At 34.5% G+C, this 144,179-nt stretch overlaps 7 protein-coding genes, 1 long non-coding RNA gene and 2 pseudogenes across 9 annotated transcripts; 4 read left to right on the forward strand and 6 right to left on the reverse strand.

Annotated features, from left to right (window-relative positions):
* Window positions 1-7,838: 7,838 nt before the first annotated feature.
* On the reverse strand, window positions 7,839-11,124 carry LOC145596990 (putative pectinesterase 55). Its single transcript, XM_081653179.1, has 6 exons — window positions 11,119-11,124; window positions 10,605-10,780; window positions 10,254-10,419; window positions 9,317-9,529; window positions 8,506-8,732; window positions 7,839-7,998 (listed from the first exon to the last, which is right to left on the reverse strand). Exons 1-6 carry the CDS (start codon window positions 11,122-11,124, stop codon window positions 7,839-7,841), a joined length of 948 nt encoding a protein of 315 aa, XP_081509305.1.
* Window positions 11,125-14,018: 2,894 nt separating this feature from the next.
* On the forward strand, window positions 14,019-15,635 carry LOC145599399 (uncharacterized). The gene is made up of 2 exons (XM_081655789.1): window positions 14,019-14,634; window positions 15,433-15,635. The coding sequence occupies exons 1-2, from the start codon at window positions 14,126-14,128 to the stop codon at window positions 15,458-15,460; spliced, it is 537 nt and encodes a 178-aa protein (XP_081511915.1). The 5' UTR covers window positions 14,019-14,125; the 3' UTR covers window positions 15,461-15,635.
* An 18,834-nt stretch (window positions 15,636-34,469) lies between these two features.
* LOC145598191 (TITAN-like protein) lies at window positions 34,470-49,623 on the forward strand. Of its 2 annotated transcripts, XM_081654511.1 has the most exons (8): window positions 34,470-34,773; window positions 34,905-35,031; window positions 36,607-36,907; window positions 37,039-37,106; window positions 42,607-42,652; window positions 42,790-43,211; window positions 48,227-48,299; window positions 49,501-49,623. In XM_081654511.1, exons 1-7 carry the CDS (start codon window positions 34,478-34,480, stop codon window positions 48,281-48,283), a joined length of 1,317 nt encoding a protein of 438 aa, XP_081510637.1. In that variant the 5' UTR covers window positions 34,470-34,477; the 3' UTR covers window positions 48,284-48,299; window positions 49,501-49,623. The 2 variants fall into 2 exon arrangements, with proteins under 2 accessions (XP_081510637.1, XP_081510636.1); XM_081654510.1 differs by lacking the exon at window positions 49,501-49,623 and having other exon boundaries at window positions 48,227-48,835.
* LOC145596991 (arabinogalactan O-methyltransferase 2-like) lies at window positions 49,009-49,965 on the reverse strand. The gene has a single exon (XM_081653180.1). It carries the CDS (start codon window positions 49,963-49,965, stop codon window positions 49,009-49,011), a length of 957 nt encoding a protein of 318 aa, XP_081509306.1.
* A 1,114-nt stretch (window positions 49,966-51,079) lies between these two features.
* LOC145596577 (acetolactate synthase 1, chloroplastic-like) lies at window positions 51,080-53,320 on the reverse strand. Its single transcript, XM_081652763.1, has one exon. It carries the CDS (start codon window positions 53,252-53,254, stop codon window positions 51,242-51,244), a length of 2,013 nt encoding a protein of 670 aa, XP_081508889.1. The 5' UTR covers window positions 53,255-53,320; the 3' UTR covers window positions 51,080-51,241.
* Window positions 53,321-65,687: 12,367 nt separating this feature from the next.
* On the forward strand, window positions 65,688-67,627 carry LOC145598184 (putative inorganic phosphate transporter 1-3 pseudogene; annotated as a pseudogene).
* A 3,515-nt stretch (window positions 67,628-71,142) lies between these two features.
* Window positions 71,143-73,949, reverse strand: LOC145596992 (6,7,8-trihydroxycoumarin synthase pseudogene; annotated as a pseudogene).
* Window positions 73,950-101,494: 27,545 nt separating this feature from the next.
* On the reverse strand, window positions 101,495-104,773 carry LOC145599303 (protein transport protein Sec61 subunit gamma-1). The gene is made up of 2 exons (XM_081655698.1): window positions 104,640-104,773; window positions 101,495-101,610 (listed from the first exon to the last, which is right to left on the reverse strand). The coding sequence occupies exons 1-2, from the start codon at window positions 104,731-104,733 to the stop codon at window positions 101,495-101,497; spliced, it is 210 nt and encodes a 69-aa protein (XP_081511824.1). The 5' UTR covers window positions 104,734-104,773.
* Window positions 104,774-117,451: 12,678 nt separating this feature from the next.
* Window positions 117,452-122,287, forward strand: LOC145598995 (uncharacterized). The gene is made up of 7 exons (XM_081655408.1): window positions 117,452-117,781; window positions 118,470-118,555; window positions 118,631-118,951; window positions 120,550-120,699; window positions 120,853-120,984; window positions 121,603-121,726; window positions 121,893-122,287. The coding sequence occupies exons 2-7, from the start codon at window positions 118,477-118,479 to the stop codon at window positions 121,903-121,905; spliced, it is 819 nt and encodes a 272-aa protein (XP_081511534.1). The 5' UTR covers window positions 117,452-117,781; window positions 118,470-118,476; the 3' UTR covers window positions 121,906-122,287.
* Window positions 122,288-124,924: 2,637 nt separating this feature from the next.
* Window positions 124,925-127,467, reverse strand: LOC145598439 (uncharacterized). Its single transcript, XR_014103557.1, has 3 exons — window positions 127,316-127,467; window positions 125,580-125,736; window positions 124,925-125,066 (listed from the first exon to the last, which is right to left on the reverse strand). It is a non-coding gene; the product is annotated as an uncharacterized LOC145598439 (long non-coding RNA).
* Between the last annotated feature and the right edge of the window lie 16,712 nt (window positions 127,468-144,179).

Raw genomic sequence — 144,179 nt, forward strand, 5'->3', positions numbered from 1 at the left:
TCTTTTTGAACTCAATTGGGCATATATAAATTCCTATTAGGTAATTCATATTAATTCTTTATTTTTTTATTCATATTAATACTTTAATTAGTTAAGTCACTAGTAATCAAAGTTTATGATAGGTTGAAGAATTTAATTACTCACTGGTTAATTAATTACTGGTATGGTGAACCGATAATAACTAGCTATTTAGATTATCATTGATCGTTAGTTTCAAGTTAGCTGATCCATAATACTCTTTAACCGGTTTATCTAATTTTCCACACTTACCCTAACCTTCTCCGCCCCTCTTGAGTTAAAACCTGCCTCACCAACGAAAATTTATCTTATTGCCTCATCGATCTCAGACCCAAACCCCGATAGTAAATTTTGGTTTGATCCATTTATGCACACCCCTAGCTACTTCAACGTCCAAAGTTCAAATGGTGCACATGAGACAGACATTACCCATTTACACTTATAAAAAATCTAAACATAGTTACGTAATATCGTTATTCACCAAAACCATAATGTAAAATTGATGTTGATTAGCTGAGGTTTAAGGAGGAGTGGTGTAATAATTACATTCGCACGTGAGTTAGGAATGTTTGGGCCTTTTAGAGGATGGATTCGCTTTATGGTGGGCCTTAAGTTTGTCGGCCCTCTCAATACAAAAAGCCATTTTCTTATTTGCATGGGTCACCTTTGCATGTGGGATGTATACACATAGACTAAGATTACTACTGACCATACAAAACATTGTATTTTCATCAAATCATATCAGCCATTCATCAATGGGTCCCACCATGGAAATACTTCATTTGAGTCGTTGATTTTTCAATTACTACCTAAAACTGTTCAGATATAATAAGTTTATATAATACTTCTAATGCGAGTAAAACAAGTTTAGACAAAATAAAACAATTTTAGATAAATATAAAATAAAATAATATCAGTTAGATATAATTAAATAAAGTAAATTAATTAGTTCAGGTAAATTGAAATAAAAATATTTATAAAAGTTTAGATGAACCACGTAGAACCATCGTAAGTTCATCATTTTAATTGGCCATGTTCGCTTGCAAAACAACTTTGATTGTTGAAACATTAAAATATTTATTAATCAAAAGTATACAAAAGCATTTGATGTTATAAAACCAAAAACGAAGTATTTTGACAAATTTAACAACGTATATATTATTAAATACAGAGTAACATTTAATGTATATAATCGTACAAGAATAAGTTTAAGTTAATACATGTATAGCACGTGAAGTCACAGTAATTAAATTGAAACATATAGGTATGTTTAATACTCTTTCAACTTTATCGGTGATTGTCTCACAAAAATAGTTAACACAGAAAGAACTTTTTATTTATCAATGGATGAATTATTTTCTATTGGCAATTATGTACTTGGATAATCTCTAACTTACATTAATTAATGAAAGGGATATTAGTAGTAGTACCAATTGTTTGGCAGATGAATGGAATAGTTCTTTTTGGATGATGTCCACCTCCAAAGTGTAATGTACAGCAAAGACGAAAAAAACTTTTTTAGAACTTTAATTTTATCTGAATTTCTTTTTGGGTATGACTGATCATAAAATACCTTGAGAGTTTGGAAATCATGATTATCAAAATCACAATGTTTCTTTATTTTTGATATTGTCTTTTTTATCACATTAGTCGTCTGACAATCTTTATGGATGAGAGATGAAGACACTATTTTGTTAAGATGGTTTTTGTTCCTATTTTCATCCAATCATGTGTTAGTTGCCCAAGAAAATACCAAACTTTCTTTCCTCTCTTTATATCATTTATATTAAGGAAAAGGGAAACTATAATTTATTGGAAGTGATCGATTTTCTTACTCAATTGCTAAAACAAAATTTGTATCACTTTGAGAGCTATTTTCTCACATATCGTCCATTTATGGACAAGGGAAAGAGCTCCAAATCTACAAAACCGGTAATATAAAATAAAGGGGCTTGGTAAGTGAATACTATCCTTGAAAGTTCGCTTAATAAGTGGATATTAGTGGAGATTCAACCCTCGACTTTAAAATTGAAATGTACCTCTCTTTTTAGTAGGTGAAGCTCACATTTTTTTTTTTTTTGAAAGAAAGCGGTCAGTGCATTAATTCATCGAAAGATTATCCAAAAGTACATACGGGGAGATTTCATCTGGCACAAGAAATTCCCAAATTTATTCGTTACCGAACGGCACTAACCTAGCAAGGTGGTGGGCTACAAAATTCCCATCACGCTTTACATGAGACCAAACAATGGAAGAAAAGCACGAGCTAACGGACATAATATCCTCTAGAATACCATCAACCGCTGCAAAGGAGAACGAATTCTTCTTGAGCTTTGAGACAAGAGCAAGAGAATCAGCTTCAAGAATTAGCTCACGAATACCCTGCTCCCTGGCCTTCTTTAAACCAAACAACGCTGATTTACTCTCTGCAACCAGTGGTTCCCATCGAGCACGCACCCTGCTAACAGCTGAGAATAGGACACTACCCCTGCTATCACGCGCAATCACACCCATTCCCACCCAACCATTTTCAGCTAAAGATGCATCCACACTTACCTTCACGATACCAGGGGGAGGAGGGAGCCACACCTGTTTGCCAGCAGGTTCAGAAGAGGGCTCAGTGCCACCATAAATTTTCTCATTATACTCTTCAAAATCCACCACCAATCTGCTATGTCTAAAGATTATAGCCTCGTCCGCATCCCACTCATTTGCAAACACCCACTTGTTGCGACGGAACCAAATGAACCATGTAAGGAACAAGCTCCTCTGGTAAATGTTTTTCTCGAGATTTTTTGCCCAGCTAAGCAAAATCTCTCCATATGACTCTGAGGTAGCAAGATCCAGAGCTTCTTGGCAACCACTCTTCAACCACAATTGGTGAGCACTAGGACAAGAAATGACAGCATGGATGGTAGATTCACTCGCGGCATTGCAGCAGGGGCAAATAGAGTCTTCAATAAGATGACAATGCACCAAAAGCCCTCGAGTAGGCAGGGAGTTAGAACAGCATCTCCATAAGAAGTGTCGTACCTTCGGGGTAGTCTTCGCTTTCCAAATTTTAACCCAAAATTGCTCAAAGTCATCTAAGGCAAGTGACTTACCCAAAACGTAAGCAAATTTAACTTCATAACACCCACTTTTAGACCATGCCCAGGTAAGAGTATCACACGGCCTTCGTTCACTAATGGGGATTGCCAAGATGGCAGCCTTGTCGCGCTCATTGAAGAGACTCTCCACCTTATTCAAATCCCAGCAGCAGCCTTCATAATCAATCGATTCATCTACTGTACTGCAGACATCAGAGTTGTTGGGAGAAGTAGCAAACCGGCTTGTATCATCGATGAGCCACAGATCAGTCCAAATCTTGATGGTACGACCATCCCCGACTCTCCAGAGCATGCCCTCCTTCACAAGAGCTTTAGAGCTCCAAAGACTTTGCCATGAATAGCTCAAAATCGGGCCAAGGGCTGCATCAAAAATGGATGTTCTCGGGTAGTACTTGGCTTTAAGAACACGACTCACCAGGGATTGCTTATTCGTCGCAAGTCTCCAAATTTGTTTACCAAGGAGAGCTTCATTAAAAATCCCCAAATCCCTAAAACCCATGCCCCCGAGAAATTTTGGTTGGCATAAAGACTCCCAACTTTTCCAGTGAATTTTCCTACCCTTCTCATTGGATCCCCACCAAAATCGGGCCATCATACTGTGAATTTCATGGATCAATCCCACCGAAATTTATATACTCCCATTAAATATGTAGGAATGGCTTGGATGACGGATTTGAGAAGAACTTCTTTCCCCGCTCTAGATAAAAGCTTTTCCTTCCAACCTTGAACCTTCTTCCATATTCGGTCTTTCACAAAAGCAAAAACCGCTTTCTTCGATCTTCCCACTTCAGTTGGAAAACCAAGATATTTGATATGATTCTCAACCATTTCCATACCAAGGATAGAGCTAAAAGTGATCCGAGATGATAAAGGAACTCCTCTACTAAAAGATCCCTCCGACTTCTCCAAATTAATTTTTTGCCCGGAAGTTGCTTCGTATTTGTTGAGGATATCAACAATGACTGAACATTCCTGTTGAGTAACTCTAGTAAATAAAAGACTATCATTTGCAAAAAAAACAAATGACTGATCTCCGGGCCATTCCTGCTAGCCCGAGCTCCGTGGATCAACTTTCTCTCCGATGCTAACTGTAACATTCTAGACAAAACATCAGCAACTAGAATGAAAAGATATGGGGAAATAGGGTCTCCTTGACGAAGCCCTCTAGATGGAGTCAAAGAATCAGAAGGAACTCCATTGATGATGAAAGAGTATTGGACTGTCGAAACAAAAGTCATTATTGTATCAACCCAAGCTCCGGCAAATCCCAATTTGGTCAGAAGCCTTCTCAAAAATTCCCACTCAACCCTGTCATAGGCTTTGCTCATATCCAATTTCATTGCAATCGACCCCCGGCAACCCTTAGACCTCTTCTTCATAGTATGAAAGAGCTCAAGAGCAATCAACGCATTATCAGTAATTAGACGTTTAGGCACAAAAGCACTCTGATTTTCAATAACCATGTTCTGGAGTAAGGGCTTTAGTCTATTAGCCATAGATTTTGAGGCTAATTTATAAAGCACATTACACAGGGAAATAGGGCGGAATTGAGCTATACTCGTTAGATCTTTGACTTTCGGGATAAGAGCAACATTTGTACGATTGACCTCATTAAGGGGAATTCTACCAGAAATAATATTATTAACAAAAACAGTAACATCATCACCCACAATATGTCAATATTTCTGATAAAAAATAGCATGGAGTCCATCCGGCCCCGGGGCCTTACATGGACTCATCTAAGAGAGAGCGGCAAAAATTTCATCTTTTGAGAATGAGCGACATAAAGACAAATTCATACCTTCCGTCACCATGGCCGGAACACTCTCGAGGACCTCCTCTATCAAACTCTCATCCACATCCCCTCTAGCAAATAAGGAACCATAGAAATCGAGGACAATTTTTTCGACATCCTTCTTCCCAGTTCTCCATTCCCCATCAGGATTGTTAAGGCCTTTGATATAATTCTTGCTTTTTCTTTGAGCTGCTTTGTGGTGAAAATACTTGGTGTTCCGATCCCCATCTTTAATCTCAGAGACTCTTGACCGAAGGAACCAGTATGCTTCGTTTTTTTCGTGAAGATCGTCAAGAATTGCTTCCAACCTACTGCACTCTGCAAAATCCGGATGAGTGCCCATATTAGACTGAACTCCCTTAAGAAGATCTTCCGTCTCTGCAATTTTCTCCCCCAGATTATCAAAAGTATCCTTGCTCCAAGAAGTCAGATCATTGGCAACAGAAAGCAGCTTGTTAGGCATGTCCAGATGGCGAGAACCAATCCAAGCATTCTTGATTACATCCTCAACCCCTTCAGCAAGCAACCAGGCAGTCTTGAAGCGGAATTTTTTCTTTTTTGCCTTCTTCTTTTTTCGGACCTTTGCTTCAGTGTCTAACAGAATAACCACATGATCCGACTTAAACTTGGTTAAGTGGGATACGTGGGCTCGATTGAACCATGCACACCACCGAGTACAAGCCACAAATCTGTCCAGCCGCTCCCTAACAATGCAATTTGGGTCGTTTCCCCTTTCCCACGTTACCCAAGAACCCTCATAGCCAAGATCTTTCAAACTACATTCATCGAGAACCTCCCTGAAGGCATCCATAGCTCTTTGCTCTCTAGCAACTCCCCCTAGTTTCTCATTTGAGCAAAGAATTTCATTGAAGTCTCCCCCGAAAACCGTGGGATGAGGAAAGTTCATATAAAGGTCACGAACAAAGGCCCAAGTATTGCACTTAAGAGCTCTGTCAGCCCACCCGTACACCCCAATAAATCTCCAAACTCGACCCCCAATTTCAGTGATATCACCACAAATATGGTGATCCGAAAAAGAGACCAAGGCAAAATTAATTCCCTCCCTCCAGTACACACAAAGACCCCCTGACTTCCCTCTACTATCAACACCAATCGACAAAGGAAAGCCGATTTTATTTTTTATATTTTCTGATTTTGTCTTACTGATCATAGTTTCACAAATAAAGATTAAATCAGGGCTAACACTACTACTCCAATGGCGGAGTGCACGAATTGCACGAGAGTTGCCCGCCCCTCGGCAATTCCAACACAATATTTTCATTGCTCTTCAGGGGGTTGGTTCAATCCAACTCCCCTTACTTTATTACTTCCGTCTCCGGCAAAGAAAGATTTTGTGGTTTTTTGTTTTTTGATAGCTGTAGTAGCTGTCAGATTCGGCTCTTTTAAAGTTGGCTCCTCGTGGCTTCTCTTCCTTGTGAGTACCTCACTTCCACCATCCTCAATACCCTTGTTTCTGTCTCCTTCCTTACATGCTCCCCTGTGCCTATTAATAATCACTTTACGAGTTCCAAGAGCAGGTAAATCATGCTCCATATCAGCAGTAGTATCCTCTACGTACGGGCTATCGAAAGGAGCTTCTGAATTTTCACCTTGGGCAGGGGCGGATTTTGTCTTCTCCTTATCATCATCATTTTTGGCAGTCAAGCTCTTCAACCTTAACACAGATTTGGAGGTTAAAGAATCAACCACTTTGATCAATGCAGCTTCTTTAGGCTTCGGAGGGGGAAATTGAAGTTTGCGTGCCACCCCAGGGGGACCAAGCTTCACAACATCAGGGTCATTGTAACTCGGGATTCGACCCTTCTTCATCGAGGCCAACCCATCTTTCCATCTCTTCTCTTTTGCAATCTCAGCTTCGGATTTCTTGGGAGCTTTCCTCGGCGAGGCACGAAGCCAAGGACCATATTGGTATACTATCTCCTCGCTTGCTTCTCTAGCATCTTCCTTGAAAGCACAACCACCTTCAGTATGATCTAATCTCTCGCAATAAAAGCAAAAGTCTTCGAGTCTCTCATATTTCAAAGAAATCCACTTTGATGCTGTAGCCCCAACTGCCAAGAAAAGACCCCTTCGAAGCGGTTTTTCAATGTCAATCATCACTTTCATTCTCATGAACTCACACCATCCCAACGGCTCAGATTCATTTAACTCCAAGAAAGTACCCAAAAAATCTCCAATTTCAATTAGACTTTTCTTATTGCGCTTGCTGAAAAGCACATCGAGAAGTCTTACCCACATAGGTGCATATTTGAAGATCACTTCAGAGGGTTGTTCATCTCCATCAATCTCCTTGAGAATAAGGAGTTTGCCATCAAAGAACCACGGGCATCCATCCAATACCTTCTCTTTATCCGCTTCGCTCAGGAATTGGAATACAAAGAGGTTCGTCTCCACCATCTTGATCACAACATTGTCCTGCAACTTCCAAACTGACAGAAGCGTTCGTTTCATCGCTGCAACATTAAAAGGCTTGGATGTCAATAGTTTCCCTACCAAGGATAGGGCAATCTGATTCTTCGTTCCTTCGTCAGGTGAAGCTCACATTGGCAAAACAATTGCATACAAAACAAATTCAATAAAATAACAAATTTGCACACTCTTTAGAACAACTATTGATTTTTTTTTTTTATTTATAAAAGAAAAGAAAAAAAAAAGTAATAAACAAAACTCACTGTATTTATTTAAAAAGAAATTTTTTTAAAAAAAAAGCCTTAGAAGAGAAAACAGTTGATATAAGCCCCTTGTATAGCGATATAGGCCAAGACATGAAGGAACTTGGACAATCTTTATTTTACAATTGCTTTAACTACAAATTTAAATGTAGACTGATACTTAATTAGCAAATTGAATCATAATATTCATTCATATCTATGCTTATATTTTATCATAAATTATTATAAAGGTTGATTAGCAATCCACCCATCTTGGTTGATAAAAGTTTGTGTATCATATTGCTTAATTGCAGAAGAATCTAACTTCTTTTCCCATGGAACACGTTTTGATGTATCAGCTCCTGGACCAGTGCAATTAACTTCTGCAAATGTCACATTGTTTCTGCATTTAATACACAACATTTTGTAAGTTTTTGGGTCATGAACAAACTCATATAAGTACTCCATAATTGTTTTAGCTCAAAAGACCAAATCATAATAGTATAGAGCCGATTAGGCCCCATTATTAGATCGACGCATACGCATTAACTCATCCCTACTGTATAAAAAGTGGGAGAATACTCTTATTAATAGTGCATGGACATTTACATCCCTAAAAATGTTCTTTTACATATTTTCCCCAATTGAATTCAAAAGCCTTAAAATTGTCTCTTGAATCACCTAAATTGATTAATTATTTGTGTTTATTTCAATATTTAAAGCATTTTTTAGACTCTCTATTCGTTACATTCTCCATTACTCTACAAAGTACATAATTATTATTATGCAAATAGATACACCAATAATAATTCTCTTTAAAGGCTAGCCATCTACACACATTGCGCACGTAAGAATCCCTAGTTTAACTATAAGAGTTATCTATTTACAGTATTTGATTAGGGAAACTTACTCATGCCCACTTTGATGCCAAATGAACCATCCCTCGGGAGTAACAACTTTACTGAATTTTGAGTCAATGAAAATAACTCTTGCAAAAGCATCATATGCTCGTCCTAAGTCTGCATGACCTGTTCCCAAAATATCACAATTTCTAAATACATAACCACTGGTATCATTTGCTGACGGTCGACTTTGTGCAGTAATGAAACCTCCTCCTGTGACATTTATGGTACATTGCTGCAACATACATATAAATTAAAGAGTTACGACCAAGCATATGGAAATGGTGAGGTTCAAGTTAAACTTACGACCTTAATGTCACAAGGTGATTTCCTCCCTACCTCTATCAAACATGTTTGGTTAAGTATACATACAACCTATATACAGTTTTTTAATGATAAGATACGGGGGAGCCCCCACCTATCACATGAGAGGAAGATGAAGATCATACCAACGTCACTAGGGGGAGATGGAAGGAGTAACCATCCTTCCATTCCTTGATCCTCACCTATATAGCCATAGCTGCTATACATAGATATTACCTCCTCTAAAATTTTTTTATGCAATGATTTGATTGATAGATTTGCTGCGACGACATAACTTTGAACATCAAATATCTATCACTGTGTACTAGTAATGTATAAGAAAAATTGATAATATGAAATTTACATATTGACTAATCCAACAACATTTACATACTAACATGTAACTTTTTATATACTAGTGAAAGGTCAAGTCAAAGTTAGTATATAAAAATACAAAAGTTAAATTGTTGCACTCAAAGATAAATGGATAAAATATAAAGTATATTTATGATTCACCTCGTATACAGATTGACCATTTCCAAATATAAAATCAACAGCCCCTTCAATATAACATGACTTGAAATAATGACGACCATGATCATCCCACAGTGTATCTTGATATCCCACAAATCCACAAGAATAAAATGCATGCTTGTCGCCATAAGATCTGAGGGCAACGGCTTGAGCTCGCTGCGTATCATCTAATAGTGCTCCAATGCTAAAAGAGTTCTATTAGAACAAAATTACAGTACATTTGTTAGTTCATCTATCCATGTACAAAACACTATAAGTTCATATCAATTAGATTTTAATTAGTAAGAAGTACAAAATTACAAATAGATAAATCCGTAATTATATTATTCTTTTTAAATAATAAAAAATATAATATCGATTGTGCGACGTGTTAGCCAAGATAGTGATTTACACATAAAATTAAATATTTATGCATCATTTATTTTTGGTTAATTATTTTAATTTTTTTTATAATGGTTAGTGTACATATTTTAGAAATATTATAGCACACACTGGTGCCATATATCTAGTACTAATACTATCTCAATGCAAGATGGAACTTGTGTTGTCAAATGTTGAGAATGTCATTGATTTTTACCGTTAATATATAAAAATAAGTAAGCTGCAAGAAATACGAGTAAATAATAAAAAATAATAAATAAATAAAAAAAAGTAAGACCTCAAAATATAAGATATAGGAGACTAAGCTAATAAATTGTTGTCTTGTTGAGAGACTTATTGTCCTGCCTATAAGAATTTACAAATACGGAATAAATATATATATAAGACTCCAAAATACAAAATACGGAAAATGAATGAATCATTTTATTGAAAGACGACTAACTATACCTAAAAAATTTAATATTGGGAAATAATACTCTGTAATAATTATATACGTACAAAATTATAATCATAAAATGAATATAAAAAGAGAAGTTACCTTAAAGGTGACATTCCTAGCTACAAAATTGTCAAAGTACAAAGCAAGAGTAACGCTATCTAGTGTTGAAGAGTGATTATCATAGGTTATTATTGTTGAAGTACGATCGCTTCCTTCAAGAATTATACATCCTCCTTTATCTTTTTGATCAACTATAATCTGCTCCCTACATGCACACAAATAACATCAATAACCGATCGATCTATCTACATGTTAAGTATCTAATTAAAAATGGGCATAGTAGAAAAGAAATATATATATATATATATATATATATATATATATATATATATATATATATATATATATATATATATATATATATATATATATATATATATCAAGACTTACTTATAAATTCCGGGATTAAGCAATATTTTGATCCATTTATTATTGCCGGAAGGAATAGAGTTAAAGGCATCTGTAAGGGTAGTGAAATTTCCGCCACCCGATTGTGAAACTGTGATAGTATAAGCTATTGATGCATCTCGGCATTCTATAGCTCCGGACAACAAGAAGCAAACATTCTGAAAGCCGAAATACAACGCAATTAATAGAAATACAAACTTCATACTTGAAGGAAGAGGTTTGAATTAATTTTATTGAGACAAGCTTAAGCAAGACTCAAGAGAAAGGTATTAACTGTAACTTATACAAAGTATTATGTGAAGTATTTAAAGTACAATGGAGATTAAGTGAAATAATTAGAATTGGAAACGTATCAAAAGTCATCAACCTATTATTTAACATGCATGAAAATCAGAAAATGCATGAATTTGTAACAAGTAAATCATGATACTTATTATCCAATCAGCTCCTCTAATATAATTTTTTTTATATCTTCTATTAATGTCCAAAGATATACTTCCATTTTAGTCTATGCTATCATATACGAAGTACTGATTTTGTTATTTGTTTTTCATGAAATGAATTTGTAGATACTTTTTATCCAATCAGCTTCTCTATCAAATTTTTTTAATACTCTTCTATTTATGTCTATAGAAATACATCATTTCTATGTATTTGTTGCTTAACTACTGATTTGTTACATTGTATTTAGTTAACTAATGATGTTCTTGGCTACAAAAAAAAACTAATGATGTACTTAATGAATACTCTTTTACGCAACACTTATGTGAACTGCGTAACCACTTCTCAATTACTTACCTTTTAATTATCAAAACACTCATTTAATTATGGGTTTTTCTATACAGTACCGATGAGGTACTCACTTTTTCAAGTTGTGCCCACCGATTTTCAAAATTCCACGCTGTAACCCCAAATTACCTTTAGTGTGTACGATGTAAGCCCTCCACTAATCCTAAAGTTAACACCGTTAACTTTTGCTAAAAAAATCTGTTAAAAAATTAAAAATAAACCCCTTACTCCTCCAAACCCAACCACCACCAACCCCTCTCTACTCCAAACCCAGCAAACACCACCCCAGCCACTGGACTTCGCCCAAACCACCACACCCACCCTACGAACCGCACCCATCCTGCGAATCACACCCAGCAACCACCTTGCCTAGCAAACCACCGCTTTTAGCCACTAAATGTGCCACGCACCACCGCCGTTCCTTAGCTTGGAAAAATTTCGACCAAAATTAAATGCATATTCGTGCAGATTTTAATTGAAAAAACAATTAAAACAAGTTTTGTGTATTTAATCTCAAACTAATTAAACCAAAATTGATGAATTTAACAATGAAAATCAAATTGGGGAAAAAAATTAGGGCTTTCTATTGTTTCGAAATTGATTTCAAAACGAAAACAACAATTAACAACTTAATTTTGCAATCCAAATCCAATGAAACTAAAGCCCTAAAGTAATTTGTTGAAATTTTCTGCAAATTTTCGAACAAAATTCCTCCATTCTTGCGATTTTGCGAACACTTTCTTTGGTGTAGGTGAGGCGATATGCGATGATGGGGTTGTTGGTGTTTGGTAATTGTTGGTGTGTGGCGGTTGCTAGGTGCGGTGGTTGCTGGGTGCGGTGGTTGCTAGGTGTGGATAAATAAAACTAACGGAATTGGCAAACGGCAACTTAACGGAAGGCTATAGTGTAGACACTAAATGTACCTTGAAGGTACAGTGTAGAATTTTGAAATTGGGTGGACACATCTTGGAAAAGTCAATACCACAGGGGCACTGTGTAGAAAAACCCTTTAATTATTTATTGCATGAAAAGAAAACAGTTAAATAATTGTTAGTAGTTTTAAATAAAATATTTTTTTAACGGATTTTAAAATAATTTTATTTGATCCAATACAAAATTAGCTTCATATAGTTATTTAAGACATATATCTACTTTCAAAAACTACTACTTCAAAATGTTGTAAGAATAAGTCATCTATGTCATTATTGTACCTAGCATTAGTTCTTCCTCCAATCCAAATATATATATTGATGAAGTGTAAAAATTTCATATATATCATTGCAGGTTAATTGTACCAAGTATGATTATTAGGATGAAACTTAGCTGTATATTGTATATACACTGATTCTTCATTTGATTGCATACTTGATCTAGTAATTATCCAGATTAACATTAACATATGATTGGGATTGATTGCTCATAAGATTTTAGTCATTGATTCCAAAATCATTTATATTATGCAATCTAATAGAATCTTATAGTTATAGAATATTATTATCTTATATACCTATGCATGATTATTGCAAATTTTCTATACAACTTTTTGTTACCTCGGCCTATTCAAGGCTGTATGCAATGACTCATTTATAAAAAAAAAATTAAAAAATTAAAAATTAAAATCACTAACCACATTATTCTTATGAAATAACATGATATGAGATATCAATTATAGATAATAATTCGAGTGTGTATATATCAAAAGGATGTATTTTAAAAAATTACAATTATAGTAGAAAAAAAAATTGAATGCCAGGCAAGAGAATTAAACCCATGACCTTTGATGAAAAAATCAATATTTAGCTATAATTATGAAATTTATATTTATTTAACTAAAATAAACTAATACTTTTTTTTCCTGAGGTAGCTTGGTAGGGCGCGTGCCCTACCAGGTCATAAGTTGGCTCCGCCAATGCGAGAGAGTGTTGTCCATCTAAAACCTCTTACATAAAATTTGTAGGATCGGAGCTAATGCATTATTGGAGAGCCTAAAAAACATTTGACTTGCATTCACTAGAGGTCATTTGGTTGGTTCATTTGGAATGAAATTAGAATCCAGTATCCATTGCATCTAGTTTTTTGTTTGGTTGAGGTTTTTAGTAATGGAATATATATCATAGTCAAGGGGTTCTAAAACCTTGTCTCCTCCCCATAACCATGAAATCTCATACCCACATCCTCCCTATAATTAAGATTCATAATCCATTCTATTAGGATTTCAAGGTGAGTTTCCTAGCGAAGGAGGATCCTAAAGCTTGAATGACTTACAATAAGTTAGTGTACGAATATATATGAAATGATCTATTCCAAACTTCCTCAAAGATCAATCACGCACCTTAATGAGTATGTATTAGAAATGATTCAAAACACCCAAAATAACCTAACCCACAAGTCTCATCCGTAGGAGTACGTATAGTACTGAGAACTTCCCTAGATTCCTGCCTACACTTGCATTATTTGATGAGTTGGTCAAGTACCTCAAGCTATCATTGTAGTTAGAAGGCAACCAAATAAAAGGGTATTTAAGTAATTTAACATTACATGCTTTGCCAAAGTTTTTATATATAGAGGTCATTTCTAACACCCCCTTAACTAGGAATATGAACTAGACCAAAAATAAATAAAAACCTTCTCTTCTTCCCTCCTTTTTCTCTGTCCTTGTTAAAAAAGTAAAAAAGAAAAATAAAGAAGAAATAAAAATCTTCTTCCCTCCCCACATGGAAAAAGAGTTAGATCATCAAAAAGAGCTCCAACTTCTGCCACCCCCACCTCCTCATCCCGCTCCCTCTTCCTCCTCACGTGCTCTCCCTTGGTTCCATCACCACCGTAATCGATCGCGGCCGCCTTTGTATCGGCCGCCTTACTCTATCGACAACGGTGGTGACGATACTGATCATGATCATCAGGGACATGGTCATGGGAGTGGGCCCTCCCTAGACTTGAAACTTTCAATAAGCCTAGAGCCAGCCGAGGCATCCGATTTCGGCTGCATCGAGGCGCTCAAGTGGCAGGCGGCCGAGCAAATACGGCTGGCCGCCATTGAGAAGGCGTACGCAGAGCGAGTTAGAGAGTTAACTCGGAGAGAGATAGAGTTAGCTCACTCCGAGTTCGCTCGAGCTAGAGCCATGTGGGATAAGGCTAGAGAAGAAGTTTGTAAGGCGGAAAGACTTAGGGATACGGCTACTACTTGCATGGGCGAGATCACTTGCCACACCTGCAGGCAAAGGTTCCGTCCTAATTAGCATTATTAATTATTAATTATTACTATTATTAGTATTATTAGCGTTTTTTATTAACATTAATGTGGCATAATAATATATGTGTACCATGATTTAATTCATTTACACATATTTCTATTATTTCATATAATATGTGGTGATGGGTTTAGAAAATTTAAGCAACCAGTAGAAAATTTCTTTTTATAATTTTGTTACTGGTTGGTGCAATTATGTTCAATAATGATTTGGAATTTGAAATTGGTGATGCCAAATTTTTACATATTTTATGTATGCGCATGTATGTGTATGGATGGAGATGTTACATGTGATATAAACTAACTTTAGATTTACAAATTTGTAAAAAGAGGATAATAATGATTTAAGACTTTATTATTGATTGGAAAAATAATGATGATTGCAAAATTTTGTGTACTATGTTTGTTTCTAACCTCTAGAAATTATGGATTTGTTTCATTAATATAAGAAAATTCTAATATATGTATTTATTATCGATTTTTTTTCTCCAAAAATTCACGTTAATTAGTAATTTCTTACAAGTTACAACCTTCTTAATTTAAGCCCCTTTTACTTTACTTCTACATGATATGATCTATTTTGATCAAACTTAGCTAGCAACAATCTTAGTAAACATTTTTTTTCCCATAGACTAATAGTGACGTGATTCTGATAGACGTGATAGTAGTTGTAATTTGAACTAATAGTGTGATACTCCATAATTAATTCAATACATACCGAGGGAGAAGATGACGAAACATTAAATAAATGATCTTTTCTTGTTCTTGCAGTCCTCCAAGCTTTTACGAGATGGGTTAAGATTACGAACGCAAACTTTTACAAGAAATGCTTGTTTAAGCTTTAAAAGTCTCAAGAGAAGATCAACGACAATAGTTTGGCAACGCATGTTGACCCAATATTTTGATGATTCTCCATTAGAAACTGCTACCCCATGCACAAGATCATGTCTTGCATATGTTTTTTTTTCTTAACAATGCCATAATTGTGTATGTAGTTCAAAGTATTTAGAGAATTTATTCAATAAAGAAATGGATAATCCTTAAAGTTGACAAAGAAGTGAATTAAAAAGTGATTTTTTGATAAAAATAATAATTAAATCATGACATATCAATGACAGATTGTGTGGAAAAGAAAGTCATATTTTACAAAAAGTTAAATGTTATCATATATATATATTTGAATTAAATCTATTTATTATTTTATTTTATCGTTTTATTTTGCATGTCATCTATTGTTAAGGAGGGTTAAAACAAGATGGTAAATTAAAACATGTTATCATATATGAGATGGTTTTCAAATAATCATCCACAACAGATGAAGTGTTACAAAAATAAATAGAAAAGAATAAAAATAACTAAATATTCAATATAGCTTTTTGGGAGAAGAAGTTATGAAAATTTCACATCATACAAGTAAGCCATACTACATATATACTCCTTATGTGAGGCTTAATAATAATTAGTCTTTACACTTGAAAAATATTACACTCATTTAGACCATAAACATTTGGAAGGTGAGATTTTTGTGGATGACTATACAGAATAATCACTTTTGGTTAATATAACCAACTCTACTTTATGGGATTCAAGTTTTAATTTGATTGATTGATTATGAGGAATTTATGTAGTAATGAGAATTTGAGGGTTAGACAATGGGAAAAGGATTGGGATGATTGGAATTTCATTATTGCATGGTAGTAATGTAGTATGGTACACAATAATAAGAGTAATAAAATAATGAAGTTGTGAATATCCCTTACTAACTTTTTTAATTTTTGGTTCTAGAATCAATGGGTTATAAAATTGTCATTTTCACTCCTCACCTTTATTACCCTCCCACACCCCTTCCCTTAAGTACGGTAACAAAAAATGAGGATTATTGATGAGGATCAACTTTTTATTTTGAATGTGAATCCTATCTCCTATTCCTAGGCTTGACATTGGGACGGGCTAGTCCGGTGGCCCACCAGACATAACACGAGATAATAATATATTAAAAATATTGTAACAGATGTATAAAGGATTATTAAAAATCTAAAAATAAGGACGAAAAGACACGTGTTTCATAAACAATGTGTTAGTTATGTCCCAAGCAAGTAAGAATAAGGTTTAATTGATCTCTCCTAATATCAATTACAAAAAAAGGCTTGGTTTTAAAGTGAGGAGTTTAATAAGTTTATACATACTCTCTTAAAAAATCAAAGTAGGCAAGGTCCTCATGTTGCATCACTCAAATTGGTTAGGTTGCCGCGACACCGCCTCAACCAAAAATATGTGGGTAGCAGTCTCAGTTTAATCATCAAGACAATTACAATTTACAATCCTGTCTTGATTCTATACATTCACCATTACCGGGTTATATCAAGAGGGGATCCGTAATAACATCGCGCAGCATCTTCAAGCTCATTGCACGCACTAAGTAACATTGAATCCATGATTAGCTCGTCATCTCTCATAACAAAACCACAAGCATTTTGGATTTACAAATGAAGTGCCATGCGATCGACGGAACAAGGTCTATCTATTATTAAAGACCTTCTCAAATTCGTCAGAAAGCAAGGGAAATTCATATGAACCCTTGGGTTGTTCGTTGTTTCGGTTTTATGTTTGTGTGACATGTAGATGTAGACCTGGTTATTAGGCGGATCGGGTTAGGGTCGATGCCGGTCGTGTCAAAGAGGGCCACGTTTTATAGGGTCAATATTGGGTCGGGCCAATGCGGATCGCAGGTTGATAATAGGTGGGCCTACAAAATATCAATTAAAATAAATATTGGACAAGCCATAATTAAGTATATATATGAATACAAATTTATGTATGTAATTATTATTACATTATCTATTTCCTTTATCAATTAATTTGGAACAACATTTTAGTCCTATATTGACCCTAACCAATAAGGGTCCTATCCCCTATCCATTAAATGCCCTGCCTATTAAAAGTTCTTTAAGCTTAGCCCTAATCCTATTATCATTGGACTACCCTGCCCAATAACCAGCTCTAGTGACATGCATATGGTGTTGCTTGTGAAGATTTTTGTGTTACTACTTGTGAATTTCCAAAAAAAAAAAAAAAAAAAAAAAAAAAACTAGGGTTTCTCTAAGAGAATCATTATGTGAACAAGAAAGTGCACAAAGTCGCCAATAAAAGTCAATTCTAACTAAGATGTGACTCAACTTATAAAATATCGAGCCTATTATATTTCTACCCTCTAAAAAATATCCCTTGTCTCATAAAGTAGTACATATTGACTGGACTACATATATGCATTATTCCTCTTCTTAATTTTTTATTCATCGCATATATATGATCTATATTTTGTTGTTTATATTCCACACACATCAAACACAATATCTAAATCACAACACCGTACTTTCACAATTACCTTATAAAGCATTAAGAATTGAATAAGCTTTGATCCCCTGAGCTCACGATCTGCATTTTATATAGAGGAATAAAGCAGAACAAAATTGAAAATGTTAATGTATATTAATATTACATTAGTTTTGGATTATTTACAAAATGAATGAAAATTAAAGAGTTTAATTTCATACATACTTTACTGTATATATTTTCCAACGGACTTTTTGTTTTTTAAGTTGGTGTTATTGGCTACTTGGCTGGACTATGAGATACTGTGATTGGTGTCGCCGTGTTGGTATATATGTTGTAGCAGGGGGTGATGGTGTGTTGGTGCTTATAGAATCTGGCTGATGAGGTCGCGAAGATGATGGTGGTACGATGAGGACTGGCGATTTGTTGGTGTTACGTTAGTATAGTTGTGGTAGTTGTGCCATGTCAGGGATGAGGGTAGGGGTACACTTGGTAGCTAAGCTAGCCGGGCATGCAACGGTATCGTTGGTGGTTGCCAGTTGGGGTACCTAGCTAATGGTGGTTGTAGTTGGCCTACAGTAGTGGTTAGCCAAAGTTTATGTAGTAATCTAAGAAAGGATTAGTTCTTTCACATACTTCATCAATTAGTGACTCATTATTTCTCACCCACCCACCCTTCTTTTTAAAATTCTCCCATTATATTCACGATCTAGTAATCTTTTACACTTTGTTTGGATTTCAAGTGAACTATTTTTTGTGAAATTTGTTTGAAACTTTAGTTTCACTTTGAATGTAAAGTGAAACTAAATTCTCCCAATATTATTAAACTAAATTCTCCCAATATTAATTTATATTAGTTTGATAATTATTTATTGTAAATTTGGTCACGCACGTAAACTAAGGTACATAATCGGCCATCAAAATTATACAGTCTTAAATAAAGTTAACTATAATCACCCGTTTTAATATGGATATACCTCCTTTTACCACAAGAGAATACACAACATTCTCAAATTGGATAATAGGGTAAAAAAATGATCGAGGGAGAACATTAATTGTGTCATGTATTGCATGGCGGAGTAGGAAAAGTTATACGTAGTAAATTAGTGAAATGGTGAGTGACAAACTAATAAGGTGTTGGAGGAAGCAGATTGGTCTTGAAACTTCGAGTCCTGTCAAATCACAACTACAACTGTTGGCACGGAATCTCACACCAGAAATGGTCAATAGTAAATGACAAAGACGACATTCATTGGCTTTCATTTCAATCACTAGCTTAAGACAAATTGTTCTAGTAATATCTAATAATACTTTGATTCTTTGTCTTTGTCATATATCCATGTATTATTATTTTCTCACTTATATTATATCATATATATGATGATTTAATAGAGGTATTAAAAACTGACCTGATCAACCCGATCTGATCTGATCTTTAAAAAAAAAATATACTACCTCCGTTAACGGTTATTTGCAACATATATTATAAATGAATGCTAACTATTATGTGCAACAAATGTTTTTTTTTTTTCTTTTTAGGTAATCATTTCTCTCTATCTCTCTCCTCAGCACATGCACCCAACTTTTTCTCTCTCCATTTTACTCTCACAAACAAATTTTGCCTAGGAGTCCGCAAACACCCCCTTTGTTGCAAATAATAGTTAACGGAGGAAGTATATACTTGATCTGGAGCTTTTTCTTTTGGGGGGTTTCACATCACATTAGTCATTCTATTCTTTTTGGACTTCTTCTAACCCGACTCAAGTACTCGAATTGACACTTCTAAACTGAAGTAATAACGGTTTACACACTTTGGGAGTGGAGATAGGATAAGGAGATTGTCTTTTCTGATAAAGTATCCCTAATTGAGATTTTAAACCCTAATCTTGAGGTTGGAAGGTGCAGCGTGCTCCCTTTTCTAGCTATAAGTCAAGCTTAGCTAGCTTGGTAATAAGCTATACTAGTGAGCCATGAAGTGTGATTATGCTTCCCTTTGGCCAAGATTAAGCTTAGCTTAGCTTGCTATTTTGATTGCTTTAGAATGTATACGTCTCATCTATCATCAAGTTCTTGAATTATGTTATACTACTCTCTTGGTCGCTAACTAAATTACCGTTATTGATTCGAGCGGGATTAATATATGCTAATTTCAGTATTAGACTATTTGTTGTAGAACTCTACTTATTGACCACATGTGAGTTGTTTTGAATTAGGGAGGAGAAAAAAAAGGTCTTATGAGCTACAAGAATCAGTCTTATCATAACCAATTGGTTTTAGTATAGAAACTTATAGGTGGATCGAGCTCTCATCTTCCTTGTCTGGGCTACTTAGAGTTATTTCATGTTCTATTGTTTAATATGGTTCCCGAGCCCATGTTGTAACTCTCTTTTGCACTGAGCCACTAATAGCAACCCAACCCAAACCAATTGATTCATTCATCAATTGAAATGAGCGGGGTATCAAACTGACCTAAATCTAAAGAACGATTTTACACTTTAAGATATAATTAATGAAGACGGTATACTTATATATTGATCATCCACAAGCGGGTTTATTTTTTAATGACTTTACAAGGTAGAGTCCCTAACTCCCTTAGTCCCTTAGAATGGTTCAACATATAAATATTATATCGAACCTCGATCACTTTGGGATAACAAACAGTAGCAATTAGCCAGATGAAAAATATCCATAAGAAAAGGAGGTTGTGCTCGTAGTAAGGCCATACTTTAGCATCGCTGTCATGCAGCAAAGTAAAGGGTAGCTTTCCAAAATACCTAATTTCCGAAACTTTCACGATTTATTGCTCCCTCTACCTTATGGCATGACCCATTTGAAGGATCAAATCAATGTAATCTTACTTCTACTATTATTACAATTATTGAGAGAGACCAACCCTCTTTTCCCTAGAAAACAATATATAAATAAATACAAATATATACTACAACTCTTATCACCAACATATATATATGGTGCACATTATATAGCATAGCTATCTTTACTCTAGATCCTTGAATGATACATCTTTTGCACTTACAACGCTTTTTTCATGTTTATGGATCTATAAATTTAACTGTTTGTATATTTAATTATGCTTGTAAAAATTTATTAGATTTTAAGAAAATGGACATTAAATCGAATTTAACAAGATTTCATATGACCATATTTTTAATTAATTATATTTCACAAAATGTTATTGAAGTTGAGTATTAGAATATTGTATACAATTGAAATGTTATGCAGTCAATTAGTAAAAAAGCAAAAACGTATACATCAGCTAACTATACAATAGATACCTGTCTACCAGACACTACAATACACACTGACTTGTTTTGCATTTAAAACCACCCAAAGTTACGTCCTTTATTGCATTTTTTTTTTCTAATCAAACTATTTTGAATTTTGCACTGTTCAGTTGTTCACACACTTTCTATTCTTTACAATAAGTTTTACTTATTGAGAAGTGGAAATATTGATAGTTAAAGTTATGTATTGGTAAACGTGATATTTAAATATGTCAACTTAAAAAGATAAAGTATATTTCAACTGAATCTAATTGTAACGGTATTAGTACGTGATGTGATTTCAATAAATAATCAAATCGACTTAATTTTTGCTAGTCATGGTCCTCATGGAGAACAAGTTAGCTAGCCAAACACTTCTATGTTGATAAAATAAGCAACCTTTTTGGATCAAAATTGCTCACAAACAAACCAATAATTCCTTTTAAAATATATTTATTCTTATCAAAAAGACAATTATTTATAAATATTGGGAAAAGGAATTGAAACTCTTTTTGTTAAGTAGGGTGGTTCTTCTTAGTGGTGTCATATAATCCTATCCAAAATTTGTCTCTCCATAAATGGTTTTTTGGTTGATCATAAAATAAAGCTCTTAACTTTTAATTTAATTTATGTTTTTTTATTTTTTGAAGAAGAGAGAAACATGGGTAGTGGAGATGTTTAGCTTTTGTGATAGAAAGATAGAGCTAAAAGTTAAGCAACTTAAATACAAACCTGCATAACACATTTTATGTACAGAGAATTGTACAACAAATAATGTCTTGTTATAATATGAAGTTATTTGATTTTTGTTTGGTTTCATTTGCCTTTTGTGTATATAATAAGGTTCCTCGTTTGACCTGGCCTAGCCCCTGATCAACTGGTACCATCCATGTTATTTGACTCCCATGAATGTATTTCATTCAACTTATAGTAGTACACTTCTCATAATTCTGACACAAATTGAGTAACAATGTAACGATCTTTTTCTTACATATTTAGAAAATGACTGAGGATAGGAGTAGCAAGTCTAACTTCATCGATAGCCAAAGTTTGAACCATAGGTCCGGCTACAAGGGTGCAGGGTTGGGGGATATATACTAGACTAGATGAGCCGATAATTGTACATTTCAAAGTCCGGTTTGGGTGCTATTGGCTTGGCCAAGCTAGCCCATATAGCTTATCAATTAGACTGTGTTGTTATCTTCACATTATATTTTGTGGCTTTGTGCCCGTATAAAATTAATTTATATTTGGCTACGTTATGACTTCAACATTACTACAATTAACTAAAAAAAAAGTACTACTATAAGCATAATATAGCTTATGTTCTTAATATTAATATTTTGGAGGATTGTGCCTAGTGTCCTTATCGGCATATTTACTTATGAGGTTGGCCTAGAATCTCATAAGTGATTATAATCAATGATCATCCAGAATCTGCTTTAAGTAAGAGTTTGCCTTTGTCAGGTCACAACATTTACAGGGTTGTAAATCGTGTAGCAAATTATGTTGTATCACTAGGTCATTACATGCAAACTGATTGATAATAACCGGCCCTTCTTAGGTAATAAATTGTTCAAACTAGTATAAGCAGAAGGAAATTTGTAAGCAAAAGATGCATGGATATAATTGCAAGCTAGATCTTGCGCACCTAACAAAACAGAAGCTAAGGAACAATTGAATAATTTTGTTTCTTTTTTGCTTCTTAAATTTCAATTATGTTTTCTTCTTGGTTTAATTCATATAATTTCTTTATTTTATTTATAGTCAAATTATTTCGTTCAAAACAAAAGTTATTTCATTTAATCATCATTTTTTTTTTTATCTTTGTTATGTACAATTATACTTATTTAATTAAAACAGTAATCCGTACTAATTCAATGTAAAACAAAATTCTGAAAGAATAAATAATAAATAATAATCTCTGGCGAAAGGGAGTGATTATTTTCATATATTTCATCAATGATTCAGTGATTTCTTATGGTGGTAAAATCCAAGATGGCAATCCTGAAACCAATAATTTCGTCAACAAGTAGCATCAAGAGACAATCATATGATGACAATACCAAAAGACAAATATTAAGGTTTTGTCACCATAATATATAACTATTGCATGCTTATTATTATTTCGCCCTCAAAATCAAGGCATTGCACATATATATGTGTCCTACACTTATATTATATGGCCCAATATCTCTTTATATCCTGTAATTACTTGATCATAGAGTATAAAAATCCGGGGATATACTACCTCCGTTTCGCATTATCTGCAACAAAGGAATATTTTATATCAAATTCGAAAACTTTTTACATAGTTACTCCTTACACTTATTTCTTTCGTTCCTTATTTTTGGGTCCAAATACATTTTTTTTTGTACCATTCGATGTAGATTTTGAGCATGATATCTACAACCATGAATTATTAAAAATTATGCTTCCTCCGTTTCTATTTAGTTGACGCGTTTAATTTAGGCATATATATTAAGAAAAGGTGAGAGAATGAGAAAGAATGATAAAGTAAGTGAGGCACACTAGTAAATGTAAAGTATAAAACTTATCCAAAAAGTAAATGTGTGACATGTGTCAACTAAAAATAAACTTTCTAACTAGGAATACGTGTTAAGTAAATAAAAACGGAGGTAAGGATATTGTTGAAATTTTGAAATTAAACATCTAAATGACTTTAACAAGAACTCACCTCGATAGAGAGTTCACTTCGCAAGACCAAATGAGGATTCATCCTAAAGTCATATGGCAATATGAGGTTTAGCCCTCAGCCTTATAAAGTGTTTGACTTTCTTAAGAATTATTAATGTAGGACACTTACATGTGTTATTTGATAAAATTTATTTCAACACACTTGTACGACTATATATGCTTTTTTTAATATACTTATTCAAAATTCTAATAATTAAAGTTTTTGTCCTCTACTTAAGGTTTTATTAAATGTAACAAACAAAAAGAAACCAATAATTATTATAACTTTACTTTGGAAAATTATCGCAATGAGTCGTCAAACGAAAGATCAAATACAAGAAACCAAAGAGTTATGAATTGAACGACTTTAACGTGTGAGGTTGATGTTTTTTTTCATGTAATTATTACACTATATATGTCGGTACTCAATTAAGACAGAAGCAATATTTTTGAGATCTTTGGCTCTATGAATCTAGGTTTTGTGATATGTGATACGTCTTGTCCTGGTTCTATACACAAATTAATTACGAGTACTCGAATTATCTTTGTCTTATGGTACAATTTCATGCACTTATATGAAAAACCAATGTTTTTTTCTTAAATGATTGCTTGTTATTTGTTAATGATCTCATTATAGGCAAGTTATGAGAGTTTATAATCCATATTTATGTAAGAGATTTATTACGAGTAGCTTTTTTTAGTCATAAAAGGAAACACTAAAATGATTATGCTACCAAGGCCCTGTTCAGTTCACCTAAAAAAAAACTTCGTAATATTCTTTCCAAAAAAAAAAAAAAAAAAAAAACTTCGTAATATTCAATAATAATAATTTTAGTTTAGTAAAAAATAATTTCAGTTCAGTAAATATAATTTCAGTTCAGTAAAAATCAGTAACTCTAAAGAAGAATATATTAGAGAATCGGTAAAAATAATTTCAGTTCAGTAGAAATAATTTCAGTTTGGCAAAAATAATTTCAGTTCAGCAAAAATATTATGAAATGAACGGGGCCCAAGCGTCATTGGGGGTAAAATATTAATAGTATGACTGGATTATTATTCATCAATATATTTAGTATTTATAGAACACAAAGTTTCATATGTGGCTGGCCACACCATGCAGTCAGCCACAATTTTTTAATTTTTTTTAAAAAATTCTTTTCTCTCTCCTCTCTTCTCTTTCTCTCTCCTCTTTTCTTCTTCTCCAAGCCCAGATCTTGGCCTTCATCTCTTTTTCTCATAGAACTCAAATTCCTTAACCATCATCGATAGTCGTCTTCGTGGTTCATTTGTTGGTGGTTCGTTCGTCAGAGGTGGTGGTTTCGCTGGGTGGGAAGTGGTAGTTTTGTGATATGTGATACGTCCCTGCTTCTATACACAAATTAATTACGAGTACTCGCATTATCTTTGTCGTACGGTACAATAATTTCATGCAGTTATATGAAAAATTAGTGTTTTTTCTTAAATGATTGCTTGTTAATGATCTCATTATAGGCAAGTTATGACAGTTTATAATCCATAGTTATGTCAGAGATTTATTAGTGTTTTTTAGTCATAAAAGGAACGACTAAAAAATTATGCTACCAAGGCCCTTTTCAGTTCACCTTTAAAAATAATATTTAGTAAAAATAATTTCAGTTCGGTAAAGTAAAAATAATTTCATTTCACTTAAAATTATTTCAATTCAGTAAAAATCAGTAACTCTAAAGAAGAAATATAATAGATAATCTAAAAAATAAATTCATTTCAGTAAAATTAATTTCAGTTCAATAAAAATAATTTCAGTTCAGCAAAAATAATGTGAAGTGAACGGGGCTCAAGTGTCATTTGGGGTAAAAAATTAATAGTATGGCTAGATAATTATTAATCAATATGTATAGTATGTATTTATATAACACATAGTTTCTTATGTGGCTAACTACACCATGCAACCAGCCACAATTTTTTTTTTTTAATTCTTTCCTCTCTCTTCTCTCTTCTCTTTCCTCTTTTCTTCTTCTCCAAGCCCAGATCATGGCCTTCATCTCATTTTCTCAAAGAACACAAATTCCACAACCATCGTCGATAGTCGTCTTCGTGGTTCTTTTGTCGGTGGTTCGTTCGTCAGAGGTGGTGTGGTTTCGCTGGTGGGTAGTGGTGGTTTGGTGACTCCGTCGCTAGAAAACAAGTTCGAGGCTTTTAAGTCCAAATTTATTTCATGGTCGAATTTGTCTTTTTTAGCCATATTTGAAGTGAAATTCGAAGGTATTGTTAACTTTTTAAGGTATTTGTTCGATTTTTTTATGGGTTGTTTGTGGGTCAGGTAAATAGTGGTGGTGGCGTGGCGTATTGGGGCTGGCTGGTGGCGTAAGTTTGGGTTCGGTCAGGGTTAGGGTCGTGGTTTTGGGTAACGGTTTTAGGTGGGTGGATCTGGGTTAGGGGTTGGTGGCGTGGGTTAGGGACTGGTGGTGTGGTGTTTGGGGCTGGGGCTAGTGGCGTGGGGTGGTGGTGTGGGGCAGTGGTTTGTGTGATGAGTAAGGTGCAACAGGTGGTGGAGTGGTGCGGAGTTTAAGGCTTTGAAGTGGTGTAGGATTATGGGTTACTTGATTGTTAGGGATTACTAGGGGGGTTACAAGGGGTTACTTACTTGATTAGTGGTTACTAGGGGGGTTATTAGGGGTTACTTAAGTGGGATTACTAGAGGGGTTACTTGAAGGGTTATTGAGGGGTTACTTAAGTGGGGTTATTAGACCTTGAGGGGTTACTGGAAGAGTTACTGATGTGGCACCTTGCCACACCGTATGGCTGGGCGCACCAAAAACTTGTTGTTTATATAAAACCTAAAACCATAAGATAGGAAACAATCTCTTATATGGATATACCACAACCAATAATCTTAAAGGTATACTCAATAATATTTTAACATAAATAATCTTAATAAGTTATTATTCTCCTTATAATATGAATATGGAAAATACATCAACATCTAACCACGAATCCAAACCTGATGATAAACAACCTTATCGTTATCATTAATCGAGTTGCGTATTAAATCTATGGAGTAGTAATTATATACTCCTAGACTCTAGTGTAGTTATCCATTCTTACACCCCCACCCCTAAATAACGCATAAACAAACCCAACAACCCCACTTTTTGTAATTGTGTAGTAACTACATATTAACAACACTTTTTACCCACCTATAGATAATAATTAAAATAAAATAAAAAAATTCAAATCACCATTTCATTTCATTTTCTCTCTCATTACCCATTTTCTCTCTCTACACCCAATTTTTGCATTTTCTCTCTCTAAACTCATTGAACTACTTTTTCAAACACAAAATTTCTACAAATTATTATCAATAAAAATTATTTAATCACTAAAAAATTCAACAAAACAAGGTTGAAATTCGAAAGAATAAGCGGTTTTGTTCATATTTGGTTCTAAAGAGAGTATGAAATATAGGTTTTACTAATTTTTTTTTTTGCTGTGATCGTATTTCAAAACAATAATTAAAATATCAACTAGTGAAAATGCATCAATGTAAGTGTTTACTATAGTTTTAGTAATTTTTGTTAAAAAACTAGTAAATCAAATCAGTACATTCTTCTTTTTTTTTTTTTTTGTATAGCGAAGAAACAGTTCCAGAGAAACAGTTCCAGAGAAGGAAAACAAAGATTCTAGAAAAATGTAAGTATTAATAAAATTAATTTGTAGTGAATTTTTTCTTTTGATGAATGTTCATTTCCATTTTGATAAATGTTCATTTATACATTAATATACTATAGTTCACATGTTATTTTTTTATTTTTTATTCATTTTTTTTTTCTTAAAAAAAACTCATTTACATATTAATAGATAATTAATACAAATGCTCATTCACATGTATATAATAATTTATAGTCATTCGTGTAATAACGTTCATATTTTGAAGTAGAGAATTATTTTGATGAATGTTCATTTTTATTTTGGTAAATGTTCAATCACATAATAATACATGGTCATTCACAGTTTCACATATTAACATACGATTATAAGAATTTTTATAATTGTTCATATTTTTTGTTATCTACTTCAAATGTTTCATGCACATTTCAATTTTGAATTTTTTCAATATATGCTCTTTCTCATATGAATATATGGTCAATCACATTTTGATAGCTTCAAGAATTTATTTACGTATATATTTTAGGTTCATCAATTGCTATATTTCATGCATGATCACTTTCAAATTAATCTATGCTCATTTATACAGAAATGGATGTTCATTTTCATATTGAATTACGTAATTATGTTCATTTATGTGTTAATAGTTATTCATTTCCATATCGATAATGGTCATTTCCATACTGATATATTCTCATATATGTTCATTTATTTACTGATAGATGTTCATTGCCATATCGATCATGTCAATTGTTGTATCTACTCATGTTTATATTCATATAAATATTGGTTCAGTTTAACATTTATTATGATCTTGCTCAAATCTAATACAATAATTTCTATGTTTTTTTATTCTAATAGTTAAACAAAGAATCGTGGATATAGTGAGTTAGATCACACAATGGCAAGTAAAAAAAGGAAGACAATAGAAATAAGGAGATTTAGAAGGCATGGATTCGTCAAGCAACATGATGAACCAATAACATGAGCTTGAATTTTTCGAATTCGGATCGAGAAGTTTATTGTCTTTAATAATATGTGTGGAATCGTATTATTGTATATTTTAATATCTATTTTCATATTAATAGATATCCATTTTCATTTAGATCATTTTATTTTAATAGATGCACATTGCAATATTAATGACATAAGATGTTCATTTATTTTTATATCACTACAAAATTAAGTCAATATAGCATCAACTAAAATTTGTTGCTATTTTCACCAAAAAATTATTGCCAACTCTATTTAGCAACGGGCTGGAAACGAAAATTTGTTGTTGCTAAAAGGCTTGTTGCCATGAGATTTTGGCTACCAGTTGCAAAGCAATTTTGTTGCAATATTGCATCTATTTAAATATAGTTTTCATAATGGTTGCTGTTTTTGGTGCATTTGTTGTCAACTTTGGCAATAGATTACCATTGGTTGTTGCTAAAATTAGCAACAAACTATTAATTTTAGTTCCTAAAATAGCAACAAATTATTAATGTTGGTTCCTAAATTTAGCAACAAATTATTAAAGTTGGTTCATAAAAGTAGCAACAAATCATGGTTATTCATTTTGATAGATATTTATTATAATGTACAATATTAATACACATGGTTATTCACATATTGATGTAAATATGTTCATTTTTAATTTAACACAAGTGTTACTATTTTTATAGAGAAGACTAAAAGACACTTAATAAAACTACTCAGTAATACCAATAAAATAGTGTCCCTCCTGTAATTATAAAGCTACTAGCGTTGTTCAAACAAAAATCTATTATATAAAGAATGTTCATTTTTATATTGATAAATGCACATCTTCATTATGATCCAATATCATTTTATTTTTAACAAGTAAATGCATTTATTTTAAATAAAAATATACATATACTTGAATGTTCATTTTGATACTAAAACACCTATTATGTCATGAACTCGTTAATTTTTTTTTTATAAAATTTATTAAAGCATGTAATTGTAAACATTTACGCATATATAAATGAACATTAAAATAGTACGACATATTCATACTTATATGTTCATTTGCATATTAATGAATTGTCTATAACATATCTTATAACTTGTATGTTATTAATTTTTAGATGCAAAGTTATTTGTTCAATAATAGCTTTTAAAGGTTGTTTGTTTTTATTGATCACTAATAAATTTGCAAATGATACGTTAACCATAAAAGGTGAATTTTAATGCTCCATAATTAGATGTTCAATTATAAATAATTAAATGTTTATTTACAATCATTAAAAAGTATTGTTTTATAAAATAGTACATGTTCAATCACGGTGTATAAAAGTTTTCCAATAATTTTTCCTATTCAATTTTCGTAAATCACGAATACAAGACTGCTCCAAAAATCAATAATAATTAATTATTACCAAACTGAACCTAATACCAACCATTTAAAATACAAAAACAACAAAAAATGCAAAATTAACAACCTACCTTGCCAATAACGGCAGGGATAATAAATATAATTGAATAGGAAAATAGAGCAAATTCAAATCAATAAAATAAAAAAAAAATTGCAATCAAATAAAAAAATACAAATACATAATTAATTGGATAGAAGAAATTGCAATCACACCGTAAATTAAAACTAGATAAAAATCAAAACAATCAAAATAAAAATAAGAAATTGAGCATATAAATCTATAAAACTCACTCATGGAATTGAGCTAGAAATCTCCATGGAAGAAGAGAAAGACCATTGGAAAACAATAAAATAAATTTTTTTTTAAAAAAAAAACAATGGAGAAAGAAGATGAAATTAGTGAAAACAAGGAGAGAGAAAATGAAATTGGTGAAAAAGAGGAGAGAGAAAATGTAGCAATTTGGGTTTGTAAAAATATTTACATACTTGCTTGATTGGAAAGTAAAGAAAAAAAGGGAAAAAAAACTCATGCAAAAGGTGTCACTAGATGATAAAATGACGTAGTATAGAATGGGGGTGTAGGGGAAGCTGCATACACTAGAGTCTAGGGAAAAATTTGTATGTAGTGAGTGCTTGAAACCGTAGCTATAGCCCAACACAATTCCATCTAATTCACCTAAACCAACCCATTTTCAGCCCAAATGTTCATCCAAACTTTTCTTTACTTTATTTGTAGCCCAAGTCTTAATTTTAACAAATCCCAAACCTAAAACCCTAAACATAACCGTAAGCCTTAAAATTTACTCCCTCCGTTTTATTTATTTATTTATTTGCATTAGTTGAAATTGCATAGAATTTTAGGAGAGTAATATAATATTATATTGTGAGTGGGTGAATAAATTATAGTAGTAAAAGTAAGATGTGGACCATGAAAGAAAAAAATATGAGATATATATATATATATATATATTATTTAAGTGTGGAACATGGAAGAGAGAGAAATAATAAAATAATTTGAGTTGTTTAAAGTAAGAGAGAGAAATGATAAAATATAGCACAACGTTACCAAATATTAAAGTGATACATTTAAAAAAAAACCACCCATAAAAGGAAATTGATGTAAAAAAAACGGAGGGAGTATATGGAATGATAAAAATGACGCCTAAAAATTGCAAATATATCGAAAAATGGCAAGAATTTGAATAAATAGTATTTTCCAAAAATTGGCCCGGCTCTCGATCATTTCCTTTTATTTTTAACGCGGAAAATCAATTTACTAACAAAAAGAATTTTGTGTATGTAAAGTAGCACGGTATATGTACCGTGACACGGTACCAAGAACCATCACATGATACAGTGTACTGTGGCACGATACTTTATCTTTTGATACGGCGCTAATTAAGCATTTTAGCCTATAAATACGGGCTCATTTTACGAGTTCCGAAAACACAATTTCCATCTCTCATTTCTCTCTAATTAATAATATGCACTAAAGCACGGTCCTCGTAATGTCATCATATATACTTTACCTCAAGCACTCCAAGGAGTCCATATTACACTCAAAGTTCTTTACTTAAACTAGGCCAAGGCGTGAAAGGTAGAATTATTTGAGGGTTTTGTTTTCATTATTGTTTTAATTAAATTTAATTTCAATTTAAATATTTCAATTTAAATTATTATTTTCTTGAAATTACTAAGGTTTCTATTATTTTATAGTTGCAAGCCAATACAATCAAAGTAAGACATAATGCTTCTATTAATTTTATTATGCTACTAATGATTATTGTTATGATTTTGATATAATCGTTATGTTTCATGATTAAATTATTGCTTCCAATGTTATTTTTATATTCTACTGTATATTTAATCACTTTTTACGCTTACAGAAAATATGTATTGAAAATCACTAATAAGATAATTTGGACATCTAGTTTAGGTTGCTTTAATTTATTAGTAATCGAAGTGATCACTAATACTTAGAATTATGTGTGCATTAAAATTTGACCAATTTAGCCTAATTCAATTTGGAGCAAATTGAATCTCTATTTGTACATATATCTTTGAAATTGAAAGAAATGTTTTTCACTATAAGAATCGAGGAGAAGCCAATACGGCCGAATTTGACTTACATACATGACTCATTTTGTACCATCATCCCCGATCCTTCATTCATGGTTCGTAATATCATGGATTATGAATGAGGTTTAACCTTCACGGATCAAATTTTGTTGCCTTTTGATCGTTTAGTCCCTTTTTGTGGTTGCCTTTAATGACTCGTGAACGGTTTACTAGCTCATTTAATTTAAAACTTGTTGGCAGCTCCCTACTTTTTTGTCCCTAATCGTATAATGTCAAATTCCACTTCCTATAATTGTCACACATGATTAAATAGACGCGCTTCGATTGATGCTTACAATTTTTATTTTTTATTTTTTATTTTTTATTTTTTTTTTGTAAAAATTGTCAAAAATCACCTTTTATAACACTTTATTTGTGAAAAAAACACCTTTTTTCTTGTACGTAAAAGCACACCTAGCTAAAATCACCTTTTATATATATATATATATATATATATATATATATATATATATATATATATATATATATACACACACACACACATATATATACACATATATATATCGCAAAGTAACACCGAACCTTAATCCGATTTCCAATGTTTAACTTGGGATTTGACATTATACCACTATAGGACGTTAAACCATTAAGGGACAATTAGAGGATTCTCGGCATATGACCGTTTTACCATTAAGGGCCAACTAGTTATCCCTAAAAAAGTAAGGACTAAGAAGCTTTTAGTTAGGTATTTGATATACCTATGTAAAAGCGTAAACTAAGTCTAGTCGAACTGAAGACTATTTGCAATGATGATGGTAGGACTCATGATTAGAGGATCAAGGCCATCCTCCTCATGATCGTGCACTGCATAATCATTCCAAATTAATCTAGATAACATTGTTTCACATCTTACGTCCAATTTATCAAAATATTGGACGTTGTCGACTTCTACGCTTGGGAGCGACAATGTTAGCATACCTATACTAAGGTATGAAAGAGAGTAAGAAAGGGAATTTAATTGATGGCATATAATGGTAAGCAAATTTTTTCTCATTTTTATTTTTCTTTTCATTATCTCTCTTTTGATAAGATTTTAACTAGCTTTTTTTTTTTTTTTCAAAGGATATTCCTTTTATCATTTCAACTTATGTAAGATCTTTGAAATTGAAATTAGTTGAGCAAGTGTAAATGCCCCAAGCGCCAATTTGAGAAAGTACTTTCTCTAATGACGCCAACATTATATTGGCGTTTGAGGCATCTGCACTTGCTCAACTTCAATTTCAAAGATCTTACGCAAGTTGAAATGATAAAAGAAAAAACCCTATCAAAATGAAATAAAAATAAAGTTGGTTAAAATCTTATCAAAAGAGAGAGAAGGGGAAAAAAATATGAGAAAAACTTGCTTGCCATTAGAAGCCATGCATACAAAGCCAACAATTAACTTCCCTTTCTTACTCTCTTTAAAACCTTGATATCGGGTGATAACATTGCCGCTCCTCGGTCTAAGAGTCGACCACGTCCAATTTTTCGATAAATTGGATGTAAGATGTGCAACAATGTTTTCTACATCCAGCTGGAATGATTTTGTAGTTCACGATCATGAGGAGGATGGCCATGATCCTTTAATCATGAGTCATACCTTCATCAATGCAAATAGTCTTCAATTCGACTAGACTTAGTTTATGCTTTTGTCAAATACCTGACTGAAAGTCTCTAAATCCTTACTGTTGTCAGGGATAACTAGTTGGCCAAGTTAATCCTTATTGAACGTCCTCTAAGGGCACCAGTTTAAAGGACAAATTAGTGCCCTTTACATTAGTTTGGCATTTAAACCAGTGCACCTGAGTGTTTCACTCAAGAATTTTTTCCTTTAAATTGGTACATAATGACTTACATACAAACTTCCTCCGTTCGTTTTTACTTGACCCGCTTTGACTTTTACACTATTTACCACCCCTCCTTTGATCGTGTTTTGTTAATAATATGTAAGGAAAAACATATTCATGTTGGATCATTTTGAATTCGTCTCAATAAGTACTATCATAATATACAACTTATATATTTTTTAATTATGGATAATTAAAGTTATTGATCGTTAAAGTTTTATATTGGCAAGCGTGATAAAAGAAATAGATCAAGTTAAAAAACAGAGGAAGTATAAATTTAGATGTTTCCATTAATAAATTTTATAAAACAAACTCTTATAAGTGATTAGCCACACAATATGATAGAAGTTACTCGATTGTTTAAAGGTTGTATGACTTGAATTACTCGACCAAAGGTTACTTGGTTAATCCAAGTTATTCGATCCATTCAAACGGAAAGTCCAAAACCTTTTAAAAAAAGAACCCGGCAAATCAAAGGAAAACAAAACTCAACATAAATCAAAAACACTCAACAGATGAAAAGAGACAGACACGAGAAGAAGATGAAGAAGAAAGTCGACGATAAACCATCAGAATACGAGTTCTGCAAATTATGCAGAATCAACCACAATCAAGGTCGTCGCCACAATTTCTTCCCACGCCACACCAATTCTCTCTCCTCACTCTTCACTCGCTTCCATCAGAAGCTCTCAGTCGTCAAATCTTCACTCAGAAACCCTAGCTTCGTACTCTCTTCTTCGGATTCTCCTGATCGTCTTTGGTGTATCTTTTGTGATTCCGACATTGTTGAATCTGATTCTGCATTTGTTTGGTAATTTTGAATTTTTCTGATTTTTTTTGAATTTTTGTGAATTTTTTTTGGCTGGAATTATGATTGGAGTAAGTGTTATATGTTGTGTTTTTATTATGTCACAAAATTTGATTGTTTTTTCATGTAATTAGTGGTAATGTAATTGAGCATTTGGCGAGTGATGATCATCTGAAGAATTTGAAGCATTTTCTGTGGAAGTATGGTGGTGGCATGAACAAAGTGGATTCTTTCAGAATCACGGAGACTGAGTTAGCTGAGGTAGTTAACTTCGTTTTTTAACAAGCAATTCATTATTGCAGACAATTGATTGTGTACTTGTATTTATTTGGTGCATGTTACTCCGTTTATTTATTTTAAATTTTTTGATTGAATGATTTGGTGTTCTTTTGTATGCTTATTTACATTGAACTATAAGATGTGTTCAGCTTGTTTAGTTTACAAAATCGATCGGAAACAAAGGAAATAACCAGTTGTTAAGGGTTTGATTGGCATCACTGTGGTTTTCTGTTTTTTAAAGTCATATGATATATATATCATATAACGAATCAAAAATTAGTCAAACTTATTAAAATCATAATAATTTTGAAAACTGACAACAGAAAAGTGAAAAAAATACCTTTTTCTTGTTTCCTATTTTTGGTTTTTGGTTTTCAAAAAAACTGGAAACTGAAAACTGAAAACAATGAACAATGCCAAACAAGCCCTAGTTATATTTAAGGATACATCTATATTTATTTAAGAAGTAAAATATGTCCCGGGACATCTAAGAATAGGATAATGCCAGAGTAATGAGTCACATCAATTTGAGACAGGGTCTATCTATTGAGAGTATAAAGTTTTGTATTGCAACTAAGTATTTGAAATTCCATTGTCCAATCCTGAAGAAGATTTGTTGGAGGATGAGAAATGGTGTTTCTACTAAGAAAAAATAAAATGTTTGGGTTAGGCTAGTGTTTCCATGAGTGGTTATACATAAAAGGCTTCTTAAAATTGAAGAGTCTATTGTTGACTTGGTAGCTTGGTTATATAGCTTTTGCTACGTTTTTTTTTTCCTTGCAAACAACATCCTACCCACATTCATCTTTCGATGTTGCTAAAAACTAGCCATGGTGGCAATTACTTCATAATAATGTATATTGTTACACGACATTCTGTACTCTATACCTTATTTATCTTTCATCTTGGAAGACTAGTTTTTGGCCTATATGATGTCCTGGCTCATTATAACGTGAATAAGCACTTTCGTTAAGTATATAAATTCTGAAAGGGCCGGAGATATGATGGTTATATAGTATAGGAACGACAAAATCAAGAGATTGAATGAATCGATATGATGGTTATATAGTATAGGAACAACAAAATCAAGAGATTGAATGAATCAAACCCTAGAGAGATATATAGGTAGCCCCCCCCCCCCCCTCTTGTGTGAGATGTAAAGAGTCATGGTTGGGTGTGACTATGACAATGGGTGAGGGGCGTTGGCTTGTCAGTTGTCACACTTGAAATATAGGACTGATCATATCATATATTAGTAAGTTACCATAAGTTGGAGCTGCCTTTCTTACGTCTTTCAGAGAAAGTAAGAAAATAGACAAACTGATGTTGCTTGGCTTGCTTCTATTTCTAAGTGCCTCTGCTCCGCTTCTTAATCTCAACTACCAAACATCAGCTAGTGATGTCTTTATAATTTTTTTTTTTAAAAAAACTTTTATTTACGAATTTCATGAATTGTTTTGTGCTTAGAGTATAATTTATGTTATATGCACTTGACTTCTAGTTTCTAGCCCTTATCTACTGGCACTTTTTAAATGCCATTATTTCATTGTTTTGCAGTGGAAGAAGAGGTGTGCAGTACTGAAGAAGGATGCTTCACCATCAAGATCTTCACATGGGCAGTCGAATGATATCCAAACAAATTATGAAATCATAAATAATTCTAACTTAAATAATATTCACTTTCTTGAATCACGTCTCTCAAAAGATGTTATGCCTTTACAATATGCCACAAATGAGAATTTCCAGGTGTATCATTCAGATATCTCACAAGCTGGTGAAGTTAGTTCATCTACGTACGATCTTGCTTTACACACGACTTTGACCCCGGAGCATCACATAGAAACTCAGAGTTTAACATGTATGAGTATGCTTACTTTCAATAGATTATACATAGTGCTTCTTCTTATCCTCTCTCCTTTTTTCTTTAATAAATATTATGTTGTTAATGGAGATCTTATTTTTTTTGGTCTGTGCTGTATGTAACGTCAGGTCAAAGTAGGCAAGAACCCCTTGTGTCGAGCATGAAAATCTTTGCTGATGGTCTTGTAAAACCAGGGGTAAGTTTGTTTGCTGTTAATGGCTTAACGTTTTATCATATTGATCATTAATTGTTTAGTTTCTCTGTCATTATACTGGCTTAAATTTTCCCTAATTTGGTGTTTTGGTGATTTGATATGTCTGTGCTTAAAATGTTCTTTTTCACCTTTCCCCCAAAAAGAAAGGAAATGAATTCAAAACATGAATTGAGGGATAATGATGAAAAAATTTTCCAAGAAATGCAGAAATTGAATGTCATGTTGTCACCTTGATATTACTCCCTTTAACCTGGATTAATCACACTGATTTGACGAGTGCATCTTTATATGCAAAACAACTAACGTTTTTTTTTTTTTTTTTTTTAAATTTATTTATTTTTGGGAAATTCTACACGCTGTTCCCCCTCCTTTTAAAAGTTCCACGCTGTAACCTCAAGGTCCATTTATTGATTACGATGTAACCTTGCCGTTAACCCTTCGTTACATGTTGCCATTAATCGGGCTCACTTTACACTTATTTAATTTTTTTCTCGATTTTCGTGCTAAAAATGTTCCGTCGAAGGTTTTAGGGGTCATTTTGGTCCTGTTGAACCAAATTGAGCTTGGATTTTGCAAAAAAAAATTGTAAAAGCCCCGTTTTAGTGTGTTATGGTTAGGGATGGTGCATGAATTGGTTGTGGATAGTATGTTATGGTTAGGGTGAGGAAAAGGGGAGGTGATTATAGTGTTTATCCGAGGTTCTAGTTCAAAAAGGGAGGGGGGAATTTCATTGTGGCCGAAAAGGCCATATAATGGGGACAATGATGATAGTTAAGAAAAGGTTAGAGAGTTGGTGGAAACAGGAAGGTTAGGTTCATGGTGAAGGATTCTGGGGTTTGGTGTTTGGTGGGGGTAATGAGGAAAGAGAAGATTTTTTAACCGGTTCAATAAGTTGTAAGTTTACAAGTTACGTGGATCAATTGCAATTGTATAAGAAAATAAATGAAAATAGGGATTACTATGGGAAATTAACTTAAACATAGGGTTTGTATTATAAAATTTTCCCTTAAAAATTTATAATATATTTACTATGTTACACTCTCTTTTGCCGAAAATGAAGTAATATAACAAAATATATCAAAACTATGACAAGACAAAGGGACAAAACTAGTGGCTTCCTTGCTTGTATACATGAGAAGATATAATAAGGTGGAAATACTCCTAAAAAGGAAATTGATGGTGGTGATAAAAGATCCCTTAAAAAAGAAAAGACAAATGTTTCAGATTAATTTCTTCCATTATAGTGTGACTAGCGTCCTAAATGGTTTTGGACTAGTAATGATTAGTGTTGTAAGGTAGAAGCATTGAATATACTCGTAGTCGTAGTGTCGTGGATGCGACACTTTAAAGAGGGCTATCGTGGACACTATGACATGAATAGTTGCTTTAGGAAAACATGACACTTATCATTGTGATACAAAATTTTTGGAAAATGTTATTTATATTATTGATTGAATTATAAAAAAGTACAATATAGAACCTTTTTAGTTATTTTGTTTAGCATAAGAGTTTCTAAAGGTACACATTTTAAAAATAAAAGGAAAGCAGATTATAAGAGAGATGTGGATGGTAATATTAGTTGCTTATCTCATTTTCACTAGGCCATGCCACATATATATGCATGAGAATATAGTAACTCGCAAGGACAATGAAGAGTCTATATATGTAGGAGTTACAAAGGGAAGTGAAGTCATAGAGGGGTTACAAAGAGAATCATAAAGGATGAGAGTTACAAAGTAATATTGGACATCAAAATAGTTATTTTCAACTCCGCAATGTATGTCTATTATCTAAAATGATGTTAATGCGCATATATGCTGACTCATTAAAATCCTTACAAGGAGGAAAAAAAAAACATGGTTAAGAGAAAAAGAGTGCAACACACATTTACTTCTCATGATTATATCACTGAAGATTACTAAGATGACGCAATCAATTATGATGAACTAACTTCTTATATATTGAAGTTGTAAGTGCGTGCACCACATCTATACCTCCATTCTTGTAAAGATCATGAGTAAAGTAGAATTTGGTTGAGATGAGCTTTGTTCTATTACCTTTAATGTATCCTTTTTGGAGCTGAGGAATACAAGCTGCAACATCCCCATATTATCCTCATAGTTGTTGGTGCTTCTAATTTATAGGATAAACACTATGTTACTCGGACACGATAATTTTGCCGTCATACCTAGGTCGATACGACCCGACTCGGATCTGGGTATGAAATCCGTTCCGAAGAAAAATCACATAATGTAAGCTTCCTATCCGGCGAGGGGTGTTTGACTTCTCCATGAAAGTCGAGGAGGATCCTTTTTTTGGCTATTTAAAAAGTTTTTTTATATATTGAATAAAGGGGTAAGTTGGATACAGTCGGAGGTTTTTGACTTTGAATTTTGACCTCTTATCCCTAATTTCTTTAACCCCTCTACACAATGTTTCTCACATTCCCACGTGACCCACCCCATTTCCCACTCATTTAATTATTGCTCACATTACTACTACACACAGTAAAGAGATAATTTTGTACACTTATTTTTTCCTTTTGGAGTGAACAATTAATTGAAGGGATTGTGGGCTTTGTGGTTTCCCAAAAAAAAGGTACATAACTCATTTTTGTTTTAGTTATTAATTTTGAGTTTTTCTTCCCAAATAAGCTTCCCTAACTACTAATTACCCGTTTTTTCTTCCTAAAAAATTTATTATCGTATTCGTACTCGAGTCCAAAGTTAAGACACTGTCCCCGCGTCCTAAATTTTGAAAATGATTCATACCAGTATTGGCTACCCGTACCCATGTCAATGCAACATTGGATAAACCACAATCTTCTTTTATATGCTGAATTACCGACCTTAACCAATAACCACACACATTTATGACTAGCTTCAAGAATTGCTAAAATCACGTAGTAATTAGAAGAAGTAATTGTTATGGTTTGTTTCACGGAACGCCAAGAAATGGCAATACCACCATATGTGAACAAATATCTAGTTTGTGATTGAGCATTATGTGAAAATTTAGGAAAGAATAAACCCATATCCTTGGTAACAAAGTATATGTTAATCTCATTCCAATGCCTTCGGGTTGGACATGAACTAAACTTTGCTAATGAATATGACTTGCAAGGTAAGTTAGTGCTCCAATTAGAAATGAATTCCTTTAGGATATGAATTCCTTTATCATTAGACACTTTAGGATATGAATTCCTTTATCATTAGTACTTAAGTAAGACACTTTAGGATATGAATTCCTTTATCATTAGAAATGATCCTTCTTTACATCAACTGATCTTACAACCATAGGTTGTTGGATGCACCTTATCCATAGAAAATCTTCTTAGAATTTTTTCTATGTATGTTGATTAATGCACAAGGATTCCATTCTTTAAGTGCTCTATTCCAAACCCTAAGCAAAATTTTGTCTTTTCAAGATATTTCATTTCAAACTCTTTCTTTAAGCATTCAACTGTCATTTGAATCTCTTTAGGAGTTCTAATGACATTCAAATCATGAACACTTGCAATTATAACAAATCTTGGTCCAAAATTCTCTATGTAAATACATGGGTTTATAGGATCGTTCTTATAACCTTCTTTTAACAAATACTCACTTAAACAGTTATACCACATATGTCCAAAAGAGATTCATTCAATTTAAGGCCTATTCTGTTCAACTTAATTTCAATTCAGTTCCAATCAGTTCAGTTCCTTATTTCCTTCTCTCAAAAACAATTCATTTCGGCTCAATTCAGTTCAATTCAGCCCCAATCAATTCAATTCAATTCAGTTCAGTTCAGTTGTTATTAGTAAATCGCAATAGGCCCTTAATAGAAAATTGTTTGTGAGAAGTCGAGAACTAGATTTTCCTACATGGGAGCTTCATGTAAATGTCATTATCTAGTAGGATATACAAGCATAAGCCAAGTCCGTATCTTATTGTCCGATTAAGAGAAATCTAAAAGTAGTTACATCCACCATAGGAGAGTAAGAGAGTATGTTTCCTCATAATCAATACTAAGCCTTGTGAGGAGACTCTTTGTGCAACTAATCGTGCCTTATATCATACACCTTCGCCTTTTTAATTTCTCTTTCGCTCAAAGACCTATTTATATTCCACTGGCTTTATGCCACCACACTATGTTACATTGACATGGGTTCGGGTAACAGATATTAGTACGATCTGAGCGTGATACATCATTTTCAAAAGTTTAGGACATGGGAACACCGTCTTGTATTTGGACTCGAGAACGGATACAACAATAAATTTTTTAAGAAAATAAACGGATAATTATTAGTTTGGGAATCTTTAAGCTTGTTTGGGAAGCCAAACTAGATTAATAATAAAATAAAAATGAGTACTATGTACATCTTTCTCGAGAAACCACAAAGCCCATAATTTCTTCAATTGGTTGTTCACTCCACAAGAAAGATTAAATGTACCAAATTATCTCTTTATAGTGTGTAGTAGTTGTGTGAGCAGTAATTAAAGAAGTGGGAAAAGGGGTGGTTCACGGGGATTGTGAGAAGAAATTGAGTCAAAATTCAAAGTTAAAAACCATCGGTTGTATCCAACCTACCCCTTTATCTAAAATTAAAAACTTTTTAAATGGCTAGAAGACTGAGAAAATGGATCTTGCTCAAGTTTCATGGAGAAGTTAGACACCCCTCGTCGAAAAAGTGTTCACGGAGCTTAAATTATGTGTTTTTTCTTCGGAACATGTCCAGAGAGCCAAGTGGCGTGTCCGGAACGGATTTCATACCTAGATTCATGTAGGGTCTAACGTCAAAATTGTCGTGTTCAAGTAACATAGCCTCCACGTGTATGGACAACAAGTCCAAATACTTCTCTTTTTTTCCGAGAGATTTCATATATTTTTTTTTCTGTTTCTCTTCTATTTTGGCAAATATTTCTTTGTTTACATTTTTCAATGGATTTTGGTTCATGATCATGGAAAAACATCATCAAAGTCAATATGATTTCGATTCCATTTAAATCCTAATTTTAGAGATGATATAATTTGTTGAAATTTCTTCATTACAGATACCCGAATTTATTTTAGTATTATGTATAAAGTCTCTTCTAGACGTCATTCGGATTTTTTCCTCAATTTGACGCCCCTTTCCTTTTCCAAGGACTCTTATCTTTGGAACCTATTCGTCTTCCACATGTCTAACTTGGTTTAGACTCGTTAGCAAATTTATTTTGTCCTTCCGGTACATATATTTTAAATGGAGCATTTTCAATTGGAATATGTGACGTAGCCGCTTTTTTTGGGTCGCCAAACGAGTCTGCTAATTAATTTGCTAAACTTTTGTGAATGAATTATTTTATGAACTTTCACCTTGTTTAGTTCGAGAATCAGGATAAGATAATGAAAATTATTCCATCTACACATGCACGCATGGTTTTTTCTTTACTTGTACATGGATGCACCAAAACTTTACCAATGATACTGATTTTGTGATGGCATCTATATATCATGTCAGGTTTGTCAGAAACAAAGCATCGCAAGCAGAGAGCCTTTTACTGAGGGTAAACTGCCATTTTCTGGGCGCTTTTTTCCAACCTTATATCTACTAATGCTGTTAGACTTGCTGTAAGGGGTTGTGACAAATGTTGATGGTGCCTGCTTGTCTATATATTTTATTATCTGGTGTTATTCTTTACAGGTTACCATAGTCTCAGTCGAATATCTTGTGGAGGCATGGACGTTATGAATGGAAATGTTCATTCTGGGGCGCTGCCTCCTTGGCTTGAAGGATTTGAGGCATGTAATGAGCATGAGCAATCAAGAGGGCCCAAGGTGAATGTTACTGAAAAGAATAGTAAAAAGACCAACAAATTGAACCCAAAGAGAGTAGGGGCTGCATGGGCTGAGAAAAGGAAACTAGAACTGGAGATGGAGAAGAGAGGAGAGATGATTGCTAATAGCTCTGATGCTAACTGGCTTCCTAACTTTGGCGGGGTTTGGCAATCAGGCAGCCGAAAAGAATCAATGAAAGAATTTAAGAAGGAAAAGCTAAATGTGACCAAAGCTGAAAGTAAAGTTGAGTCTGAGACCAAGTTACATCCTTATATCAGCAAACGGATGGTAAATTCTTTGCATAACCATCATATCTTGTATATTGGCTACCTATTTTCATTGTGAAATATTTTATTCTCCCTCCGTTTTTAAATACTTGCTCCACTTTCCTTTTGCGGCTGTTTTAAATGCTTGCTCCATTTCCTTATTTGGAAAGCTTTTATAATATTTGATTTATTTTTCTCTACTAGTGGACCCAATTTTATTACTTTTAGATTCTCTCTCATCCAATTTACCTTCCACCAACCCCACTATCTCTATATTTTAATAATTTCTCCAATTTCTCCTAAAACTCCGCACATGGAGAAATGGAGCAAGTATTTAAAAACGGAGGGAGTACTTCTTTTTGGTCTCGAATTCTCAATGAACCAATTTTATGACTACCTAGTTGAATCATCGTTTAATATTTGGCCCTCCATTTCTTGTGGAAAATAATGCAACTCCTAATTAAATCTATTAAGTTACATTGGAGATGGGAAAATAACCTTTTGCATATTTTGAACTAAATGTGCAGCTTTTATATTTTATTTATTTTTACTCAAATACGATATGCAAATTTTTTGAGCATAATATGCCTTGTTTTCATTTTTCTAGACAGTTGAAAAAAATAATCAGTTTAAAAATCAAATCATGTACATACAGTTTTAAAAAGTTGCACATCATTCCATTTTACCCTTTTCATTTTATGAAACCTTTCATTGGATATGGACGAGAGAAAGAATTAGATGGAAGGGAAAAGAATATCATGTATTGAAGCAACTATTATTATATACTTTCATATGGTTGAATTCGAAATTATAACTTCGTATTTGAAGGTAGTTTTAAAATCAATTCAACCATGTTAAATAATGGTGTCTTTTAGAATAGTGATTGGAATAATTGAAGTGGGGTGGTGGTTGGGGTTGAGTTAGAGAGGAAGGAAGAGGTTTTGGCTAAGGATGGAGGAGGAAGAGGAGGTGCGATGGAGAGAGAGGAAGGAGGTGTAGTGGTGATGGCTAGTAGGTCGAAGATGGGAGCATTGGGATGAGGTCTAGGGGAAGGGTTAAGGCCACAGAGAATGGTATTATAAAGGGGTTTAAAATAAGGTTAATATGGGTATTTTGCTATATTAAACTTAATATGTATTGGTTGACATTTCCTTTGGAGAAAAGACTTGCAAATAAATAAGAAAGAAGTATAAAAAAACAAAAAAGGTTTGATGCTATGTTTTCATATTATTAATGATCAAGTTTAAAGAATAATGGTTAGAGCTAGCAAGGAATATTTGTTTGAAAGATTTTTTTGAAAGAGTATTGAATCATCTCTTTAATTTGGCTTTTATGTCACGAACATATAATTCTTGTTTCTCAAATCTTATTTTTGTGTCCAAGTATTTGTTAGCTTTTCCTTACGAAATTAAAGATATTGATTGGAAAATATAGATAAAAAGATGTGGTTTGATCTTGCCCTGATTTGATCATATTTTGAATTTGTAAATTTTTGCTTAGAAAAGTTGAACTAAATGCATATAAGAAGTATGTTAAGTCATATTTGTGATGTAGCATTAGATTTGATTTTGGTTCGTTGGATTTATTATTAAATACCTTACTAAGAAAAATTTATTTCTTTGGGTTTTAGCTTCTTTTTTTTTATTATTTTTTTTAAGATGGGTTTTAAACTTTTAACTCAGTACTTACCCATGTCGGACATACACAAATAACAAGTGATAACACAAAGGAAGTATTATTTAAGCAAATGATATTTGTGTACGTCCGACAGGTACGTGTCCAAGTGATAACTCAATACTTACCCGTGTCGGACATACACAAATATCACTTGTTGCAACGAAATTGGAGCCTTATCCAACATCAAAATATCATTTGCTTATCTAAAAAACTTCCTTTGTTTTTTATTAGTTGACCTATTGTGAATAGGCACAAATATCAAGGAAGAGGAGAATAGAAAGTCTAAAGACAATATTATCTAACCCTTCAGCTTTTTCCTTCCAGCAACATCACCACCAAGTTAGCACTTGGTAGGTGGTGCCACTCCACCACAACTACAGTCCAACTACACCACCACCACCAGTCCACCTACACAATTATTGCATCCCCTTCATCACCGTCTAGACCAACACCATTTATCAATATTTTCCTACAATTTGAAATAAGCAAACAGAGGAGAGGAAAAAACCAACTGTCCACCAACCACAATCAAATGTGAGCATTTGTTTTTACAAATTCGAGTGCTTAGAGGTCGAGTTTGACTACGGTTGTTTCAGATGTGGAACCACCTAAATTCAACCACTAAGCCATGATTTTGGTAAAATTTGTTGAGTAGCTACGGTGAGTATGCTTTATGGTCAGGGTGGTGGAGATGGTGCTGCAATGGATAAAGTGGAGGAGTGATGAAGTGAACAGTGATGAAGGATGGTGGTGTGAGGTAAGAGAGGATGAGGGATGAGTAATACTATATGGGTTAGTGTCATTAGGGTAAAATATAGTCTAAAATTTGCCCATGAAGGAGACAAATCACGTAAAAAGAAACTTCCTAAAAAATAATACACGTCAAGTAATAAAGACAGATGAAGTATATCCATTAGACCCCTTGTTTAGAATATAGCATAGCTATCTACTTCATATTAATAAGAAGTGCTGATAGTTTAATGAGCAATTTTGGTTTTTGTGTAACATACTCCCTCTTTTCTAAATAAGTGCATCACTTATATTTTTACAAATTTTTTGGCTAGTAAATTAAAGTGAACATTTTAGTGTGCTAGTGGGTGAAATTGGAAATTTAAATTGTCCGAATAAGGCAAGTGATACACTTATTTAATGTTGGAGGGAGTAATTTAAACCCAGAAAATTTTGAAAAAGTGTGTCAATCAATGGATCTAAGCCTTAATACCATAAGTGGGGTCGAGGGTCGACAACATGAACCAAAATTGATTATTCCGTGTAGTCATCAACATAAATCTTCCTCCTCCCATCCCTTACGATCCAATGCCTCACCCTCATTCAAATTCATGTACTTCATATCCTTCCTAACTCCTTCCAACCAGGTTATTTTCGATCTCCCTCTCCCTCATTTAACCCCTCCATGGTCCCACTCTTTGTACTGGTGCACCCTTAGGTCTTCGTCTTACATGCCACACCTACTTTCTTGCGAATAACCTCATTTTTTATTATATCTTTTAGAGTGTTCCCGCACATCCACCTTGACATGCGCATTTTCGTAACATCCAATCTACTGTAAAGGGATGCCTTGGTCACATAACACTCTCGTGATCGCTCTCCATCTAAGCCACCCCGACTTAATCCCGTGGGCCAGGTCTTGATCAATGTCACCACTTTGTGGATGATTGACCCAAGATATTTAAAACATTAACTCATGGTTCATCCAACCTTACCACATCACGTTTGCCTCCCTATGAGTACCAAAGTAGCATACCATATATTCAGTCTTACTCCGACTTAGCTTAACCCTCTAGATTCCAACCTTTGCCTCCATTGCTTTAATTTGGCATTAACCCCATCTTTAGTTTCATTCACCAAAACGATATCATCGGCAAACAACATTCACCATGGAACCTCATCTTGAATTAGTCTGGTACTTCATTTAGAACCGTTGTAAACAAATAAGGGCTTAATGCAAATCCATGATGCAATCCAATTGTAACCGGAAAATTCTTTGTCAACCCTCCACATGTGCTATATTTGTTAACACATATCCTTAACAAGGTCCACGTATCTTTGTGGGATACCTTTCTTCAACATTTCCCACCAAAGTATCTCTCTTGGCACTTTGTCATATGCCTTCTCTAAATCAATAAAGACCATATAAAAATCCTTCTTCTTTACCCTCTAAAACTTCATCATTTGTCTTATCAAATGGATTGCTTCTGAAATGCTTGTGCACACATAGCAACTTCACCCTTATCAACCTTATTCTTCCAATAGACCTCGATTACCTCTTTCGACAACCTCTCATCAAGAATTACACCAACTCCATTACTAGCTCCACCATTCCTAGTCATATGTACCATACCTTATACCCCAAGACCAAGCCTCAAGCTCCTTATCCTGTCCACCTTGTCTCTTGGAGGCACATGGTGTTTACGCGTCTTTTCTTCATCACTTTTACCACTTTAGTCAATTTCCTTGTAAGAGACCCCACATTCCAAGAACCAATATGCAAACTAGAGTCCTTCCACACATGCTCCCTCATACCACGCTCCCTCGTGTGCTAACCTGCAAGCCCTTGATCATTTGACACCACACTTGGACAATGTGGCGCGTCGCTTCCAAGCGACGACCTAGCAACCCTTGCATACTTATCACTGCACCCTAGTCTAGGAAGTGTGCGTCGTTGAGTAGGGAACGCCCCCATGAAAATATCAGTTTGGCTCATGTCATTATGTGACAAAGTTTTACACTGGTTGTCACTGGCCTAACGAAACCCTCTTCCTTTATCTAGGCTTGGGATTGGCGGAGTTTGAAAAAGTTTGTATGTGTAAAAAAGTAGATATTCCTGTGTTGATTCACCCAGACGTACTTGGATTGTTTGGATAAAAATCATAATGGGAAAGAGAGGAGAGAGAAGGCAAAAAGAAGGAATGAGCTAGCAATTTCCTTCCAAATATTTCAAACATTGGAAGCATTTGGTATATTGAAAGGGGAAGTGAAAGGAATCTGTTTAATTTCCTCTCCTCCCCTTCCCCTTGTCATATCCAGTATAGGGATAATGAACCCCTCACTTTCGATTTCCCTTTGCTTCCATCCCCATCCCCCCCCCCCCCACCCCTCCCCCTCCCCCTCCCCCTCCCCCGCCCCCTCCCTCTCCCTCTCCCCCCATACACCAAAACCCCCTACAGTGATAAAATGTTGCATAAATGGAAACTATATTGGAATTGTTGTAAAACTCTACAATTTGCCGCCCTACAGTTAAATCTTGTTCTAATTATGCCGTTTTAAATTTGTGGCGCTGCTTTTTCTTTTAATCAAAGAGTTCTTCCTTTTTATTTTTATTTATTTATTTTTTTACAGCGGCAAGATACAAATGACAATTCCAAAGATGTTCAGAAGACTGGTGATTTATGCTAATATTGATCAACTCCTGGTAACGAGTTTGTGAACACTGTACAATTGAGGATTGCAATATTTTTTTTATACATGGTTTTACTGGGTTGTGTGTAAGCTGAAGCTGCAAAGTCCATTTGTCCTCATAATGTGTAGCTGTAAAGTCCATTTGTCCTCATGGTGATGTGAAGCTGCTAACAGAGGTTTCCATTAACTAATTTAGAATCATGTTGTAGTATAATGAATTTTATTTTATTTGTTTTTATTTTTTTACTGTCAAAAATTTGTACTAGATATGTTTTCTGATCACATAAGTTATTGAATCTTTGAGCATTTTCTTTAGATGATAGATGTAAGTGTCCATTTGTGTTAAGCAGAGTGTACATTTATGCATGATTTGCTGCTATATATCATATAAAAGTTGCAAGTGTTTCTACACAGAAACGTGGAAGATTTGATATGCTATACTACACTGCACATGCATCTAATAGTCTTACATGCCTCTAAGTTTTATAAGTTACTATCTCAGATGCACCTATCTCGTATACAGGTTTCATTCAGTCACTTGCGGTGGGTGCCAGTGATGGATAAATCTTCTGCACTCCTGTTAACTCCTTTGCATGTCATAACTTCATTTAGAGATTTTTTTTCTTTGCTGCAAAGTGTAATACATATGATGCACTTTCCTGCATGTAAACTCAACTGTAGCGTGATCAAATCTGCACTGTATAAGATGATGGCATAGCCACCTATGTTTTTTGTGATCCTGAAGAACAAAAGCTGGTGGAATGCCATTGCTGACCACCTTTAATCTTGAAATTCCAGTATCTCCCTTTTGATGAAACTAAATTTTCTTCGCACAGGAACTCCCGGGAAAACCATTTCTCTATCATCCGGTCTACATCGTGTAATACCACATTTGTTGTGATATTCCTAGCTCTTGCTATAATACTTGATGTGTAGATAGCCGTCATCCTTCCGGGTGCTTCTGGTCCATCACTACCTGGTCCATCAATAAGTATCACATCCCATTTGCTTGTATAGACCTCATTTGGCAAGTTTGTTAGTGCCAATTTGCAGGTTGATGTTTCTATAGGTCCTGAATTAGGTGCACAAACAGTTCCATCTCTTGCATGTTTTAGCAATCTGTATGCTTCTTTGGCCTTCACATCATAATTGACCTTGTAAATCCTGGTGCTGTTTGACCTTCTAACTCTTACTTTTTCAGGGGTGTCCTCCAGAATAACTGTGGTTCCTGCAGAATTAATCTTTGCCAGGCGACGGTATTGGGGTTCCCATCCAAAGATTAGAAGGTTGCAGGGTGCTCTCTGAGTGATGATATCCGATAGAAACCGATATTCCTTTTTTGTGATCGGATTTCTATTAGGAGGAAAAGTGGAAGCCCTTGTATGGGATGGAACTTCCTTGCAGCTTAATTCTGATAAATTGCAAGTCTTTACAAAACCTGCCCACCCAGATCGTGGTGATGGAGAATAAGAGGTAATAGCAAACCTCAGAAGCCTGAAGATTGACATAGAAGCAAGGACGAAAACAAGTATGTGGATTAATCTCATACTTGTGAGGGTGATTTCCATTCTTTTCAGCTGCCTACGTTTGTTGGTATCCGAGGAATTTACTGTTGATCTGGGCAAGACTGGAGGACAGATCTGGGGAGTGTGGCAAGCAGGTGAAGTCTCTGGAGGCATTATTTTCTTGTGATGTATTCTACTAATAACGAAATGCGATATAGCATCATATTTTCATGATGTGGAACTTATGAAGCTTTCAAAAATGATGGGTAGTTATGTTGATGGTGAAGCTTTGGTTATTTCTTTGACCAAATGAACATAATTTGGCTTCCATTCCAAGGGTTCTTTTTCTGTTATGCTTCTTGATTCCCACCTAATTTGCCGAAGGCGTTGCCATATTTGTGGGATTCAACCGCTACATTAAAACATACTTGTATTTAAGCTAGGAAAAAATAGTACTCGAGTGTTTTGGTATCACTTTGACATCTAACGGTTGTTGCTAGATTGATTGAAGATGAAGGTTTCTGCCAAACTCAAAAGACCACTTTAGATTGTTTAAGGCTCTATTTAATTTGATGGAGAATAGAGGAAACGATTGTTTTTTTGTTTTTGTTTTTGTTTTTTTTTTTAAAAAAAAAAAAAAAAAAAAAAAAAAAAAAAAAAAAAAAACTTGTAAAAGGAAATGTTCTACCATATCCTTAATAGAGCTCTTCTTGCACACTGTAAAATGGTCTTCCAAACCTCCAAAGTTTGCCGTTCGAATACTTCATGCTCGATTAAAACATACAATTATTGTTTATATGGATTATAAATTCCCATATTATTGCAGTGATACAAACAAGTGATAAATTTATGCCCAGCCAAACAATCTAAATGTGTTACGGAGTATTATTTATTGTCATATATCAGAACTTCAGAAGCAAATAAAGAACATGCGAAATTTTAAACAGATTATTATGTTTTCTCAACCCTACCATGATAACTTGGTATTACACCCCTATCCCAAAAGGTATTAATGTTATCCTTTTACATCAATTATGCATATTTGCCACCATAAATCTTAAACAATTGTACTAACATACTGGTTTACGATTTCAAAATCAAACAGCATCAATCAAATAAAAGAAACTAGTAAAACATCATTTTGCATGAAAGTGAAGCTTGAAAGCTTCTCTAAGCCAACTGATTGCCGTCATCATCTTGTACTTTAAAAAAAAAAGAGCCAACGAGTCTATTTCGCAAGATAACATACATAGCTCAAAGAGCACTTATGTAAAATCTTTGAGCAGTGTAGGATGATCATCCATAGTAATACCTCAAAAACAACAAAAAAGTTTATCATAGTAGTAGCAAGCAGCATGCCAACAACAAACTAACCTAAAGAGAAAACAGTCATAACCTCTCTAAACATATTATTATACATACAGATTAAGCATCATCATCGATAATGCGATCAATAAGATGTTCTTCCATCACCCTCGTTAATGATATCCTTGAAGGCGGCACCACTTGGGATCATAGGCAACACATGCTCTTGATGAGGTACAATCACATCCAGCAGGTATGGCCCCGGAGTATCCAACATCTTCTGCATTGCGGCCCTCAACTCGCTCACCTTGGTAACACGGGCAGCAGGAATATCACAGGCTTCAGCGAATTTGAGCATATCGGGGAAGATTTCAGACTCTTTAGAAGGGTTTCCAAGGTATGTATGCGCTCTATTGGCTTTGTAGAATCTGTCTTCCCATTGAACCACCATACCTAAATGTTGATTGTTTAAGAGCATTATCTTAACAGGCAGATTTTCCACCCTTATGGTAGCTAATTCTTGCACATTCATGATGAAACTCCCATCCCCATCAATATCGACAACCACTGACTCTGGACGAGCCACAGCTGCTCCAATGGCAGCTGGTAGCCCGAATCCCATGGCTCCTAAACCACCTGAGGTCAGCCACTGTCGAGGGTTTCGATACTTGTAATGCTGGGCAGCCCACATTTGATGTTGCCCAACACCAGTACTTATAACAGCATTACCATCAGTTAGCTCATCGAGCATCTGAATGGCGTATTGGGGAGGAATAGCCTCACCAAAGGTCTTAAAATTCAATGGAAACTTCTTCTTCTGCTCACCCAACTCCTCCCTCCAACTAGAGTAATCTAAATTCAACTTCCCTTTTCGAGACTCCAGAATCTTATTCATACCCTTCAACGCCAGCTTAACATCAGCACAAATCGACACATGAGGCTGCTTATTCTTCCCAATCTCAGCAGAATCAATATCAATGTGCACAATCTTAGCTCGACTAGCAAACGCCTCGAGCTTCCCTGTCACACGATCATCAAACCTAACCCCGAAAGCCAACAACAAATCCGCCTTATCAACAGCATAATTCGCGTACACAGTCCCGTGCATCCCCAACATATGAAGGGACAATTCATCATTACAAGGGTAAGCTCCTAACCCCATCAAAGTACTAGCCACCGGAATCCCTGTCAATTCGACGAACTTCCTCAATTCCTCAGCAGAATTCAAACACCCACCTCCCACATACAACACAGGCTTCTTAGCCTCACTCATCAACCTCACAATCTGCTCAAGAAGCCCTTCCTCATTCGCCGAAAACTTCGATTTTGGCAACCTAGAAACATACCCACCAAGCTTAATAGGCTGATCCCAATCAGGCACAACCAATTGTTGCTGAATATCTTTAGGAATATCAATCAAAACAGGTCCAGGCCTACCAGAATTAGCTAAATAAAACGCTTCCTTAACAACTCTAGGAATATCCTCAACATCTAAAACCAAATAATTATGCTTAGTGATAGAACGAGTAACCTCAACAATAGGAGTCTCCTGAAATGCATCAGTTCCAATCATTCGGCGAGGCACCTGACCAGTGATCGCAACCAAAGGGACAGAATCAAGCAGCGCATCAGCGAGACCCGATACAAGATTAGTGGCACCAGGACCAGAGGTTGCAATGCACACACCCACGCGCCCAGTAGCTCGAGCATACCCTTCCGCAGCGAAAATCCCACCTTGCTCGTGCCGGGGGAGGACGTTCCTGATCGAGGTAGAGCGCGTGAGAGCTTGATGGATCTCCATTGATGCACCACCAGGGTAAGCAAACACATTGGTAACACCTTCACGCTCCAAAGCTTCAACAAGAACATCACACCCTTTTCTGGGTTCATCAGGGGCAAATCGGGAAACGAAAGATTGGGGGTTTTCGTCAGTGAGAGGGGATGGAACAGCGGTTTGAGTAGCGGATGGAGGTTTGGGGTTAGCGGATTGAGAGGCGGAGATTTGGAGAGGGCGGCGGAGGAAGGAGGAAGGGGTTTTGGGGTTAGGGGTAAAAGGGAGGGTGTAAATGGTGGATTGGGGTTTAGGGGTTTTGGAAGAGAGGGTTGGGAAAGGGGAGAATGAAGGGTTTGAGGAAGTAGCCGCCATTGTTGAAGGCATTGAAGGTTGAAGAGAGAGAAATGGAAGAAGAAGAAGAGAAGGGGTGATGAATTGATGAGAGTGATCTGGTTTTGTTAATAGGGTTTATTTTTGTAACGAGTGGAGGCGCTTAACTTTTGTTTTCAGCCATGGAAATGTACTAAAGTAGCATTGTGAATTTGTTTTTTTTTTTTTTTTTTGAAAAAAAAAAAAATTATAAAGTAAGACTTTGGGGATAGAAATATTTTTGTCATGTGTTAAATATTTGATTCGAATCCATATTTATCTCATTTGAAAATCCAAGAAATTATTTGCAAAGCTATGCAAAATTTGGTTTATTTATTTTTAATATGCAAATACATAGCATATGGTTTGATTTATCATGAAAGTATCAAATATATTCCGTGTAATATTGTACAAAGTATATTTTAAATAATAATATTCTTGGTGGTTTATAGAGTTGTTTTCGTTTTCCTTAAACACGTTTGTTAATGTACATTTTAAATCAATAACTAGTGATTTTCCATGATGAACCTTCATATTTTATTTTTCTTAATTTTAATGTTTAAAAGGAAAATTTACTAACATGACATGATAAATGAGAATTTCCATGTTTAATTTAATATTTAGTGAGGAAAATTTTACAACATGACATGATAAATGAAAAAATCCATTAAGCTTTTTGAGGTGAGCTGTAATTTTACAACTATAAAAGTATAAACCGTTTACTTAGTTGAAATCAAATTAAGAAGAGATAGAAAAAATCCATTAAGCTTTTTGCCAAGCTCGGCTTCAATGGAAAGGAAGGAAAAGCTCATCTTCAAAGGAGGAAACAATGGAGGAGTCAAATACCTACCTTTTAGAGTTAGGGCTTGTTCACATTTACTTAATTTCAGTTCAGTTCAGCTCCAATCAGTTCATTTCAATTCAGTTCAGTTCAGTTCAGCTCCAATCAGTTCAGTTCAGTTCAGCTCTTAATTTTCCACTCTTATAAAAATATTCATTTCAGCTCAGTTCAGTTCAGTTCAGCTTCAATCAATTCAGTTCAGCTCCAATCAGTTCAGTTCAGCTTAGTTCAGTAAATGTGAACATGCCCTTACTCATACCCTTAATTTCTCTTTTTTTTTTTTCTTAAGGTTTTTGTTTGCAATTGTAGTGTATGTTTGAGAATATTGAGACTACCACCTTGCTAATGGTGGAAGTTAATGAGAGAGAATGCTTGTGAAGTGGAGTTAATGGAGGGTGGTGGTTGAAAAGGGTTTCTGTTTTGGATTCGTCCATTTGTTAAAGGGATAAGTGATTCTTCTCTTTCTCTCTCTTCTGTTTGATGGGAGAAGCTATACAAGGGAGTTAACGGACATTAAAAGCAAATAGTAAATGACAATTGTTGAAATCAGAGAAATATTTGCATATTATTCAACTCAAAATATTTACTAAAATTCCATTTGATAAACAAGAAATGTTATCATTGTTAGAACCCTAGGCTCCCTCCATGATAAATAATGATTTGCTTGATATTTAAAAGAAAAAAATTGGTCTTAATAATCCTACTTTAGACTGATGTTCTTTAAATAAACCAAAATTTGAGCTATGTTTTCTTTAACAATCACAGCCTAGTCGGTCAACAGAAAGTCAACAACCTATAATACTAGATTTCTTGCAACGTGTGAAGCTGTTAATCATAGTTCCTTTCACCAGAAAACTCAAATCCCACCCCAATCCCTCCCTTTCCCTGCTAGAAAAGCTAGCCCCCCACCCCGAAATCTCCTTGAAACTTCTACTCCCTCCGTTCCGTTTTGGTATTTACGTTTAGGATTATGCGCGGCTGGAGTTCCATCTTTTGAATCTCTTCGCCAGGGAAGCGCTCTTCGGGCTGAGGTCCAATTCATCTCGTAGATAAGCTGAAAAGATTCCTCAAGGAAGCTCTCTATCACCCTACTCATGAATGTCTTCTTACTTTGATTTGAAAATGTTGAGTTACTTGAGTCAAAACATCTGCTACGCTCGTTATAAATTGATAAAGTGAGTACATCCAATCATTTTTGTCATCATAATTCATCAGGAGATGGTAAAAGGGGCTATTACTAACAAAAAATAATGAAAAAGAAAAGGTTGAAGAGGAGAGAGGAAAGAGAAAGTAATACTGAACATTGAAATTAGCTCTTCTTCCCCTATAAAATCGGAAAAAGTACACTATCACATGCAAAATTGAGGACAACAGTACATGGGATATTAAAAAATAAAGCAAAGGTTAAAGTTGTCTAAATTTTATGTCTTAAAATAGAAAAATCCTTAATTTAAAGAATTAATAGGAGCACCTAAAATGAAATCGTAAAAAACAAATGGGAACGGAGTATAAAATAACTTTGATAAGATTTAATGAAGTAATCTTGACTATAAGGTCAATGATTAATTGATTACCGTTTTAATGCATGATATTTGATGAAAATAATTTCAAGCAAGCCTTATTATTATTATTATTATTATTTATTTTTTAAAATTTTTTTTTTTCTTTCTTTCTCAAGCAAGTTTTTAAATAAACCCAAGTTTGAAAAAAATTTCCTACTTAGCCCAGAGAAAAATAAAAATATTCCTAGCTAAGCCCAAAAGCTACCAAGACCCAATCTTAGATTAAAGGAATTGATTAACTAATAGCCCATCTTTATAAAAACCCTCTTACTGCTACTCCTATTCTACGCAGTACACTTCAACAAACAAAAAATAATAAAACAGAAGCGGCTCTCACACACGCACGACCAAGAAGCCCGACGGCCCTACCAGTCGCCCGTACTGCCGGGAAGCCACCTCGGTACCCTCTCCTCCTTCCTCCTTTAATTTGTTACTTCTTATTCCTTTATGTTTCAAATTAAGATTTAAAGTTTTTGTTTGTTTTTATTTATGTTATTGATTTCAATGATCTTAAGCATGTTTAAATCTTATAAAGCCAAGCGAAATTATCAAGATTATTAATTGTAACATATGGTTTAAATTTTCAGATTTTATTGTTTATAATATAGGATTTAAAGATAGGTTAAAATTTGTTTAAGGGTTTTGAATGTGTTAACGAACTAATCTTATTACTTGTTTTATGATTATGATATGTTGTAATTTTATTATTTGTGATTGAAATTAATTTCAGATCATAAATTTATGAGTTTTGGGCTTTAACCATGTTTTCATGTTTTTATGGTTTTATACTTACTAGGTAACTATGTTATTGCATAATAGAATGTGCCCATGCTAATACACGAGGTATAATTAAAGATAGGATTTTTAAAAAAATACATAATAGAATGTGCCCGTGCTAATACACGACGTACAATACACCATGTTTTCATATATGCGGATAACTTTCAATAAAACAAAAAATAGGAACAATAAAAACCATACAAAAAAAAAAAAAAAAAATAAACTCATTACCAATACAAAAGTAAGTCTTGATTCCCTTAAAAAAAGTTGTAAAACAAATGCAATTATGATATCATCATTTTTAATCTTGGGTTCATGTAGTATGAAAGTGAATGCATAAATCAAATGTTCACTACTCTTCTAAAAAGTAGTCTCCAAATTCCTGATCATAAATAACATATTTAGTCATTATGCATGCATGTGTGTATTTCCTTAATATATGAATAAAGAGTATAGTTACATTATTTGTCATGACTTTAATACTTGATATTAGACAACCAATAATCAACTCAGCATATTGGCCAAAGAGTATAACTATATAACAGACAATGTACTTGCAGTGACACCAATTTCACATTGATTCTAAATTGTATCAATATGATATAGTTAAGTGCAATGATGCGTAAAGTAGGTTAATTTTATTTTTTGAAAAATAAAAAAGTAAAAATACCTTGGCCTACTCAAGGAGGGTCACATTCCACACACATATCAGCTCTCTTTGAGTGTCAAACGCATGATTTATACCAAATATGTATTAAATATTAATGGATAACACTTTTGCTAGTACAATTTATTGAACCTAAAAATAACACACCAAATATTAAACACCTCATGTATAAAAATGAATAATGGTGGATATACATACATTATATAAAGCTAAAAACTGATTTAACTTGTTCCTTTTAACATTGAACACCATTTCCATTTGAGAGATATCATTGACTAATATTTGACTCCTGCTGATATGTTTGAACATATCCGCGTACCTATATGAGTTAGGTAAATACGTAAGTATGCGACATAAAATTACATTGTTGATTATAATGTTTTTAGGCTAACCATCCATGTAGATTATCAGTTTCATCAATATCAAGATTAATAAAGAGTCTATTACGTCCAACAGTAATAGAACATGTAGTTATTGGAAAACCAGTAAAATTATTCAAAGCAATGATAAAATGACACTATAGTCTTTCTATGTTTATCTACTTTAATTCAAAAAAATAATATTACTCTAATAGAAAACAATTGATACCATGGATGCACCCAACACATGATCAGAATAAGAAACGAACTTGATCATGAGCAAACCTTTCCCATAAAGTTAGCCTAGAGGTGATCAACATTGACCAGGCCCGCTAGCCCAACCCGAAAATAGGACGGGTTTGGACAAGCCTAAAAACGCAATTTTAGTTCAAAATAAATCTGAACCTGACCTGAAAAGCTCGAAAAGCCAGCTTTGGTCCGTTAAGCTCGCTACATTTTTGCGGGTTTGGGCACGAGAAATTATATTAAAGCCCGACTTGACCTGATTTTTAATCACCTCTAAGTTAGCCTCTTTGTTTTCATGCTGTAAATCAAAATGTCATTTGATAATAAAAAAAAAGCTGAACATTGGATAGTTTGTTATAATTATACTTCTTCCGTTTCTTTTTAGTTGACACGTTTTTTTAGTCACGTTTGTCAATGCACAAATCAAAACGTTAATATCTTTAGTTACTGATAAGTAAAAATTATAAAAAGTTGATATTTTGAAAATATATACTGTGACGAATCTAAAAAGACCCCACATGACTATATATATTTTTCATTACATATAAATCACAAAACATGGTCAAAGGAGAGTATGTGAATAGTGCTAAAGTCAAAACGTATCAATTAAAAAGAAACGGAGGTTGTATAAACATATTGTAAATTTTGTAATATACTACTTTGTGTTTCAGAGTAATGGAGTAACATCTCTCTTTTGATATCTCTTACCTAAGACTCTATATGGTTCAGACACATAAATAATCAACCCAGTAACATTTGTGTACATTTATCATCAAGAAAAAATGATATGACTATTAAAGCTCGAAAATAATTCTAAAAATCATATAAAATATTTGTATTAGGTACATTTTAATTACTGAAAGACACACACATACCAATGAGAGAAGAATTGCTCATGTGAAGGTACCGTGGAATGTGGCAAAATTCAATAAACCTAAAATTGTACCTTGGGATATCATCACAATCATCAAGAATTTCTGTTATCATGGTCTTGTTACGAAATTTCAACCTCATTTGGTTATTGGCATATTTGTAAGATGTATCCGAAGGCAATTCTAGCTAAGCAATTGAATAAACTTTTTCTTGTTTCAAGATCGTCTTTAAATTTATCAATATCTACATTAAATAATGTGACTTGAACTTCATCCCCTAGAAAGTGAGAAATTATACATACTTGTAAGTGTCTATATTCATGAATATCTTGAAAAAACAAAATAAGCACTAAGTAAAACTATAGTTCAAACCTTTGTGTCAATAAATACTATACTCCATGAATAATGGACATAATTTGCAATTCTAGCTTTAGCTTGTTCATTCACCACCCATAAGAAAGGCACTCTCATAATCACTTTCAACAGTTAGATAGGGTAATAAAACGACATGGTGTGTACATTGTGTCCATTTCTTGCATTTAAACATCATTAAAGTAGGCATAAAAAAAAATAAACATAATATATCATTATCGATCCTACCTTACACATGTTAAAAGGTCATATAAATAATATAGTTATTGAAAGAAATCTTCAACAAGATAAAAAAGGAGTATTAACATGACATAAAGAATTTTTTTTTTTTTTTTTTGAAAAAAGTATAGTTCTAAAATTGCATTAAAACACGCATTGCTAAGAATTACTAAATAAATATTAAAACAAAAGAAAATACATAGCTATTTTACACTGTTAAATACTTCCTTATAAACAATATTTTTTAGTCAAATTGTTAGAAACATTCTTCTTATTTTTTAGTAAGATTTTTAGCACGGAAGGAAATGTTACTCTTGACATTGCAACATATAATTGATCATGACTAAACACGAGTATTGGTAAAAAAATGCTAAATTTGCTCAACATTTGTCCTTGACTTTTATTTATTGTCATGATAAAGGCTAATTTTAATGGAAATTGCCTTCTTTTTTAAAGGAAAATTTATCTTCTTGTTATGTTAGAAGGTGTTAAATCAATTCGTGAAATCAATACTAATTTTCTAGCTCTTGACCTTTGATAACTTGTGTTTAAATCACCCTATGACCCAATTTTATGATTATAAGGCATGTTCCATTGCACAACCCTATTGATTGTTTCATATTTCACATCAATATTCCCGGGGCACCAACTTTCAACTCTAAGCAATGATTAGGAAGACTTGACAAATTTAATGAGTTTAAAATTCCACAGGCTCCATGTTATCAAGGAACCCATCATCTATTGTATGACCCAAATAAGTATGCGAGCTATAATATCAATGCTATCAAGAAACGATGAGGTAGATGAGTTAAATTTTTTTAAAATTTGATAATTTTAATAATGCTTTCAAGAAATGTGCAAAGATATTATAACTCGGATACTTTGGGTCATACAAGAGATGATGGGTTCCTTGATAACATGAAGCCTATGGAATTATTAAACTCATTAAATTTGTCAAGTCTTCCTAATCATTGCTTAGAGTTGAAAGTTGGTGCCCCGAGGATACTGATGCGAAATATGAATTAATCAATAGGATTGAATAATGGAACATGTCCTATAATCAAGAAGTTGGGTCATAGAGTTATTAAAGCAAGAGTAGTTATCACAGGTCCAAGAGGTAGAGAATTAGTATTGTTTCCACAAATTGATTTTAACACCTTCTAACAAGACAATAGATTTTCCTTTTAAAATAAAGAAAGACATGCAATTACCATTAAAATTAGCCTTTGCCATGACAATAAATGAAAGTCAAGGACAAACGTTGAGCAAAGTTGGTATTTTTGTCCCAAGACCCGTTTTTAGTCATGGTCAATTATATATTGCAATGTCAAGAGTTACATCTCCTTCCGGGCTAAAAAACTTACTACAAAATAAAAAGAATGTTTCTAACAAATTCACTAAAAATATTGTATATAAGGAAGAATTAAACAGTGTAAAATAGCTATGTATCTAGTTTTGTTAAAATATTTATTTGGTCATTCTTAGCAATGTTTGTTTTAGCGAAAAAAACAAGAAATTTCTTTTTCATGTTAATGTTCCCTTTTTATTTTATTAAAGGTTTCTATTATCATCTACACTATTCATATGACCTCTTTACATGTGCAAGGTAGGATCGGTAATGATATAGCATGTTTATAATTATTTTATGCCTACTTTAATGATCATATTTAACACAATTTACACACCATGTCGTTTTATTACCCTTTCTAAACGTTGAAAGAAAATATGAGAGTGCCTTTATTATGGGCATTGAATGAATAAGCTAGAGCTAAAAGTGCAAATTATGTCCATTATTCATGGAGTATGGTATTTACTGATGCAGAAGTTTGAACTTTAGTTTTACTTAGCCCTTATTTTGTTTTTTTAAAAAATTCAAAAATATAGACACTTATGTATAATTTCTCATTTTCTAGGGGATGAAGTTCAAGTCACATTATTTAATGTTGATATTGATAAATATAAAAACATCATGAAACAAAGAAAAATTTATTCGATTGCTCAGATAAAGGTTATGCCTCCGGATGCATCTTTCAAATATGCCAATAATCAAATGAGGTTGAAATTTGGTAACAAGACCATGATAACATATGTTCTTGATGATTGTGATGATATCCCAAGGTACAATTTAAGGTTTATTTAATTTTGCCACAATTAATAGTACCTTCACAGAACAATTCTGCTCTTATCGATATGTGTCTTTCAGTAATTAAAATGTACCTAATACATATACTTGATATGATTTTCTATCATTTTTTTTCTCGATGATAAATGTACATAAATGTTATTGGGTTGGTTATTTATGTGTCTAAACCATGTAGAGTCTTGAAACAAGGAAAAATTATTCGATTGTTCAGCTAAAGCTTATGCATCCGGATGCATCTTACAAATATGCCAATAACCAAATGAGGTTGAAATGTGATAACAAGACCATGATAACAAAAACCAGCCACGACCAACTTCTAAGCCACCTAGAGTTGCCTATATGGCCCAGCAGCAATATCTGGTTCAGTATCCAACATAACAAGCCCCTAACTATAGGCCTCTCATGATTCCTACGTAATTGGGGAACTTCTTTGCTACTATGTCTCTTCCAGTCTTCCACTGCACAAGACAATTCGTGGTACATGTACCCGGGTGTAACGTCTCATATGACAAATAATTTAGGTACTTTTCATGCCTCTGTCTAATTTGAGCACTAATATTTTTATTTTAGTTGGTAATAGTCATTGCATTCCAGTAACAGATATGGTCACACCGCTTTATTCACCCTGACCCCTCCCCCTTGCTCTATGTTATATCCTTTTGGTTTTTTTAGTGAATGACCTTCTTACAGGAAATCTAATAACGAGATGCAATAGTTTGGGGGAATTATATCCTGCCACTTCTACTACCACTCCATCTATATGTATTGCCACCTGATCTTTGCATCCTCACGTATGTGGTTGGGCATCCAGCTTTATGCTTTCTTAGGTCTAGAAATCTTATTTCTCGTAATTAGGAGCACAACTCCATTTTTGTGTTTCTTATTTATTGGGATAACATGTTCCTTTGCCATTAAATACTTATAATAGTAATATTCTACTGTTTTTGAGATAATACATGCTGATTTGTGGACATAATCTATTCGTAGTACGTACTCATGGTCATGTATATTACTTGGTGTTGGATGATTTTACCTATTTTGTTTGGACCATACAATTAAAATTCAAATCTTAAGCTTTTCAATCTTCCTTGAACTTTAGATTATACATGACAAGTCAATTAGAACGGTCAATCAAATCTTTTTAGTGTGACCATTGTAGATAATTTGATAATGACCCCTTAGAATTGTTTTTTTTTTTTGTCAAAAATGGTTTAATATTTCGCTTCTTTTGTCCACACATTTCTTCATAAAATGGGACCGAGCGCATAATGCACACCTTAAATAACAGCTCTCGCACTCTCTTTATTCATATGTCGATTTGTCCTTCCTATTGGGTAGATTCTCTTGAGACAGCAACATATCTTCTCAATATTTTGCCTAGCTACCAAAGCCCTTGGCGATAACAAACCTGCTTATGCTTTGTTTCACAAAGATACCATCTTAGTATCACCTTTAAGTGTATGAACCGGGTAACCAAAAGTCACGATCTGTAGGTCGAAACCCAGATCATGATTCTGGTCTTCTGGAACATGCTGGTTCAAATCCAGCCCGTGACAAGACCATGATCATATAGATGAGAAAATAGCCCTTTTAGGAGAGTGGTTGTCTATCCAACTTATTGTGGTTTAGCTGCTAAGAGCGGTGTCGGGTTTATGCATGAAAGTCTAGGGGGGACAACCAAAGTAGTTCGAAAGCCCTGGGTCCTTGGTGCAAATGCGGAATAAGCTGTCTTGGGGAAAGCCGCAAGCACCATGAGGTCCCAAAAGAGGTTCCTTGTCTCTAGGCTAAGAATAGCAACAGAGAAGGAGACATATTTAGTTCTACTATAGAGTGAACTGGTCACTTGACTGCGGATGTTGACTGTCTTGAAAGACTAGGTCATCGCCAATACTTCTCTTATTGGTTTTAACACTACTCTGCTATCAGAATAGGGCAATAGGTATTAAACCAAAACCCTAGCCTGAACTGCTAACGGCTTCTTCTCTTGTTATAGTAAGCTTTAGAAAAAAGTCTTATTTATGTTACACGTAGCAACTCTTCTTATTCAATCCTAACATCCGCTCTCAGGAACGACGAAGAGAGTGACTAAGCCAAAGCGCGAGACTTCACTTTATTCTATGCTAATAGAAAGTCTTCGGTACAACTCTTCTTTCCTTCGAAGACCCTTCTCTTACCGGTAAAGAAAAGGAGTTTTTCCCTAATATAAATTATATCTATCTCTTACTGTTTCTTCCATTATTCGTTGATAAAATCCTCAGGCTACTCAGCTTTATTAGTCTTCTACTGATTAAGGAATTTTTATCGATGCCTTTCTTACTAAGGTAAATCTCTATTTATATACTCCTTTTGGTTACAACGTTATCAAAGACTTGAGAAGTCCCGAGCCTCGCATCAAGCTAGAAAACTTCTGCTATCCTCAAAAAAGAAAACTCTTTTAGAGCCTTACCTTTGGAGATTTTCATGTATTCCTTAACTTAGATTACCGAGTTAACTACTTCAAGTATAGGTAGAAGTGCTACTCCCCTTTAAAGATTCTTAATGTTAGAAGAATGCCTCCGATGCCGGATCTCCCGTCTTTGTTTTCTTAATCTTCTGGCCACGACCCCAAATAAATTGGCCCCTTTTTCGGACCAGGCCAAATCGGCTAGCAAGTTAAGCCATTGATGATTACCTCAAAATGAATATATAGGGACTGATCTAGTGATTTTTGAATCCCACTATAAGTATGTCGTAACATCCCTCAATTGCATTTGCAATCCTTTATAGTGTTATGCTCACCAGAAATCTTACGATAGTTTCATTTTTTTTAATTAGTGAATATGCTTTCTTATGATCAATTCCTAACATTAGGGAAAAACTTTTTTTGAGCAAATTAGTCTTGCTTTATATTTGGTTATCTTATTTTTCAAATTTTGTTTTCTTACAAGTACTCAATTATATCGGATAGACTTTATATTTGGTTATCTTATTTTTCAAATTTTGTTTTCTTACAAGTACTCAATTATATCGGATAGATTTTACACATTTTGGTGTAGCTGATATTTGGCCAAGAACTACTTTTTCAAGTGACTATAATTCTACTTAACTTATCTCTTTATATTTCGGCCACACTCCAGCAATGATGTTCTTCCATTGTCCTTGGTTCTATATCATTTTCATTTGATGTTATTTCGATTGTAATGGAGTAGGCAAATAGCTCATTTAGACATGATAACCTATTTTCAAATCCATTATTTCTTAATGGAAACACATAATTTATCAAAATTTCATTGTTGTCGATATGTTTGTCACTCTATATACACCAAGATATGGATCTTTTTGGTGACAACAAAAATTTTCTTCCTTTGCTTTGCATTGATATATTTGACTAATTAGCATAATAATTAATTCAATTATTAACTTAAGTGGTTTTAGGTTTATTATGTCAAAGTTCAAAATATAAATTCATTGTTGTATTGACAATAACCCATCCAATGCGTGCATATAGTATTGAAACACTTCAACCTCGTATATTCCTTTAGATTTTTTTTTCTTCTAAAATAACAAAAAGATCGATCTAGAAATAAAATATAACATAAGAGCTACCTTGGTTATTTCCGAAAAATTGAAGCACACTTATGCAATATGTTACGAACGTGGTGGCAAATAAACTTCAACAAAATATAATTGACTTTTTGAGTTAGATTATTTGCTCTTATTGTATGTCACAAAGATTCAGGAATAACGTGTTGATTTCACAAAGATTCAGGAGGAACGTGTGACATGGCTTTTAGATAAAGTTTAGGGACTATAACTCTATAAATTAGCTTAATTATTAGCTAGATATGCTTACCACTTAATTAGCTTAATATAAGTAAAAATTGTTAGAGTATTATCCAAAAAATGGGATTGGTACACCAAATAATAAAAAATAAAAAATTTTAGAATGACCTCATTTATATCAGTATCTTTTATGAATCTCATACAAACTAAGTCAAAGGTTGATAAAACTTGAATTCATACTGGTATACAATTTTTGTGAGTTAATCACTGTCAATTAAGGGTTCGTTTAGTTGAATAATGTGGAAATTATATTCCAATGAAATTGAAACTTGAAGGAAATGCTAGATTGTGTTTGGTTAAGCATGAGCTTGAAGTGAAAATTACCGAGATAGTTCCTCCATTTTGTAGGGAGTGAAATTGTTTAGTTCCCAGGAATTTTGCTAACCAAGTTTAAGTAACACAAAAGAATATGGTTTAAGTTTTTGGTCAACCAAATGACACCTAAGAAGAAGAAGAATATTTAGAGTGGGATTTATTTTTTAATTTTTAATTTTTAATTTATATGTATATACTGTAATTTGTATTGAAAATAATATAGAATTGTCATTTTGTTAACCCCTTTTCTCCAATAGTCAACTATTAACCCTTAGATATAACTAACAGTTAGCTAGCTTCTTCTTTTTTGTTTATCCTATACATTGATTGAACTACTGGCCTTGTTTCAAAACCATAGAAGAACAACCATTGCAATCTTAAAATCTTGCCGCCCTCATCAAATTCATTCTTTTGTCTTTATGTGGCGAAAACAGCCCAGTCTTGCTACATATACAAGCATATGCTAGAAGTTCATACTTCAAAATCAATCATATTTTGTAAACAAATTTAAGCTAACCAAGCTGCCAGATTTCTTTGTTATGTAAGATTAGAGAAAAAATCAGCAGACTGCGAAAATATTTCATAAATTTAGTCATGTTAGAAGGACAGTTGCAAGTGCTAAACGCGCTTGATGTGGCCAAAACACAATGGTATCATTTCAAAGCCATTGCGATTGCGGGTATGGGCTTCTTCACAGATGCATACGACTTGTTCTGCATCTCTATGGTGGCAAGACTGCTAGGACGTTTGTACTACACTGCACCTGGCGCGGAGAAGCCAGGGATCTTGCCTATCAATGTCTCAGCTGCTGTGAATGGTGTCGCGCTTTGTGGCACCTTACTTGGACAGCTTTTCTTCGGTTGGCTTGGAGATCATATGGGAAGAAAGAAGGTCTATGGTATCACCTTAATATTGATGATCTTTTCTTCGTTTGCTTCAGGGCTTTCATTTGGGAAAACTCCTAAAGGGGTAATGACTAGTCTTTGTTTTTTTCGATTCTGGCTTGGGTTTGGTGTTGGAGGAGAATACCCTCTTTCGGCCACTATCATGTCTGAGTACGCTAACAAGAAGACTCGTGGGACATTCATTGCCGCGGTCTTTGCAATGCAAGGCATGGGGATTTTAGCTGGTGGGATTGTGGCCTTATTAGTTTCAGCAGCCTTTGAAAACAAGTTTAAACCTCCCCCTTTTAATGTTGACCCTATAGCCTCTATCCCGCCTGAATCAGACTTTATTTGGCGAATTGTCTTGATGTTCGGAGCCATTCCTGCTATCTTTACGTACTATTGGCGTATGCAGATGCCTGAGACAGCTAGGTACACCGCCCTTGTGGCTAAGAACTCGAGACAGGCTGCTGAGGATATGTCAAAAATCCTCAACATTCATTTGGATGCAGAGGAAGCGAAGGTTGATAAACTACTCAGAAGTGAGAATCACCAGTTTGGGCTATTCTCACGTGAGTTTGCTAGCCGGTATGGTATTCGCCTCCTAGGAACCACCAGTACATGGTTCTTACTCGACATTGCATTTTACAGCCAAAATCTCTTTCAAAAAGATATTTACTGGTCTGTAGGATGGATCCCGCCCACAGATGAGATGAGTGCTATAAGGGAAGTTTACCAAATAGCCCGACTTTCAACCTTGATCGCTCTTTCTGGGACTGTCCCTGGGTACTGGTTCACTGTCGCCTTCATAGATGTAAGTGGACGATGGTGGATCCAAATGATGGGATTCTTTTTCATGACAGTTTTCATGTTTGCCATTGCCTTTCCCTACGATCATTGGAACAACAAAGATCACCGTATTGGTTTCTTAATCTTATACGGTCTAACATTTTTCTTTGCCAACTTTGGTCCGAATGCAACCACCTTTGTTATACCAGCCGAGATATTCCCAGCTAGGCTAAGGTCCACTTGCCATGGTATATCAGCCGCATCAGGAAAGGCCGGGGCTATAATCGGAGCCTTTGGATTCTTGTACGCCTCACAAGAGAAAGACCCGGACAAGAGAATCCATAATTATCCAGCTGGTATAGGGAAAAAGAAGTCCCTCATTATTCTTGGTGTCATCAACTTTTTTGGTATGTTATGCACTTTCTTAGTGCCTGAACCAATGGGTAAATCTCTTGAAGAACTTACTGGAGATGTTGAAATTGATGACGCTGAATATGAATGCAAAGTTGTTGCTTGATTATTACTTGTAATTAAAATACTAAGTGTACTATTATACACGGTACATCTTAGTATGATTTTGTTGTTTGTATTGTGTATCAGCCTCCTTTTGATATTATAATAAGGTATTTGGGAGAATCAAAATACCTTTATTTAATTCCCTTGTTTATACACAATTGTTAAATATATGTGGGCTAAATTATTAGCTATATTTTTATTTAATGAATTGTTACTGATAATATTGCTGTGAATTCTACTCGTAGCATATAACTATGCAAAGTGTAAAATTATAGCTATGATTTAAGGTATTTTTTTTAAAAAAAAATTGTTTAATGTATGTTTCAGTATAATTGAAACAAAAATGTTCAATGCAGTAAAAATAAGTTGTTTGATGTACTGTAAAATTAGCGAAGTTAATAAAAATAGCGAGACACCCAAAGTGTGTCAAATTGTCAATGATTATGAAGCATGTAAAAGAGAGAACTGTGTCATTACCCTAAAACGAGGAAAGTAAAATTCAAAGAAAACAACATTTTCTCCTTAAATCAAGCATGCTAAGTGTACAATTTCAATATGAAATTAGTAGGAAGCTCATCTTGTGATTTTGAGATTACAATTTCAAAACCTATCATCTACTGTACATATGCTTAGGAGTAGAGAATTTCATATCCATCACCCTCTACTTTCACTCAAGCAATAGCATGTATAGCCAAACTGGCTAACATGTGAGAGGCACGATAAGATAATATATTATAAAAATACATAAATATTCTCTGTTTGAGTGCCAAAATGGATTCCCTTTTTAATCCTTGTTTATCAATTGGGCCACCATGCCCAATATGCTCAAGTCATGTCTAAGTGTAAGCAAATCAGTCTAAGGATATAAGTTAAGTCCATATTAAGAGTCCATGTGCTTAGGGCTTGACACGGGTCCAAGGGGTTCCCGTTGTTTATTACCCATGGGTATAAAACTATAAATAGTTCAATTCTACAATAATCAAGTATCCATAATCAGCCTCAAGAAATATTCTCTTGCATGGCATTTAATACTCTCTCTTTTTATCAAAGGATTGACTTGGGCAATGAAGGGGCGTTCCTCCAACAACCCCAGAGGCCAATTATTGTGTTCAGATGTGCAAGTTACCCTTGGCCCAGAATCTTTGGACCGAGCACCGTCTTCAGCACATTGGACTAAGGATCATCTTTGGCCCACATTGTTTATAACGAAATATTCTCTAATGGATATAAAAGATAGGATTATACACTGATTACTAGTTGTATACTTTACAAGGATCATCTTCGGTTTCTGGCCAGATGATTAATTTACAAAAATCTTTTGTCCGGTTTAGTTCCAACACTCCTGATGATTTTCGAGACTATTTGTCTGCTAGTCTCAAAATGAAATCAAAACCTTCTATTAGTGAGTATTTGGGTCTCACGGTGGACTTGGGTCGTGCGAAGTGCAAAGAATTTCAGTTTTTTGTTGACAAGGTGGTTTGTCGGCTCTCTTCCTTTGCCTCTCTCCACTTATCGGCGGCTGCAAAGTTGGTAATCATCAACTCTATTTTGGTTGCTTCTTTTAACCATGTTCTTTCTGTGTTCCTGCTACTATTTTTGTGATCGGATAGATTCTCTTCTATCTCGGTTTTGGTGGAAGTCTAACAAAGATTTCAGGGGTTTGTCCTTGGCTCCCTCTTCGGCGTTGCATCTCCCTAAAGGATTAGGGGGGTTGGGTATTCGCCATCTTCGATCCTTTAATCTAGCTTTGCTGGCTAAGAAAGCTTGGCATCTATGGTCCAATCCTTAGTTACTGGCTTCTCGGGTCCTTAAAGCTAAGTACCTTGCCTTACTTTCTTCTAAAGCTTCGATTACTTGTCCTCGCCCTTCTTGGGGTTGTCGTGGTTTGGTAGAGGGAGGTTTAGCTTTATCCCAAGGTTTGGCTTGGAAGGTAGGCCAGGGGGATAATGTTAGTATTTTACAGGATTGTAGGGTGCCTGACATCAGGATTGAGTTCAAGGATTGTATTCCTGAAGAAGATCGTCCTCTGCTGGTATCTGACTTACTACTTCCCGATTCTGGTATTTGGAATACGTCCCTTTGATTAGGCATCTTTTTCCCACTTCTGTTGCTTCGGCGATTCTTGGTTTAGAACGCCCAATACAGAAGATTGATGATTTTGTGTACTGGAAATATACTCGGGATGGGTCGTTCTCGACCAAATCTGCTTATACAACCCTCATGTCTCAGCCATTTTCCCTTCAGAGTACTTCTACTGATTCTTCATGGTGGAAACGTTTATGGGGTATGTCTATTCTTCTAAAGTGGAAATTGCTAGCTTGGAAGGTCTTACATAATCCTCTTCCGACAACAGAGGTTCTTGCTCTTAAGGGCATTCCGATTGATACCACATGTGTGTTTTGTCATGTCTCTTCGGAGTCCGTGGGACATCTATTTTGGGATTGTCCTTTCTCTAGTAGTTTATGGAATTCCATGGACTGGGGGTCGCTCCCTAAGCCTGATACTTCTTTTCCTTTTTCTACTTGGTTCTCTGGCATTATTTCCAGCTTTGCGAAGGCTAAGCATTGGCTTGCTTTGGATCGTTTTTTTTGGGATTTGCTGGGCCATTTGGCTTACTAGGAATAATGTTCGGTTTCGATCGGCGGTTTATTCCCCTCATTTTGTCTTGGATCTTGCTTGGGAATGGACCACTAGAAGTGGTAAGGCTTGTGAGATTTCTAGCTGTTCTACTAGTATTCCCTCGGGTTTTCTGCTCCCTCTGAGAGACTGGTGTTACGAGGTGATCCTAACATGTTATGTGAAGTTTCTATGCTCTTTGATGGTGCCTGGGATCGACAGAATCATAATGCAGGTGCGGGTTGGTGTTTCTTGGATCCCTCTTTTTCCCATTGCATTGGGGGTGGAGCTCGGGCCTGTATGGCTAGTTCTGCTCTTCATTTTGAGCTGCAGGCTTGTCTTTTCGGTCTTAAGCATGCTCGACATCGGGGTTTCTCGAGCATTTACCTGTTCACAGACTGCATGTCTATTCCTCAGTTGATCCAGGATTTTAGAACTGCTGAGATTTCGGTGATGTGGACAATTCAGGAAATCCGGGATGCATGTTATCTCCTCCTTCTCAACGTGTCATGTTCAGAAGGTTTCTAGGACATCGGTTGCTGAGGCTCACTCTCTTGCTGGTGCAGCTAGGCGTAGAATTTTACTTCATTTCACTTTTTAATTTTTTGTTAGTTCTCTTTGTCAAAAAAAAAAAAAAAAAATAATAATAATAATAATGAACCTTTCATATAATAATAATAGTAAAAGGAAACTAAAAAACCAACAATGTTTAGAAAGCTAGACAATAATCCATAGGATTTTCACCATACATGAGCTCACAATACACAAGCACATAAACAATAATGTAACAACATTGATTATACTAGTACACCCTAGTTTACATAGAGTACTGTCATGATTCACGCATGCCTTCGATTTATTTGAAATGGACACTACAAAGTACAAGTATATATTTTTCGTTCATGCAAACTCAAATTTCTTTGCTACCAGGCAAAGTCCATCTTTCTTATGTGTAACCAAACCAGGGAGCGCATTGTTATCAATTTCTTCCTTATTTAAATCAGCAGGCAATTCCCAATCAAAAGAGTATAACAAATTGGCAAGTGCAAGTTCAATGTTTGCTAGTCCAAAAGCGTTACCAGGGCACGTTCTTCTTCCACCCCCAAATGGAATCATTGCCATAGTCTCGCTCCCTATCCAATCAATTGAACTCTCCAAAAACCTCTCAGGCATAAATTTTTCCGGGTCTGTCCAATGCTTTGGGTCTCTTCCAATAGCCCATGCATTTATAAGTACAATAGTTTTGGGTAAAATATCGTATCCTTTTATGTTGCTTTTTCGAAGTGTTTCACGTGGAAGCAATAATGGAACGGGTGGATGCAACCTAAATGATTCCTTCATCACTGCCTTAAAATATTTGAGGTATGGGATATCGTCCATTGTTATAAAACCCTTATTTAGTACCGCGCTCCTTAACTCTTCCTGTACTCTTTTCATTGCAACCGGGTTCTTTATAAGCACTGTTAGTGTCCAAATAACCCCAGCCGTTGTGGTATTTACTCCTCCGGAAAAGAGGTTCTGCAACAAGAAAAAAAAAAACATAGAAAAGTTGGTATTACGTAAAATAGAGTGGATAACAATACAAAGTTGAATTTTTAAGAGCAAATTGCCTAAGTTGATATTATTAAAATTAATTTTTTTTTGGACTCCTTATTTGATTCATAGATTATAAAAAACATCTATAATTTACTAACACGTACTATGTACTCAATTAACAATGAGAATGTTGCAAATATATTGACTATCTTTGTATCAAAGTTTGATTCAAAATCCCGTTGCTAGGGTTAGTTGAGGATTTTTACTTTTTTTTTTTTTTTGAAAGCTTGAGGATTTTTACTTTATATTAGGCCTAGGAAAGTTTCCTCGTAAAATCCCTTAGAAGTATTTCTCTACTTGTATTAAGTGCTTTTCAATTCTGCAAAGTGACTACAAGCTCCATGTTACAATTCAACCAACTCTTGTAGTATTCCATCTATTTATAATTTATTATACACAACTTTGAAAGGAGTGAACAGAAAAATTAAAGTTTGGCACAGAGGGCATAGAACAACTACCTAATAAATAGAGCAAAGAAATGCAAATTAAAATCATATTTACCTAAACATGGCGTCCCTATATTAGTATATTGTAGAACAAGAAAGAAATTTCGTGAGAGTGATTGGATAACTTAGTTGGTTAAAGATTCTCTTCACCTGCCCTTGTGGCTCTCTAAACAACAACAATAACAACAAAAATAACAATTACTTACCAGTAAAATGGCCTTAACATGATCCATCGTGAACTTAAATGGAAAGGAAGAATCGTCCATGAGGCCAAGCAACACATCAGCCATATCTTTTCGCTCAGATTTAAGCTTAAATGTGTGGAGATGGTCGTCAATGATTTTTTCAAATATTGAATCTAACTCCTCAAAGATCTTCTCAAGCTTTGAGTATTGTCCCGTGATCTTATCAATCAAACCACCAACACAGGAATAATCACTAAAGAAGAATGCTGTGAACATGTATTCAATATCATAAAAAAGGCTATAGTATCTGCTTCCTAATAATTTCTCATCATCGTACCTGTATAACACATAATGAAATGTAAGGTTACACAAAATTTGATTCTCAATAATAATAATCCTGTATTTTGCTTGTTTTTACTTGGGGATATAATAATTTCATACTACAATAATAACTCTACATTGTTTGGAGATGTAACACACTTTGGAGCATTATTTTAAAGAATTCATAAAAAGTACTTGTAGTTTTTTAATTATTACTGTATGTACGAACTATTGTACACAAGCTATTGATTGACTTAAATAGATACGGAGGCAGCACTTTATTATTATGTCCAAGTAACTAATGGCCAGGGTTGAATAGCAAAACATCAACGGCTAATATTCAAAGAATAACAATTGCTACACATTATTTTTAGTCATTGAAAAATCTTCTATATATTCTTTAGATTTGTGTTTTTTACAAGTAGTTCCATAATGTAATGATACTCTTTTCGTTCCTTATTATTGGTTATGTTTTAATTTTTAGCCCTATTTATAAGTTAGAGAAAATTTTCCACTTTATTCTCAATATATAAGACATAAAATAGTCATGTGGAGTCTTATTTACTCCGTCTCAACAATCAACAAATATTTATTAATATTGAATTGTTATAATTTTTGCAAGAATGTAGTAAAAGATATTAATGGTCAAATAAGTACATTATTGGCAAACATGCAAAGTCTAAACATAACAAATAAAAGGAATGGAGAGAGAATTAATGGTCAAAATTACATCTCAGTAAATATATGTGTTAAAGTGATGCATTTAAAAAAGAGGGTGTACATGAATATCGAAAGAGTGCAATAGTACGTACCTCTCGCCAAAAGTCATCTTGCCAGCATTAGAGATAGCAAATTTGAGAACCAAGTTGCTCAAATTGACAATTTTAGAAGCAGAAGAAAGAGATGAAACCTTTTGAATCAGCCATGAAACTTCTTCCCGTCGAATCGGAGCAAAAGACTCAACACTCTTTGAGCTTAGAAGATTAACAACAACTATCTTCTTTATTTCTCTCAAATAGTCACTATATGGGCTAAAAGCTATGTCTAACCCATTGTAACTTAACCTTTTTCTTCCGGTCGTTTGCAATCTAGTACAGAAGTTTTGATCTTGTGTTTGCAAGACCTCTTTCGCCAACTCGGATGATTGAATCACAACCATGGATTTACCCATCAACCGGAGCCTGAAGATTGAACCATAGGTCTTGCCTAACTCGGTAAAATAGAGATGAGTGTTTAAGGGATCATACTGGAAGAGGTTTCCAACCAAGGGAAGTCCTCTTGGTCCAGGAGGAAGATGTACATGATTTTTCCTTAATTTTTGAATTAGAAATAGGAGAAAAATGACCGAAAAAAATGCTAAGAGTAGAAGTTGCATTTTTTCTTAGGTTTACTTATTGTTGTCTTAGCTAGCTTAGGGTTTTTTTTTTCCCTTGTGTTTGCCTAGGTTATTGTTGATGCCTACACCATGCAACTAAGCAATAGTACTATTTATAGTGAATTATGAAGAATTAAATATAAAGTGTGATGTACTCATTAGCTTAATTTAATGTGGTAAACTGGTAATGATTATGTAATAAGCATTGCGTATGAAGTATTACGTCTCCTTCAGTAATATTAAATTAAAATGATTCCCTTATCGCAACTTTTTTTTGTAGTTTTATATAAATAAATAAGTTTGTAGGTTTCAGTTGATTCAACTCACATGTGAAGCTTGGAAAATACTTTTCCCAATTTAGATGAAACACTTTGTTAATACCACTAATAATCACACTACACATTGTTTATTTTTTATGCTTAGGTGGGCTCGTATTAGAATTAATTATCTCAAATTGTTCGTTTCAAATATCAAATTCTTATTACATTTACATATTGATAATGAAAGTTTTATCGGTTAAAGATAATGATTGATAAGCTTAAAAACTAAAAAGTTTTGTATAAATAAAAACAAGCAAATATATATTATTATGGTAATACAAACTATAGGTTAATGTTTCCTATGTCTATCGATGTTACGTTGTTATTGTGTACTCGTTAAATAAATACAAATTATTTGTGAAGGAGAATAGTTGAACATAGTTATCACTAGTCCCTCCTTCGAACCAATCAAAATGTAAGCCGTCCTCACTTTCAGTCTCTATTTTTCTCTAAGGGCCTGTTTTCTTACGTTGAAATTCAGTTCAGTTCAGTTCAGTTCAGCTGATTTTAGTCAATGAGAACAGGCCCTAAATTCATATCAACTCAATTAAATATTGTTCATTTTCAAAAGTCGAGTATATGATCAAATCAAATGCATTCGTCATCATAAAAATGATTTAATCAAATGCAATTTGAAATTTTGTATGTCAAGTGGTCATGTTCTCCGATCCACACAGTATGCTCACATGGTTTTATAGTCGTGTATGGCTAATAATACGATATCGTCGCCTTAAGCTTTTTTGTATAACTAGCATTTGTGTAAGAATGGCATTTAGTGTTTCTTGAAGACTCTGGCAGTCGATTTGGATCTCACAGGAACGTTATTACAAAAATACATCCACTAGCTCGATTGTCAGCACAAAAAATACAAGTATGTATTAAAAAAAATTGACCTAAATTGAATTAAAAATTCTACAATGGTCATTCTTAAAATGATCATCACTATTCTCAATTTATATTGGCTAATTTTTCCTCTTTTTTTTTGGGTTTGGTCAAACCTGTTTTTGGATTTTTTTTTTTCTTTTTTAATTGCTTTTCTTATTTTTGAAAATTATTAATTTATTTATCAAATTTTTTTTTATTTTCACAATTATTTTTACTAAAATTAGTTTTTGATATAACAAAATAATTAAAGATTGACTTGACAAAATTAAAAAATCAAAACATCGTTCTATTCTAATCTTCGTCAATGTTTTTCTAAATATGCATCGATCAACATAGTATATACAAGTATGAAACTTGAGTTCGCTTAAAATTGGGGTTCGTAGACGAATTTGAGTTTAATTTAAATCCTAAAACAATACTCCCTCCGTTCTCATTTGTTTTTTACGTTTCCATTTAGGGTGTTCCTTTTTATTCTTTACATTTAGGATATTTCCTTTTTAAGTCAATGATTTTAGACAAAATTACCCTTGCTTTACAATTTAAATACTCAATTGCCCTTCACTTTTCATGTGCAAATGTACTTTTTATAATATTTTAATGAGTTTTCAATACTCATTATTACTTTCTCTCTCATCTCTCTTCTACTTTTTGCCAACTTTTATTACTTTCTCTCTCCTCTCTCCTTAACTTTCTTCACCCCACATGCACTACATTGTTTTTTTCAATAAAATTGTACTTTCAACCATTGAAATATTCCAATATACCTCTACTTTACGTAATTTCTTAATAACCGCGCATAATTCCAAACGTAAAGAACATTAGGGAACGGAGGGAGTACATGTTAATTTGACTATCACAATCAAAGCAAAGGATACGATGCATAATCAATATTCACCCATTATGTTTTTGCGAAATTTTTTTAAAATAAAAATCAGTTTTCCAGTCAGGGTTTGTTCGTGAGACAAATTGGAGAAAAAACCATTTTTTTCGAAAGTCTGTTTGATCCAAAAAAAACAAAGCTGGAATTTTAAAATCGATCTATTTGTGTATAAGGTATTGACCAATAAGCTAATAGGTCAATACTGCTAACAAACAGTTTTATTTTTTTATTCGTCTACGACCCTAAGAAGTTTTGTAATCATATTGAATGTTATGATTAGGATGGCTTTTGTAATTATATTTATGTTATTGTTATGGGTAAAAATCTGTAAGTAATAGTCAACGACGGTCAAGTGAAGTCAATGTCGAAGACTGACCTTGACGAAGGCTGGGATATGACGAAGCCCGTTCAACAAGACGGAAGATGAAGTCAGCAACGACCTCCTATTTTCTAGGAGAAGATAAAGATAAAGACCAAGTCCAAGCTCAGCCATATACAGCCGTTGAGATTCAAAACAGAAAAGATCTTTTATGCAACTATAATCCGAAAATCATGGAACCTAACCTATTTCCTTGCAACGGCTAGAATTTAATTTAACCTAGCAATCATCTATATAAAGGGGGAAGCATCGTCAGACGAGACACACATCGAAACTTAGCCATAATCTTACTTTAAGCCTACATTGTAAACTGTTCTACTTAATCTTTTTACATAGTGAAAGTTTGGTAGATCCTCATTCTACCCGCGATTTTTACCTTCATTGGGTTTTTCGCGTCACCAATCCCTCGTGTCATTTATTTCCTTTCTTCTTATTCCGTTCTTGATTTTATTTAACTAGATAAAATCCAAAAAATCCCCATTTACCCATCAATATGTCTCCCAATGAAATGACCTCGGAACAGCTGAAAGAACCCTACGAGAAAGCTCAAGCCGAACTTGAAGCAGCTAGAGAATCCAACGAGCGTCTAAACAAGGAAAAGGAAGCTTCGGAATCTGATGCCGCCAATCTCCGTCAGCAGTTGGAGTCGGCTCAAAGCAACCGTTGCCGTCAACCAAGGCAATTAGTCCTTATACCAAGGATGCCGCAGCTGGACATACTAGAATCACCGCACGACACCGATACAGAGTCCAGCGACGAAGAAAGGAATATGGAGCCTCCGGGCAGGAACAACGGACAGGGTAGCATCCAGGATCCAAGGACTGATCGGCAGGGTGGTCCGCAGCCAAATCAAACCGAGATCCTGCTCCAAAGGTTGGTCGCCCTAGAGAAGCTAGCAGAATTCCAGGGTACTGTCGATGATGAAGAGAATTCCAGGCGTTCCGATCCCCGTCCAAGGAGAAGCTCCAGATGGATTTACGGCAACTCCGTTCAGCGACGAGCTGGCTATGGCCCGGATCCATAGAAGATTGTCGCTCCCGACGTTTACGTCGCTTTATGATAGGACGACCTGTCCTGAGCAGCATGTCATGTATTACAAGCAGCAGATGTGGCAGGCTTCGATCCCGTTCGAGTGTTGGGAAGCATGTAGGAGATTATAGGTACTAAATGCGGAAATAACATGAATCATATTCACATAGCACCAAACCAAGGATCTCATGCATAACACATAAAGAAGTAAGAATTATACCTTTGAAGCGTGATTCCACGGTGATCGAGCAAGAACAATGGGGAGATAAAGAACCTCAAACGTGATTCCTCTACTTGGTCCACGGGCACAGATTAAGACCTCCACTAATGCTAGTTAGTCGCGAAAGAACCCTTCTATCGACCTTTTACGGAGATGAACGAACGATCAACTAGCCAAGAACCACCACGCAACACCACGTGGCCACTAGGGGTGGCCGGCCGTGGGTGAGAGGGGAGAGTGAGAGAGGCGTGCGTGAGAGAGGGGGTTGAGGGCTTTTGGATGGTGGTTGCTTAGATTCACAATTCACTGTATGTTAATTATGACTTGATTAATCAACCCTAGGCATGACTATTATTTATAGATCGTATCTCTAAATAATAGTCCAAGTCCAAATCCAAGCCCAATTCCTAATCCCACTCAAACTACACTTAGCCCAATCATACTTATGACTAATTAATTGCTCATGAGGCCCATTAATGGGCCTCTAACTTGCTTAACCCATTACCCTTGTGTGTGACCAATATAGGATCCATTCTAAAGGGCTTTGGTCTATTTGACTAGCCCAAAGATCATCTCTCATAGTCTAGCAACAGAGGATGACGCCCCAATAGAATGAACTTATTATCTCCATAAGAGTGATCCTTGATATATCTAGTAATTGCACTTATCGAAGACACAATTCCTTCAATCTCCCACTTGTCTGAGACAAGTGCGCAATATTCAAATTCCTTAAGTCATTTTGTGTCGATTTGATAATATGATTGCATCTTATGTAATCAATATTAATCTACAAATCATTTCTTGAAATCTGAGTTAGAATTACAAAACAAATGGTTACTATATGTAACACATTTGAGCACGGCCATGCATTTTCTGAATTCTCCCTCTTCAAGAGGCCAAAACAAGACACATTCCTAATTAAATAGGAAGACTCTATCCAATCTTGTGGCAACCAAAGCTCCCACTCAACTTCTGAAATAACCAGGAAACACCCTTTATAATCTCCAGTTACAGGCACACGTTTGAATGTACCACAGTTATATCATCCATTGAATGAGATCAATGTTCCACTCATGTCAAAGGAATCCACTAATATATCCGGAAGTTCTATACTTGAACTTCAAAGTAGGTCTATAGTTCGATCATGCATCATTCATGCATATCCATGTGATTGACTGAGCATCACTACGCTCCTATAGCCCATGAAACTGCGCTATCCAATCAATCTTAACATGCTAGTCCAAATTGAAATCATTTATGTCCACTTTAATGATTCCGAACTAGGAACTTAAATAATGTATGAATTTTGTTCACCTTTGGGGTTTCATTCAAAAGGTCATCAACCTAGTGAGCCCATCAATTCATAATTATTTTGGACATTTTATTTAATATTGAAACCACAATTAAATAAGAGAAATGATAATTTTTGATTAAACATAATTCTGCAAATGAATGTATTACATATGTAATTTATTTTCTCAAAACAAATAACAACTTCTAATTACATCATTCGCTTCAATTCAGTTGCACTAGTATGCTTCTCATGCTTAGGCATTGGAAGGGGTTTAGTAAGCGGATCAGCGATGTTCTCATCCGTGTGAATTTTGCTCATCTTGACATCTCCTCTGTCAACGATCTCTCGAATGAGGTGAAACTTCCTCTCTACATGTTTGGATTTGAAGTGTGATCTAGCTTCCTTCGATTGAGCAATGGCTCCATTATTGTCACAGTATACCTCGATTCCCTTTTGAGTACTTGGTACGATATCCAGCTCAGTCAGGAACTTCTTTATCCAAACAGCTTCCTTAGCTGCTTCAACAGCAGCCAAATACTCTGATTCTGTCGTAGAGTCTGCGACAGTGCTTTGCTTCGAACTCTTCCAGCTCACTACTCCTCCATTCAGACAGAAAATGTATCCAAATTGAGATCTGAAGTCAACCCTGTCTGTTTGGAAACTCCCATCCGTATAACCTTTGACAACCAACTCATCTTCGCCACCATACACTAGAAACATTCCTTTCGTCCTTCTCAAGTACTTAAGGATGTTCTTGGCAGCTATCCAGTGTGCTTCACCTGGATTTGCCTGAAACCTGCTGCACATGCTTAGAGCATATGCAACATCCGGCCTTGTACAAATCATGGCATACATAATCGATCCTATTGCAGAAGCATAAGGAATGATAGCCATACGTCTCATCTCATCTGGCATAACCGAGCATTGAGATTTACTGAGCGTAATGCCATGGTACATGGGGAGAAAACCTCTCTTGGAGTTTGTCATCTCAAACATGTCAAGAACCTTATCAATATAAGTCTCTTGACTTAGTCCAATCATCCTTCGAGACCTGTCTCTATGGATCTTGATTCCCAAAATGTACTCGGCTTCACCTAAGTCTTTCATGGAAAAACAACTCTTCAACCATTGCTTGACTGACTCAAGCATTGGTATGTCATTTCCCATGAGAAGTATGTCATCCACATACAAGACTAAGAAAACTACGCTGCTCCCACTAGATTTCTTGTATACACAAGGTTCCTCTTCGCTTTTGACAAAATCAAACCTTTTTATCGCTTCATCAAAACGAAGATTCCAACTCCTGGATGCCTGCTTCAATCCATAAATGGATTTCTCAAGCTTGCATACCTTTCTAGGATTTTCTGGATCTTCAAAACCCTCAGGTTGTGTCATGTACACTTCCTCCGTTAAGAACCCATTCAAGAAGGCGGTTTTGACATCCATCTGCCAAATTTCGTAATCGAAAAATGCGGCAATCGCTAGAAGAATCCGAATGGACTTAAGCATTTCTACTGGGGAAAAAGTTTCATCATAGTCAATACCATGAATCTGTCTGTACCCTTTTGCAACCAGTCTTGCTTTATGGATGTAGGCATTTCCATCCTTGTCTGTTTTAATCTTGTAGACCCATTTGCAACCAATGGGTTTTACCCCATTAGGCAAGTCTACTAGGGTCCACACTTTATTTTCATACATCGACTCCATTTCGGATTTCATGGCTTCAAGCCATTTATCTGAGTTGGGGCTCACCAAAGCTTGCTTGTAGGTTGTGGGTTCCTCATTCTCCAATAAGAAGATTTCAGAATCCTCAATTAACAGAACCTCGACAAACTGTTTGTTTCTGATTCTGGTAGACCTACGTGGGGTAGGAGCAACAGTAGAAATTTTCTCTCCAACTCCTTGAAGATTTTCGCATGAATTAGATTCAAGTGGGACGATAGGAGTCTCGCAGGTGGAATTAGCTTGCTCCGACGCATGATTAATCGTTTCATGCGCCCTCGCCTCTGACGTGGTGTTATTAACATCCATTTGTTGCTCGTCTCGAATTTCTTCGAGAACCACTTTACTCCTACTTGGCTTTCTAGATAGAAATTCCCTTTCTAGAAAGACACCATCGCGAGCAACAAACACTTTGTTATCTTCGCGATTGTAGAAGTAATACCCTTTTGTTTCTTTAGGATAGCCCACAAAGAAACACTTGTCTGATTTAGGGTGTAGTTTGTCGCTTTGTAAACGTTTTACATAGACCTCACATCCCCAAATCTTGAGATATGACAAATTTGGAACTCTTCCATGCCATAACTCATATGGTGTCTTCTCAACTGCTTTGGATGGGCTTCTGTTTAGTACTCTGGAAGCTGCTTTTAATGCATATCCCCAAAAAGATATGTGAAGATCAGTAAAGCTCATCATGGACCGAACCATATCTAGCAGAGTCCTATTCCTCCTTTCTGACACTCCATTTAATTGAGGTGTCCCTGGAGGGGTTAATTGTGAAAGTATTCCACAATTAATTAGATGTTCATCGAATTCTTGGGTTAAATATTCGCCACCACGATCAGATCGTAATGCCTTAATTGTTTTCCCAAGCTGGTTTTGTACTTCATTCTGGAATTCTTTGAACTTTTCAAAGGCTTCCGACTTGTTCTTCATTAAGTAAATGTAACCAAATCTACTTAAATCATCAGTAAAAGTAATGAAGTAACTAAACCCACCCCTAGCTTTTGAACTCATTGGTCCACACACATCTGTATGTATGAGTCCCAAAAGGTCACTAGCTCTTTCACTTATACCCGTAAAGGGTGACTTAGTCATTTTCCCAAGCAAGCATGACTCACAGTTTTCAAATGATTCATAATCAAAAGAAGAAAGGAGTCCATCCTTATGTAATTTCTGGACGCGCTTTTGGTTAATATGTCCAAGCCTACAATGCCATAGGTAAGTTGGGTTTGAACCATCTGTTTTCTGCTTTTTATGATCTATGTTGTAGACATGAGTTGCATATTCTAAGACATACAAGCCATTGATTAACTTAAATTAGCATTAGCATATAACATGTTTTCTTTCGAAATAAAACAACGTTTGTCTCTTATTTCAAATGAAAAACCTTCAGTATCTAAAACTGGAACTGAAATAATGTTTTTAGTAATGCTAGGTACGAAATAACAGTTATTAAGTACTAAAATAAGTCCAGACGGAAGTCTCAAATGATAACTCCCAATAGCAAGTGCAGCAACTTTTGCTCCATTTCCTACTCGAAGTGTTACTTCTCCTGGATCTAGCTTCCTACTTCCTTTCAAGCCCTGCACGTCATTAACGATATGAGCACCACAATCAGTATCGAATACCCAAGTGGAAGATGAAGTAAGATTAATCTCTACAACAAAAACATCAAGTAACTCCTTACCTTCTGTTTTCACTGGTGTGTAATGGGACACCCTGGTGTATTGGCTTGCCATCCACCATAAAAGAAGCACTGGCAATCTCTCCTTATCAGGTACTCCTCAGCATGGTTAAGTAAGATGTTGATTGTAGACACCCATTTGTGTCTCCCCAAAACCAAACCCAGTGATGAATGCCTTTCACGTCGAACCATAATCGAATGAGGTGAAAGTGTGAAAAGTCAAGTGTTGCGGTTAGTTTTTATTAAAATCCTTCTTTCTGTTTTCGAAAACTCACTCTATTTTATGAAAACGTCCAATTCAGTTTATTTTGGTCCATGATAAGGGTCCAATAATGGTGTATTTGGATGGGGATTTAAAAGACCTTTCCAACGATGTATTATAAGCCCAATTCCGATGAATAATGAGGAAGTTATGGCCAAAATACTAAACTGGGCCCAAATCGGATTTTACCTACGACCCAATGATCATGAGGAGGGTCCAAAGGTTTAATCCTATTCCTAAACTAATTAGGATTGATTAGAATCTTCTATAAGTTTCTAAAATATCTTAATTATCCTTTTTTGAAAAGATAAGATCATAGAATTTGATTTGAATATAAACTTTCCTTTTTTAAAACTTTTCTAATTCTATTCGGATTTAAAGATGTTCAAAGATAGTCAGATATTATTTTTGTGCCTCATATTTTTTATCCAAATTTTATATGGTTGGATAGATCTTTAAATTATCTTTCCAATGATATATTATAATAATAAATCCGAGCTATAACGAAAAAGATATTAAAGATATACGAAACTCTATCCAAAACTGACACCCTTTCACTATTTCGGCCATATCTTTTTATCTAAAAAATATTTTAATCTGATTCTAATTGCATTAGAAAGTAGACTTCAAGATCTTTCCAACGACATATTATATGACTTATTTGGACTTCTAGATCAAAAGATATGATAAAAACAAAATCCGCAAAAACTGTTTCTGTCGCCAAACGACAGGTTTGTCGCCTCGCGACAGACTCTGTCGCCTGGCGACAAGGTCGGTTTGATTAGCGACAGAGTAGAGTTTTATTCCTTATCAAATTCTATGATTTTCTGGACTATTTTCTTATAAATAGGGTCCCGAACCTCTGTTTTGATTCATTATCAATTCTCATTAACTCTTCCTTAATTCTCTCTTTTCCCTCTTAAGCAATATATGCTTTCTTTCTCCCTCTTTTTCTAAACTACCTTTTTACAAACACAATTCCGCATTCACAAGATCTTGAAACACCTAGCCAAGTTCGAAGTTGCCTTCGCCCTAGACGTGAAAGGTTGATAATTTCTGAGGGTTTGGTCCAAAACTAGTCTAAACTTTATTTAACTTGATTTCAATTTGATTCTTTAATTATTGTTTATTATTTTCATTGAAGTTTACTAACTTGTGTATTTTGTTATTAGAAAGAGGTACGAGGCTTCAAAGTATGTAATCTTATTACTCTCTTTCAATGTAGAAAGCATGTTTAGATTTGTTTATTATTGTCTTATAATTCCTAGTATCATGTTAGGATGTTTAATATTCCTAGTGACATGCTAGGATTTGTTATTAATCTTGTTGGTATCATGCCTAGGATCTTGCTATTATTATTAAGCTTTATTATGCCTTATCATGCTATTGTCATCGTTATCATTATTTATTATTTATTATTATGTTGCTTGATATATATTTTATATTGTTATTGCTTGATCACACCTTTTATGATTGTTAAAGGGAATTGGTACTTGAAATCACGCTTAATAAGATAATTATTAATTTGGTTTAGGCTAATGTGATTTTAACTCAAGTGATCACCAATAATAGTTTTATTTGTGCATTAATATTCAACCAACATAGGTTAAACAGGGTAGGTTTAATATAATGTTAGTATGTTATTCGAAAAGCGCACATGAATACGAGCAGAACAAAGTAGAGGCCTATTTTATAGGGCGGGTCCTTTCTTTTGTAGATTGGATTCGTACCCTCATCCCCGGACCCTGTTTGGTTCAAGACCTTATGGAGTAGTTGATGGTCCTTTTGGATTGTCTTTTGGGTTTACAAGTTCCTAAAACTTGTTGGCGACTCTTTTTGCTCTTTGTCTTTCCCTTTGGAACGCCACCGTACTTTAATGTATGATCACAGTGGGGTTCAAGTTTGGGGTTATCATAATGCTTGAAATATTCCCTACAGTTTTTGGCGACTCCACTGGGGAGGATTTCTATTTATTTCCTGAAATTTATTTAATTTTGGCAATTATTTAGAATGAGCGGATGAGACTCGAAAAATTCTAAGTATTTCATGTGCGTGATTTGATTAACATTGTTGTCATATGCATTAAAAGGTCCTCATGGGAGCACCCCATGAGTCAATCCATAGGAATTTTACATGTAGGAAATTTGAGAAATATCTTTCATGACTAGAATCGAAAAGATGATGCGAAATCTGGAAAATTCGAAGAACACAGAAACTTGCCAAGGCATGTAGGAACTAGCGTCTAGAAAACAGGGCTTGTCGCCCGTAAAAAGTTTCTGTCGCCTGGCGACAATTCTGTCGCTTGGCGACAGAAGATTTTTTTGCGGCGACAGTCCCTGTAGTCTGGCGCCAAGTTCTTCCAATACCGAGCCAGGGGTCTGCCTTCTTGCTTTGACCATTTCTAGTGTTGTTGGCTTGATTTTGCTTATTGATTGAGTCATTTTCTCACTTTTCTGAACCCATATGTGTTCTACATATGGAAATAACCCTCTGGGGGTTCCTGCTTCACCTGCCCAATGGAATATTCCACTATCATGTGCAAAGTTCAGATTTGGGTACGTGTAATGTTTGTGAATCCACCAAACCATGGAGTCGAGTTCGATTTCATCACGCACTCGCGGAATCCTGTCCATTCGCTCCAACCCTCCCGGTAGGCTTGTGTGCAATGCATATGGATTCTTAACCATGGACCTTTTTGACTTAACCCATATCCTCGACCTTTAGAGAACTAAAGCCATGGTTAGGTTGCAAACTCATCTTGTGACTATGTGAACTACTTGTGCACCCTTGCTTGTATTTATTATATATGTGTTAACCGTTTGTTTGACTTGTGTTAAAGACTAAATAAATTGACTAATGACTAAAAGGACTTTGTCTAATTAATTAATTAATTTTGAATTAATTAAAGGTTAATAAATTAATCAATTCGACTTAGTATGACTTTAGGCATGTCCATTTAGAGTAAAATTACTGGAAACAGTCCAGATTAATGTTCCAGCAATGGCACAGGAATTTGGACTGTGGCGCTGCAGTTTAGTGTCTGTCGCCTGGCTCTAAACAGTGGCGACAGTCCTGTTGTTTTAGCGACAGTCCAGTTCTCTTGCTCGAGTCATCACGACGAGTCTAATTCACAGTCTACTAATCAGTTTATCAATTTATTAATGGTTCAAACCACGTTTAAGTCTTTAATTGAGTTTAGGCACTTAAAGTCCAATGGTCATACACTAAGAGTCAAAGACTTTGTTTAATTAATTAATTAATTAATTTGAACTAAAAAAAAGCCTAAAGTCGAGTCATAGTTCCTTTAGGTCAACCCGGATTTTTATTCCCGTATACTGCACATGCGTCAACTTGTTTTGGTCATAGCCGGAGTTCTAGGAAGAACCACGAGTCGTATAACCTATGGATCTGTAGCCCCGAGTTTTACCTTTAATTTGGCGTTGGTTTCGTCCTAATCAGAGTCACAGATTAAAAGTTATGACTAAAATACCACAGTCTGTCCAGTTTAATGCATATACGTGAAGTCTTAACTTAGTCTTTGTTTGAGTTTAGTCACATAGTCTAGCCACATGGTCATGACACAAGTCTTAACGTGTCACCTACACTCATTTGCACATGTCACCATGACCATGTCTTAGGTTCATGCATGAGTCGTTTTTTCGTCATTTGAGTTGGGGGTCCATTCTATTTCTAATTCTTCCATTTACATCATCTTTCCACACTCCACATACTTTTTCCATCATCTTCCCATTCTCTACATTCTTTTCCCATGCATATCATACCTCTCACTCTTCCATAATCTTTCCCATCTATTGCATGTTGAATAAAGCTTGAGTCAAAATAATTGGTATAAAACTTATCCCTAATTTCCCTTTCTACAGTACTTGGTCAAGAAGAGAAGGACGTTTAATCAAGGACAACACTTTTATTCAAGTAGAACTTTTTGACAAACCGGTTAGTAGGAAAAGGAAAGCTAAGAAGACAATGGCTAGTCAAGAAGAACTTAATGAGGTCAAGGGACAGGTAGCCAACTTGGCTGAGATGTTACAAAACTTATCACTGCAAATAAGTAATCCTGAAAAACAAAAACAAATGGACCTAATCCAGGAAAGCTTGGGCAAACTATCCAACGACTTTAGATTTCAAGAGATTAGCTCCCAAGGGGTCTCGGTGGATAAGGACCTTCTCCCACAAAAGTTCAATCCCAATGACATCCCTAAGTTCAAGGCTATGGACAATCCTTATTTTCATTTAAGAGCTTTTGAAACTGTAATGAGTATTAAGGGGATAGATAGAAAAACATTTCATTCTGTATTTTCATTATCCTTAGAAGCTGTATGTCAACAGTGGTACTTTTCACTTGATAAAGAAAAGACCTCTAGTTGGGAATCTATTGTAAGTGCTTTCATTGAAAGGTATAAATGCAATATACAAATTGAAACCGACCATAGACAGCTTGAGATGCTAAGACAAAAAGAAAATGAAAGTTTCACCTCCTTCTTTAATAAATGGAGGGAAACTACTGCAAAAATGATTGAAGTCCCTACTGAGAAAGAGGCTGTGAGGTTGTTTATCAAGAATTTACAAGAGAAGTATTCGAAGCATTTGAGATATCAACACAACTTGAACACTTTCAAGGCAGTCTATGACATAGGCATTGAGATTGAAGATGACCTTGCAAAACAAAAAGCTACTAACAATAGTAACCAAAGTGGCTGGAAAGGAAAGAAGAACGACAATCCTTTTTCTTCTGAAAACACCCACTCTAGTAACAATGTTAGTACCTTTGACCTCAATGAAGTCTTAGCCATGAATAACCAAGAATCTAAGAAAGAATTAAGGAAAGAATTCACTCCTATTGGGATGAGCTATGATGTTGCCTTCGATCGACTCCATACTAAGAGGCTCATTACTCCCATTGGACCTATTCAAGATCCCGCACCTGAAAAGAGATTGCCTAGTTGGAATCCAGATGCACATTGTAAATACCATCAAGGTAGGGGTCATACTACTAAGAGCTGTTGGAAGCTAAAGGAGGCCATCCAATATTTGATCGACAATAACAAGCTTCCTATACCTCCAGTCGGCAAGAAGACCGAGTGATGATAAAGCACAAGACAAGAGGCGAGCTTCAACGACAAGATTTCGTGACATCTTTTTTCTATTTCTTTTTTTATTCTTTTCCCCAATAAGTCTAGCATAGGCACCCTTTGTCTACCTTAGATTTATTACATAGCTTTTTTTATTTATTTACTTTTTTCCCTTTTAATAAAATGAGCATTTCATTCCTTGCATATGATCATTGCATTACATTGTCAAAAAAAAAAAATAAAAAATAAAAAAAATTCGCCGAATTAAGCACAAGGTATACCAATGATTTGAGGCACCCCTTGTAACCATATCATATCTCCCACCCTTCAAATATATAATCCTTTTCTTGATAAACCACTTTGAGCCTCGTCTAACGATAGACCTTTCATTTTTTCAACCCACATCTACTAAACTTGGGATGGGATGGTGTGTAACTTATGCAAGTTCCAAATATGAAAGCTTGAGTGATTTCAAAAGAGTAAAATAAAAATAAGTAAATGAATAAAAGTGTACAAAAGGGGAAGTGTTCCAATGTCTATGATATGAAAATATCTTTGATAAGAACATGTCTCAGATTGCGTCTCTTATCGAGTGCTCGGTACCGTGCCTGAGAAACATGAATGCCAAGTGAGTGATAGACCGCATGATCGGGATTGCCCACACTTATAAAAATAAAAAAAATGCAAAAGAAAAAAAAAGAAGAAGAGCAAAAAAAAAAAAAAAAAGAGAGCTCAAAAATGAGAAAACTCAAGCATAAAAAAATAAAAAAGATTCAAAAGCAAGGTTGCACACCTTGGGGGCTTATTTAGGGTCTTGAGCCTTTATCCCCTTCTTCTCTAACCTTTAGCCTAACCACGTTACAACCCTTAAAAGACCTTTTTGAGGTATATATACACTTGTGTGAGGTTCGGCTAGAGCTACGTTTGGCCTGATTCCTAACGGATACGTAGGCAACCTCACATTGGGGTGCGGCCATAATAAAAATGCATTCATTTTCACATTCACACACTTACACCATGATCATATAAAGAGATTTCCAATGCTCATCCCTATTCACTTAGAGCTAGACTTGGGGGGCTTGATCCTTACATCACTAGCCTACCTAGCCTAAGAGTTATCACTATGTGACTCTTATCAAATAATACTTTTCCACACCGTTAGCCTTTGCAGCTTAACTTTAGTATCACTTTCACACACATCACGGATACATGACCAAATAAACTTCCAATTAGGAACCCTTTGTCATGAATTCTTAACATAACGTTGAAGCATGCTTTATCAAAATCACTCATCACTCATCCCTTATAATCACCATTGCATCAAAGTATGAAGTACTTAGCCTCCGTGCCTAAGTTACCTAAATACTTTCATAATCGAGTCAACTAAGATAGTTTAGGAGGAATTAATCCTTGCACCTTGAGAGATAATATCAAATGCATATACTTGATTAAGCTCATTCAACATGCACCATCAAACACTTTGATTCTTTTTCGCGTCTTTCTTTTTCGGGAGAAAGTCGGTACCCTCCACAAAAATGACGGAAAATTTTTGGTTTTTTGCATTTTCAAGTCACACTTTACGCACGAGTCATGTACATTGAGTCATGTTGTGGCATATCACATCGAGTGGAGTCTAACACATGTGTCAAACGCTTTGAGTTAAGTCATGTCAAATCAATGAGTCAAGCAACACTAAGCCTTAGGTCAACCCTAAGATAATAAAAGATTAGCAAAGTCCTATAGTCCAAAATATAGATGCAGGTACATTCCAGCGAGCAAGAATATTTTCGGATTTTTTCGAAAAACCGCGAATATAGATGTATGAAACTTTTCCAAGATGAGAGAAGTTTGAGCAAAATTATATGGAGATGAAGAGCCTTAATTTGCAAAAGATTTGAGCAGATTTGGTTGTAAGGAAACGACCAAATTGAAAGTTCGGAGCGATATCGCGGCGACAGGTCACGTGGCTTCATGATGTGGACATATAGACCTGGCTCAGCAATTTCGGGTTCCTTGGTACGCCAGTTAGCCCCTCTAAGCAATTTGACATGATTTAGTAGTCAGCTCGATTACAATCACAATGAGTGATCGACCTGACAAAAGATCGTCTCACTTAGCTTAAAGCGCCTAAGTATTGGCTCATCGCAAGCACCAAAGTAACGGTTCACAACGAATTCCTAGGATAGAAGAAGATTTGAAGATTCGAGATGACGGAGCCTTCAACAGGGGGCTTTAAGATTGAAAAGAGTCTATTACTTGGATTTAAGAAGGACGGTTTGAGATGAAGCGACCTTCAATAGCTTTCACTATGATTGGGGAGGTTATTATTTGAGAAGAACGATTCAAGATGAAGCAATCTTTGATAGCTTTCGCTAAGATTGAGGAAGTTATCACTTGATTTGGAGAAGATAGCACGAGATGGGCGATCTTCGACGACCTTCTCTAAGATTGTGGAAGTTGTCATCAAGATTTGAGAAGATAGCACGAGATGGGCGATCTTCGACGACATTCACTAAGATTGTGGAAGTTGTCACCTATATTTGAGAAGATAGCACGAGATGAGCAATCTTCGACAACGCCCGCTAAGATTGTGGAAGTTGTCACCAAGATTTGGGAAGATAGCACGAGATGAGCGATCTTCGACGACCTTCGCTAAGATTGTGGAAGTTGTCATCAAGATTTGAGAAGATAGCACGAGATGGGCGATCTTCGACGACCTTCGCTAAGATTGTGGAAGTTGTCATCAAGATTTGAGAAGATAGCACGAGATGGGCGATCTTCGACGACATTCACTAAGATTGTGGAAGTTGTCACCTATATTTGAGAAGAGCGGTTCGTGATGAGGCGGTCTTCGACAACATTCGCTAAGATTGTGGAGGTTGTCACCTAGATTTGAGAAGAGCGGTTCGTGATGAGGCGGTCTTCGACGACATTCGCTAAGATTGTGAAAGTTGTCACCATGATTCAAGGAAAAGCTCGAGATGTAGCAGCAATGATAGACAGCGTTCCCTAGGATGTGGAGAGTTGTCAAAAATCTTGAAGATGGCAAGATATGGTCACCTTCGACGGTCCCTCAAGGTAAAGAAGAGATTGTCTATAGCGGCGATGCACTGCCGTGGCGATGTACGGCCACAACCTAGAAGATGACGACATACAGTTATTTTCGACGATGTTCCCGAAATACTGTGGAGGATTGTCACCAAGAATATTGAAGATGACGACATATGGTTACCTTCAATGATGGCGTTCATGAGGCACTGTGGAGGTTGTCACAAACAAAAAAATGCAGCAACAAACGGTTACTTTCAGAGACGTGTGCTCGACGGTGCAAGATACGCATTTCTTAACTCTTTTATCTGTTTTAACTAATGATTAGTTTGCAGGTATCGGCGTTATAGGAATGATTTGGAATCGCAGAACGTTTTGAATTATTCTTCGTCCCTATCGCGATACTTTGACTTTCGTTTTCGAAACATAAGTTTCTCCAAACTCAGTCAAAGTGGGGGCTTCTGTAGACACCCATTTGTGTCTCCCCAAAACCAAACCCAGTGATGAATGCCTTTCACGTCGAACCATAATCGAATGAGGTGAAAGTGTGAAAAGTCAAGTGTTGCGGTTAGTTTTTATTAAAATCCTTCTTTCTGTTTTCGAAAACCCACTCTATTTTATGAAAACGTTCAATTCAGTTTATTTTGGTCCATGATAAGGGTCCAATAATGGTGTAGTTGGATGGGGCTTTAAAAGACCTTTCCAACGATGTATTATAAGCCCAATTCCGATGAATAATGAGGAAGTTATGGCCAAAATACTAAACTGGGCCCAAATCGGATTTTACCTACGACCCAATGATCTTGAGGAGGGTCCAAAGGTTTAATCCTATTCCTAAACTAATTAGGATTGATTAGAATCTTCTATAAGTTTCTAAAATATCTTAATTATCCTTTTTTGAAAAGATAAGATCATAGAATTTGATTTGAATATAAACTTTCCTTTTTTAAAACTTTTCTAATTCTATTCGGATTTAAAGATGTTCAAAGATAGTCAGATATTATTTTTGTGCCTCATATTTTTTATCCAAATTTTATATGGTTGGATAGATCTTTAAATTATCTTTCCAATGATATATTATAATAATAAATCCGAGCTATAACGAAAAAGATATTAAAGATATACGAAACTCTATCCAAAACTGACACCCTTTCACTATTTCGGCCATATCTTTTTATCTAAAAAATATTTTAATCTGATTCTAATTGCATTAGAAAGTAGACTTCAAGATCTTTCCAACGACATATTATATGACTTATTTGGACTTCTAGATCAAAAGATATGATAAAAACAAAATCCGCAAAAACTGTTTCTGTCGCCAAACGACAGGTTTGTCGCCTCGCGACAGACTCTGTCGCCTGGCGACAAGGTCGGTTTGATTAGCGACAGAGTAGAGTTTTATTCCTTATCAAATTCTATGATTTTCTGGACTATTTTCTTATAAATAGGGTCCCGAACCTCTGTTTTGATTCATTATCAATTCTCATTAACTCTTCCTTAATTCTCTCTTTTCCCTCTTAAGCAATATATGCTTTCTTTCTCCCTCTTTTTCTAAACTACCTTTTTACAAACACAATTCCGCATTCACAAGATCTTGAAACACCTAGCCAAGTTCGAAGTTGCCTTCGCCCTAGACGTGAAAGGTTGATAATTTCTGAGGGTTTGGTCCAAAACTAGTCTAAACTTTATTTAACTTGATTTCAATTTGATTCTTTAATTATTGTTTATTATTTTCATTGAAGTTTACTAACTTGTGTATTTTGTTATTAGAAAGAGGTACGAGGCTTCAAAGTATGTAATCTTATTACTCTCTTTCAATGTAGAAAGCATGTTTAGATTTGTTTATTATTGTCTTATAATTCCTAGTATCATGTTAGGATGTTTAATATTCCTAGTGACATGCTAGGATTTGTTATTAATCTTGTTGGTATCATGCCTAGGATCTTGCTATTATTATTAAGCTTTATTATGCCTTATCATGCTATTGTCATCGTTATCATTATTTATTATTTATTATTATGTTGCTTGATATATATTTTATATTGTTATTGCTTGATCACACCTTTTATGATTGTTAAAGGGAATTGGTACTTGAAATCACGCTTAATAAGATAATTATTAATTTGGTTTAGGCTAATGTGATTTTAACTCAAGTGATCACCAATAATAGTTTTATTTGTGCATTAATATTCAACCAACATAGGTTAAACAGGGTAGGTTTAATATAATGTTAGTATGTTATTCGAAAAGCGCACATGAATACGAGCAGAACAAAGTAGAGGCCTATTTTATAGGGCGGGTCCTTTCTTTTGTAGATTGGATTCGTACCCTCATCCCCGGACCCTGTTTGGTTCAAGACCTTATGGAGTAGTTGATGGTCCTTTTGGATTGTCTTTTGGGTTTACAAGTTCCTAAAACTTGTTGGCGACTCTTTTTGCTCTTTGTCTTTCCCTTTGGAACGCCACCGTACTTTAATGTATGATCACAGTGGGGTTCAAGTTTGGGGTTATCATAATGCTTGAAATATTCCCTACATTGATCAAATTTGCTGATGATCCCTCATCATTATGAGAGAGTCTTACAATGTCAAAACCAGCATGGAGCGAGAACAAGATAATGTCACGCGCAGAATCATCATCGATCAAGGATATCCATTTGATTGATCATATCAACCAATTCATTGACATGGTTCCTCACTGACTGACCAGGTAAGAGTTTCTTTGCCATTATCTTACTATGAATCCTGTAAGTCTCATACCTTAAACTGTCAGCCCAGGAATAGTAAATCTGAGGGATCGAGTTAACGATCTCTCTTACATTTGGATCGTTGACACCTCCACTACCCAATGCCCCCATGCCACCTCTACAGATAGCACGAAGACATTGATACAAGTTGGTCACCTCATACCGTCTGAACCTATTATACCAACAGTTTTGAATAGATTCCAGTATTAGGTACTTGACCCTTTGTGCATCCAAAACTAATTTTGCATGCATTTCAGGATCCTGACCAAGAGCACACTTGTTCTCAATGGGTACATATAGACGAGCTTCAAGCTTGTGGCTTGTGAGAACATTTCTCAATTCGCCCTCCCATTGCCTGTAGTTTCTGAGATTAAGCCTTAAATTGAGTTTCATTCGTAAATCTGTGTTGTCATATAAGTTATTCATCTACAAACAAAAACAAAACGAGGCAAAATTCAATAATTATGTTTAACAAATTTAAAGTACCACAAGTAATTTTAGAATTTATTGGTAACTTTAAAGCATTTTATTCAATTTTAAATTGAACCCTATTGAATAAAATGATTCCAAGATCCTTTATTTGTGCAATAATTAACCAGAGTGAGGCCCTGCAATCAACCATTACATTTTCAAGGTGAGTAAACTCTTTACTGATTACAACTCTTGTAATTCTTGGTTGAATAATTAACCATCGCATGTTTAATTATTACTCTTAGCTTCAAGGTTCTAAACGCTTTAGGTAACCTTGTTGAATATAACCAATTAAAAGTGTAGTTATGCGGTCCTACCCCCACTTCCCCAAGATATATTATGATGCTCTGCTGAGGGCCGACCCACCATAAACGATCAAGGTTTTCGTCGGGTTTTTAATTGGAAAAGCTGCATCAATATTTCTGGGATCTAGATTTATTATGTTGTGATTAAATAGTGAACTCTAGCGCATCATCAAGCAATATAAATAAACCTAAACACGCATAATCTACTAATGCAATAAAACATGACATAGTATGACCCCTTAATCCTAAGAAAACTAATAAAGCAAAATGCTCCCACTTGAACCTTCATGGATCTCATCCATCTTGCTATTGGGCCTTCACTTCATTGGCTTTTGGATCAACTGCAACCTGTAATTTTATCCTACTCTATCTACTACTTAAATAAAATAAAATAAATTACAAAATACTTAACGGTACGCAGACCGTATTTAGATTACAAAAATACATCACAATACGCAGATCGTATTTAGAATCTATGGGCCATACTAGTCTATGTATAGCAATAAACAATATCATATATTATAAAGTGCCATATAATAAATCACTCATCATGCTTTCCTAAACTACAACATCGAACGTTCACAATAAAGGAAACATGGCTATAAATGTCTCACATTTTAATTAATTACTGTAATTAGATAATATCATATATTATTCATGACCAACCATAAAATATCATATATTTTAATTTAGGAATGAGATAGAATCAAATCTTATTTGAATTATGGAAGATAAATCATATTTATTTTCCATGATTATCCTAACTAATTTAGGAAATTCTATCCTAATTACTAACCAATCACATATTTTAAATCAATTATTATCCATAAATAATTATAAGATAATCATATTATTTAATCAATTATTATCCAAATAGAATCTTTTGCTCCATAATTATCCAAACTTAACAAAAATAACAACTTTAATTTTGTTAATTATCTTTTCAAAATTAAAACTTATCCTTTTTTTTTAAAAAAATTTGAAATCTGATTTTATCTAAAATAAAATAAAATAAAATTTCTTCTTTTTTTGAAAAACGTGTCAGCCACCGTGGTGTGGCCAGCCGAAGTTAGCCACGGTGGCCGCACACCTTGCGGTGTGCGCTGCCCCTGCAGTGACGCAAGGACAGCAGCAGCAGCACACGCAACGGGGTGGTGCACTGCTGCGCTGCCCCTTTGCTGCCTGATCCCAGCCCGCCCCTCCCTCCTGGACCATCAACAGCAGCACCGCCGTGGCAGCGCCACCCAGCCGCGGTGGTTGCTGCTGTAATTCACCCTTTTTCCTTTTTTTATTGATTTTAATTAATTAAAACAAAACAGATTTTTGTAAAAATAAATTAAACTTTATGTGGTCCAATTAATTCCAAAACTAAATCATATTCAATTTTGAAATTAGGGTTCTTGATGAAATTAATCCCCAATTTAATTTAACACTTAAATTAAATAATTTGATCATGAAAAATTCATAATTTTAACATGTAACCAAATAGATTAAATTCCTTAAACATATTACCATCGAAATAAATCAAAAATTAAACACAAAATTTCACAAATTAGGGCTAAGATTCGAAATTTTCGAAAATTAGGGTTTAGGGGTTCGAACTTTTCGATTAATTTGGGGCAAAATTCGGATCAAATTATGGCTAATATGGAGCAAATTAAACACCTTTAATGATTCTATATTGTTAAATCACATTTAAAATAACAATTGACCCATAATTAAATATTCTCCCTCCTAATTGAATTAAAATTGTGGATTATCAAAGAATTATTATTCAATATATGTAAATGCAAGAGGCTAACTGATACCACTGTAGGAGATTATAGGTACTAAATGCGGAAATAACATGAATCATATTCACATAGCACCAAACCAAGGATCTCATGCATAACACATAAAGAAGTAAGAATTATACCTTTGAAGCGTGATTCCACGGTGATCGAGCAAGAACAATGGGGAGATAAAGAACCTCAAACGTGATTCCTCTACTTGGTCCACGGGCACAGATTAAGACCTCCACTAATGCTAGTTAGTCGCGAAAGAACCCTTCTATCGACCTTCTACGGAGATGAACGAACGATCAACTAGCCAAGAACCACCGCGCAACACCACGTGGCCATTAGGGGTGGCCGGCCGTGGGTGAGAGGGGAGAGTGAGAGAGGCGTGCGTGAGAGAGGGGGTTGAGGGCTTTTGGATGGTGGTTGCTTAGATTCACAATTCACTGTATGTTAATTGTGACTTGATTAATCAACCCTAGGCATGACTATTATTTATAGATCGTATCTCTAAATAATAGTCCAAGTCCAAATCCAAGCCCAATTCCTAATCCCACTCAAACTACACTTAGCCCAATCATACTTATGACTAATTAATTGCTCATGAGGCCCATTAATGGGCCTCTAACTTGCTTAACCCATTACCCTTGTGTGTGACCAATATAGGATCCATTCTAAAGGGCTTTGGTCTATTTGACTAGCCTAAAGATCATCTCTCATAGTCTAGCAACAGAGGATGACGCCCCGATAGAATGAACTTATTATCTCCATAATAGTGATCCTTGATATATCTAGTAATTGCACTTATCGAAGACACAATTCCTTCAAAGCATGCATGTGCAAGTCCTTCGGCGCGACGCTGACTGGCCCCGCCCCCAAATGGCTCGGAAAGCTTGAACCAGGTAGTATCACTAGCTTTGCTATGTTAATTAACAAGTTTTATTCCCATTTTGAAAGCAGCAAGCAGTTCGACAAGCAGATAAGCGATATGTATCGGATCGTCCAAGGACCAAAGGAAACCATCAGGACTTATTGGTCTCGCTTCAACAAAGAGAAGGTCTCAATAAAAAACGTCGACAACAGGACTGCCATCGAAGCCTTCCTCCGAGGATTGCATACGGATTCAGATCTGTACAAGGATATGGTCAAGTACCCCTGCTCAACATTCGAAGAAGGCAAGACAAGAGTTGTGGCCCAGATGCGCTTCGACGACGATATCGCCAATCGCAGCTCCTACCCAAGTGCTAGAGGATCGTCCAACCACAAAGCCCTAAGCAATCAAAGGGGGTCGTGGCGACATCAGCCCTATGAGGCGTTACGTAGATCACGCTATGTTAATGCTGTGCAGGAAGAACAGATCCTCGACGCCTGCAATATCCCGAGATATCTGAGCATGGGTTCGACGTAAACATCATAGCTGTGGTGAAAGAGCTAGAGCCCTTGTGGAACAAAGTGCGTTGGCCGATGAAGAGCAACAAGCCAGAGTCGGAGAAAGATATGAGCAAATGGTGCGAGTTCCATAGTGATCATGGCCACAAGACGGAGGACTGCTACGCCCTGCGGAGAGAAGTTGCTTTCCAGTTGAAGAGAGGCAATCTCAAGCACCTCTTAGGGAAGAAGAAAAGTAGCAACGCTGGCCGTCCTCAAGCAGAGACGACAACGAGTGGGCCCCTAAAGCCACCCATGCCTAAGGTAGTAGTTAATGTTATTACTGGTGGTTCCGATATTTGTGGACTAACCTATTCTACAGCAAAAAGAATCGCAAAGTCGTCTACAGAAAATGCAGATGTTCCAGAGGAGTTAAGAGATCCACCGGAGAAGAAGTTAGAAACAATGGCCATCACATTCGACGACGACGACGACGTCAACAACATCAATAGAGACATGAGGATTCATTGGTGATGTTTTTGGTAGTCGGGAATTGTCTGCTTCGAAGAGTGCTGTTCGACGGAGGAAGCTCCGCCAATATTTTGTTCCGAAGAGCTATGGAAGATATGGGGCTAAAGGATAGCGACATCACCGGACGACGACTCTCGTCGGTTTCAGCGGGGATAGCATGTCGACTCTCAGAGAAATAACCCTGCCAACCTATGCTGGAGGCCTTAACCCCCAAACCAAATTCAACATCGTCGACTGCCTATCAGCTTACAATGCCATAGTAGGCCGGCCATGGATCCACCGATTAAAAGCTATCTCTTCCACCTACCACCAGTCAATCAAATTTCCAACCCCGTGGGGAGTTCAAGAAATAAAAGGGGAGCCCCGTAAAGCCAAACACTGCTATGAAACAACCCTAAAACCAACCATAAGAACCGCATAGCAATTACATCAAGGCCTGACACAAGACAATCCCAACGAACTCGAGATCGACGAAATACCTTTATATCCAGAAAAACCAGATCTAACTGTCCGTGTTGGAGCCAACCTACAACCCGAACTCAAAAATACTATCCTAGCCTTCCTCCGAGAGAACAAAGATTGTTTCGCCTGGTCCCATGAAGACATGACTGGTATAGATCCAAGCATCATGTCGCTCAAGTTGAACGTCGACCCAAATCACAAGCCTGTAAAGCAGAAGCGTCAAAAGTTCACTCCGGAACGAAACAAGATCAACATAATTATATATGTGGAGTATAATATCTCTTGACATAATACATGTAGACCTATCGATCGGTGGTATGGTGGTGATGTGGGTTTTACGGATACAATTAGAGTGGGTCAATAATTGGTGTAGGTGGTGATTGGTGTGGATTTGAGCAAGAGTTATATGAGATAGATAAATGAGAAAGAGATGAATGAATGTTCGATGGTATAATATACAAACAATCAAACTTAATATGAAGTATTAATTTTCAAATAAATGTATTTATTTAAAAAACAGGTCGTTGGATTGGGTTTGGCTTCGGGTTTGACCCACAAATTTACGGGTTGAACGGTTTTAGGTTAAATCAAGTTACGGGTCAAAAAACTTTGTTCAAGACCTATGAAAACGGATCGAGTTCGGATCGGGTTTGCGGGTCGGGTCGAAAATTGAAAGGTTTGAGCGGTGATTGAGATTAGTAATAAATAAATATGATAATTGATATGAAGTATAATATTACTTGCGTTCAAAATGGTAATCAATACTTGAGTCTGCTCTGTTTACCTTATTTTCATTTATTTTAGGTCTAATAAGTTTAGTTAAGTTCAGATAAATTCAGATAAGGAATGATAAATTTTGATAAGGGTTATCCGAGTTCAAATTAAATTAAAATAAGCTTTAATAAAGTCTAATAAGTTCATATAAGTTCAGATAAGATTAGAAAAGTTCAGATAAGTAAAAATCAAGTGAATAGTTTACACACTAAATCATGCTTTATTTAGTGAGGGCCGATCTCTAATATTTTTTTTTCTTCTTAAAATGCTTTAATTTTAGAAATTTAACTAAGTGTTGATTGAACTTTTAATTTTTAATTTGCAATTATACTTATACATGCTTAATTTGAACAATTCAATTGCCAAATTATAGGTAAAACTTAATTGATGATTATAAAATTGAATATTGGTCGATGATATGTTTATGTCAATGTATTTTCTTTTCTTTTAATAAATTATTTTTTTTTAAATAAGTTAATATTATGACAAGAAGGGTAATAATTAAGTTTTTTTAAGGGGACGCCACCACTTTCCCCTTCACTTATGTAATAGATATAAAATGTCGTAGCCGTTATCACGGTGGCGGTAATGTATTAGTTATTAGAAGTGCAAAATAAGGAAATTCCTAAGGTTTTACAAAATACTTGGATAAGTGTTTGTTTTTATTGATCAAGTTTTTGAAATTATTTTTTTCATTGAAGAGTTTTAGTTTCAAAGTTATATATTTATTTAAATAATTCAATTATTTTATTAAATTAGATTTAAAATAATTTTTTGATTTAAAGGGGTTCAATTTTTTTTAAAAAAAAAAATTCAAACTTATTAAATTACTATGGTGGCTAATGTGCGCCATAATTAGCCATGTTACTGGCAACATATTAACTTTTTTCTTAACATTTTAAAAAAAGGCAATTAACATTAATGATGACAAATAAATAATTAAATATTTTAAAGGGTATAATCATCCAAATATAATTCTCCCTCCGTCCCTAAATTACACCCCTACTTCTCTCTATTATGTGAGGAATAAATGCTAGAAGTAGGAATGTAATTTAGGGACGGAGGGAATACTCCGTATATTCATAAGAGTTAAAACATTACTCCCTCCGTGTTTTTTTAAGTGATACATATTGACCGGCACATAGTTTTAGGCAATTTAATTGACTTAAATAAAATAAGAGGTAAGTGGGGTAGTGGAGTATTAAAAAAATTGTTAAAGAAAGATAGTGGGGTCAATAGTTTATTGAAAAGTAATATATGTGAGAGGAAAGATATAATAAAAAAAATAGTAGTGGGTTTGGGTGGGGACCATGAGAGGAGAGAGATATAATATTTTAATGTATTGTTTTGCCAAAAAAGGAAATGTATCACTTAAAAAAACACGGCCGGAAATGGAAAATGTATCACTTAAAAAAACACGGAGGGAGTAATGAAGATTTGATAGGGCCTGTTCTCATACGTTTATTTTCATTTCAGTTCAGTTTAATTCAGCTCAGTTCAGTTCAACTTCTAATTTCCTTCTCTTATCAAATATTCAGTTCAGTTCAATTCAGTCATTGAGAACAGGCCCATAGTGATTACATAGTGGTTTACAAGCCATTAAAGCTAAATTTGTTGATTAAATAAAAATAGAAAACAACCATAGTTCTTTCTAATTTGCAAATTCACAACCAAAATCAACTCATTCAATTAGCATTAGAACATGCATAATCGATTAAATTAGTACCTTATGAGAACCAGAAGATTCACTAGAACGTCAAATACTCGCAATCTTCTTTTATTTGGTATTAAAACTTCTGCTCCGTAAGTCACATTAAAGGTATAATATGAACTACTAATACAATAACTAAATCCGGACAAATACTAACAGATGAAATCAATTGAAACAAAAATCAGGAAATTCAACAATTGGCAAAATTAACAGACGAAAACAGTCGATACATAATTTACAACTAAATAATTAGCATGAAAAACAGAATTTTCATTTAACAGCAAAATTTATAAGAATAACGCCTAAATTACAAAAATACTATATAATTTCATAATCAGAAACATGCAATAATTCTGATCGAAAATACAATATGCCTAAACAGAGCCAACGATGATATTGTTAATAGGGATGAAGATAAGCTTCACGAAAAACCCAACAAAACCCATCACAACGAACCCAACCGCAGTACGCACCGCAACCTTGGAGAACTCTAAATGTTAGATTATGTATATAATCATGTATATATTTAGTTTGTATTTTACTAATATAGCCTTAGCCCTAACCCTAGTGTATTTTGTATATATACTCTTGGTTAATGAATGAGAAGGCACGGCAAATATTCTCACATTCTCTCATGGTATCACGAGTCTAGGTTTCTCAATCCAAAACCCGCGCTCTCTTCCGCTCACCTTTAAGGATTTTTGTCAAAAACATGGAATGGTTTTTCGATTGTCTTGTCCATATACATCACCCCAAAATGGCAAATCGGAACGTAAAATCAAAACGATAAATAACATTGTTCGTACGCTCCTTTGTCATGCTTCTACGCCACCCTCTTTTTGGCATCATGCCTTAGAAATGGCCACATACCTTCACAATATCTTACCTACAAAGTTACTTGACTATAAATCGCCCACTCAAATTCTTTATCAAAGGCATCCCGATTATTCTCACCTAAGAGTGTTCGGTTGTTTGTGTTACCCTCTTCTTCCTTCCTCCAAAATTCACAAACTTCAATCGCGGTCTACTCCTTGTGTCTTTCTTGGATATCCTTCCAATCATAGGGGTTACAAATACTTTGATATTTCGAATCAGAAAATAATTATAGCCAAACATGTATGGTTTGATGAAACGGTCTTTCCATTTGCTAAGGTTCATACTCCTAGTCCTCACACATACGAATTTCTAGATGCTCCTTCCTTTATCCTAGATAACCCCGTGTTGAGGCACCATATCTCAAGCTCTCTCTCCCCTCGTCTTGAGCCATCGGGCGCTGGCTCGGAACTGCACCAGCCAGCCCCTACTTCTGCCCAGCCCGATGGGATTCACTCGGGCGCTGGGTCTGCAGCCACAGCACACGCATCCCTTGCTCCGCAGGCAGGGTGCGGTGCTGCTGCTGGAACCGCAACAAGGCTGCGAAGCAACCTGCCCCCTTCTCCCCCCTCTGCTCCTCCCTCTTCTTCGCAGCCCCAGCTTCTCTCCCCGCCCCCGCAAGTGCGAGTCCCTCCCCCCATTGTTCAGCAGCGTGGTTTAACGCCACCTCCTGCTAGCCCCGCCGGGTTAAACGCGGACAATGGTGAGGGTGGTGACTCTCCTAATGAGGTCGGGCAGCCTATTTCTCACTCTATTCCTTCCCATACTGTCGGTCCACCTCCTCGTTCCATGGCTACTCGTAGTAGTCATGGAATATTCAAGCCAAATCCAAAGTACCATGACAAATCTCTTCATACTTCTACCTCCATCTCACCAATTCCAAAGAACCCGGTTCTTGCCCTTCGTGACCATAATTGGAAAATTGCTATGCAGGAAGAATATGATGCTCTTATTGATAATGGTACTTGGGACTTAGTTCCCCGACCGAAAAATGTGAATGTTATTCGCTCTTTGTGGATTTTTCGGCATAAAACGAATTCTGATGGCTCTTTTGAGAGACATAAAGCTCGTTTGGTTGGTGATGGTAAAACTCAGAGGGAGGGCATTTATTGTGATGAAACTTTTAGTCCGGTGGTTAAACTGACAACTATTCGGGTGGTTCTCAGCATTGCATTATCAAAGTCATGGCCTATTCATCAACTAGATGTGAAGAATGCCTTCTTACATGGTAATCTCAATGAAACAGTGTACATGCATCAACCTTTGGGGTTCAAGGATCCTTCTCGTCCTGATCATGTGTGTCTTCTGCGTCGGACTCTTTATGGTTTGAAACAGGCTCCACGGGCTTGGTATCAGCGATTTTCCGACTTCCTTACTACTATTGGTTTCACCAATAGCAAATCCGACAACTCACTGTTCATTTATCGCCATGGTAATGAAACTGCATACATTCTTCTTTATGTTGATGATATTGTTCTTACTGCTTCTTCAGAGTCTCTTCGTCTCGTGTGATTTCACAACTCAGCTCTGAATTTGCAATGAAAGATCTGGGTAAGTTGAGTTATTTTTTGGGAATTGCTGTCTCCCGGGGCAAAAGTTACCTATTTTTGTCTCAAAAGAAATATGCTCAGGAAATTATTCAGAAAGCAGGCATGGCTAACTGCAAACCCTCCTCTACACCGGTTGATTCTAAAGGTAAACTCAGTGCCGATTCTGGTGACCCGTATGATGATCCCACGGGATATCGTCGTCTATGTGGTGCTTTACAGTACTTGACTTTTACTAGACCAGATATATCTTATGCGGTGCAACAGGTTTGTTTGTTTATGCACGATCCTCGTGTGGAGCACATGAATGCGTTGAAACGCATCCTTCGTTACATCCAGGGCACGGCTGAGTATGGTTTACATCTTTATAAGTCATCGGTTTCTTCTCTCCTCTCCTACACGGATGCCGATTGGGGTGGGTGTCCGGACACTCGTCGATCAACATCAGGGTACTGTGTGTTTCTTGGTGATAATCTGATCTCTTGGTCTTCCAAACGTCAACCTACTTTGTCCAAGTCTAGTGCTGAAGCAGAGTATAGAGGCGTTGCAAATGTTGTTTCTGAATCCTGCTGGGTTCGTAATTTGTTGCTTGAGCTTCGATTGCCTATTTCTAAAGCAACCTTGGTTTATTGTGACAATGTTAGTGCCATTTACCTTTCTAGTAATCCGGTACAAAATCAGCGCACTAAACATATTGAGATGGACATACACTTCGTTCGTGAGAAGGTTCAACGAGGCGAAGTTCGTGTTCTACATGTGCCATCCCGTTATCAGATTGCAGACATTTTCACTAAAAGTCTGCCTAAGGTTTTATTTGATGATTTTCGGGACAGTCTCAGCGTCCGCGGTCCTCCCGTTTCGACTGCGGGGGTGTGTTAGATTATGTATATAATCATGTATATATTTAGTTTGTATTTTACTAATATAGCCTTAGCCCTAACCCTAGTGTATTTTGTATATATACTCTTGGTTAATGAATGAGAAGGCACGGCAAATATTCTCACATTCTCTCACTAAAAACAATAATTAAACGAAATTTATGAACAAAACTTTGAGATTAAAGAACCCTAATTTAAGGTTAAATTGGTTGGAATTGTACCTTTGCTATTGGGCTTGTGGCATCGTTTAACAAGGCGGATGCTATCCCTGGAGAATTCTCTGAGGGGGTCGATGACGGAATCCAAGGCATCCATTCTAGAAAGAGAGAGGAGATTCAAATTGAATTTGAGATTGGATTTTGAATTTTGATAATTTTGAAATTGAGTGAACTATTTGGATTTTTGGATGATAATGATTTATACGAAGTACTACGTAGGACTTAGAAGACTAATACAAAACGGAAAAGGGGAACGCGTTTAATTGAAGTGATGCTGAATATTATTATGTGGTCAAACTTGCCACACAAGTAATTAAGGAAAATCTCGAATAAGGATCTTTTTTTTCTTTTCTTCGAGGAAAACGTTAGTTGGGCTACGAGTATTATATTAAATTAAATCAAGTTTCACTAGAGTTTTGAAACTTTGGGTGAAATTGTCTAGCCAAGTAGTCATAAAAAGTCTACTCACTAGTACTATATCTTGCCACTAGATGTGCAAGAGTATTACCCGTTCGACAAATATGATTACAACTAAAAAAACAAAAAGCTATCTTTCATTCTCTTAATATCCTTGTAAAAGAGCATCAAAGGAGAATAGCTCACTGCATCTTGGAAGATCTTTCGAGGCACTAAATATGCATCACACTCCAACTTTATGTGCATATAGCCCAACTGCCTAGCCACTTGAACCCCGAACTTTGCAATAGCAACTTCAGCCATTTCCACCCACCTGGCCTGTATACTCTTCGTTGCAGCAGCAACAATCCTGTTTGGCAGCATTGTCCCTCAAAACCACACCTAAACCAACCCATCTTCCTGCTGCTATATGTGCATCAGAATTTACTTTGATGTTCTCAGCCGCGGGAGGATTCCAACGTTCACTCCCCATCCCACAAGCAGCTGTTAGTGGCTTAAAGATGTGTCCAACATACTCCAAATAATCTCACAACATCTTTGCATAGCCTGCAGCAACATGTACAGAATCATCCACATGGTTCTTGATGGGTCTTAGCATTCCTGTAGAACCACACATCCCATATAAGCATACAAAAGTGACTAAACTCTTTCCTATCAATATGATGCAATCCAATATAAGTAATTATTAAAAGATAGAGTAGGAGCGTCGTCTCAAAGTAAGTCATTGTATTTGCTCAGAGACCAAATTTTAGCAGCATCAGTGCACTCAAAAAGTGCATGTATCACAGTCTCAACAACTCCACACCCTTGGCACAAAATGTCAATCGCAATATGCGTGTAATGCGGTCTTTCCTTGACAGCAAGGCTGCCCCTGCATGCTGTCAAGCTGAAGTGACAGAGCTTAGGAGGCCCCTCAATATCCCACACCAGTTTCCAGATACCCTCTTCATGAACACCTTATAGCATTGCCCACGAGCGTACCCCTCCAAGCCTAGCAAGCCAATATCCTCTAAGCAACCATTTTTTGTAGGCCACCAGTAACGTCTATCTTCACACCAGTGTGGTGAAATAGGTTTGTCAAAAATTAAGTTGCACTCCTACACCACAAAAGTGCTCCTCACCACCTCTTCGTTCCAGCCCCCCTGCTCATAATCAAGAATATCTTAAACCATAAGTTTAGGGTCAGCATTTAAATTAGGTGTAGGAACAATAAACTAACTTTCACCTGACAACCATGCCTCATCCCAAATCCTTATGCTCGTACCATTGCCTACTCTCCATTTAAGTCCATCCAAAAGAAAAGACTTCGTCCCCCAAATGTTTCGCCATGTATAGCTCGGATCATACCCTCTTCTAGCATCCAAATTAAATATCATCATTTTCGTAAAACCTAACCTTCAAATAAGACAGAATGTAGCAGAGAGCTTGTATCCTTGTGCAATCTCCATGATTGTTTTGCTAGAAGTGCTTGGTTTTGAAACACTTGAGATCCCTAAAACCCATCCCACCCATGGACTTTGGCATACACATCGAATACCAATTATGACAATGCATTTTCCTACTAGTACTTGTCGATCCCCACCAAAATCTAGCAATAAGAGCATCAAGTTCATCAATAAAACCATCTGGGATACGGATACACTCATTATATACGTAGGGATTGCTTGTGCAATGGTTTTTTTTTTTCATCAGAAATTATTTTCCCGCCTAAGATAGGAGTCTTTCCTTCCACCCATTCAATTTCTTCCATAACCCCTCTGTAGACACCCATTTGTGTCTCCCCAAAACCAAACCCAGTGATGAATACCTTTTGCGTCGAACCATAATCGAATGAGGTGAAAGTGTGGAAAAGTCTTGTGTTGCGGTTAGTTTTTATTAAAATCCTTCTTTCTGTTTTCGAAAACCCACTCTATTTTATGAAAACGTCCAATCTAGTTTAGTTTGGTCCATGATAAGGGTCCAATAATGGTCTAGTTGGATGGGGCTTTAAAAGACCTTTCCAACGATATATTATAAGCCCAATTCCGATGAATAATGAGGAAGTTATGGCCAAAATACTAAACTAGGCCCAAACCGGATTTTACCTACGACCCAATGATCATGAGGAGGGTCCAAAGGTTTAATCCTATTCCTAAACTAATTAGGATTGATTAGAATCTTCTATAAGTTTCTAAAATATCTTAATTATCCTTTTTTGAAAAGATAAGATCATGGAATTTGATTTGAATATAAACTTTCCTTTTTTAAAACTTTCCTAATTCTATTCGGATTTAAACATGTTAAAAGACAGTCAGATATTATTTTCGTGTCTCATATTTTTTATCCAAATTTTATATGGTTGGATAGATCTTTAAATTATCTTTCCAATGATATATTATAATAATAAATGAGAGCTATAACGAAAAAGATATGAAAGAAATACGAAACTCTATCCAAAACTGACACCGTCCTACTATTTCGTCCATATCTTTTTATCTACAAAAGATTTTAATCTGATTCTAATTGCATTAGAAATTAGACTTCAATAGCTTTCCAACGACATATTATATGACTTATTTGGACTTCTGGATCAAAAGATATGATAAAAACAAAATCCGCAAAAACTGTTTCTGTCGCCAAACGACAGGTTTGTCGCCTCGCGACAGACCTTGTCACCTGGCGACAGGATAAATTTCTCGCGACAAGGTCGGTTTGATTAGCGACAGAGTGGAGTTTTATTCCTTATCAAATTCTATGATTTTCCAACCTGTTTTCTTATAAATAGGGTCCGAACCTCTGTTTTTATTCATCAACTTTCATCAACTCTCATCATCAACAATCAATTCTCTCTATCAACAATCAACTCTCATCAATTCTCTCTATTCTCTCTCTAAGCAATATAGCTTATTCTTTCTCTCTCTCTTTCTAAACCAACCTTTCAAATACAATATTCCGCATTCACAAGACTTAGAGTCTCTTAGCCAAGTTCGAAGTTGCCTTCGCCCTAGACGTGCAAGGTTTTATAATTTCTGAGGGTTTGGTCCAAAACCAGTCAAAAATTTATTTAATTTGATTCTAATTTAATTCTTTAATTATTCTTTATTATTTTCACTGAAGTTTACTAACTTGTGTATTTTGTTATTAGAAAGAGGTACGAGGCTTAAAAGTAAGTAGATTAGCTTACTCCCTATTTTATTAACAATGTAGAAAGCATGCTTATTATTGTTTTATGCTTTCTAGTATCATGTTTAGGGTGCTTTTAATCTTTTCTAATATCATGTTAGCATGTTAGTACCATGTTAGGTTTAAAGCTTTGATCTTTATTGTTTAGTGACATGCTAGGATTTGTTATTAATCTTGTTAGTATCATGCCTAGGATCTTGTTATTATTATTAAGCTTTATTATGCCTTATCATGCTATTATCATCATTATTGTTATTGATTTATTATTATGTTGCTTGATTATATATTGTTGTTGCTTGATTACACCTTTTATGATTGTTAAAGGAAATTTGTACTTGAAATCACGCTTAATAAGATTATTAATAATTTTGGTTTAGGCTAATGTGATTTTAACTCAAGTGATCGCCAATAATAGTTTTATTTGTGCATTAAATTTCAACCAACATAGATTAAACAGGTTAGGTTCAATATAATGTTTGTATGTTATTCGAAAAGCGCGCATGAATACGAGCAGAACAAAGTAGAGGCCTATTTTATAGGGCGGGTCCTTTCTTTTGTAGATTGGATTCGTACCCTCATCCCCGGACCCTGTTTGGTTCAAGACCTTATGGAGTAGTTGATGGTCCTTTTGGATTGTCTTTTGGGTTTACAAGTTCCTAAAACTTGCTGGCGACTCTTTTGCTCTCTTTTCTTTCCCTTTGGAACGCCACCATACTTTAGTGTATGATCACAGTGGGGTTCAAGTTTGGGATCATGATGCTTGAAATATTCCCTACACCCTCCTATCCTTCAACACTGAAAAAATGACCTTTTATGATTTCCCGATCAGGGTCGGTAAACACAAGGTATGTCTCATGCTTCACCACCTCCTTGACACCCAAAATTTTGTCTGAATTTAATTAATTTAAATTATTAAATGTACTTTATTTTATTTGTTATACAATTCATCTAAACTTATCTTTTCTTTGAAATTATATGAATTGATATTAAATAATAAATCGATCTTTTCGCTTAGCTTAGTGGAATTATTTGCATCTCACGACCAAGAGAATATGAGATTAAAGCCCACTAGAAGCACTTACGCTTCCACTTCACTTCTAAAGTCCTTAGCTTAGCCCCCTAACCCGAGCCGGAAGGTCCTGTGAGAGATTTCGACCTGGTAGGACCCTTCTCCTTACCCCCCCCCCCCCAAAAAAAAAAAAAAAAAAAAAAAAAACTTTTAATGGTCACAACAAAAATAATGGGGTTCACAATCAATATTATCTTTGTAAAAAATACTAACAACATTGTGCTATATAAATTTATCCTTATAAAATTACGGAGTACCTTTCTTATTGATGTGGATCTCTCAAGACTCTCACAAGGCTCGTAAGGTATAATAACATTGGATCTTCATATTTTAATAAGGACTAAAGAAATTACACGAAATTTAAAAGGATAGTACTCTAATTCTCGCAGGAATAGAGGGTCTCTTCCTAGTCGCAACTAGAAGATGATCACAAGTCGCAACAAGTGATGTTTTTGATTAACAATCAAACAAGCAACGCTCGCTCAAGGATTAATTCCTAGAACAAACCTCTCTCATTCTTAAACTATTATTGATATACACCCATATTTATCGGGTGACAAATCGTACAATGATAAGATAGAAAACTAATAATTTTATCCTAAAATAAGATAAAATATTAAGAATCCTAATCCTAATATGTCTACTAATCATATTTTAACCAACTACAAAATCTATCCCAACATAAATAAATTAAATAAATAAATATCCTAATGGCTAAAACTCTTAAAGCCTAAAAATAGGAAAAATCCTTTCAAGTGAAAGGTAAAAACCCGTAGGCAAAATTAAAATCCTAATAATTAATAAAAACTAATAGATAGTGTAGGTTTTCTTAAAATTCCATGAATTTTCAAGAATACCCATATTGGTCTATTGCTCCCGCATCACTTATGATATAAATAAATGATAACAAATCATAATTAGGATAAATCCCTACCCTATGAAAAGTGTAAGATTACTCTTATGAATAGTGTTATGTCATTTACACCTTTCAAAATGTGTATTATTATTACATATATACCCTTATTAATATGTACTAGTGTTTTTTTTAATGAATAGTGTTTAGACAATTATAACCTCTAATAAAACATTTATTTACTTATTTACCCTCATTAATGATAATTACCTTTTATTTATAACTCTTAATAATAGTGTGTCGACATGTATACGCCTAAATATTTTCGTGTATATATTTTTTCTCATTATGCTACCAATAACTAAATTTCTCATGTAAGGTCAAATCGAATAAAATTCTAGGTATGGCTAGTACGGCGCATGTGTAACGTGCGGGTTAGCTAGCTACCATATATAGTAAGGTTAAAAGTTACCATTAAATCGAATAGGATGATGTGATACTTTAGGCACCAAAAATGTATTTAAGTGCCATGTTGGATATTATTTGGGTCAAAGTCAAACTATTCACAAAAAATTATTTTTATTGAAACGAAATTATTTTTACTGAACTGAAATTATTTTTACTGATTCTCTTTTTTATTTCTTTTTTAAAGTTATTGATTTTTACTAAACTGAAATTACTTTTACTGAACTAGACTTATTTTTACGAAATCAAAATAATTTTTGCTTATTGAAATTAATTTTACCAAACTAAAATTATTTTTTAAAAGGTGAAGTGAACAGGACCCTAGGTTATGTTCTCTTTACTTAATAAAATAAAAAAGTATAAATTATTTTAGCTCATTAAAAATAAATTTTAATCATTAAAATTTAGTAACTTTTTTTTTGACGGGAAATTTAGTAACTTTAAAGAACAAATATAATAGATCATTAGTTAAAATAATTTTTAATTTTGATAAAAATAATTTAAATTTAATAAAAATAATTTCAATCTAGTAAAAATAAGGTAAGGAATTTATTTATTTTTATTTATTTTTATTTTTTTATTTTTTTGGTGAACGAGAGGGGACAAGCCTCAAGTGAAGAGAATAATGAAAATAAAACCATTAGTAAACCGTCAGTCTTAAAAAAAATAAAATAAAAAAAATAATAAATAATAAATAAACCATTAGTAAACCAATCAATAGTTATGGTTCAATTCCTAGTACGGAAAAATCATTTGCAATCTTCACTTTGGTTACAATTTCCAACTAGTCGTACTCGTACCACACTACCCCACCTAGTATCTACCAATCAAAGACCAACTGCTCACCAAATTTTATTCCCATCTCCATTCTTTTGCTTCTCTTTCTCTTTGTTTGTCTTCATCCTGTCACCTTCATTAAACAGTAAGCAAATCTCTATTCCATGAAAAATTGATAATTATTCATCAGTTTTTGAAGAGATCAACGAAAATGGATGACCCACACAATCAAATTACGGTAAAACAATTTATTTAGAATTCCCTTTTATATATTTTACTCATTTTATCATGTCTAGTATTTATCTATTTTATTTATTTGGATTTTGGTAGAGTTCTTTATATTTGTATGTGAAATTCATAATTTATTAATGTATTTGTTAAAAAATGAAATTTAATTAAATTGATAAGAATTTTATTAATATAGTAAAATCGGGTATGAATTTTTTTAATTTTTTAATTCTGGTATATTTTCTCCTAAATTAAGTAAATGTAGCAATTTCTTACATGTCATTTTTTAATTTGCATAATTACTGGCTAAATGTAGCAATTTCTTACATTTATTTTTGTGTGTAACATATTTGTAGTGCTTTATGTGATGTTATACGTGATTGAAGTGGGTTTTTTGCCTATTGATTACTTTCATTTTTTGTTTTTTTGAAAGAATTTGGGATTTGTGATTTTGCTTTTAAAATACATTCTCTGAAATTTAAAATGCCCTGAACTCTAAGCTCACCTTGTGGGCAACAACCTCACCATGAACACATGACAGTCGTGGCTCTTCATTCCATGAAGCTTACATGCTTACAAATCTACGCATCTGCTCAAATTAGAGGCGTATCCATCAGGAAACCGCAACTGTTTAACCCACTCACACAACACTTTTCTCCTGAAGATGGAGTTGTGGCCGTTTACAGTATTTGGCAATGTCATTTCGGGCAGATGGCGTGTCACATGTATGCTTTTTGACATCCATGATAGTGTGAATTAACTGATCAAATAAGTTTTTTTCAATGTGCATGACATCTAAGTTGTGACGGACGAGCAAATGCTTCCAATAAGGAAGGTCCCAGAGCGTGCTTTGCTTGAACCACCCTTTTTTGGCTTTTTTGAGAAGTTTCAGTGCTTCCGGCCCATCTACTGCCCTTGGAAGGTCTTTAACACATTCCCACAGTTCCTCTCCAGACATGATATGTGGTGGTGAACCTTTCTCGACTTTGTTTTTACAAAATGCAGTTTTACTCTTTCGAAAAGGGTGATCTACTGGAAGGAATTGGCGATGACAATCAAACCAGGAAACTTTTCCTCCATGGTCAAGCCAAAATGCTTTGCTTTTCTCCATGCAATAAGGACAAGCCTTCTTACCAGCTGTAGTCCAACCAGACAACATGCCATAAGCCGGGAAGTCACTAATGGTCCAAAGGATGGCTGCTCGAAGTGTGAAATTTTGTTTCCTCGAAATGTCATATGTGTTTGCCCCAACTTCCCAAAATTGTTTCAACTCTTCTACCAGCGGTTGCATATACACATCCAAGTTTCCCTTAGGGTTTTTCGGACCGGGAACGAGCAACGAAAGGAACATGAATTGCCTTTTCATACACATCGAGGGAGGCAAGTTATAAGGGGTCAAAATGACAGGCCAACAAGAATACTGTCCCCCAAACTTACCATGAGGAGCAAAACCATCTGTACACAAGCCAAGTCGAACATTACGAGGCTCATTGGCAAAATCTGGAAAGCAACTATCAAGATGTTTCCAAGCTTCAGTATCACTAGGGTGCGCCATCGTGCCTTGAACCCGAGGATTGTTCGAATGCCATGTCATTTCCTCCGAAACTTTCTTGGTTGCATAGAGCCTTTGCAACCTGAGTGTGATCGGGAAATAAAATAGAACATTCAGAGGCACTAAGCTACCTTTAGAAGTCTTCTTGTATCGATCGCTACCACACACCCTACATGTGGTTAACAGCACATCATCCTTCCAAAACAGCATACATCCTTTCGGGCATGCATGAATCTTTTCATGAGGCAACTCCAACCCCTTCACAATCTTTTTCACCTCATAGAATGTGTCTGCCATATGGTTGTTGTCGGGAATCGCTTCATTCACCAAAGAAGCAAACCCGTCAACACATCTGTGGTGCAAATTATACTCACACTTAAGACTAGTAATTCTAGCAGCCATCTCTAACACAGACATTGAACTCCCTTCGTATAATGGTTGTTCGGAATTCTTCAACAAATCCAGAAAATGCTTAGCTTGTGCATTAGGCTCCTCCTCTGCAGAAACACTCGCCTCTTCCGAATGCCCTCGGTCTTCATCTTCCTTATGACCAAAAGCATCGAAGACCATTTCACGATATTCATTTACCTCTCGTTCAGGAACTTCTGGAAACCCTTCCCCATGACACATCCACTCATAGTAATTAGGAACAAAACCGTTCCGGTACAAATGAAGTTTAACTGTTTCCGTGTCCCAAAGCTTTTTGTTCTTACATTTAAAACATGGACACCTAACTTCATTAGGGTTGCTACTTTCGGGATGATCTTCCACGTATTTAAGGAATTCATCTACCCCTTTCACAAAGGCCGGATTAACAGATTGTCCAACTTTCCTTTCATACATCCAGCTTCGTTCAGTTCGTTTCATGATTACAACTTCTACACAACTCACGCAAATGTATAATCACATTAGTCACAAAATGTGTTGAATATTCATTACCCATCAAAGTGCCATGGGAATGCAAATAATATGTTATTCTCGTTTAATTAACTAAAATAAACTAAATGGCAATTAATATTTTTTTATCAAAGTAAACTAAACTAATGCTTATTATAAACCAAATAAACTAACATACATAATTAAACAAGCTATTTACTAAACTAACATATTATTTTTTCCAAAGTAAACTTAACTAACAAAAAATGTTAACATTATAAATTAACATATATCAAACTTAATTTAACTAAGTTAACATTTTTTTTCATAATAAACAAAACTAATGCCTATTTTTAACCAAATAACCTAACATACATAATTAAAATAAACTAAACTAAACTAACAAAAATGTTAACATTATAAATTAACATGTATAATTAAACTTGATTTAACTAAGTTAATATTTTTTTTAAAAAATAAACAAAACTAATGCCTATTTTTAACCAAATAAACTAAACTAACATATTTCTATATACAATTAAATTTGTATATTTCACTAACATGTCATTCATCAACTAAACTAACAATTTTAAGTTTTATAATGTCATTAAACTCTAGATCTACCCTTTTTATTGACAATTACACCAAAAAAATCCACACTTATAACAAATAAATTTAATTGACATATAATTTAGAGTGTGTAATGTGAGATTCAATTAATTAAAGTGTTTTACAAAATAAAAAAATAAAAAAAACAAAAAAAAATAACAGAAAACAACCACAAAACTTACCACCTACGCACAGTGACCGGAGGTTGTGGTGGTGGTTGTGGTCGCCTGTCAACCCAAAGGTGGCGCATGTCAACCCAAAACAGGTAAGGGTTAGTGTTTAAAAAAAAAAATAATAAAAACCACAATTCACTTACCGTCGGCAGGAGGGAAAGGGGTGGTGGCGGTGGCAGAGAAACCTCAGGGGTCGGTGGCAATGGCTGGACATAGTTAGGGTTAGGTTCTTCGAAAATTAAAAAAAAAAAAAAAAAAAAAAAAAAAAACAAAGTGCGGCACTTACCTGAGGTGCGCACCGACGGTGGATGAAGGGGAGAAATTTTGGCGCCTCATGCGGTGGCTGGACATAGTTAGGGTTAGGAACCTTAGGGTTCTTCGAAAATAAAAAAAAAAACAAGTAAGGCACTTACCTGAGGTGCCCACCGACGGCGGATGAACGGGAGAAAGTACGGCGGTGGCGCGACGGTCTTCTCTTTCTCCCTTCTCTTCCCCTTTCTTTCTCTCTCTTCTCTTCCCCTTTCTTTCTCTCTCTTCTCTTCTGTTCTGCTTTGTGTTAAATATTTTCCGACGGAATTAAATTTCCTCGGAAAATTTAAATTGCGACGGAAATTTCCGTCGGAAACCAATTTTCGACGGAAAATTCCGTCGCAATTTAATTTTTCCGAGGAAATTTAATTCCGTCGGAAAATTTGCGAGAGATTTTCCGTCGGAAGATCTATTTTCCGACGAAATATTACGAGGCACACATGTCCGTCGTAAATTTCAAACTTTCCGACGGAAATTAAGGTCCGTCGGAAGGAATCCGTCGGAAATAAGGTGTTTTCTAGTAGTGACCATTTATTTGTGCACACATTTTTTTTTTGGAAACGATTTGTGCACACATTTAAACACTTGTATATTCAAAGACATGTATGTTCGGGTCAAACCATTTTCAGGTCAAGTATGTTCGGGTCATATTCAGGTCGGGTTAAAATCAAGACATTTTTATATCAAATATAAGGTAATTTAATTCGGGACATTTCGGGTATCGGGTCTGTACGTGTTCGGGTCAATTTCAGGTATTGGGTTTGTTCGGGTCAAACACTTCGAGTCAATTTCAAGTATCGGGTCAAGAATGAGTCAACTCCATTTACGGATCAGGTATGGGTTGGGTCGGATCATTTTTGAGTTTCAGGTAATTTATGAGTTGATGTTTTCGGGTCAAATTTGAGTTATGGGTCGGGTCATTCGAGTCGAGTCATCGGGTTTGGGTTAGGATTGCCACGTTGAGTTGTATATGATTTTGTGCATTTTAATATTTGCTAGGAACACACAGAGATTAAAGAGAGTTAATGGAAAAACTAATTAGTTACTTATAATTTGAAAAACCTAATGCACCATATAATCTATAGTAAAGCTAACATATTTAACTTAAATGATAGCCAAAATTGTAACAATTAGTGACATAAAATATTAACTTTACTCATTTTTTTAACTAGTAACCCTAAAAATAATACTACGTATTGTTTAGAAAATAAAATACTTTATTTGGGTTGAATTTTTAGCATTATTATTATGAAATTGTGTGTACAACTACCCGTTTTTTGGTTCTTTTGTGAACACTATCCGTTTTTAAGAAATTTTTTCTTCCCTTTTTAAACGGCTAGTTTTTTATTGCCATCCATATATATCAATAGCTCTCCATTGTTAACAACTATTCATTTTTTGCAAAAGTTTGTGAACATTGCCTACAAACGAATTCGGTGTAATTTTACCATTTGTGGAGGCCACATTAACGTCCTTCCCAACCTAATTAACCCCCTTCCCAAGTACCTCTTCTTCCCCTTTTATTATTTCCCTCAAATATAGCCAATAAACCAAGGAGTATCATATAGGGTTTCATTTAGGGTTTAGGTTGGGAAGAGGGTTAATTAGGGTGGGAAGGGGGTTAATCAGGGTGGGGAAACGAAATTGTGGGTCCCATAAACGGTGAAATTGGACGGAATCCGTTTGTGGATAGTGGTTCACAAACTTTTACAAAAAAATGAGTAGTTATTAACAAATTTCTTAAAAACGGGTAGTTTTTTTTGGAAGAGAGCTAAAAAAACGGGTAATTGTACACATAATTTTTTTTTTTTTTTAAATTTATTTTTTTGGGTAGAATATCTATGATCACTCAATTACCACCAGTTACTTATTAATGTTCAGCGTGCTTAATTTCATGTGCAGGATAAACTATGTGAAATATGTGGGGATATTGGCAGGGTAGATTACAGCATCATTTGCTCCAAATGCAAAGTGACTCGCGAACATGTGTACATTACTCTTATCTTATTCCTTCTAAAGTTCTCATTATTGCAGAAAAGAAAAAATAATAAATAAAGTGCTCAGAGAGCATATTGTATATTTATAGAGAAACCAAATTTTGTAACATCAATCTCAGCCAAGCTCATCACACCTTGGAGAAGAGGAGGGGAGGGAGGAAAGAATGACGAGTTTTCCTTCCAAATCTCTATATTGTTGGAGGATCATTAACCTATAATTTAGGGTGCGTTATATTCACCTGATTTTTACTTATCTGAACTAATTTTAGTTATAAATTAAAGTTGAGTAGCCCTGATTAACCCTTATCACAACTTATCTGAACTTATTTCCACTTATTTGAAATAAGTGGAAATAAGGTGAACAGAATAGTCTTTAATCCCTCCATTTCGCTCCCCTCCGATTCCCTTCCTACCTCATATGTTATCCATATGAAAGATACTCCATCTCTCCATTTCCCTTTCCTTCCTTTCCCTCCATTTCCTTCAATCCAAACATACCGTTAATCTAGCAACCATATGAGCTACACAAGAGGTTGATGCTCCATTTAAGTGGGATGAATCGTTGTTCTAAATGGTGAATTAGCAACAAAATTAGTCAATGGAAAACAATTTATTAGTTGTAACTTTTGGAAACTCTATATGATAAAGTAGGTTTCAGGTAATTCTGGATACAAAGGAGGTTTCAGATAGAAATTATATAGTTAGTTATGTAACAACATTATTTTGAGGCTTGTTCTTGTATGAAATCATTAGTTTTGTAACAAACTTTTATTATAGCTCACCTTTGACTGCAGCTCTACACTTTGTGGAATTTAGCTACATTATGTCTCTGCTGGTAGCATATAGGATTCTACTGCTAAAAGAGGATGAAATTTTAAATTTATTGCTGAAGTTACTTTCTTAGGGATTTAGGATTGTAAGGTATGTTGTCTTCAGAGCTGGAGAATTTCACATCCTTAAGATTGTTATGTGCTGCTTCGTATTTAATAATTTTCATCGTTTCCACTTGACCACATCAATTACATCCATGTAGCATTGAAAATCGTACTCAAAATTTCTCATCATATTTGTTGATAGAGCTAGAAACTAGAAAGACTAGGTTTCTGTATCACAATCCTTTCATCCTCCTGGACATGTATGAGCAATTTGTTGATGACCTTCATACTATGCTTCTTGCATTCTCATGAATATCAAAAATGATTTTGTGGTAAAAAAATTGTGCATTGTATCCTTTGAATAATAATTTAAGCTTCTTTTAAGGCCAGTTGATATTCTGTTGAATGAACAGCTCTTAACTTTTAAGAAATATTTAGTATTTTGACAGCGCCGTTTGTTCTATATCCCAGGTACTGCATGAGAGTATTGTATGATGATGACAGAGATAAATGGGTTTGTGAAGAATGCAACTCCTCCAATCATTCGTCAATAAAAGGTGTTTTTTTAAACTTCTGGAAACATACATATACACTTTTGAAGATTTTCTAGCAATGACTAATGTATTCTGCAGCTCCAACCAAACAACTTAGTGGTACAAGAAGGATAACAATTAAGAAACCTCCTCAAAATTCAAAGGTGCACTATTTACCACCCGAGGAAGCAAAGGTGCTAAAGTATGGAGCAACTACAAGCAACTTGTCTTCACCAAGAAAAAAACATATTGCACATAGGCCCTCAGGGAATAAGCCTACTGTTTCGAAGATGGAGGCTATTACGTCATCCTCTCCTACTCCGAAATTCAGGATTAAATTAGGGCCATCCGGGAGCAAGGAGCCACTGAATGACTGGAGCATGCCTAGCTATTTAAAGAATACAAATTTGTTACCTACTGGTATCAGACCCTTTTTACTTCCATTCTGCAATATTGCTTGAAAAATATTTGTGCCTGTACTTTTCTATGTTGGGAGAGTAAGGAGTGGTTTGAATGTTTGATTTTGGGCAATATGTGGATGGAAAATTTCCGAATACTTGATCCTTTAGGCATCAAAGTTTTTTTCAATATAGAGAATTGGAAATGTTTGCGCTTTGATCTTCAATATGTTACTCTGAATCACTTGGCAAGACGGAAATGATCACGTGAATTGCTCATAACCTTAAATGACTCCAATAAACCCCTCTCATGATAGGGGGAGGGGGGAAGTGTTTTAAGGTAATATGACTGTACTTATTGGAGCAAATGGTTGATTTAGAAGCCGGGAGAAAGAGTATTTTTAACTAGCACTTGTATTAATTTTGTGGTACAGTTCATGAGAGCTATATGCCAAGTTAGCTTATATTGGATCAATTACTTTGATGCCGTTTCAATGACTAAAGATTTGGCCCTAAAGTTTCTTTCTGTTAGGATTTTTTGTTAATAGCTTTTTAATCGCTATTATTTTTAATTCGCTTTTTTCTGAAACATTTTTTCTTTCTTTCTGTATGTTTAACAAACTGGTAAATTGTGTTCTTCTGAAAATTCCATTACTTTGAAATAATCTGGTCTGTTTTGTTGGTATTTTCTGTCATTGCAAATTCAAAATACAATGTACAGCATCTTTGAGTCTTAATATAAGCTGGTGGAAGAACAAGCTCACTAGACATGCCCTTTTTGCTGCTTGCTCACCAACTTATCTATACATAGATCTTGTTTCATAATTGAGCTGACCTGGCAATCTCAGTTGTCTGTCAAACCTGTCCAACTATTAGAAAAAATCTACTTTCAAAACGTGTAACTGTACTGTGGTACCTTAGGTCAGTTGTATATGGAATGGCTTCATTTTTATGGAACAGATGCATTGTGTTTAACGATCGGATGAGTTTGTTTATGTACCCTCCTGGAGATTCTGAAGGTTTACTCTGCTGCTTGCAGAAATATTTCGGGGAGTTAATCACAATGGCATTGAGCTTGTGGTTATATCCTAGATTCTGTGGTTTAAAAAGGCTTATGAAAACTTTTTATTTGACTCATAGATGTTCCAGCCGGAAATCTTTGTGGGATAGACATGTTTCTTGCTTTTTTATGGCATAAATCCCTATAATTGCATGGATGTTTCCAGGTGTAGCTTTGATTGAACTTAGATTTTATTCTATGTCTACCCTTCTCTTTTTGAAAATGTCAAAAAGACAAAAACAATCTACCAACTCTACATTGGTCTAGCATTAGGAAGAGAATGAGTTATGCAGACTAGTGTATGTGCAATATTGAGTGCAGGTTATATGGTTTAGTCCTTTCTTGTGAAATGTTGATCCTGCCATTTAAGGTGGAGCACCTTCTAAGTTGCAAAAAGATAAGAGTTATATTAGAGTTTTATGGGGTGTCATAATATAAAGTCATCTGCTTTTAAGTTCAGATTCTTTCACCTAGATGTTCTTGTACTATTGCTTTTTAGCTGGACTGGTGCAGCATATACTGCTCATAGAGCTCACCCAGTTTTTATGAGATTTTTTCAGATGAGCCTGCACATAGACATAAGGTGGAAAGTCTGCCTGCTAAGCGTGTGTCTTTTGCTGAATCTCCCAAGCCTAGTGTGGATAGAGGCCATATAAAATCGGGCCAAAGTCCTGCTCAGTTAGGCCTGCGTTTGCCAGATGTTAGTTCAGGTACATAATTGGTCAGATGAAATCTATTTTGATGAAGTAAGATGAGTTATGGGCGATATGCCTAGTTAGAAATGCTTTTCCTTATAAAAAACCATTGCGAGCTTTTGTTACTTGACTGATGTTTTACTTCTTGCTCTGCAATCTTTGTCACAGATGGATGTGTGAAACAATCTCATATAAAAACCTTAACTGCTAAGTATATGTCTTTGGAAATATTTTATAGAGATGACATAAAGTCCGGGCATACATCTCAGCCAGTCCAGTCTTTTCCTACAGGAAGTTCAGGTATGTCTGCAGAAAAATATTTATCATTATTCAGGTCATTTGGTTTCTACCTACAGCGGAGAATTTGTGGTACGAAAATACGAAATGCTTATTATAAAGTCGCATCAAGTATTCCTGCTCAATAAAAGGATCATATAACTAAGCTTGTCAAATCTACCAAATTGAAAAGCTTACCTTTCATCTGTCAACTAATCACAGTTGAATACTTTTATACCGCCAAACTTAATTTTACCTATGATTTTCCTCTGAAGCTGGGCTTTTCTTGTTTTAAAATCAAAGTTCAAATAAAGAGATAGAATTAACATTCAAGAACAAATATTATCGTAATTGTGTCCAGAAAGAAACAGAAATGATTTTTCATCAACATTTATGTCTCACTAAATTTAAAGACATGACTTTTCATGAGAAGAGGTGTCTTTTCACCAAAAGACACGATTCTTAATAATTTTGATTTCATATCTAATTAATCATTTTGGGACTAAGGCTTTGTTGTTGTTGTTCTTGTTGTATCTAATAAATCAACATGATAACTGTTGATATTGATTTTAGAACCACATAAAGAAAAGTTGACCTATGCTCCAACTTAGCTTTCTGATAGTTTAGATTATGATTGAGCAGGAGTCGATGTTAATCCAAAACCTCAGCCAAAGAAACTTGATTCTAAGGCGAGAGACTCTCTGAGTGTTACAATGGTTCTTGATAGCTATCTACCAAACCATCCTGCAATGTCTCCAACATGGAAGTAAGCTGCACTTAGCTTTCGGCTTCTTGAATATAATTTGCATGTCATTTGGGAGCATTGTGTATCTAAATTCACTTTTCACTTAGGCTCTAGGACCCTTCTTGTCTCGGTATGCCTTAAACCTTTTCAAACATTGTTTTGAGCTCAAATTTGTTTACTTTTACAGGGGAGCTTTTTAGATCACGAGTGATCTTTTGCCATCTAGTATCTTTGACGAAATTCAAGCACATCCTCCATGTAAAGTTCACAGCAAAGTGTACAAGCTGTCAAAACAATTTCCCAAGATACTTCCATTCGAAATGATGCCTCGAAAAAATTCTTGGGTAGATATCTTTGAGGAAGATGTTCCAAGTGAACTTGACATCGGACTATATTATTTCACTCCTACGATGTCCAATTCAAATGGAGGTTCTAAATTCGATGATATTACTTCAACGGTTGGACATGAACAATGTTACTCTCCCCTTTTGGAGTACCTAGACATACATGAGCAGCTCTTGAGAACTCAAATTGATGGAGTGGAGTTGTTTGTTTTTTCCTCAAAACATTTGCCAGAGGATTCGCGCAGTAAGCTTCGTCCTTGCTCCTTGCAGTTGTGTTCACCACAATTACAGCATCCAAATTTAATGATGTTTTCTCCTATATCTCATACCCTTTTGTTTTAGCAGAAATAAATCGAAAGTTTTTCTTATGGGGACTACTTCGACCTACTTCTTTCCGAAAGCCTTAGCCTAGAAGACAACTTTCTCCTCCTCTGCATGCCAGTTCAACCAGCCTGCGGTATAAACCTCATGTACATATTATCTCACATCCTTCCTAACATTGTTACCCATTGTTTCCTGCACGAAGGTGAGGTAACGAGCAACAATCACCTTATTTGGACTTCTAGACCGAGATACAGTCTTCCTATGATCAGGGTAGTTGTCATTTGTGCAGGAATTCGAACTTGTGGGCATGTTTCCTTCTCACTTAGGATGTTTACTGGGTATTATTGGATTGCTATCAGGATCAAATAAATGGTGGTGAATCTTTGAAGGTGTTAAATGTCTTAAATTAAGGGTTAAGACGAGGATTCTCAAGATACTGATCTTTTTATAATGCTTGTTAGTTGCTATATATGCTCTGAACCATGGTTTTGATGTTATAGTTGAGTTTAGATAAATAATAATCATTAAAGTGTGATTATGGGTCCAATTTATTTGGTATTCAAGCTTTCTTAATGAAACTCTTCTTAAACATTGCTAACAAGACAAAGTTGGTTATAGGAAAAGCGAATGTATATATAGTAATCACCATAAGCTTCATGAAAGCAGCCTTGTAGCCACATAATTTCCCCCACTTTATCTCTTTTTTTCGAAGTACTGGTTTAAGATCCAATAACATTTCGTCCCCATTTATCACATTGGTTATCTCCGAAACCTACTAATAAAGAAGCTTAATATAGATAATAGAAGTTAAGTTGTTGGTAGTTGTCAAATGTTAAACCATGGAACGAGTTTAGGTAATGTCCATCAAATTAGTTGGTAATCCAGCCTGGTTATAATAATGATCCTACGCGGGTTGATGTATTTGGCACAGCTAATGTAGAATTAACTCCATGAAATTACAAGAGTGCCAACAAAGTGCACCTTCTACCAATTGAAAACCACAGGAAAGCTAACATATAAAATCTTAAGAGTACATATAAACTAAGTACTCGTTAAGATTTTATGTCGCTTATAGCTGTATACTGCAGTAACCGATCATAATTAAAAGCCAAAATGAAAGAATTAAGTAAAAACAAACTCTACACAAGATATTATAAAGAAGTCATTCGACTACGAGTACATATTTAACATTTTAAAGAAGTGCCGAGAGTAACTTCATCATAATATAAAAGATATCATTACATTTCCACGGTAATATATCACAACCTCTCAGTGACACCAGCAATGATAATTTACTGGAATCCAAACTAACACTAGAACAGGTAAACCTACATCGCTGGCAGCAATACGTTGAAAATACCTCTAAGCCATCCCACCACTAGTGGCTGTTCTGATGATCTGGAATAGAGCTGAGATAGACAAAGAGGCAAAAGCAAAAGTCAATATAGACAGTAACCAATGAAGGCCTGGATCTTAAATTACAAGGACTCTGTTTCTAGCCTATCACCACAAAGGCGCAAACTATGTTACTCACATATGCAGGGTGTAAGTTCATCAAAAGTGTCAGATATATCAACGTTGTAAAATTTAACATGAGGACAAACAAATACAGGTGCAGGTGCAGGGACACAGCTAAAATGGAAATTATTACTGCTTTTAGAAGATTTCTTGGATTAGTTCTGACAAATACACACACATATTCATGCTAACTTAATAGTTTATTAATGTTGAAATGCTTATTTCAAGTCCATTTGTAAGCAAAAATCAAGCAAATTCTTCTTTTCCTTCTATGATTATCCTCAGTGAGAACTGAGGTTTCAAATAAGGATCCAATAGCCTTGTCGGAGTGTCGAGTATCCGACACATGTATGGAAGACATGATGAAGATTTAAAGTTACGTATACCACATATAATTGAAGATGGGACCTACTGCAGTTTGCAGAATCAACATACTAAGAGCAACAAACAACAGGAACGACCAACATGATTAATGACAAAAGGTTGTAAAAATGCCATATTGATAATACTCCCAACTCCAATGTAACCTTCACATTTCAAAAATTAAAAGGTCATAATCTTAATTGGAAGGAGGAGGAGGGGGGGGGGGGGGGGTGGGGGGGGTTGTGGAACTACTTAGTCGTATACGTATAGAAGAAGCAAATGTAAGCAAGTAATGAGTAAGCAATTTCAGAAAACCAACCACCACCCTACTATCCCATTATCCTCACAGATTGAGTCATGATGAAACATGCACACAAAAGCATAAATTACAGGCAGCAATACTAGTAAAAAAAACTGAAGAATGAAGGTTTTCTACTTTTGTATGCAACCATGTCCTTCCCTGCCCTCACTTATTGAGCATAGATGTCCCCGTGATAATTCCAACTTGTGAATATATGGTAGGGGTAAATGTAATACCAATTGTAGGATTCAGCTAGAGACTAGGGGGGTAGAGATTTAAAAAAGCTGAGATATATGAAAAATTGTGTACTGCAGGGTAGCATAAGGCAGTTCAAAAATAAAAGAAAGTGCTTACATGATCCGATAACAACGAACACAAAGAATCCAAGTAATACAGGCCCAACAGGATATGTGTTTCCCTTCTTTGTTGTGCTTTCGGCCACTAAACCTCTTTTCTTGATGTTCTTTTCAAATTTCTCCACCTTCCTCTCTGAAAGACGCCTTGAAGTTGTCTGTACACAGCACAAAAATGATTAGAAACACAATGAATAACTCATCACAACAGGAAGCAGGTTTTTTCTTTTTTTTTTTTTTCTTTGGTCCAAATTAGTTGTGGAACTACTTAGTCGTATACGTATAGAAGAAGCAAATGTAAGCAAGTAATGAGTAAGCAATTTCAGAAAACCAACCACCACCCTACTATCCCATTATCCTCACAGATTGAGTCATGATGAAACATGCACACAAAAGCATAAATTACAGGCAGCAATACTAGTAAAAAAAACTGAAGAATGAAGGTTTTCTACTTTTGTATGCAACCATGTCCTTCCCTGCCCTCACTTATTGAGCATAGATGTCCCCGTGATAATTCCAACTTGTGAATATATGGTAGGGGTAAATGTAATACCAATTGTAGGATTCAGCTAGAGACTAGGGGGGTAGAGATTTAAAAAAGCTGAGATATATGAAAAATTGTGTACTGCAGGGTAGCATAAGGCAGTTCAAAAATAAAAGAAAGTGCTTACATGATCCGATAACAACGAACACAAAGAATCCAAGTAATACAGGCCCAACAGGATATGTGTTTCCCTTCTTTGTTGTGCTTTCGGCCACTAAACCTCTTTTCTTGATGTTCTTTTCAAATTTCTCCACCTTCCTCTCTGAAAGACGCCTTGAAGTTGTCTGTACACAGCACAAAAATGATTAGAAACACAATGAATAACTCATCACAACAGGAAGCAGGTTTTTTCTTTTTTTTTTTTTTCTTTGGTCCAAATTAGTTTTTTTAAAGTAAGCTTTGCAATAAAAAAAATTAACAATGATAATGTAACAATAAACACAAGATTCAACATGAAAAAGTCATGTATCATGTGAAGTCCAAAAAAAATCCTATGCCACAAGGTTCCGTAGTATATTACTTAATCTCAAATTCAGAATTGAAAAAATATAATCCTGTGTTTACCAAAAATTAGACGATAATCAACCATATCCCACTTTATAATTATTACTAGTACTTCATCCATCTCTAATGCTGTCCCTACTTGGACCATTTTTGTGAGACAAAAACAGTCGTTAAGAGACGGAGGGAGAACGTTCGTTAACTTCATATTGTTTTTCTTACCTTCTCTTATGATTCATCTTTGGCTCTCTACCTCATTCAACACCACCATCTTCTACACCACTAATGATTAAGCCATACCGTCAAAAAGTTACATTCTAGGTTAATAGCTGGTTTTACAGTCAGATCCTAATAGATGTTTTATACCTGGATCCACTAAGTCAACAACACAATCAGCACATTGCTAACCCTTGACACCATTGCTTGGCAAACACAAACCTTGTTGAAATTTTATATAGACTTAACTATTAGAACTGTCACTTGGCTTGCCCACCAATAGGATGATATTGCTGAATCTTGCATCTAGATATCTTTTCTGAGCTCAAGCTCTTTTGGGGCTAATAGCACCTAGACATCTTAAGAACTAGAAAACAATTAAATCAAACATACACTCAAACAAAACTTTTATTTCTAGTAAGGATTAGATCAGAATCATTCATTCCTAAGGTTTTCTTCATTAAACCATTGCAGAAGCACTAAAATTAGGAATTGATAGCTCATTGAAACCTAACAAATATACTTATCCAATGAAGATTTTGGCATCAGAGTTTGTCAGGTACTTCTTTAATGCCTTTGAAATCCCATAAGGCGACTATTTTACATAAACAATAACTCTTGATTCAAAAATTTAATATGATAATTAGCATCAGGGTCATTAGTATATGATCCAAGCTTCCTTCTTTCAAACGTGAAATATATAAATTATTTTTTTAAAAAAAAAAGAAAAAAAACCCAAATTCTTCAAAAGATAATCATAAGAGTTCATCTTATATTCCAATAAATCGATAATTGATCATATCACTAAACTCAAAATCAAACAAAAGAAACAGCATTCATAATTAATTACAATTTACAAGATCAACACCAATACAAATATTAAAAGCCTTATTAATAACCAAATCAAATTTGCAAACAAAACTAAATTCAAGCATCCTACTTTAAAGTTTCTTCAACTAAAAATTTAGCAGTCGAAACCCTATAATAAGCTAGATCTAGGCTAAATTGGGGTAAATAAAATTAAAGTTATAAATTTTATTAGGAAATAAAATCAGCAACGAAAAAACAGAAATAAATCTAGAAAAGATGAAATCTTGCAGATTGTAAACATGTAAGAGAGAGAGACAAAGAGTGGTTATGGAATACCATGATTGAAGACGAGATCTGAAACGAGGAAGAGCGAGAGAGGTAAAACAAAGACTTGGTTTTTTTTCCGTGCGTTGAATTGAAGAACAATAACGACAATTGATATAAATAGTTAGAATTAGCCAATTGGATCGAGGTCTCCTAGATTGTACAGGACAACGCGCATAGATTTTGCTAGGGGTGAGCAAAAATTCCGGGTACCCGGAATTGGAATTGCAATTGGTATTCTATGCACCATGGTGCACAGTAAACTACATGCTCCAGCCCACAAGCGGCCCAATAAACACAGTCCAAACAAAAAACACGCCCAACCCAGAAAAAAAAACGGAGTTCCGTTTTTCAGTTTTTTTTTTAAAAAAATAACCGCCACTTTATTTTTTTAATCATTTTAAATCATTCTCTCTCTTCTCATAAATTATAAAGCTTCATCTAATAAATTCATTTGCAATTCTCTCTCCTCATTTCATTTTTCTCACTCAACTCTAAATTTCTCTCTCTAAAAACTACTGCAATTCCATGGCGAACGAAGAAGATTCACCGAAAACACCTTCAAAAAGGTGAACATCTCTCCAATAACTTTGATTTTTACTCGATTTTGATCAATTTGTTAAGTTTTTATTGTTTAATTTTTTGAAATGTTAAATAATAGATATAATTTTGTTTTTTTTTTTGTAGAAAATCGCAACAAAGTTCGTCTGATGATGAAGACGATAATATGTAAGTAATATTTTGTTCTAATTACTAACAAAACGAGCAATTTAAACCCTAATTTTTGAAATTGAAAAATAATTTGGTACAAAATTTAGTTGAACAGGACATTAATTAAGATGTTCAAAACGAAAACACCAAAAACGAAGAAATTGGAAGATATAAAAGCAAGTCCAATTGTTGATCACAAAATTTTGCAAGAATTAAACAAAGTAATTTCAGAAAGTCCATCAAACAGGTATATTTTGAACTTTTAATTCATATGATTCCTGTTCAATGTGAATATATGTTATTTTTTTGAAGAAGAATTATAAATACTCAACTGAAAAACCCAGAATTTTGCATTTATGTTTGTATATATGCATGCATGTTTATCAATTTTAATTATGTATTGATATATTTTTGAACAACCCACAAAAATCTTTTGAACAACAATAAATAGCCACTGAACATATTTCATTTCACTTTGTAATGGAATTATAGATAATAATTAATTATTAAGTTTTCAGATGAATACCCTTTAAAAAATTTTGAACAATAAAAAACAAACACTGAACAACCCAGAATTTTGCATTTATGTTTGTATATATGCATGCATGTTTATCAATTTTAATTATGTAATGATATATTTTTGAATAACCCAGAAAAATCTTTTGAACAACAATGAATAGCCACTGAACATATTTCATTTAACTTTGTAATGGAATTATAGATAATAATTAATTATTAAGTTTTCAGATGAAAACCCTTTAAAAAATTTTGAACAATAAAAAAAAAGCACTGAACAAACCACAATATTATAACTATATTTGATTGTATATTGATGAATTATGATAATTTTGGATATTTTTTTGAACAACCCATGAAATACATTTGAATGACAAAAAATAATAACTGAACACCTACAAATTTAGTTTGATTTACTTAAAAATAATAACTGAACACCTACAAATTTAGTTTATAGCAAAATATTAATCAGAAATAATATGTAAATTTGGTTTATATTCATATAATATGTTGATTTTGTTGTAATTTTACTTTATTAACAGTCCAAATGCTGGAGAACCCACTGAACAGCATCCTGAAGCATCTGAACAACATCCTAAAGCATCTGAACTACCATACCAACCCACTGAACACCAAGAACCAAAAAAATCTTCTGATTTACCTCCACAAATGACTGAAATCCCATCAGAAAATCAACCAGAAACTTCTGTACCCTCATCAACAATTTCTGAACTACAAAAAGGAACTTCTGAACTCCAACCTGAAATTTCTGAAAAACCTCAACCAAATTCTGAAAATCCTGTTCAACCTCAAACAGGTGCTGTGGTCCCAAATGAAGAACAAGGAAATCCTGTTCAACCTCAAACAAGTGCTGTGGTCCCAAATGAAGAACAAGGAAATCCTGTTCAACCTCAAACAAGTTCTATGGTCCCAACTGAAGAACCAGGAATTCCTGAAGAACCTACAGGACATATTGAACAACCTATAGGAAATCCTGAACCAGAAGAAAGCAATGGTGACAATAATGGTCAGCCCAATAGTGACCAACCTACAGGAAATTCTGAACCAGATGGAAGCAATGGTGACAATAATAGTCAGCCAAAGCCTAGGTAAATTATTAATATGTTTTTGATCATTTTATTATATTGTAATGTTCATTTAAATACATAAATGTAAATATTATTTTAACTTATATAAATAATTTAAATAGGAGAAGGAAGCACGTAGCTACAAAAAAAAGGAAGAACACAACACCTACAACAACAAGAGTGTTGCGCAGCCAAAGTACCCCAGAAGGGCCAAAAAGTCCTGTTGAAGCAGAGGTTATTCCAGAATCAGAGTTTAATAGAGTTCAAAACATTAGAAAGGGGGTTCAAAAAACACAGAAGGGGGTTCAGATCAGAGAAAAAACTGGTGGAAAGGAAGGAGGACAACCTTTAGGAAAGGTTGTTAAAAAGGGAGTTCAGAAGAAGGAAAAAGAAGTTCAGAAAAAGGCTGAAGAAGTTCAAAAAAAGGACAAAGGAAAACAAGTTGAGAAGATTGAGAAAAAGAGAAAGAGAAAAGTTGATGAAGATGAGCTGATTGATGATAATGTAGTGAACTTGAGTGATGATGAGGAGGTTGAAGATGATAAGCTAACTGTTAGAGTGGGTCATGTTAAGTTTATGAAGTTTGTAAGTAACTTAACCCCACTACAAAAACAAGCAGTTGAGGATATGGGATTTGGGGCATTTCTTTCTGTGAATTTGCCTCAAAATGATGCAGTATTTTGTGCTTGGCTGTTAAAACATTTTGAAGAAAACAACAGCACTCTTTACTTGCCACTTAACAAAACAGTGGAGATCACTGAACAAGATGTTCAGATTGTATATGGAGTACCTAGAGGTAACAAAGTTGTTACAGAAAAAGAGCCAAAGAAGACAGAAGAAGAAGATGAAGATTTGGAGTTAGTGACACCATTGATGAGGTGGAGGGAAATGTGGGGGTGCAAAACTGGAAGCCCTAGAACACAGTGGATATTTGAGAAGTATGAAAGTGAGGAAGAAAAGAAGAACAAGAGGGATCAGCAAGCTTTGCACAGGAGGAAATATGTCGCGGCAGACATAGAGTCAAAAGAGAAGAACACAGGGGAAGCAACTGAAATGTTCAAAATAGATTTCCTTGTGCTTGCTGTGAACTCAATGATGAAAACAAGCCAAAACCTTCACTGCCACTACAAATTCCTACACTCAATTCAAGATTGTGATGAAATAAAGGAATTGAATTGGTGCAAATATGTTCTACAAAGTCTGATTTCCACAGTTCCTGAGTGGAAACAAAACACCAAGGGTTTTTTCAAGGGACCACTGCCTTTCCTATTGGTATGCTTCTGACTTTTGTTATTTAAAATTTTTTGTTCATATTGTATTGCATAATGTTCAAAAGTTATACCTATTAGTTCAAAATTAAAAAACGCATATGATCAAAATGTGTTTGCCTTATTAAAGAATTTAAATTATAACTTTTATTCTTATGTTCAAAAGTTTTTGTATGACTGTTCAAAATTTAATTTCTTATTTTCCTGTGTTTGCTTAAAGGTTTTTTCTTATGAGTGTTCAAAATTTTAATGCAATATATTAATATGTTAAAAATTCAAGGTTTTTAATTATGTTTGTTCAAGATGTTAATGCATATCTTGGTTTCATTTTTTTAAAAATTTGTAATGGAAATAATGTTTTGGTATGCTTTTGTCATGGCACAGTTGTTGTATTGTGATCGAGTGCAAAAAAGAGGTATTGAGCAACCAAGGACATACCCAATAATTTCATCTTGGAATAGAGATATGATTCAAGAGAGAATGAAATTAGAGGGAAAGTCTACATTTGGATTGGGAAGTGTGCTAGAAAGAATACAAATACCTGGACAGCAACAACCAAAAGTTCAACAACAAGAAAGTGCTGAATCATATGAGAATTTGCCAACCAAGGTTCATTTTATTTTCTGTTCAAAATTCTTTTCCAGTAGTTCAGATTGTTATGAAACATGTTCAAATGCTTTCGTCAACTTATAATGAATTATAAAATCAGTCATAACATCATTAAAGAATACTTTAAATTAAGTCCATTTACTTTTCTGTTCAAATTTTATTTATAATTGTTCAGATTGTTATGATAAATGTTCAAATGATTTAGTATAAAGTTCAAATAATAAAGGACACTTTAATACTTGATAATCAGATCAGTTACATATTCATTCTTTATATTTCTGATGTTCATCAACTTATAATGCATGTTGAAAATACTGTAAACTTAAGTGAATGATTTTATATTGAAAACAGGAGGAATTTATGGATGATTTGATGGAGATTGTCAAGACTTTGGGAACTTGTGTTTCAAAAATGTCTGAGAAGCTGAAGCTAGGGAAAAATCTGTTCCCTAACAACATGATAATCAAAAGTGTTGAAGGTCTTATTGGGAAAAGAATGAGTGATGCTTCCAATTTGAGTGAAGATGAGGCTTTCTTTGGAACTGAGGCTTTCTTGAAGGCTATTGATCAGATTGAAAGAGAGTATTTGGAGAAGAAGGAAGCTGAGAAAAAAGAAACAGAAAGAAGAGAAGCTGAGAAAAAAACAGAAAAGGAGAAAAGAAGAGAAAGAGCAAAAGAGAAGATGGGGGAGGATTATAACATGGAAAGTGCTTTTAATTTGGAACTTCAAACTCCTCCAACACCAACTGCTCCTTTTTCTATGGAAAGTGCAGATCAAGGGGAAGAGAGTACTGTTGTTGGGAAAAGTACTCTTGACCTAACACTTACCATAGGCAGAGGAGAGAAAGGTCATGAGAAAAAAGTGCCTGATATTGGTGGAAAGGGAAAGGCAAAGGAGGTGCCTTTTGAAATGGCAGCAGCTGATGCACCTGGAAAGTCAACAGATGTGCCTTTTGAAGACATATTTGATGATCCCACTGACTTTACCAATATATTTGAAACCAATGATGCAACACTTGATGATATTTTGAGGAACCCACTTTCAAAGGACTTTCACTATCAAGGGTAATGTAATTCTATCTGAACATCTAAGTGTAATTTTTTGGGCAGTAGGTTAGTAAAGAAAAAGAAAAACATATGTAAATATTTTGGAAGTAATGTAACGAATCTGTAATTTTTTGGACAACTAGGATAGAAGCTGAAAAAGTCTGCATAAACATTTTGGATGAAATCAGAACAAGTACAAATACATATGTATTTATGAATTATTGAATGATATATTTACTATATTATTTTTCTGTGTTCAAATAATTGTATTAGATGCTCATATGTCTTTGTTGTATGTTCAAATCTACAGATCTAAAGAAGAAGCAGGAAAAGAAAAACAAGTTTCTGAAAAATCAAAGGGGTAACTGTATAAGAGCATATATATTCAATAGAAGTTCATTAGCAATTCACATACAGTTCAGTTATATAAACGTATAGTTCAAAAAAACTAACAATACTTTTATATTGTTACAATAGACCAAAAACAAAACAGGTTGTGGATGCAAACAAAAGACCACGAAGAGAAGTTACAAAGTTGCCAGCTTGCCTAAAATCCCCATTCATGATTAAATATGTGGATTTGTTCAAAAATATTAGTGCAATGCAAGCAACTTTATCTGATTATGCATTCAGTGAAGGTCCTAAAGAGTAAGTTTTCTAAAATAATTTCGTTGTTCAAAAATTAATTTACTTTGTTCAAATATTTATTTTTATAATTCAAATAATAAATTGAAGCTTAACTTAATTTGTTTTTTTTTTCTTGTATTGGCAGTGAAGTACTGTACCATGATGGAGAAAATAGTGTCAATAGGGAAGAAATGAGGACACTTGGAACAGATGAAGAGGTGGACACTGCAGTTATCGATGCTTGGGCTCATATTTTGAACACCAAAGACAAAAAACATAGCATTTACTTCTCCACAATGCCATACGTAAGAAAAAATATATTCAATATTCTTAAATGAACCTTATTTAATATTTTTCTACAAACTGTTCAGTATATTTTGACAAGTGTTCATTATATTTATAATAACTGTTCATTATTTTAATGGTTAATTACAGTTGATTGTCTGCACAAACAAGGGTGAAAGTGTGAACACCACAAAAGAAGTAAGACATGAGAAGTTTGTTGAAAGACTGAATTATGAAATGGCAAACAGTGGTATCTCCAACACAAAAAAATATAGGGAATTCTTCTTTCCCGTGGCTGCATTTGGTCACTTCTACTTGCTATGTATCAACATGTACAATAGCACAGTTGATTTGATTGATAACAGGAAGCTTCCAATGAATATCAAAGCATCTACCAAATATGAAGATAATCCTCAAAAAATGGTAAAGTACTAAATTATTTTTTGTTCAATTTCTTCTTAGACTGTGTTCAGTATATTCAGTTGAGATGTTCAAAAAGTATATTTTTATGTTTTACAGCTAGAAGCTTTTGCATATTTTATGCGAACAAAGGATTATACAGGAAGCGATGTTGCTAGAGTCTTAAGTTTCAAGACTGATTTAATCAAGATGAAATGGAGAAGCAATTTGGATTCTAAAAATTGTGGTGTTTACTTGATGAAACATATGGAAACATACACAACAGAGCCTTTGGTAGAATGGAATTGTGATTTGAAAGCAAATAATGTGAGTATCAAAAATACTGCTCAAATGTTTTCTTGTTATGTTCAAAGAATTTCATATTTTGTTCAAAACTATATAATTTCGGGTTTAATGTTCAGGTTGATCAAATAAGGAAGCTTAGAGTTCAATATTGTTCAGAAATAATATTAAGCCCCACCAACAAAGAAGGATACAGAGTGAAAATGGCAGCAAGAAGAAGAATGGAGGAGAATTAAAATTTAGATTTATTGACATTTCAAAAGACAGTGATTTTATGTAATTTGTTTGAATTTGATGTTTGATGAAGACAAATGTTGTTTGAATTTATAATTTGGATTGAAATTGACATAAATATGTAAAATTTGTAGTAAATGTTGATATTAACATTGTGTTCAAAAATTAATCCTTAGTAGTTCATTTTATAAAACATGTTTGTCAATATAAAATTTGATTAAAAAATAATAACAAAAACTTTATCATGCAAAAATTTTCAAATATATTGAAAATATATAAGAATTTGAATATTATTACATATATTGAAAAATTATGAATTACTTGTCTTGTCAAAAATTGATAACATTGCATCATAACTTGAAACATTCGAAGATCCAGAAGCATGAGACCCTTCATTCCTTGCATTGCGACCGGCATCAAAATACTAAAAACACAAAAATTAAAAGAACAATAATAAAAATAAAAAAAAAATTTATACAAAAAAACAATAATACAAAATAAAAATGTTCACACTTACTTGAGCCCATTTACTAGTTTCATATCGAAAATTTTTGTTATGATTCACTTCAGATACCTTCCTTTTTTTAGCCTGAGAACCACTTGAAACCTAAAAAAAAATATATAGTTCAGAATATAATGCCTTAAGTTCAAATTAAATGAAAGAAATTTCAGAACAAAAAAGTTACATTTCTTGCAGAAGACTGAGAACCAGTTGCAGGAAAATTAGTTGAAACATGATGACCATGAACCTAAAGAAAAATAAGGTTAGTTCAGAATTTAAAGTTAATAGTTCAAAAAAAACATTTGTCAGTTCAAAATATAGTTCAGAATCTAAAAACAAAAGTTCAAAAATAATCTCGAAAAGTTCAACAAAAAAAATTACATTTGATAAAGGTGGCTTAGTTGTTGGAAAAGAATTTGAAGCTTTAGATGAGGATGGCTGAGTAGAATTAGTTGAAGCTTGATGACCAAAAACCTACAGGAAATTAAAAATAGTTCAGAAACTGAAAACAAAAGTTCAAAAATAATGTCAAAAAGTTCAGCAAAAAATATTACATTTGATAAAGGTGGCTTAGTTGTTGGGAAAGAATTTGAAGCTTTTGATGAGGATGGCTGAGAAGAATTAGTTGAACCTTGTTGACCAAAAACCTACAAGAAATTAAAAATAGTTCAGAAAATGAAAACAAAAGTTCAAAAATAATGTCAAAAAGTTCAGAAAAAAAACATTACATTTGTTAAAGGTGGCTTAGTTGTTGGGAAAGAATTTGAAGCTTTTGATGAGGATGGCTGAAAAGAATTAGTTGAACCTTGTTGACCAAAAACCTACAAAAAATTCAAGTTAATTTAGAATAATAAAACAAAAATTCAACAAAAAATTAAAAAAATTCAACAAAAAAAATTACATTTGAAAAAGATGGATGAGTAGCTCTTGAAATATTTCCAGAGAATGGCTGAACATTAGTTGTATTTGAAGCTTTTGATGAGGATGGCTGAGAAGAATTAGGTCTTGCAAAATTGTTGGATGATTCACCTTCAGGCATTAAGTTCAAATTAAATGAAAGAAAGTTCAGAACAAAAAAGTTACATTTCTTGCAGAAGACTGAGAACCAGTTGCAGGAAAATTAGTTGAAACATGATGACCATGAACCTAAAGAAAAATAAGGTTAGTTCAGAACTTAAAGTTAATAGTTCAAAAAAAACATTTGTCAGTTCAAAATATAGTTCAGAATCTAAAAACAAAAGTTCAAAAATAATCTCGAAAAGTTCAACAAAAAAAATTACATTTGATAAAGGTGGCTTAGTTGTTGGAAAAGAATTTGAAGCTTTAGATGAGGATGGCTGAGTAGAATTAGTTGAAGCTTGATGACCAAAAACCTACAGGAAATTAAAAATAGTTCAGAATCTGAAAACAAAAATTCAAAAATAATGTGAAAAAGTTCAGCAAAAAATATTACATTTGATAAAGGTGGCTTAGTTGTTGGGAAAGAATTTGAAGCTTTTGATGAGGATGGCTGAGAAGAATTAGTTGAACCTTGTTGACCAAAAACCTACAAGAAATTAAAAATAGTTCAGAAACTGAAAACAAAAGTTCAAAAATAATGTCAAAAAGTTCAGAAAAAAAACATTACATTTGATAAAGGTGGCTTAGTTGTTGGGAAAGAATTTGAAGTTTTTGATGAGGATGGCTGAAAAGAATTAGTTGAACCTTGTTGACCAAAAACCTACAAAAAATTCAAGTTAATTTAGAATAATAAAACAAAAATTCAAGAAAAAATTAAAAAAATTCAACAAAAAAAATTACATTTGAAAAAGATGGATGAGTAGCTCTTGAAATATTTCCAGAGGAAGGCTGAACATTAGTTGTATTTGAAGCTTTTGATGAGGATGGCTGAGAAGAATTAGATCTTGCAAAATTTTTGGATGATTCACCTTCAAACAACTACAAAATTAAAAGGTTCAAAATATAACATAGAAAGTTCAAAACAATGACAGTTTAAGTTCAAAACAGAATAAAAATTACATTAGCTGAAGATTGCTGAGTAGATTTAGTTGAAGGATTACTATTTTTGAATCCTTTTCCATTTGAAGCTTGAGAACCAGTTCTGAACCCATCACCAAAAACCTAAAAGAAAGAAAAATGAAATTAAACATATACAGTTCAAAAAAGACAATTAAAATATTTTTTAAAAAAATACTTACATTTGTTAATGAAGAATGAGAAGCATTGTTAGTAGCTTTACTATTTGTACTCTGAACATTCTTTTTCTTAGAAAGTACAGAGAGATTTGGTCCTTGTATTGTTGGATGTGAATGAACCAAAGGATCTCCATCATCATCTAAAACCTACAAAATTTTAAAAAATTATAAACTGTTCAATAAGAAAAAAAAAAGTTCAAATACAAAGAACAGAGGTTCAAAATTACCTCAACAACTAATTTTTGGACAGTAGCTCTGGCTTCGTCTTTGTATTTATCTACTTTCTTTTTCCAACCCTTAGCTTTATTACATGCTTTCTCAACAGTACTCTTTGGCCTGTAGTTCCTCTCACCCTTCTTCCTAGCTATTTTTGGATTGTTTATGAACCCTTCTTCATCACCATCTTCTTTAGCTTCTTCACCAACTTCAACCTCATCAATATGAATTGGACCCATCACACTTTCCACCTTTTCACGTAGCATTTGAAAAGTATACTCAACTTCGTTTCTTGCTAAAAGATCATCATGACATGATGTCACTAACTGAACATACTTCCTAACCATTTGAACTCTCCAAACAGCAGAAGGGACAACTTTAACATCTTCACATGGCTCTTCATCAGAAACATGACTACACATAGCCTTCTTAGTCCACCTCTTCACTATATACTGTTCTGGTATTTTTTGAACACAGTGAATATTATATATACGAAGAGAGTGTCCACATAACAACCCCATATCACTCCAATACTTACAAGTGCAATTGATGTTAAAGGTGAATTTCTCATAAGTAACTTCATGCCTTATAATGTCCTTATTTGGCCTCCAAACATAATAACAAATAGTCTCATCATCTTCATGCTTTCGCTCTTGACAACATGAAATACCTTTTGCAAATTGATCCTCAAATACCACATACACAGAAATAGTATAAATCTCCCTAGCGTGTATGAGCAAACTAACATTAGCTACTGCAAGATGACGGTTACCCCTCAGAAAACGGAAATCTTGCTTACTTTCTTTACTCCTCCATTCTGATATAACATCAAGAAAAGTACTATAAAAGTCACTCAAACCATCTGTTTTATTCAATCTATTAGAAACAGAATGATTTGTTGTTTTACTCCTTTGGGATGACAATACTCCACCCGAAAAATAATCCTTTGAATAAGCAGGGCACCATTTCTCTTTGATATCATACAAGTGATTTAACCAATCATTTTCTGAACACTTGTATTTTGTCATCATTCTATTAAAAACAAAAAAACAAGATACCAATAAGCAAAATAATAATATACAAGTTCAAAAAAAAAAACAGCAAAGTTCAAAATATATTACATACAGTTCATATATACTTGTTAAACAAAAAGAGTAAACAGATTGAAATTAAATAATTATTAATTCATATATAAACAAAGGTTCAAATCCTAAAAAAATAAATTCAAATAATTAACAGTAATGTTCAAAACGAAATAAGTCATGTTAAATTCAATAAAATTAAGTCCACAAATACGTAAATATCTGAGTTCAAATTAAGACATAAGAAGTTCAAAATATAAAATAAATAGTTCAAAGAAAATTAAAGAAAGCTTACCTTGGCCAGTAATGTTCAAATTCAGCAGGACTTTCACAGTACTTGAGCAAATAATCAAATACTTCTGGAAACCCTTTCAATATTCTGAGCCCTCCTATATTGGTCTTTGAATTCTCACCGAGGTGCCAAGTGCACAAACGGTGCCGAGTACTTGAAAAAATTTCTCGTATTGCTGCAGCAATTGAAGGGGCTTGATCAGTCATTAAGGTTATGGGGTGTCGACATTCTCCCATAGATCTCATAAAAGCCTCAAACAACCATACAAAACTGCTGGTCTTTTCATCAAGAACAAAACCCATTCCAAACATCACATTATTACAATGATGATTCATACCAACAAAAGGGGCACAAATCATGCCATATTTGTTGGTTCTATAGGTAGTATCGAAAACCATCAAATCACCAAAAGCTTCATAATCCCTTCGCATTCTTCCATCCCTCCAAAATACACTACAAAGCGCATGATTTCCATCAACCTCAAACTCATAATAAAAGTCACTCTCTTTGGCTTGTCTTGCAGCAAATGACTTGATCAAAGCATTACAATCACCACCTTCTAATCTGCCAGCTTTTTCAGTAGCTAAAGCATTGTAAACATCAGTAACAGTGTAGCATAGATTAGGAGATCCACTAACTTCTTTCCTCAAAGCACGAAGAGAATCCGTAACCCTAACACCACTAGCCTTCATAGTACTTATGAACTTCAAATGCTCACCTTGCATTTTCCTTTGAGACCTAAGGAGATGTCTTTTCTCAACAGGTATCATAGCATGATTGTGATCCATATTGTGTTTGACAGCAGTCCAAACACCTTTCTCATCAATAACAAAATCAATATAGGCTTCACAACAAGTACGATAATCCAACTTAGAATACTTCTTAGGCACCTTAGAAGAAGTATCCTTCAAACCAGCATTTGAACACACATAATTTCTGCCTCTCCAAACACTTGAATTACCAACATATCGAACTTTCCCTTTCCTAATACTAAATCCATGCTGAAATGCATAATCATTGTACATTTCATATGCCTCCGCATCACTTTTGACTTGTTTCCACTGCAATTCAGACTTTTCACTTTCCTTATAAACAACTTCATACTTATAAACTGCAATAAACAAACAAAATGCATAACCAACATTATTATAGTTCAAATATAAAAGAACATAGGTCAAATAACAGAATTAGATTGTTCAAATAAAAGAATAGCATGTTCATAATTACTTGTACAATTCTATATTAAAAAATATAGAGAATCAAAGGTTCAATAAAATGAAATAAAGGTTCAAAAATAACATGACAGTGTTCATAATATAGTTAAACTACGAAAAAAACGACTGATACAAATTATAAACAAATAATATTCATAAAATTCATCAAAATATGATAAAATTAATCACAAATTAATAAATTCCAGAAGATAATTTAATTAGTCGATCAATTATGCAATGTACAAAAGCACATTAAAATTCATAAATCAGCAATCAAATTCAAAACACTTTGAACAACACATACGTATATCTAACAAATTCTGGACATAAATTGTTCAGCAAGAAATTAAAAGAGGCGAAAGTTCAAAATCAAGAATTAATGAATAAATTAATCAACAAATGATCAAAATCATCACAAATTACTAAAATACTATTGCAGAATCATATTAATCACAATCTAATCAAAAAATACAGAAGATTAAAAATAATCTCATCTCCATTATAAGTAACTTTAAAAAACCTAATTATACAATGAATTGTTCAAAAATCAAATTGAAAAAACCTAATTAACAAAAATAATCGAATTCAGAAATCTTACCTCCACTCTCAAGAATTTCAGGAGCAGAAATCAAATCCATGGCAAAAACAAGATTGAAGAACAGAGCAATCAAAAATGGTGAGAAAAGCACTGAATAAATCGAATCGAGAAAGTAATATGAGAGAAAAAATTGATGAGAGAAAACTAGAGGAGGGAGAAAATCAACGAAAGAATATTTTCGAATGATATTTGAAAAGGAAAAATGGAGAAATAAGGAAGGAATTGAAAATGGAAAGAACGCTCGAAAGACGTTGCAAAATAAGGAAAGAACAGCTAGGTAAGCAGAAGCTACGTGGCAGAAGCTAATTGGTGGTGCACGTAGTTCTGTGTGCACAAGGGTGCATATTATAATTTGCGTTGGAATTGGAACCGGTTAGGAACTGGCGGGTCCGGAACTAAAATTGGACCCGGTGGTTCCAATTCCGGGTAGTAAATTAAGGACCCGGTTATAACCAATTCCAATTCCAATTCTCAACTTTTTGGAACCGGAACCGGTTGGGTACCCGGTCACCCAATATATTATAAACTAAATAAATTTTAAATAATTAAAATATGTTGAATGAATATAATTTGTAAAATAAAAAAGTATTGTTATTACCTAACATAAATACAAATAGCTTAATGCATACATAAATATAAGTATTAAACGCTAAAAATGAACCTAATTAAAATAAGAATTGTAATTTGTATTATATTTTAACAATTATATACATAAGTGGGTACCCGGAACCGAAACCGGTACCCGGTGGTTCCAATTCCAATTCCTAAACTTTAGGACCCGGTTAAACCAATTCCAATTCCGGTTCCGAATTTTAGGACCCGGTTCCAACCAATTCCAAGTCCGGGTCCTAAAATTTTGACCGGGTACCCGGTTTGCTCACCCCTAGATTTTGCTACACTCGGGTTTAGCCACCTACTAATTAGATCCTATATTGAGTATATTCCTACACAAACTGAGGGTCTGTTTACATTTAGGTGGCGTTTGGTATAACAATTCTAAATGTAGGAAACGGATTCAATTAAATGTTTTCAATTCTTGTTGTTTGGTATATATTAAATGTAATAAATACTCTTTCCTAAAGGTAACAAAATCCCCCAATTTGTTACCCTTGACATACTAGTGGAAACAAAATACGTTTCTTTACTTAATCACAATCTACTCAAATTGTTTCCATTCCACTAGAATACCAAACATTTACTAAGGGAGTGTTTGGTATAAATTCCGTAAATGGAATGAAAATGATTTATATAAGTTAGGGAAAGAGTAATGATGCACGTTACTTTTGATATATGTTTGGTATCTTTATGGAATGGAAACAAATTGAGGAGTTTATGATTGAGGAGGGAAACACATTTTGTTTCTACTAGTTGGATAAGGGTACAATTTGGGGATTTTGTTACCCTTTGGAAACAGTATTTGTTACTTGTAGCTCATACCAAACTAATAGAAAGGGTAACACTTACTTCGTATTTGTTTACGTTTCCTACATTACAAATTTTCATACCAAACACCCCCTAAAGGTAACGTTTATCATTACCCTTTCCCCTACTTTTTTGAATCTTTTCCGTTTCATTTACAATATTTATAACAAACACCCCCTTACTTAATTTCAGTTCAGTTTAGTTCAGCTCCAATCAGTTCAGTTCAGCTCCAATAAGTTCAGTTCAGCTCCTAATTTCTCTCTCTCATAAAATATTCAGTTCAGTTCAGTTCAGCTCCAATCAGTTCAATTCAATTCAATTCAACTCTAATCGGTTCAGTTTAGTTCAGTTCAGCTCAATTCAGTAAATGTGAACAAGCCCTAAAACTATATACACGAGATGAAGCCTATGTATGTGATGCACAGTTTTTATCCTAAATTCACGAAAAGATAATTTTCTTAATTATACCATACGTTTTTTGTGTTTGAATAGGTTTTATACTTTAACCGACATATAATTTTAGGCAATTTAGTTGAATTAAATAAAATAAAATCTGAGTGGGGTAATTGGAGTATTAAAAAATTGTAAAAGAAAGATAGTGGGGTTAAACGTGAGAGAAAAGTAATAATTCCTTCGTTTTTTCTATAGTTGCTACAGTTTGACTACTTTAATCATGCGTTTCACTTTGACTAGCTTCAATGATTTATGCTTGAGCAAAAATATATTCATATACTCATATGAGATCTTGTTAGATTCATCACGATTTACACCATTTTAATGTCAAATGTTTATAATTTTTACATATTGTTTATCAAATATATTAACGATTGAAATCATGCATCGGCAAGCGTAAAAAAAGAAGTGTTGGAACTAAGCTATACAGAAACAGACGAAGTAATAAAAAAATACTGTGGATTTGGGTGGGGACCATGAAAAGATAAAGATATGATATTAAAATATAGCTTTTTGTCAAAAAAGAAAGTATAATAATTATTAAAACATGGTCGCATTTGATAAGTGTAACACTTTATTAAAACACAGGGAATACAAAATCTCTTGACTCTGTTTTTTTTTTTTAGAGTGTTTATACTGGATCGGTACATATCTTTGGACAATTTAATTCAATTAAATAAAATGAAAGGTAAGTGAGATAGTTATAGTGTTAAAAAATTGTAAAGAAAGATAATGGAGTTTTTTGTTTTCTTTTTTTTTTTTTGTTTTTTTTTTTTTGTAACAAAAAGTCCTAAAGGACATTAAATTTCAATAATTAAAGTCATATGACATCTACAATTGACAATTAATGGTAATGAAAACTGACTTAACTAAATAAAAAAGAATTGACCGCGGAATGACTAATAAGTATCCAAATACATGGATGATAGATAAGAATTGACCGCGGAATGACTAATAAGTATCCAAATACATGGATGATAGATATAACACTTCGGTATATTCTCGCTTCGTTGTCTCATACAATTTTTTGAATTGATCCGTTGACACTTCATAATTTTGTGAGAAAGAAATTAAAACTCTTATGCTAATTTCGTAACTCGAATCTAAGCAATAATTAATCGTAGCCCCGCACAACTAGAGACCATATCAAGCGCAATGCGCAAGTAAAACGTTGTCTTTCAAAGGAAGAACTTCAAAAAATCTTGTCTTTTAAATCATTTCAATGTTTGGTATCCACATAATGATGAGTATGAGTATGAAATTTTTTTTAATTCAAAAATTTACTATTTCTCAATTTTTTTTTTTTAATTTACGCTAGAATGTAATTAAAGGTATGATTGATCAAACATTTACTTTAAATTAGAATATGCACAAAATGTAAGTGAGTAGAACAAAACGAAATGGAAGGATTATTAATACGATTCTTTTTAGGGTTGAATGTTAGTATGATCTCAAAGTATAATCTAACCTTTTTTTTTTGGAAAGAATTATTGCAAGTAGGGGAATGAGGCCATGAGTTTGACAAATTTGAAGAAAATTGTAGAAAAGCTTTTAATTCATATTGTATTACTCCATAATATGTAAATTTAAGACATAATTAATTGTATAAGCCAACCAAAGATTTTAATTTAGTCATATTTGACATGACTAGAAAACTACTGCGAACACTCCAACCATTCCAAAATATGTGTCACTTAATTTGTACCGACTATAACCTTTAGTTATTTTTAAGGTATTACTATAAAAATCTAATATATATATATATATATATATATATATATATATATATATATATAAAGGCGAGTTTTTCCCCGAG

This window comes from Chenopodium album, chromosome 20, assembly GCF_948465745.1.
Source record: "Chenopodium album chromosome 20, dcCheAlbu1.1, whole genome shotgun sequence".
Classification (NCBI taxonomy): Eukaryota; Viridiplantae; Streptophyta; class Magnoliopsida; order Caryophyllales; family Amaranthaceae; genus Chenopodium; species Chenopodium album.

Coding starts and splice junctions, on each gene's coding strand:
- LOC145596990 (XM_081653179.1), bottom strand. Junction 10,420..10,604: donor CTTAATCCCGGAATTTATAA/GTAAGTCTTGAT, acceptor GTGTGCATGTAG/GGAGCAGATTATAGTTGATC. Junction 9,530..10,253: donor CTAGGAATGTCACCTTTAAG/GTAACTTCTCTT, acceptor TTGTTCTAATAG/AACTCTTTTAGCATTGGAGC.
- LOC145599399 (XM_081655789.1), top strand. CDS start 14,126: ATGGAAAAAGAGTTAGATCATCAAAAAGAGCTCCAACTTCTGCCACCC. Junction 14,635..15,432: donor TGCCACACCTGCAGGCAAAG/GTTCCGTCCTAA, acceptor TTGTTCTTGCAG/TCCTCCAAGCTTTTACGAGA.
- LOC145598191 (XM_081654511.1), top strand. CDS start 34,478: ATGAAAAGAGACAGACACGAGAAGAAGATGAAGAAGAAAGTCGACGAT. Junction 34,774..34,904: donor TCTGATTCTGCATTTGTTTG/GTAATTTTGAAT, acceptor TCATGTAATTAG/TGGTAATGTAATTGAGCATT. Junction 36,908..37,038: donor AGAAACTCAGAGTTTAACAT/GTATGAGTATGC, acceptor ATGTAACGTCAG/GTCAAAGTAGGCAAGAACCC.
- LOC145596991 (XM_081653180.1), bottom strand. CDS start 49,965: ATGCCTCCAGAGACTTCACCTGCTTGCCACACTCCCCAGATCTGTCCT.
- LOC145596577 (XM_081652763.1), bottom strand. CDS start 53,254: ATGCCTTCAACAATGGCGGCTACTTCCTCAAACCCTTCATTCTCCCCT.
- LOC145599303 (XM_081655698.1), bottom strand. CDS start 104,733: ATGGATGCCTTGGATTCCGTCATCGACCCCCTCAGAGAATTCTCCAGG. Junction 101,611..104,639: donor CCACAAGCCCAATAGCAAAG/GTACAATTCCAA, acceptor TCTAACATTTAG/AGTTCTCCAAGGTTGCGGTG.
- LOC145598995 (XM_081655408.1), top strand. CDS start 118,477: ATGAGAGTATTGTATGATGATGACAGAGATAAATGGGTTTGTGAAGAA. Junction 118,556..118,630: donor CAATCATTCGTCAATAAAAG/GTGTTTTTTTAA, acceptor TGTATTCTGCAG/CTCCAACCAAACAACTTAGT. Junction 120,700..120,852: donor TTTGCCAGATGTTAGTTCAG/GTACATAATTGG, acceptor TCTTTGTCACAG/ATGGATGTGTGAAACAATCT.